Consider the following 144,179-nt stretch of genomic DNA (forward strand, 5'->3'; position numbering starts at 1 on the left):
TTCATTCTACTTCATGTAAGCAGCTATATCATCTCAACTGTAATGCATTGTGAGCGTAAAAGCATGATGTCATTACCAAAAGCATAACCTTTATGGCAATTATTTACGAGAATGTGCCTAAATCATCACGGGATATGTCAAAAATGAAAAACATTAGAAAACCCTGACATAGGCAAATGTGTTGAACATAACTTCAAGTATCATTTCATGTATTACAAGTGCCGGTGATGGGCACCTTTGAGCACTTGAAGTTACGTAACTTGCGGACTATAAGTCGCTTCTTTTTCCCCTCATTTTGAATCCTGCTGCTTGTAGTCAAGTGCTGCTTATTTGTTGGGTATATTTAAAATGTATATTGCTAAATAATCTAGAGTTCTGTAACTTTTTATTATATACTGTTGATCTACAACATGATGATTTTGGAACTTTCTTGTTGAATCACCCTCTATTATGGTTTTGTTTTAGGCAACTCTGATTGGTAGCATATAGGGTTGTTCTTGAGTGGGCGTTGAAAGGCGAACATCTGGGAAGAGGCCAGCGACGTGTTCTTCCATCGTGTGTCGTCTCCTGCATCCGTGAGAAGTACCCTTCTGTCAGTGAGAACTACAATGGTTTTAGGGAAGCTGAAGATGCTATGCAATTTTTCTAAGTACGACTTACCTACATACCTTTTCATACCATTTCCTCCATACCCAGAAACTTTTTATCTTTTAAACCTTCACATTTCACAAATTATATAATATGTGTGTTTTTTTATTGTCGTTCATTCAAAAATATGTACATTGTAAAATATCTATTAAAAAAAAAAAAGGAAAATGTCTGCCTACTTATTTTTTAAAGCGACTGACATGTTGTGAAATAACTTTTTGTTTTTCTTTTGTTCTTTGTGTTTCTTTCTTTCTTCTTTCAGGCCTTTCGATGTTTACAATGTTCGGTGGAATAGTAGTTGGAGGCTTGAAATAGAACTCTGGCTCAGCAAACTTTAATGATGAATCCTGCCGTCTTTCCAGGACACGCTTCCACCAAATTCTCTCTGAATGTCTGCGTTGTTGGCTCGTAACAGCTCCGGGCAACCCATCTTTTTGTTTGCTTTGGAAACTCCAAGCTGTATTTCAAAGTGCCTAATAGAGTAAATTTGATAGAGATATGTACACGATAAGAAAGGTAGAGTGCAATTGTAATGGGACAAATGTTGACAGATTTCAATTTGGTCCATGACGTATGAGTAAGCCTACCATCAGCGTTCCTCTGTTGCTGGCGCCCGACATTTTCATTGTGGTCCATAACAGACATAAGTGTCCTTGCCTTCATGGAGTTATAGACAAAGTGGAGCCTCTTTTGGGTGTACTTCAGCATCGCACTGTGGTATACCTCCAGGTCACCTACAGATCACAATAAAAATTAGCTTGTGAGATGTCATGATATACGCCAGTGTTATAGACACAACCGCACCACGGAATAAGGCAAACCCAAGTATCAGAAAAAAATAAATAATGCAGTATTTTCATGTTCAGACAAAAAATACAGGAGACCAAAAAGATTTAATCGATCTGGTGTCCTGATGAGGCAACAACTTAGTCAAAAATTTGCTCCTGTCGATCATCATTGCGTACTTTTGTTTTAAACAAAAACTACAATTGCATTTATATTATGTATGTGTAATGGACTAGGGATGTCAATGGCAGAGGATAACATTTTCTACTGCAATAAAATTAATGTTTGGAAAATTGCTTCTAATTCAATCAGAAATCAAGTCAGCTATTAGTGTTGTAAATAGTGTAGTAGTGTGTAAAAGGTCTAGTCCTTCAGTGTTTCGGAATGTCAATCTATCTCTCATAGTTAAAGAGGCTAAACAAACAGGATGCATGTCTGGAGGTGTGACAATATATAGAAAAGATGATATATAGCGATAGTCTGTAGCCCAAAAGGTTATCGATATACTCCCACCAAAAAGTGATATATATTTAAAACACTAGAAGTGCAGGGGGATTGTGTTTTTGGCTATAAAGAAAGACTAGAAAGTCATTAGATGACCACTATACCAAACTCAGGTGGATAGGTACAATTAACATCTGAATGTTTGCAAATGCAGGACTACCTTGGCTTTGTCAAACAACAGACCACTCAAACAAGCAATCAAGCAGAGGGGTCGCTGCCTGAGTGTGAAGGGGGAGGGGGCACTCTGTATAGTTGCGAATAGCATTTGAATATTTGCAAATGCAGGACTCCCTTAGCTGCAGTTTCCTACTTACGTACGTCAGTGCCCTGAGGAATTCTGTGGCCAAGAGCTGGTGGAAATGATCCTGATTGAAGTCCACCCATGTGACTGAGATGGAGAGGAGATCAACCTTCAGCTGTGTTGGGACTTTGAGCTGTTTTTTCTATCTTCCTAATTTTGTCAAAAAGCGCACAATTCAATCACATTAGACAACCATACTGAGCAGTTAACAAACACTAAAACATAATTATCAGGACATAAAGCTATAGAGATTTGTAGCGTAAAATAGAGGAAGTAAGTAAGTAGAGAGTAAATGAGAGGTGGTGTCGTAACTTTGCACCTCAATTCACATACAGGAATATGTAAAAATGTCGTCTGCTTGATTTTCTGACAAAGCCAAGGTAGCCCTGCATTTGCAAATATTTAAGATGCTTGCTAGTGTGAATGCGAATGCCAAATGAGGACCTCAATGCTCAAAAAAATATTCTGATTAGAGTTAGATGACCCTTCTCTGGAAACAACAGGGATTTGTATCAACTGATCCACCTTTGCCCTGGCCAGTGTTCAAAAGGTGTCACTGTTTAAAAATATAAAATAAAGAAAATCTTTTATTAGATGAGTGTCTATGTTTGCTCAGTGGCTGCCATTGACGGCGCTAGACATGCAATTCATTTTGAGTGGACTGGACATTGAGCACAGTCAATGGCACTGAAACCAGAGCATGTCATTTACAGGTCATTTCTTGTTCATTTTAGGGCATTTTACAGGTTACTTCCTGTTGCATTGGAGTTGCTTCCTAACTGTTTGGGGACATTTTTGAGTGGTCAGTAAGCCTAAATCAACAGGAAGTGACCCGTTAAAAGGAAGTTGTCGAAAATAAACTGGAAATGATGTGAAATGCCCCAAATCGAGCTCATTTAGAGCCATATACATTTACACATTACATATATATTTGATACACTGCAAATGGGTTTATCAAATAATTGTTCTCCCCACTGTACGTCCAATCCGTTTGAAGTGGAAAGTTGGCTGACAGCGAATAACTATCCACTGCCATCCCTCCCTCTTCGAACTAATTGGATCTCTAGTAGAGGTCCAATCAATTTCTCTGTTTATTTATTTTTTTGTTGAATATCCTAGAAGCATTTCCTGACCGATTTATCGACAATTGTTGTATTGTTTGTGAGATCATCTTTATCATAAGTCTTGTATCGCAAATCGTATCGTATCGTGAGGCACCCAGAGGTTCCCAACCCTAATATCGTGTGGCAATTATTACTAGATGATCACTTACTCGTGATGATTGTTGAATTGTCCTCGGCTGGCCTGATGTTGATGTGGTATCCTTCACTGGCGTGGACTGTAGTACAGCAGATCTTACCTATATTTCATTACCACAAAAGAAAGTATAAACAAATGCTTGGCTTAGTAAGGCCTATCATACAAAAGAGAGAGCTGCTCGCTTTGTTTTTTTTTCATGTCATTTCAGGCATTTACATTAATATTTACAAATACAGTTCTGCTTTTACGCAAACGACAAAATTTTAAATAAATGCCTGAATGGGAATGGGACGAAGAAAACTACTTACTATAGGTAGGGTGACAATATTTAGATTTCCAAAAAAAGGGGAAACTCGACCCGGCCTCGAATAACTTAAATTATAATATTTATACACTAATTATACTATAATATAGGATGATTCAAAAAGAATGTGCCAAAATCCTCATGTGATAGAGCGCAAGTATATAGGTTACAGAAGTCTAGCTTGGACACATTTTCAATTCACCCAACAAATAAGCAACACTGGACTATAAGCAGCAGGATTTAAAATGAGGGAAAAACATAGCGGATTATAGTCCGCAAATTACGCAACTTCAAGTTTTTAAATCAAGTGTTCAAAGGAGCCACTTGTAATTCAAGAAATAATACTTGAAGTTATGTTCAACACATTTGCGTATGTCCGAGTTTTATAAAGAGAAAGTTCAACGCAGACAGAAAAAGCAGCAGCATCTACATGAATTTAGAAAACCTCTCGGGACGCGCGAGGACATGACAGAGGAAAAGATCACCCTACGAAGTTACGAACGGCACAACATAAACCAATTACGAACCATTTGTAAACCGAACCCAACCCAAATTGGAATAATTTACTGCATTTGGGATGGTTATATGAAAGTTGATCGTTGTTTCCTATTTAAAAACACGAACCATAAATATGCCCGATGTTTGTTACAAGTAGCTCGCTTTTGGCGTGCATGTACACCAACACCTAGTAGAAGTGTATATGCGATATATTTCCATGCATGATTTTTTTTTTTTTTACCTGTTTATCAGAAGATCTTGAAGCTGTTTGGGCAGTCGAAGGCACAGCATTTGATTTCAGGAGAGAATAGCCACAAAATGTTTTCCTGATGTCGGTTGTTGCGAAATGCTTGCTGCAAATTCGCCATTTTAGTCCTTTTTCCACCGGTGTGTGAATGTCATATCCAGCAGAGAGCAACCAAAGTTTATATAGTTCCTCGTTCTTCACAGGGAAGCGGTGGACACTTTATTTTGTCCATTTCTTCTGTATGTTTCCACAAGTTCTAAAAAGCACATTTCACCATGCTGACGTCCTTTCGTGCAGACTGACGTGAAGACAAGTGGCCGTAACACTGCTCTCTAGTGGAGTGCCATTACGCATATGAAACAATAGTCCCGCAGAATTGAATAAATTACGGCAGTGTGGTGCGACATTTTTTTTGGCTGCAGGGGATTTTTGTACATTGAGCTGCGTTTTCAATTTATTTGACTGTGTTAGATCTGTGAATCTCGCTTTTTATTAGCATGCTAATTGGGCACATTGACTTGCATTAGCATAGCCACTCCGGAGCCCTGAAAATAATAAATGACTAACAAACGCTACGTAATATTTTGAAATCTACTCCACTGACTAATTAACCCCCCCCAACTCGATGATTAAGCCTGATGTCAAAAAATCCGGAGTTCCCCTTTAAGTTAGTAAGCAATACAAAGTTAGGATAGCAACGGACTAGCGTAACATTGAAAAATGATCATGGCAGTGGGAAATATGTATTTACTCTTTTCTGTAGCATTAAGTGTTCTCTATACAAAGATAAATCATTATTAAAATATGAAGGTAACTAGATTTTTCTTTTAAAAAATGTGTACCGTATAAATGACTTGTTTATGATTTCATGTCATCAAAATTTGCTACATTTATTTCTCCTAAGTCATCGTCATCTGATGTCGCTAGACTGAAGACATTCAGCATCTGGCAGGCCTCATAGGATCTCTTCAGTCGTCATCGCTGGACACCGCATCAGTTGGGTCATCATATGACTCGACCCACTCTCTCTTGAGTTTGGGAAACTGGGTGGCGACTGACTTGCAACGCTTTTTTCATCGTGTTGAGGGTTTCCGTCGCTTAATTTTTTATGTTTGGCTTCCTGGTGGAGAAAAAAAAAAAAAATAACAGCAGCATGAAAATATTGGATGAATCCTAATTTTAATTTAATAATAATTTATTGGTGATCAAATAATAATGCCCCAGTCAAAGCAGCATCTATTTGATGCTACTGTTCCCTCTTTAAATAGGCAAACCTTGTTGTCGATATTGTAGTACAATAGTTATTGTTTTGTTGGGATGTATTTGATACATTAGGGCCTGGCGGATAGTTTTATATATATAGGCTTTATATTTACCCTGTGACAGGCCAAAAAACAACGAGCCAAGGACCTATTTGGTGCTGGGGACATTTAAATTTACATAATACTTATTGATATAGTAATAAAATCACATGAGTAGACCTGTCAGCAAACCTATCTACTGATGACAGGGCAACAGCAACAACAAAAAATGTCACACTTCAACAAACAGGCAGTAGGAGTCCCCCTCGTTTATCAACAGAAGTGCATTAAATTTTAGAATCATAAAAGCCATTAAGGGTCTCTACTTACGTCTTTGCAAAACCAAGGTTGCATTGTTGTAGGTTTTCAACAATGCAACGTCATCGCTGAAATGATGAAAACAATGAACCGATTGGGGACCTGTATGCATGCTCACAAAAACGGTCCAAACATTTGCAGGAGAAGTTTTTTTGGCCCACTCATAGAGTCTCGAGTCTTCCTGTGAGCAATTCATTGCTACACATCGAGATGGCATGACGAATTTCGCGAGTAAAACCCAGAAAATGCGAGGATAGCGTGGTGCTATATTTCCGTGTTCAGAGTGGTGGCGAGGCTTCCTGGAAGTTACGTCATCAGGTAGCGGTCGGCAGGGCGGCGTGTCCCTTGTTGCTATGGTGTTGCTATGGCCATAACTCAAAAACTACGCGGTCAATTATTATTATTATTTTTTAATGTGACTTTTTGAGACAGCGAATGATACATTTAATACAATTCAACTGAGTAAAACACTCAAGAGCGAAATCCGAAAAGCTCTTCAGTTGCCCTTTAAATTAAACATAGCCTCGGTGTGTAAACTTGCTAAGTCGATGGCGGACACCGTAGCTTTCTCTGGTCCTCTGCCTAATTTGGTCAATGATGAGATGTACTCTAGGTTCTCATCATTTAACCGCTGGTTGTCTAGATGGTTCCCAGAAAACGGCATAGTCATTATTGATAACTGGCATGCGTTCTGGGGGAAGCCCGGCCTCGTTCGCAGAGACGGCATTCATCCGACTTGGGACGGTGCTGCTCTCTTAACTCGAAACATGGCCGCCAAACTTAGTCTCCCAAAGTGACACTCCAGAGTGGTGGGCTGGGCGCAGTGTTGTAGTGTAAAACACAACTCTGTTAGCAGTGATCACTCGCCTCTTTCCGAGCTGTCACAAATCCAACATTCAGGACAGAAGATAGAGACTGTGTCCATGCCTCGTATAGTGAACAGTAGAAAACATAGTACTATAGGAACGAGACCAAAGAATTTAATACATATAACCCCTGATAGAAGTGAAAATAAAATAACTCTTAATATATAAAATGCGGATTATTAAACATCAGGTCAATCTCGCCCAAATCTCTGTTAGTTAATGACTTAATTGGGGATTATAATATTCATATTTTGGCCCTGACTCAAACTTGGCTTCAGCAGGATGACTTTGTTAGACTTAATGAAGCCACACCCCCAAGTCACGTGAATTTTCACACAGCTAGAAGCACGGGCCGCGGAGGGGGGGTGGCAGTAATATCACACTCTTGTCTAGGTATGAGCCCAAAAAGTAAAGATAATTACATTTATAACGCCTTTGAAAGTCTAGTGCTATCAATTATAGATGCTAACTGGAAGAACCAAAAACCAGTTCTTTTCATAGTGGTTTACCGTCCCTCTGGTCCCTACTCACAGTTTTTTGTTAGATTTCTCTGACTTTTTATCCAGTATTTTGCTAAGATGGGATAGAATTATAATTGTAGGGGATTTTAATATACATGTTGATGATGACGGTGACTCTCTTGGTAAGGCTTTTAATGACCTACTAGATGGGACTGGCTTCATTCAAAATGTAACTAAACCAACTCATAGTCACAAGCACACCCTGGACCTGATTTTAACCTACGGTACGGAGATTAGCGATCTTAGTGTCCATCCCCACAACCCCGTACTGTCTGATCATTTTCTAATTACCTTTCAGTTTGTGCTTCAAGATAATCCATCACTAGTGACTAGAACTCAGATGAAAAGGACATTATGTGATCGCTCTGTTTCAGAGTATAAACAGATAATCCAGCCAATATTTGCCTCCATGTCATCTGAAGGAATAACGTCCGGCCCTGCTGTTAATGACGAGTTTGTTGATAGTGTTTACTCTACGTACTACTCTCGATGTTGTCGCTCCCCCCAAATTAAAGTTTGTCAAGCCGAGACGAGCCTCTCCTGGGTATAATGCTGAAACACGCTCTCTTAAACAATCGACACTTAAATTAGAAAGACTTTGGCGTCGTTCCAACACAGAGTACAGTCTCTCTGCCTGGAAACACAGTTTAGTGACCTATAAACAGGCCTTGCGTACGACTAACACCAGATATTACTCATCCTTAATTGATGAAAAAAAAAAAATAATCCTAGGTTTCTGTTCAGCACTGTAGCAAGGCTGACAAACAGTCACAGCTCAATAGAACCTTATATCCCAACCACCCTTAGCTGTGATGACTTCCTAAATTTTTTTAACAATAAAATCACAACTATTAGAAATAAATGAATTACTTCCAACTATTAGGTCTGATAAAGTGCAGACTAAAAATTCAGAATTTCCTATAAACCCCTCCTATAAACACCCTTTACCACTCCAAACCATCAACGTGCCTCCTAGACCCGATCCCAACCAAACTTTTTAAAGAGACCCTGCCTCTACTATTGATATTATCTTAAATATAATAAATACCTCATTAGTTACTGGCCACGTGCCACAGTCCTTTAAATATGCAGTTATTAAACCGCTTTTGAAAAAACCTACTCTTGATCCTGATATTTTGGCCAATTATAGACCTATCTCTAATTTACCATTTCTCTCCAAAGTCCTTGAAAGAGTGGTAATTAAACAGCTCTGTCCGCACCTACAGGACAATAGTTTATTTGAACATTTCCAGTTTGGCTTTCGAGCTCATCATAGCACTGAAACTGCATTAGTCAAAGTAACTAATGACTTGTTACTAGCCGCTGACGTTGGATTAGTCTAGATCCTGGTTCTGTTGGACCTGAGTGCAGCCTTTGACACAATCGACCATAATATCTTATTGCATAGACTAGAATGTGACATAGGCATTAGAGGAGCAGCCCTCTGCTGGCTTAAATCATATTTATCTAATAGGTACCAGTTTGTCAATGTAAACCAGCAATCATCACCGTACTCTAGAGTTAATTATGGTGTGCCGCAAGGATCGGTCCTCGGGCCCATCTTGTTTATTCTGTATATGCTTCCTCTAGGTAATATCATCAGAAAACATGGCATTAACTTTCATTGTTACGCTGACGACACACAACTGTATTTATCAATTAAACCTGAGCAGATCAGGCAAGTGGACAAACTAAGCACCAGCGTCCGAGATATAAATACCTGGATGAGCACTAACTATCTTCTACTTAACCCTGAAAAGACAGAAGTCCTTATAATAGGCCCGAAAAGTGTGAGAGACTCTTTAGCTACCCAGATAGTCACTCTGGACAATGTAAGTGTAGCCTCCAGCACCACAGTTAAAAACCTAGGAGTTTTATTCGACCCTGACTTATCGTTTAAAGCTCACATTAAAGAAACCTGCAGAACGGCCTTCTTTCACCTGCGCAACATAGCCAAAATTAGAAATATTTTATCTAAAAGCGATGCAGAAAACTTAATTCACGCGTTCGTTACATCGAGAATGGATAACTGTAACTCCCTACTTGCAGCTTGTCCTAAAAGTTCTCTAAAAGGTCTTCAGCTTGTCCAAAACGCAGCAGCAAGACTTTTAACAGGAACTAATGAAAGAGAGCACATCACCCCTGTGCTCCAGGCCCTTCACTGGCTTCTAGTCGAGTTTAGAATTATTCTATTTTCCAATGTTAATATCTAGTTGTCTAGTCTCTTCATCACTAGTCACCCGGTGTCCCCTTTCCCTCCTCCCCTCTGGGGAGGGGCTATTTTTCAGCTTTCAGCTGCAGCCTCCTGACTGTCCGGACCCCTGGCTGGATGGACGGACGTCCTCGTTGCTACCCCCGTCTCATCTGGCTAGATGGACCTCTTCTTGTTCCTTTACTCCACTGCATCTTTACGGACTGTAACTTCGCCTGCTAATTCCCATTAGCAGTCCTGGGGCTTCCTGTCGATCCGTCCTGGGAGTGGATCTCTCCTGACTGTGGTACTTCCCAAGGTTTCTCATTTTCTCCCAAAGACTCTGGAGTTTTTGGAGTTTTTCCTTGCCGACATGGAGGGTCTAAGGATGGGGGATACCCAGGACTTGAACTTATTTATTCATCTTTTTTGCTTCACTTGCTGTTTCTGATTGTGTATCATATTGCCTCTGCAAAGCCCTTTGAGACAACCTTGTTGTGATCCAGGGCTATACAAATAAAATTGAATTGAATTAAGTACAGTATCTTATTTTTTTACTTCATTTTATTAATATGACACAGTGGCGTACACTGACGTGCACAGAAAATTTCTTCTTTACCACAACGGACTGGAGTCTGCTTCACTGCAGATGCTGCACCGATCTGTCTGTCAATCTCCCGCTCCCTCCTACCCTTATATGTGAACAAGACCCAACATACTTCAACTTGGAGCAGGATTTCATCCCCGACCCAGAGAGGTTATGCCATCCTTTTCCGACTGAGGACCATAGTCTCGGATTTGTAGGTGTTGATTTTCATCCCAACTGCTTCACACTTGGCTGTGAACCGCTCCAATGAGAGTTCGAGATCATGTCTTGATGAAGTCATCAGCATCAAATCATCTGCAAAAAGCAGAGATGCAATGCTGAGTTCACCAAACCGGAAACCCTCAACGTTTCGGCTGCACCTAGAAATTCTGTCCATAAAAGTTATGAACAGAATCGGTGACAATGGGCAACCTTGGGGGAGTCCAACCCTCACTGGGAACGGATTCGACTTACTGTCAGCAATGCAGACCAAAATCTGACACTGGTTGTTGAGGGACCGAACAGCCGTTACTCCTGAAGCACCCCCAGCAGGACTCCCCGAGGGGCACGGTCGAATGCCTTCACCAAATCTGCAAAACACATGTAGACTGGTTGGGCGAACTTCCATGCAACCTGAAGGAGTGAGGGTGTAGAGCTGGTCCACTGTTCCACTGCCGGGACGAAAACCTTACTGCTTCTCCTTAGTCTAAGATTCGACTTCTCGACTGACCTTCCTCTCCAGCATCCCTGAATAGACTTTACCGTGGAGGCTGAGGAGTGTGATCCCTCTGTAATTGGAACACACACTCCAGTCCCCCCCTTTTGAAAGAGTGGGACTACCACCCGGTCTGCCAATCCAGAGGCACTGTCACCACGCAATGTTGTAGAGTCGTGTCAACAGTGCAGCACTCTCAAGAAGTGGAGTCGCTGCTGGGCCTTTCCTACCACTGCTCTGGTGTTGGTAGACCAGGAGAGGTCATTAGAAATGTGCTCCCCCAGGCGCTTGAACGTATTAACTCTCTCTACTGTGCTGTGCCTTTCTTCCTGAAGTCCTGTATGACTTCCTTGGTTTTTGTGGTTTTCAAAATGAGATTGTTTGTCCGAACACCACACTGCCAGTTTCTCAACCTCCTCTCTGTACGCCGTATCATCCTCTCCAGAGATAAGGCAGACCAAGGTGGTGTCGTCGGCGAACTTAACGATTTTATTGGAGAGGTGGGTCGGTGAGCAGTCAGAGGTGTAGAGAGTGAAAAGCAGAGGACTCAGTACACATCCTTGGGGGGACTCTGTGTTCAGTGTTAGAGTGGAAGAGACGTGGTGGCCGAGGTTCACAAGCTGTGGGTGGTTTGAGAGAAAGTCCATGATCCAGTGGCAGATGGCAGAACAGAGCCCCAGGTGAGAGAGTTTCTCCATTAGAATTCCCAGATTAATGGCATTGAAAGCTGAGCTGAAGTCCAGAAAGAGCATTCTGACATAGCTCCCTTTGTGTTCAAAGTAGGTCAACGTGTTGTAGAGTGCAATGTTTTATTTTTGGGCACCCCTGCTCTACAGTTTGTTATTTGCTGTAGTCCCTGCCACATCCTCCTCGGCTCGTTGTCAGCGAAGTATTTCTCAATCATCCTTTTGTAGGCGGCCTTGGCAGCCCTAATGCCTTTCTTCAGGTCTGCCCTGGCAGTGCTGTAAATTGCCTTATTTTCTGACCTGAAAGCGGTGTTGCGGTGCCTGAGAAGAGTACGGACTTCGCTGGACATCCATGGTTTTTGCTTCGGAAAGACCGAAGAATTTTTTTGTTTACTGCAACATTGTCCATAGAGTTTTTAATGTAAGAAAGTACAGTATCAGTGTGCTCTTGGAGGTCAGATGTTCAAATACCTCCCAGCAAGTCCGGTGAAAACAGTCCTGCAACTTAGAGAGAGCTCCCTGAGGCCATGTTTGTATTTCCCTTGTAATGGGCTTTGTTTTCCTCCAGAGGGGCCTGTATGAGGGGGTTAGGGCCAGACAGAGATGGTCGGATCCACCCAGGTGGGAGAGGAGGGTAGCTCTCTATGCATGTTTGATGTTACTGTAAACATGATCCAGTGTTTTCTCCCCTCTTGTTGCACAGACCACGTATTGGATGAATACGTGGACTAGCTTGGACACATGTGTTGAACATCATTTCAAGTTTTACACAATGATTAATTATTATTTATTTCTCCCCTCTTGTTGCACAGTCCACGTATACGTACTACGCTCTCTTGTTGCACAGTCCACGTATTAATTCAAAATCATACCTCTGTAGCTTCATGATGAGGCACTGAATTCTCGGTGACATGTCACTCAAGTTGTTTTTTATGATGGACACTAGTGGACGATGATCTGTTTCAACTGTGAAGATAGGCAGGCCATAAACATAACAGTGAAAAATGCTCAATCCATTGAAAAATTCTCAATCAATAGGCCAACCCAAGGCATTCCTTTAAATTTGCGTATATTTCACCTCTGTTTTTGTCATGGACCGAGATGCATATGCAACTGGATTCCAGTATTCACCGTCTGCTTGCAACAAAACAGCCCCTAGCCTATCTTTTGACGCATCAGTTTAAATCTTGAGTCTTTTGGTCGGCTCATAATACGTTAACACAGGCGCAGTTGTGAGTGATGTTTTTAAGATGTTCCATTCTCTCTCGTGCCTGTTTGTCCACTTGAAGTCTGTCGAATCTTGAAGCAGCTCTCCCATAGCAGATGTTCTTACTGATAGATTTGGTATGAACTTTCCAATAAAGGTGATCATACCCATTATTCTGAGTAAACCTTTTTTACCTGTAGGGTGTGGCATGCTTAAAATGGCCCTGATCTTTCTCTCATCTGGCTCAATGCCTTTCCCAGAAAGCTTGTCTCCAAGAAATGTTATTTCTTGAACAACAAATTGGCATTTGGGACGATTCAATTTTAGTCCATTTTCACGTACCCTTTGGAGTACTTTTGCAAGTCTTTCATTATGCTAAGGTAGAGTGGAGCCCCAGATGATCTCATCATCTACATAAAACGAACTCCCTCAAGTCCTTCCAGCATATTTTCCATAGCACGATGAAATATCTCAGAAGCTGAAATTATTCCAAACGGCATTCTTGAAAACCTGCACCTTCCAAAAAGGGTGTTAAAAGTACAATACCTGGAACTTTCTTCATCAAGCTTCATTTGCCAGAATCCTTGAGCAACATCCAGCTTTCAGAAGTATTTGGCTCCAGCCATCTCACTTGCAATCTCCTCATATTTCGGAATTTTGTAATGCTCCCGTTTAATGTTTTGGTTTAAGTCACCATGGTCCATGCATATTCTTAGTTCCTTGTTGTTGTTCTTCTTGTCTACATACCACCGAGTTGACCCACTCTGTTCAATTCAATTTTATTTGTATAGCCCTATATCACAACAACGTTGTCTCAAAGGGCTTTGCAGAGGCAATATGATACACAATCAGAAACAGCAAATGAAGTAAATAAAGATGAAATAAATAAAGTTCAAGTCCTGGGCATCCCCCATCCTTGGACCCTCCATGTCGGCAAGGCAAAACTCCAAAAACTCCAGAAACTCGTTCGGAGAAATGAGAATCCTTGGGGAGTACCACAGTCAGGAGAGATCCACTCCCAGGATGGATAGACAGGATGCACCAGGACTGCTAATGGGAATTATCAGACAAAGTTACAGTTTTTAAAGAAAAATACAAGTAGTAGGTAGAGTGAGAAAAAGGAGATAGGACTCAGTGGCTGTATTTCCCCCACCATTATAGCTTCTAGTGCACCTTAAGTCCAACTTCAACTAGCCTGACCAGAAGCTTTTTCGAAAAGGAACGTTTTTAGTCTAATCTTAAATGTACAGACTGTCTCGGCTTCTTTAATACTAGCTGGAAGCTGATTCCATAAAACAGGAGCTTGGTGGCTAAAGGCTCTAGCTCTGACTGTACTTTTAGAAACCCTGGGAACTACCAGTAGACCTGCATTCTGAGAGCGGAGTGTTCTGTTAGTGCAGTATTGAACCAGAGCATCGGTGAGATGAGATGGCCATAACCCATTAATGGTCTTAAATGTAAGAAGAAGGATTTTAATTTTAATTCTAAACTCGACTGGAAGCCAGTGAAGGACCTGGAGCACAGGGGTGATGTGCTCTCTTCTATTAGTTCCTGTTAAAAGTCTTGCTGCTGCGTTTTGGACTAGCTGAAGACCTTTTAGAGAACTTTTAGGACAAGCTGCAAGTAGGGAGTTACAGTAATCTAGATGTAACGAACGCGTGAATTAATTTTTCTGCATCGTTTTTAGATAAAATATTTCTAATTTTGGCTATATTGTGCAGATGAAAAAAGGCCGTTCTGCAGGTCTGTTTAATATGAGCTTTAAACGAGAAGTTTGGGTCAAATAGAACTCCTAGGTTTTTAACTGTGGTGCTGGAGGCTACACTTACACTGTCCAGAGTGACTATCTGGGCAGTTAAAGAGTCTCTCACACTTTTTCGGCATATTATAAGGTTTACTGTCTTTTCAGGGTTAAGTAGAAGATAGTCAGTGCTCATCCAGGTATTTATATCTCGGACGCAGGTGCTTAGTTTAACCACTTGCCTGATCTGCTCAGGTGTAATTGATGAATACAGTTTTGTGTCGTCAGCGTAACAATGAAAGTTAAAGCTATGTTTTGTGATGATCTTACCTAGAGGAAGCATATACAGCGTAAACAAGATGGGCCCGAGGACCGACCCTTGCGGCACACCATAACTAACTCTAGAGTACGTTGATGATTGCTGGTTGAGGTGAGCAGAAGAGCAATTTTCCTGGCGTCGGATGCAGATTCCAATCCCAAAGCGGCAAGATACAGCTGAAACTGTTGCTTGAAGGACCGCCAGTTGCCATCCATGTTACCCACGAGCTTCAAACCTTCTGGGGGCCGTAACGTCTCCATATTGCACAAAAACCGTCGAATGAGCCAAAATGTTCACTCCTGGTACCATGTGTTGTTCATTATAAATGACACAAAGTCGATTAATGAACGAAAGAGCTGGTGCTCTGTTATTTATTGGTCACAAATTCGCTAGGCCTGTTTTTCTTTTGTCCCAGCCATACTGGAAGTATCTCTAATTTTCCTCTAGTCAACACTCAACACAAATGCAAACACATGGCGCCCTCTGCTGCTAATAATAATCATAATAACAACCATTATTTCACATATTTGGACAACTGTCATATGCTATCGTTTAGCCACAACAGTGTCCCACACATAACACGTCACCTTTGCTCATTAATATCCATGACGTTAGCAACTTTTTCTAGAGGGGGTTAAACTCGCCTTTGTCCCTCATGCTAGATGTACTGTATGTAAATAGTGTACGAACAAGATGTTTACTGAGGTATACCTACCAATTCCGTCCGAAAATGATGTCCCTGGTGCCAAATTCACTGGTAAAAATGCGGAAGAACATAGAAATGCTTAGTCAAAGAGATGGTTTGAATGTCGAGGGCTGAAAGTGGGAAAAGAGCCGACCTGATCCAGGGGTAGCTTTTTTATCGACACCTTTTTCTTGTATGCGTTGCCTTACGCCACTTACAATTACATTCTCCTGTTTCAACAAACTATCTTTTACCACCATATGCGCCATCTTACTTATATATTATATCCTCTAGTTGTCTTACGTCTCTGACCATTCTCGGGGGTAATTTATATTGCTAGTTTTGTGTAGCAATTGCAAATGCTACTCAGTGACATCCAACGAACACTTTAAATTTTTTCCATAAATAACAAACCTTTCGTTTGTTCGTTTTCCATGCCGCTTTTCCTCACGAGGGGCTTGGAGGTGCTGGAGCCTATCCCAGCTAACTATGGGCAGAAGGCAGGGTACACCCTGAACTGGTTGCCAGCCAGTCGCAGGGCACAATGAGTCTTACAACCATTCACGCACACACTCATACCTACGGATAATTTACAGCAGGGTTCACTAAATCCGGACCTCGGTGCCACTTTTCCTGTCGTGTTTTCCACGTGTTTCATCCCTAACACGCCTGAATCAAATGATTATGTCATCAGCAACCTCTCCAGAAGCCTGATAATGATCCTGATTATTTTGATTCAGGTGTATTGGAGGAGGGAGACATGGAAAACACGACAGGAAAAGTGGCACCGAGGAACCCTGATATAGAGCATGGGTGTCCAAACCTGTCCGCAAGGGCCGCTGTGGGTCTTGGTTTTTGTTCCTACCAATCGAGCACAGACAGTTTACCCAATGAGGTTTGTGCCAAAACAAGCACCACCTGACTGCAATCAACTGATTACGCTTGTGAGACACCAGATTGGTGAAACGATGTCATCTTGTTTTGTAGGAATGAAATCCAGCATCCACTGCGGCTCTATGTGGAATAGTTTGGACACTACTGATTTAGAGTGTTCAATCAGCCTACCATGCATGTTTTTCGGAGGTGGGAGGAAACCGGAGTTCCTGGAGGAAACCCAAGCAGGCACGGGGAGAAAATGCAAACTCTACACAGGAAGACCAGAGCCCGGGATTGAACCCTTGATCTCAGAACTGTGAGGTGGATGTGTTCACCACTCTGCCACCGTGCCGCCATAATGAATTAGATTCTATTAATTTATTTACACTTCCTCTTTACCAAGGTTGTTTCTTTACAACAGGAAAGGCAAAGCTGACAAACTTACTTACTACAAAAAGACCAAGGCCAAACATGGCTAATTTATTTAAATATCTGTATTTTAGAAAAATAGGCCTACATGACTTTCGTAATGTATAAATAACATTTTAAAAATTTTCCGGTCATTCATTGTCAGACAGAAGCAGCACGGCAAAACGCCACACAAAAAAAAAAAAAAGTAAAAATATCAAAATGGAGTGGGTTACCTCTTCGGGGCAGGCTGTAGCAGGCAATGGATCAGCCCCGACAAAATGTTTACTGCTTATGAAGGTGATTGGCTTCACCTTGCTGGCATTAAACTGGTCTTTTGGACGTCCGCCCAAGTTGATCCATTGTTCACATTTTTTCCCTCTGAGTGTTTGGCTTTGGAAACGTATGAAGAAAACATCCTTTATATGTGGACGGTCATGATGTCTAGAATCGTTTCTACAAGTACCATAGTAGCAGTGTTTACTCAGCATGTTCTTTTTGAAAGTTTACTGGCAGAAAACAAGCAGTACTAGCATGGGTTGTATTTAGGAATGGGTATTGACAGGAATTTTACGATTCCAATTCCATTATCGATATTGCTTCACGATTCGATTCTTTATCGATTCTCTTATTGGTTCTAATTTTGGGAAAAAGAAGAGCAAACATTTTCATTTGCATCTTGTTTGTTTAATCAGAAGTCACAACCTTACAAACTCACAACGAGGTAAAAAGAGGCCCAAAGCCTCAATGTTAACTGTGGCAATATGTAACTGTGGCAAATAGACAATGTGTAACATTTTACTCAAATCTTTTTCTTAATAGAAATAATCATCTTTTTAAAAGGACATATGAGCTGATAAAACTAAATAAATGATAATAAAAAAAGATAAATACTGTCAAAAACAACAGAACAGTGAGTAGTACAAATGTGCAAAATTACAAAACCTGGTTACCTAGTTTGTGGTCAATTGGTGCTACGATGCTGATTATGAGGTTGATTAGTCGAACCTGTGTCAACCAAATCAGGGTTACTGCGCGTTCACATAAAAGGGGGCGGAGACCAGAGTCAAACACGACTTGTGACGATGGCACGGGCACTTTACTTCACGGATGAGTAATGCGCGATAATCATTCAATTCAATTTTATTTGTATAGCCCTGGATCACAACAAGGCTGTCTCAAAGGGCTTTGCAGAGGCAAAATGATACACAATCAGAAACAGCAAGTGAAGCAACAAAGATAAATAAATAAAGTTCAAGTCCTGGATATCCCCCATCCTTAGACCCTCAATGTCGGCAAGGAAAAACTCCAGAGTCTTTGGGAGAAAATGAGAAACCTTGGGGAGTACCACAGTCAGGAGAGATCCACTCCCAGGACGGATAGACAGGAAGCCCCAGGACTGCTAATGGGAATTATCAGGCGAAGTTACAGTCTGTAAAGATGCAGTGGAGTAAAGGAACAAGAAGAGGTCCATCTAGCCAGATGAGACGGGGGTAGCAAAGAGGACGTCCATCCAGCAAGGGATCCGGACAGTCAGGAGGCAGCAGCTGAAAAATAGCCCCTCCCCAGATGGGAGGGGGGAAAGGGTACACCGGGTGACTAGTGATGAAGAGACTAGACAACTAGATATTAACATTGGAAAATAGAAATAAAGTAAGACAAGTGGTAGGTAGAGTGAGAAAAAGGAGATAGAACTCAGTGGCAGTGCAGCTTAGACTAAACTGTGAGTCTACTCCGACTTCAACTAGCCTGATCATAAGCTTTGTCGAATAGGAACGTTTTTAATCTAATCTTAAATGTGCAGACTGTCTCGGCTCCTTTAATATTAGCTGGAAGCTGATTCCATAAAACAGGGGCTTGATGGCTAAAGGCTCTAGCTCCGACAGTACTTTTAGAAACCCTGGTAGACCTGGGAGACAAGTAGACCTGCATTCTGAGAGCGGAGTGTTCTGTTGGGGCGGTATGGAACCAGAGCATCGGTGAGATAAGATGGCCCCAACCCATTAATGGTCTTAAATGTAAGAAGGAGGATAATCATGCGGCGTTATGAGGAATTAAAATCCACCCTCACCACGAAATCCAACACCGCTTCAGCGAGTAGAGCGCGACTGGTCCGTTGACAGCGAATTACAGATCGTGTGATTTGTGAATGCGTCAATATGCCAGTTTACTTACTGTATGTCCATGAAAAGAAGTAAAAGTGTCAGGACAATAAAATAAGTATTGGTACGTTAACTGTAAGAAATAATTTATCGTATGTGCATCACCACATGAAGCAGGCTGATTGTATGTTTAGTCATATTGATTTTATGAATATGTATATGGCGGAAAACACAGACAAGACTGAAAAAGCATTTTCTGTTCTTGCACTCCTCTTTAAAAGAAACTGCTGTATTTTAAGCCAAAACAACTGTTGTGTTTGATAGAACAATATGTCTATATGCTGCAAAAGCAGATTCATGGTGCATTAAGCTCCAGAACTAGTTTTAATTTATCCGTTTTAACCTGAAAACCCCAGTTTACAGACGTCGCGCAACCGCTTTTGTTTCAACCCAGCCAGAAAACGAAGGTAATTAATTATATTTATTATTTAAAAGGTCTGTCATTTTTAGCTTAAAATCATTACTTGATGTCTAATATTTCATTTAAAAAAAAAGAAAACGACTTTGAAAAATTATTCACTCGCATATTTTAAACTTTTAAACAAATGATGTCACAATGAAAAAAATGGTGTCTGTAAAAATGTCACGGATATCTACCTCATAACTATTGTTTAATTGTATTTTTTGTTGTTGTTGTTGTTACTGTCGCATTTTCCCAGATGTTAAATGATAAATAATTGATCCAAACAAAGAAAATTAGGGAAAAAAAACATTTAAAGGGGTAAATACTGTATATGAAGAAGAAAATCTAGACCACTCCTTGATGTCTGCGATTTCTGCATCGCAACCCTTGTCATATTACCATGTTTCACCCATAAGATCCCCCAAAAATCCAGCTGTGGCCATTCACAGCAGTGGCTTGATACTCAGTGATACATGCTACATGGAGTTTTTGGATCGAAACAAGGTAAGTAAGCAATAATATCTCGTTAAAGTCATGGCGTCTGTAATTTTGCTCTCGTGTGCTCTCACATCCAGATAGGGTTTTGCTTTTTAAAAAACATTTTGTTCAAAATTTTTCTTCCCCCAGAAAATTGAGATCTTAAGCTTTCCAATGATGTATCACACGTGCATATCAGACAATTTTGAAATTTTGCAAAATTAGGGGTCCCAGAGCGGAACTTCAAGTCACCTGAGTGTTTTGCGTCATATCCTTTCAACATCTTCAAAATCCAGCCCAACCCGAGCCAATCAATTAACTTGATTTGCAGGCCCGAGTCCGACCCCCCCCCCCCCGCCCCCTGCAATTTTATGTTTCATTTGTGAGGACTCAGGAGAAGAAGGAAATACGGGAATGCGAGTCGTGGTTGCGTTTTGTGTGATCACATTTGAGACGATGCCTGTGCATAATGATAACAAATTAAAGCCCGTCTGTTGTAACGAATTCTCACAGTTAAGCAAGACTGTAAAAATGCATATTCATTAAACATTCATATCTTTTATATTTGTGTGTCTGTTCTATCAGTGGATTTGACGTTTATTTTAATCTCTTCGAGTTGGCAGAAAAAAACGCAATTTTTTTTCAATGTTTAAATGGTCTACATATTTATATGATCAATTTAAATGCATTTACACAAGGAAATAACGCTGGAAAAGTTTGTTAAATATATTTTTCGTATGAGAGCAAAGCGCCACATTCGTTTACTGTACATTCACGAAGCTGACACAGGTTTCTGAATAGCACAATCAATTAGCCTTTCCATACCCCACTCCTACCACTTTCCGAATCACGTGGCATACAGTGTTCTTACTCAGATATTCAGCATCACCGATGGAATACATATATTGTCCGCCGGCGAAAAGGACAGGCACACATTCTGCTCAATTGTGAGGGCCTGATTTCGGCGGGTTACATTAAAGACGTCCGCCTCGATCAGCTGGCGCAGGTAACGAATTCCCTCAGCTGAAAATCTATATCTTTCATGGAGAACTTCATCCGGGTACGCCAGCAGATTCAGTATGGATCATTGAAGCGACTTTTTTTTGATTGAAGCAACTTTTTCGATTGAATAATAAAGAAACAAATTTACTTCCATAATTCTGGTGGTCCCTAAATACTCATGCCCTCCGAAGAGAACCCCTCACAATTCGCGTGCCAATGTCGTGCGGGTCGTCCAGGTACGGTGTCATTGTCAAGAGGACACGTCCGCGGAGCAGTGCTGTTTAAATAGAGCGTGGTTAATTGGAATCCTGGGGTTAAGCAAGATCTAACTCTGGTTTGACGTGTGGCGTGTGTTGCCATGGCAACACTCCACGGTTCCAAAATATCCACCTTTCGTCGTCCCGGTTAGCTGGGAAGATGCACATGATGAAGTTACTCTCAAAGTTACCCTACTAAGCCAGAAAACCGGCTTCGTAGTATAGGCCACAATTCTGTTGCAGAAAAATAAGCATGTCTGCTTTTTCAGGTAGGATACGTGACTTTTCTGGACTTATGGGGTCTCCAGCAGTGGAGAACACCCTCTCCGATGGTGTGGAGAAAGCCTGCATACTCAGAAAGTGTTCAGCTAGTCCAGACAGCTGGGGCAGAGTATCGCTTTGTTGTCCCAAATATTAAGAAGTTTATAATTAGGTTGGTGTAATTACATATGGACGGTTGGATCTCATACAATATATGAGGAATTTTAGCACAATCCTCCGGAACTTGGATTTGTTGACTCCCAAGACATAGTTGAGGTACTCCATGGAAAGGCCTTTTGATACTGAGTAGAATAAAAGTGGTTTGGGACCAATGGGACTATCCTATCTCACATTACGGGCGAAAATACCCTGATTGGCTGTAGTTGTCAGGTGCATTTGGGGAAGTAATTTGGAACATCCACTTCCGTTAGTCGTAGCAACACAAAAATACAACCATCGGATGCGGCGGTATAGACCCCACTCACCAACGTCACACAATGACGTGTCGCTGTCTCCGGCCACCATATTGTCCGTCATTGTTTATCCGTATTCTCAATGGTTTCAATTTGTCGTGCAATTTATAGTGCAATTCATGGAAGCCCTGGTGTTTTCAGACGCTGTAAACTCATTGGATGCGTTGCATAAAAGGCGTTATGTGGAAAAGCTTCAGTCTATCCATTCGCCAGATCCATATTTGATGCCTAAATCGATATTTTTCAACCCACTGTCTTCGCCGTCTCTGCCTGACATCTGCTACCCTGATATCTACAACTATCTCGTCCACAGAAACTCAGCCTATTCACACGAAACTTTGAAAAACTTTAAGAGCAGCACTCTAAGCAACATTACCCCGTGTAACCCTTTACTTTCATTTTTCTAAAATGGCGACAATCAATAATAAAAAAAACTTGACTGCGATGGCCAACGCTTCAAGGATAGGTGGATATTGGACTATTTCTTCAATACAATACGCAACAACTCTGTCTGCCTCATTTGCAAAGAGACAGTCGCTGTTTTCAAAGAGTTCGATGTGACGCGATATTACCAAACAAGACACGCTGACAAGTACGACAACATTACAAGGAAGATACGCAGCGAGAAATTATAGCAACTTGAAGCTAGTTTAATTTCACAGCAGCAGTATTTCGCAAGAGCCCGAGTGTCGAAAGAGAACGCCACAAAGACGAGACTGTTGAAATTATGAATAAAAAAATAATAATAAAGCAAATGTGACACACAGAAGGGTTTGCTAAAAATTGTTAAAATATATTGTTCTACGTAAATCAGCCAAGGTAGCCCCCCACATTTTTACCACACCAAATCTGGCCCCCTTTGCAAAAAGTTTGGACACCCCTGTTTAACGGATGATCCATTGACGAGGCCAGCTTCTTTCACTTGGTACCAGCTAAATATTATTCAAAAAATAATGATGACGGAAGAAATAAACATCTTGAATTTGAAATTGTATGTTGTCGGCGATTAGCCTTGCAATGATCTTAATTGTGGTTGTCAGCCCAAAACCCCCTAAATATATATTAAATGCGTCTTACCAGGTGTAAAATGACTACTACGTAGTCTGTGGTGATCGTTTGGTGCCCAGTTTTCTCGTCGAATTGCAGCAGTCCATCTCGCTCTCCTCTCCAGGTCTCTCAGAATACGGTAGAACTTAAAGTCTCTCTATCTTCTTTGTTACTGCAACCAACCGCCACACACGCCTTCACCATTTTGATTATTAAAGTTAACGAGCAGAAAAACACGCCACAATAGGAGGAATTTACATAGCGATAATGCGTAAACATGACGAGCTGACGGACAATATGGCGTAGAGGCGTGGTTGTGACGTCATGTGAGTGAGGTCCATATACTTTTGTGTGAAATCAGTAGTCAGATTTGCCCTAGGACCCACCAAATTCAAATTCTTCAGAAAAAACACTGATTGGTGGACTACCGACCGAAATGAGTATTAAAATGGCTAATAAAATCGTTTAGGAATATTTTTGATAAATATATGTTGTATTTTTCTCATCGAGTATTCGATGAGGAATACGAGAGACCCATTAACTCATTCACTCCCAGCCATTTTCACTGGTACAACGCCCTTCGCTCCCGGCCGTTTTACTGGATTTTGACTGATTTTGCAAGGCCTACAGAAAATTATGTTCTATTGCTATATAAACATGGAATCCACCAAAAGAAATATTAGACTCTCTTCTTTCAGCAGAAAAAAAAATAGTTCATCTTTTTCCATTCTTTAGAAATCGGCATTAGAAAATAGCTCAGTTTGAGCAATTTTCCAATTTCTGATGAAAAAACTGAAACTGGGCTTTTTGGAAAAGCATACATTTCAAACATAACTTTGACTTTAACACAGCTATTTTTTATTTTGCTTTAATTACATCCCAAACATCTGAATAATATTTTCCTTTTACAAAATAACATAAACAACAAGACAAATAGAGCTTTTGATTGCAAAGTAACAATTTATTTAAACATAACTGAGAGATGACGCTGATGTGGCTGCAACAGCCGGGGTAAAATTTTCCCTCATCGCCGCCTGTCTCATAAAGATGGATTTTTTTGAGTCGTTCTTTTGTGGTGACCACTGCCTCGTGGCATAGTTCGCCTGGGGAACTTGTGTTCTTGGGGGAGCGGCCGAGCACGGCGGCATAGGCTCTGCTCGGCGAGCAGCACAGACTCACTGGCATCATCCGCTGCACTGGTGGCCCCGGTCGTTCTGCTTGGTCGTCCAGCGTATGGCATCCCGGGCATCCTCCCGGTTGTTCTGCCGCCCGGCATCCTGGACGTCCATTCGGTCATCTTCTGCCGGTGCCCCAGCATTGCGGCCCAGCCGTTCGTTCAGTTGCATCGGGTTGGGGGTCTTCACAAATGCACTACTGCCCTCTAGTAGCCAGTTTTACTGCGTTAAAATGGATATTCAGCATTGTGCTTTGGAGCTAGATTGAATCAGAACCGAGAGATGTCTCTTGTGAAAAAAAAAAAAAACGTAAAAGACGTATAGATTAGTCTTTGGGACACCGAAACAACTGAAAACAGAATGTATTTATACGCTTATGGGAGCAAATGAGTTAATAGACTTTTTGGGAAAAATCACCATTTCCTTAAGTAGTCTTATGAATAATGACTTGGCCTGTGAAAATCTACATTGAGAAAGTCAGCAATGTGCCAGTAGACATCGAGTCTGTCGGAAATCAACAGGAGAAGAAGAATGCATAATCACTCGGCGACGGCCCTCCTGATTATACTTGGTGAGTGGTCACTCTTTGAGTAATCACATAGTCTTACTTGTTGAATCGAGCATATGTAACAAGCATAAATTGCGTGATGTAATTCGTGCTGGTTGGAATCCATAAGAGAATCGTTAGATAAACTGCAAAACGATTCCATAGAATTGAAGCGCAGGGATTCCCAAATATGCGAGCGCGCTTCTGTGTTGACCCCCTTCCGGTTTACAATGGTGACGTCACGCAGCCTTACATTTAAACAGTGCTGGGCACGTTACTTTAAAAAAGTAATTAGTACTTAGTAATTACTCACTACTTCTTCTAAAAAGTAACTGAGTTAGTAACTGAATTACTCTATCGTAAAAGTAACTAGTTAACAGGGAAAGTAACTATTTCCGTTACTTTAAAAAGAACTTGTTGTATGTCAAAGAATTTGAAATTTTCTGGGCAGTATTCGAGTCAGTGGAATAGAGAAGAACAGACAGGTAGTTAACTTGTTAGGTGCTTCAGCAGATTTGAATTGCATACCACAGATGTCGACAAAAGCTTTGCCCCGGGACATAAATTACACATTACATGCAGGTTCTTTCCTTTAATTTCAACAAACTTGAAATAGTGTCTATATCTCCACCTCTTAAAGGACAATTTTTCTTCTGAATGCTCTGCCATCCCGTCCCTGTGCATCTGTTTTGCGTGTGTGTGTTTGCCGCACGCGCTGTTCGGGTTTGCTTGTGAAATCACCGGCTCTGATTGGCTTACCACGACACATGACTCTAACCCTCAGCCAATCACAATCATTTCCATCGGATCTCTCGAGGGGCTGCATTCAGGTAGGCTCGTTTCCCGACAATTCACGTCACCTTCAAAGCGTCTGCCGTCCTCAAGATGGAAGCAGAATTATTGCTGGCTGACAGTGGGAGATGGGAACGAGGCTAGCATCAGGTGTAGCAAACACATAAACGTTACGAAACTTTGGAAAGCATTTTCTAATTGAATGAGCAGGGACAAACAGCTTGGAGTCAGAAGTACGTGTGCTATTCTCGAACCTGAACGCACCCCAAGTCTTGGATGTCAAATCAACAGAGCAGAGAGTCGACTCGACACGGCTGGCAGTTTCTTCAATTTATTCAGAGTAAGTAACGCACCGCTTTTGACCGTCAGTAACGGTAACGGCGTTGTAACGGCGGAAAAAGTAATTAGTTAGATTACCCCGTTACTGAAAATATAACACCGTTATGTAACGTCGTTATTTATAACGGCGTTACTCCCAACACTGCATTTAAATATATACATTCTTGTTTAACACATATACAATCTCACCATATAACCCTGCAAATTACCTATACACAAATGTTGCAAAAGCCCAGTCCATTAATCAGCCCAGAAAACATGAAGAAATGACCGCAATGTGCTATATCCCAATAACCACAACACCCTAGTTGTTATCCATATCTTCCTCATCCTTTTATTTTTTGAAAATCATATCTTTATAGTTTCTTAAATTGTCCAATATTTATACATTGTTTTAAATCCACACAAAATTTCTTCAGTAATCTCACCCCAAATACCGATATGCAAAAACTTTTCCTTGTCGTCCGAAATCTGGGTTCTTTGAAATCCCAATGTCCCCGTAAATTATAACTTTTTTGTAGTTTGTAAACAACTGCTGAATATTCTGAGGTAATACATTTCTTATAGCTTTGAACATTATTTGTGCTGTTTGGTATTGTACGATATCCGAAAGCTTGAGCAATTTTGACTTATGAAATAGTGTGTTTGTATGATCCTGATAACCAGCTTTGTGTATGATCCGTAATGCCCTTTTCTGCAGTACAGTTACTGAATATCGAAAAGTTTTGTAATTATTGCCCCATACTTCGGCACTGTATTGCAAGTAAGGAGAGACTAGTGAACCATATAGAGTGTGGAGTGATTTGGAATCTAATACCCACTTTGGTTTATTTATTATTGCAATATTCCGCGAAATTTTGCCCTGTATGTGTTTGATATGTTGTTTCCAGTTAAGTTTTTCAACAATAATTACCCCCAAAAACCTGATTTCATGTACTCTCTCAATTTCTATCCTATCTACTATTATCTTCAACTGTGCATCGTTTTTACAGTTCCCAAATAATATTATTTTTGTCTTCTCTAAATGTAATGATAATTTATTATTACTAAACCATATTTTTAATTTGTTCATTTCTGTTATCATTTCCCCCAGCAATTGTAATATGTTATCCCCTGAGTGAAAAATATTTGTGTCATCAGCAAACAACACAAACTGCAGTAGCATGGAAACCTTGCACATATCATTTATATACAAAAAAAAATAAAATAAAAAAAGAATTTGGGGCCCAATACTGACCCCTGTGGGACACCACACACAACATCCAAACATGATGAGGAATTATTATCTTTTCTGACAAACTGCTGCCTCCCCCTAAAATAACCTTTTACCCATTCAAGCACTATTCCTCTAATGCCATATCGTTGGAGTTTATTAAATAATATCTCATGATTCATTGTATCAAATGCCCTTTTCAGGTCTATAAATACTCCAGCAGTATATTTCTAATGATCTATAGCATTTGTTATTGATTCTATTATTGCCAGACTTGTTGACCTGTTTAACCTAAACCCATACTGATTTTCAGCAAGGATATTGTGTTTTTCTAGGAATGAGTCTAATCTATTGTTGAAAAGTTTTTCAAATATTTTTGAAAATTGAGGTAATAGAGATATACAGTGCTGCTCGAAAGTTTGTGAACCCCACAGCGATGGTCAGATTTTTTTGTAAAAAAAACTAAAATAACCTTATTAAATGTTAAGTTATACCCAAATCCACAATACTGACATTCCAAATAATGGACTGAAACAAAAGAAATAGTTATATTGTCATTCTTTATTTAACAAAAGTGGTTGATTTAAGAAAAACTCAGATATCATGTGTGCAAAAGTATGTGAACCCCTTCAGTTAATAGGATATTGCGCCTCCTTTTGCAGAGATTACCTCAACCAAACGGTTTCTGTAGTGACTAATCAGCCTCTCACATCTACTTTGGGGGATTTTTGCCCATTCTTCCTTGCAGAACGCAGTCAGTTGAGAGAGGTTTGATGGGCGTCTGGCATGAACTGCTCGCTTCAGGTCCAGCCACAGCATTTCAATGGGATTTAGGTCAGGACTTTGACTGGGCCAGTCCAGAACACGAATCTTCTTCTTTTTCAGCCATTCCTTGGTTGTATTGCTGGAATGCTTTGGATCATTATCATGTTGCATGATCCACCTTCTGCCAAGCTTTAACTTCAAAACAGATGGCGTCAGGTTATGTTCTAGGATTTGACAATATTCCTCAGAATTCATGATTCCCTGGACTATGTGGAGTTGTCCAGGTCCTGAGGATGAAAAGCAAGCCCAGATCTTGACATTCCCACCTCCATGCTTCACTGTTGGGAGAAGGTTCTTTTGGTGGTATGCAGTGTTGACTTTTCGCCAGACATGGCGGTTTTGGTTGTGACCAAACAGTTCAATTTTGCACCTACATCAGTTGATGAAAACTCTTTTTAATTTAGTCTCGACAACACAACTGTTAAAAAAACAAAAAAAAACTACTGAATTGATTGATTAGGAAATCAGGTTGAAATAATAGAAAATTCCAAAATGTTGAGGGGGTTCACAAACTTTTGAGCAGCACTGTAGGTCTATAATTCGTAAAGGAATGCTTGCTCCCAGTTTTGAATATTGGTATTACCTTGGCTATCTTCATTTTATTTGGAAACTTACCAGTGTGAAACGACAAATTACATATGTATCTTAATGGTTTAGAAATGGCCTCAATCATCTTTTTCACTAATGACATATCAATGTCATTATAGTCTGTAGATGTTTTATTCTTACATTTTAAAACAATGTCCACTAGTTCCTGCTCTGTCACAGGTTTGAGAAAGAGAGAACAAGGATTTCTTTCAGATAAATATTCTTCATAATTTCCGGTAGCAGGTATATTTTCTGCTAGTTTAGGACCCACATTTACAAAAAAATTATTCATTTTATTAGCAACTTCATCCATGTCGTACTTTTCTACAACCTCATCAATAAAATATTTTGGCAGACTGCTGTACATATCACTATTTCCTATGATATGTTGCAGTATCTTCCATGTCCCTTTCGTATTATGTTTATTATCCTCTAATATCTGTGCATAATAATCTCTCTTAGTAGCTCTCATAATATTAGTCAACTTATTTTTATATTTCTTGTATTTCTGTTCAGACTCTGTAGTCCTCTCGCTAATGAAATCTCTGTAAAGATAATTCTTCTTTTTACATGCATTTTTTAATCCTGTTGACATCCATGGGCAAGTACCATAGGCATGTTTTTTATTGTATTCCTTAATTGGGCAATGTTTGTCATATGATAACATAAATATTTCTAGAAATTTATTATATGTTTGGTTAACATTGTTGCCGTTATATATGTTTTCCCAGTTTTGATCCATCAAGTCATTTCTCAACGAATTTAAGGATTCCTCCGTCTTCACTCGTCTGCGTTCTGTTTTTTTCTCCTTTTTCCTTCCACGTTTTATATTGTTTATTGTAAAGACCGGGATATGATCACTTATATCATTTATCAATAATCCACTAATTGCTTTATCATCAAAATTGTTTGTGAAAATATTGTCAATAAGCGTAGCAGATGTCGATGTAATTCTACTTGGCCTAGTGATTCTTGGGAAAAAAACGATAAAGTCAGTTGTAGGTTTATGACTATTAGAATTTAAGAGCTCAATGTTCCAATCTGCACATATAAAAACCATTTTGCTACCTATATTTGAAAACATCCTTTCCATCCATTCACTGAAAGCAGCAATATTTGAGTCTGGTGTCCTGTATACACAGCTAACAATAATATTTCTTGAATTCTTACATATTTCAATAGATAAGCATTCAAGAGCATGATCCACCAGAGTTGTCATTTGTTCAATAACTTTGAAGTGTAATGCTTCATCAATGTACATAGCCACGCCTCCACCACCTTTGTTTTTTCTGTTTTTTTATATGAATTCATATCCCTCCATTCGAAAGTCTGTTCCTTTCTCAGTATTCATCCATGTTTCTGAAATTGCAATAATATCAAAATGTTCTGTAAAAGTATTCAAATAGTCCTTAATTTTCTTGAAATTTGCATACAAGCTTCTACTGTTAAAATGAATATTTGATAACTTTCTCATATGTTTAATGACCTTCTTATATTGTTCATCTGTATAATAGCAGCAGTTTTTGTCAATGGAAGAGAAAAAAATTACTGTCTGGATCAGGGGTCGCGTTAACCGAATATTTTCCGTCGTTGACCGGTTTTTTACAACGGTGACGGAAAAAACTCCAAAAAAGTCCATCTGTCATTTTGACAGGTTGCAATTAACACCCAAGACCACAGGGTGGCGAGTGAGCATATTAATTAGCTATTGTCTCTCTTGATGCATGACATCGTTGGCCTTACTCGGAAAAATGTCAAGGCAACTGAGTGTCCGAAGTTTCTTCAAGAAGCCCCAAAACGACGATGGTGTTGATAAAAGAGGTGAAAAAAGAGGGACTGATGCAGTGAAGGATGACGACGAATCAAGTTAATCGCCAGTTCACTCCTCACCGCGACGAGCAGTTGATAACGCCGCCAATTACCAAGAAGGGCAGAATTGGTAACACGGTGATAGCGGCATAAAGCTAAAAAAGCGGACCAGACTAGCCAGAGCCTGAAATTATTTCAAGGAAAATATGGAGGGTGCCACCACTGTGTGTACACTTTTTGCTAAGCTGAGCTCGCATACCACGGTAGCACGTCGGCTATGAACGAACACTTGACGCGCCGTCACCCAGGTGTATTTCGGAAGACAACAGTAAACAACAAGCTAGCGGATTGTAAGTCCATACAACTTTCTAACGATTTTTTAAAAAATTGGAAGTTGCCTTTATGTGCGTCGTATTAACGTGCATTTTTATTTACTAATAATAATAAATAAATAAAAAAAAAAAAATATATATATATATATATATATAAAATGGAATTATATATTTTATTATTATTAAATGTATTAGTATCATAGAAGGTCCCACTTGGGGGAAAAATATATATATATAAATATATATATCCTGTATATACATAATATAATAAAAATATATATGGAAACACAGTACTGGCCTGCTTACTGTAATCCATGACTGCACTAATGTTAGTTACTTTATATTATAAATAGGGCTGTCAAAATTATCGCGTTAACGCGCGGTAATTAATTTTTTCAATTAATCACGTTAAAATATTTGTCGCAATTAACGCACATGTCCCGCTCAGACAGTATTCTGCCTTTTGGTAAGTTTTACAGCAAGGCTTTTTGTGCTGTAACAGTGAACTCTTGTGGTCGCTTTGCGACATGGTTTATTTTTTTCTTGCCAGCTCAATATGGCTGCACGACGTCTCGGGCTGACGCCTACGTTGTAATGTTGTGCTTATATGATCCTTGGACAAGATTTGTCCGTAAGTATGGTTGTTGTAAAGAATGTACATATTATGTTAGTAAGCGAAATGTTCTATTTTTTCTATGAGACGCTTTTTGTTTATGTTTAGTGAACCTGTATAGGGTGCTAAGCTAACGTTGTTGCTAATGCAATGCTTGTGTACTTTTTTTTTTTTGTAGTTTTATGACGGTCTAAAGAGGACAATGGTTTGAGGCTATTTTATTAATAAATCAGATGAAAAAGGAAGAAGTCTGATTATTAAGGCGTCGTTCACTAGCTGTCTAGCTTTGGAAAAAGTAGACGCTTGGGAGTGAGGACAGCATAGACAGATTTAAATGACAGTAGAGTGAAATGCCCACTACAGTCCTTATTTACTGTAGGTTGAATGTATATATCCATCTTGTGTCTTATCTTACCATTCCAACAATTTATTTTACAGAATATATATATAATTTACAGAAAAATATGGCATATTTTATAGATGGTTTGAATTGCGATTAATTGCGATTAATTACGATTAATTAATGTTTAAGCTGTAATTAACTCGATTAAAAATTTTAATCGTTTGACAGCCCTAATTATAAAGTATTATTGTATTATTGTGTATATACATATAGTGACTGCATCAAGATACAGTCATTTTAAAAATTTAAGTGCCGGGTAAAAATAGATTATGACTGGATTTTTATGACCCTGTCAGTCAAAATGACAGACAACGAAAAAGTCTAGCGCAACCTCTGGTCCGGATCTATGTACTGTTCTAAATCCAAATTGTGGTGATCAATGTACTCAAAACTTTTCAGTTTCTGTTCCCCGCTGTCGCGTATTATCTGTGTTAGTTGGTTCCTATCCCCCGATCCATAATAAGTTCTACCCAATCGTGAAGTCATGGTTGTGTTGCGTTTGCTACCTCCGTATCCAGTCCAGTCTTGATCCGCTCCATCCTATGTTGACACTGCAATCCGTTGACGTTTATGAATATTTCTCCAGTTCAGTGATATTTCTTATGCAGATTACTCTTGCTTCTTTGGACGTCCCGTTCAATTTTATATATACTTTGCAGCTTGTACACGTGTTTTGTATTTTCCTCTGTTTTTTAAGTTGTCGGGCTTTCCAGGCTATATCCGAGTTATGTTTGGTTAGGTGCTCATTGACGAAGACATCTGCTGCATTACTTCCCTGACCAAATCCATAATAGTTTTCTGCTGTTGCCGAACAGCACAGAGTTCCTCCATTATAAAGTTGAGAGACTGCTTGATCTCCTCCATTTCATCCATTGACGGGACTTTTTTCGGAGGCATTTTAATGCAAAATGGGCCACGCCGTGTTATTCAGTGTCGATCAGGCAAGATGCGGAGTTCCCACGCTGTCACTGGTCCTCATGGGGAACGCAGTCTTCCTTAAGGCAAAAAACTTCCGCTTTTGTCCATCTGCGTTGCTAAAATCGACCAAAACTGAAAAGTCAAGTGTAGCTTTAAGTGTTAAAAAAAACAAAATGAAATGTTTCCAGTGTATTTATTTTTGTGGATTGTTGTTGATTAATCACGTCTAAAACATTGATGTCAACATGAACAAAACAATTTCAAGTGTACATGTGACATTTTTAAAAATTTGCGAAAAACATAGGTTAACTCTATATAGGGTACTTATTGAACTCATTGGACAGAACGTGGGACGGAACAAAATGGGCTCAGCAATGAACATTTGGAATGAGACGCCCTTCTTGACGCCAGGGATCAGACGTCCTTAGCGCCACGAGCTAAAGCTGAAGAAAGACGCAAAGAATCGGAATTGAACGTGAATAAACACTCTGACAAACAACATTAATTGTATCTTACTAGACAGTCTTCAAGCCATAGCTGGGATCTTCTTGGACGTCCGATAAGACCTTCTTTCCTTCTTCTCCTATTTTATTGAGCCTCAGGTACAGCTCTTGAAGATGGGAGGGGTTTAACTTGAGAGCCTCGGCCAATGAAATGCATCCTTTATTGGTAATCCTACAGTCGTACAGCCTGCAACAAATGAGATAATTGCCTGAAGTTAGGAAGGGAATCTGGTAAGTGTTATAAAGGTTCGACTGAAAATAACATTTTGTCTGCTTTTTTTTTTGGCTAATAACAGCAGTGATTCTATTGATTGGTCGACCGGAACCACAGAAGATTTCTAAATGGAGGAGCACATTACCCAAGGCGTTTCAAGTTGCAGTATGGGCTGGCCAGTCCTTCCGAGAGGTGTTTGACCCCCTCGTCAGTCAGATTGTTGGTGCTCAGGTCCAGCTCTTGGAGACGGAAGGGGTTTAGTTTGAGAGCTTCGGCCAATGAAACGCATCCTCGCATCGTGATCCCGCAGTGTTCCAGACTGCAACAAATGAGTTAATTAGCTGAAGTCAGGAAAGGAGCTTGGTTAAAATTATGGAAGTTCTACTTAAAATAACACTTTGTCTGCGTTTTATTTTGCTAGGAACAGCAGTGTTTCTATTGATTGGTCGACTGGAACCACAGAAGATCATGAATACGAGGAGCTTCTTACTTGAGGACCTGTAATATGCAGTGCGGACTGGCCAGTCCTTTCGACAGGATCTCCACCCCTTCGTCCGACAGTTTGTTATCGCTCAGGTCCAGATGCGTCAGGTTGGATGGAGAGCTGAGAACGGAAGCCAGCAGGTGACAGCTCCCTTTGTCCAGGCGACATTCACTTAGACTGGAGAACACAGGTAGGATAAAGACGTGAGAGCCAGCAAAACATAACGACTGCTGACTTTAGTATGCTGCCCAGAATCATAATAATAAGATTTTTATTTCAAGATGTAAAATGAAAGAGTAAAACAAACAGAGCAAATCACAAAACCCAATGACAAATCTGAAAACCAATCGTTTTATATATTTTATGTATTTTATTTTCTAGTGATGATGTCACCATAAGGAACGCTCATGTGCTTGCTGTGACGCAGCCTTTATTTGTTTTGGATGTCGATTGGGTGTGGATTTTGCTAATAACAGCAGTCATTCTATTAATTGGTTGACCAGAACCACAGAAGAATATGAACAGGAGGAGCTCCTTACTTGAGGACCTGTAAGATGCAGTGTGGAAAGGCCAGTCCTTTCGAGTGGATCTCGACCCCCCTGTCTGAGAGATCATTGGAGCTCAAGTCCAGCTCTTGAAGATGGGAGGGGTTTAACTTGAGAGCCTCGGCCAATGAAACGCATCCTCGCTTCGTGATCCCGCAGTGTTCCAGACTGCAACAAATGAGATTATTGCCTGAAGTCGGGAAGGGAACCTGGTTGGACTTGATGGTTTGAGTGAAAATAACGTTTTGTCTGCCTTTTCCTTGACTAATAACAGCAGTGATTCTATTGATTGGTTGACTGGAACCACAGAATATCATGAACAGGTGGAGCTCCTTACTTGAGGACCTGTAAGATGCAGTGTGGACTAGACAGTCCATTCGAGAGGATCTCGACCCCCTCGTCCGATAGATCATTGAAGTACAGGTCCAGATGCCTCAGGTTGGATGGAGAGCTGAGAACGGAAGCCAGTAGATGGCAGCTGCCTTTGTCCAAGTTACATTTACTTAGACTGGAGAACAAAGCCAGGAGGAAGACATGAGAGTGAGCCAAACATAACATATCGTTTAATCGATATTATTCATCTTATTTTCTAGTGATGATGTCTCCAACAGGAAAGCAGGAATGTGCTGGCTGCGACGCAGTCTTCATTCGTTTTGGATGTCATCAACAAGGACGCTCTTCTCATACAACCATGATGAGTGAATCGTTCCTTTTGCTAATAACTGCAGTGATTCTATTGACTGGTTGGCCGGAAACGCAGAGAATCGTTCCTTTTGCTTTTTATTCAAGATTATAACTTGGAATTAAATAGAATTTCGATGCATTTGACATTCTTCAAGATTTAGATTCCCGTGTTTCAGGATGAACTTTAGGTAAACATTTTTAGTGCTGGCATACAGATATCAATGACTTAGTTGGAATATAATATACAGTGAGTATACAAGTTCACCCATTTAGAAAAAAGGTAGAGGTCTGAAATTTAAATCATAGATGTATTTCCACTCATAGAGACATAATCTGAAAAAAATAATAATATGGAACTCACATTGTATGATTTTTCAAAAATTCACTTGTAATTTACTAGGGTTCATAAGTATTTCTACCACTGAGAAAATCAGTGCTAATATTGAGTGCAGAAGCCTTTGTTTTCAATAACAGAGGTCAGACACTTTCTTCATCATTCAGATGGTCCCTGGCAAACTTCGGATGGGCCTTCACATGTACTGGCTTCAACAAGGGAACCTTCTAAGCAATGCATGATTTTGCGATGATTTGTCAAGCACCATAGAATATTGTGTTTGATGGCTACATGTCCTTACAAAATGAAAGATTACATTCCCATCTTTTAAGTGTTTTTTACTACTTCAGTTATGAGCAGTCAAAGATGAGGAAGAATTGTTTGTATACGACGGTAGTGAACTTCAATGTTCCGAAAAACTGTACGAACACATCTTTGAGAGTAAATGATTTTGCTTTGTTTTCAGATTTGTTGTTTGTTGGGTTTTGTCATAAGGAATTGTTTGGGGATTTGAATTGTTGTTGTTTTTTTTTTGTTGCAATATGCAGTTGTGATTTTAGATTTTTTATACTTCAGGAATACTTTAGAGCACCTACATTGACATTTGAGAAGCTTTGACCACCACCAACAACTTCTCCAGCCCCAAAGGTGATGGGGCGTAGTTCCCCAGGTGAAAGGACTTCATGGTTTCGTCGTCTGTCAGTAAGAAGAAGGCCAGGGCCGACCACATGTCATTTGGCATGTCGCGCCAGTGCTGACGTACTGAATTTAGTTCCTGCTGGATGTGCTTAAGCAAAGAGTCGTCCTTCAGCTCATTTAGGCAGTAGAATAAGTTGACGTTCTTCTCTGGAGAGTTCTGTTTTATCCTTTCCTTGATCAACTCGACTGTCTTGGACTTGCTTTGCACGCAGTCCGGAGGAAGCTTCAGCACTTCCCCCACTAGTTCCTGGTAGCACGGCAAGGAAAGGCCAAAGAGGAAGCGGAGGAACAGGTCCAGATTTCCTTCACTCTCCGAGGCTTTCTGGAGAGCTGACTTGTGTACCTGAGTGATTGTCTTCTGCTTAAAAAGTCTGACAATTTTCTTCAGCGACCATTCTGAATCATCCAGTACGTTCTTGTTCTCGTGGAAGAGGCTCATCATTACGTGCAGTGCAGCCAGGTACTCCTGGATGGTCAGATGAACGAACTGAAACATCTTGCCCTGTTGGTTTTTTCTAAGCGGACGGACCTCTTTAAACACCTCGGTGAACAAACCGCAGTGTTTAGCAGCTTGGCCGTAATCAAAGCCGCTGTCCACCAGGTCCTTCTCGTAGAAGATCTGACGCTTATTCATGGTGTGGTGAAAGGCCAGCTTTGCAAGCGCTTTTAGCACACAGACATACTCTGTCGTCTGTCTCTCCTCTGACCTTTTCAGTTGGTTGAACGCATACTCTGAGTACATGTCTGTCAGGGTTGTCGGAAGCTTTTCCGCCTTCCCTCTGTCCAAATGATCCTGAAGAACTGTGGCGGTGAGCCAGCAGAAAATGGGCAGGTGGCACATGATGAAGATGGTGCGAGATTTCTGGATGTGTTTCATGATGTGATCCTCATTTGGGAACCTTTTTCTAAAGTACTCCAGCCTTCGGGAATCGCTGAACCCTCTCACTTCTGTTCTGCTGTCGATGAGCTCGGAGGGGATATCGTGGGCCGTCGCGGGACGCGTAGTGATCCAAACCCGGGCGCAGGGTAGCAGATTCCTCTTCAGGAGGTGCGCCAGGAGCACCTCCAGCGGGTAGGCCTCCGTCACGTCCGTGTCCACTTTGGTGTCGTTCTTCAAGTCCATTTTGAAGTTGCACTCATCCAGTCCATCTAGGACAAACAAGATCTTGATCCCGCTGCTTTCGTAGTCCCGCTTTCCAGATGTCTGCAGGTCGGCAAATATTTTGTTCAGCGTCTCCTCGCTCATGTGCCTGCTCTCACAGACGTAGCGTCGGATTAGCTCGGCCAGCGTAAAGCTTTTCCCTTTGTCTGCGTTCAATTCCCGGAAGGTGAAGGGAAATATGAAGTGCACATCCTGATTGGTATTCCCGCTGGCCCAGTCACACACAAACTTTTGAACCAGGAAGGTTTTTCCGATTCCCGCGAAGCCGACAGTGAGCAGCGAGCGTATCGGTCGATGCTTCCCATCGGGGCTTTTGAAGATGTCGCATGGCAGGATAGACTCTTTGGCCGTTGCGCACGTCTCCATCTGAAGGATTTCGTGCTGCTCGTCGGGGCGGACGTCGGCCCCGTAGCTGACCTCCAGCTCCGTGTAGATGTCTGCCAAAGGCTGCTGCTTCCAGCGCTCGGTATTGCCCTCTGGGACAAAACTGTACAAACACCGCAGGTTGCCTTGCAGGTCAGCCTTCAATCTGGAAATCTGATCATCATCATCATGAACGGAGAAGACGGCACCTGAAAGACAGCAGCGGTGACTCTTATGAACAAAAAGCAATCACCATATGAACACCGCCAGGCAACAAATCAATCAGAGACATGAATAGGGAAACATCACACCCAGAAAGAGAAGAAGCCTTTTGGATGAATGCTCTTCATTAACTAATTGTGCACCTGGCTTTTGTGAAATATAAACTTAAGAAGTGAAACAGACGCAATTAGTCAGGAGCTCAACTTTCTACTTTACAAGACGAACAGGCTCTCCAAATGCCTTTGACTTTGATCAGAACTGATAAAGCCAATCATTCAGGGTACAAGGAAGACTTGAGGGAATTTTTCAGAACGGAGGTTCATCCAAATCAGTCCACCCCGAGATTCATGTGGACTGTATCAGAGTTCCAGCACAACTATTTTTTCCACGTCTCATGGCTGACTCCCACATTTTTTAAGTCCCCGGCGTTGTAACCCCAGGTACTTTGGGGACTAACCTTTTATTTCCAGCATGTTGCGACGCAACATCTCGGCCAAGTTCTTGTTACTGATCTTCTCCAGAATCTTGATGGTCTCCTCCAGAGCGTTCTTCCCGTGCTTCTTCATCAACTCGTCAGCAATGTACACCCGGCTGGGGTTTTCACGTACGCTTTGAGGCAGGTCCGTGTAGAACTTGAAGGACTCAAAGTCGTCTTTCCCCAGCTCCAACAGCGTTTTCAACAGCAGCTCCTTCCGCTCACTGTCCAGAGCCATTCTTCCTGCCTGTATAATAGTAAGCATCAATGGGGTACCTGTGAAAGACAACTTTTATTGGTCTATCGTCTTTTGAGATTGTAAAGCATTTGAGTGATGTGACGCAAAACAAATTTCCTGGGAAAGCGACCCGACGTGAGGAAGAAAAACCCTGTTAGAACTCCTTGCTCACTTTTCTAGCTACATAATGACCTTTTTTGATATGGAACATATCTGAAATGTATATTTGAAGATAATATAATCAGAGTCGTTCTATGTTTTCGATTGCAAAGAGGTCAGATAGCAAAAGTAGTGCGTGATTGCTGTCCAAAAATCACTAGCGCATTTTTAAGACCTGATATCTGGTGAGATATCCGCAGAGGCTAAATTCAGTTGTTTTATCAATCTCAGTCTTCTGTTTCCTTGTGCCCAATGATTGGCCTCCGCCTGTCGCTCTCTCACTTTAAAAATAAAAAAAAGCCTTCCGGTACACTGTTTACGAGAAGCAGCCCAGGCCAATCAGTGGCCACTCACTGGTTTGTTTTCATTGAGACCTGCCTTAACTGTCTCTATCAGCCATACAAAAAGCATTTGGATGGCGGGAACAATGTGTGACGTGTCTGGTACCTGCAGCTTTGGCGCCGTGGAGTGTGCCGCGTGAGTAAAGAGCGGACAGAGTAGGGACTACATGATAAACGAGGTTAATCGATGGATTTTGAACAGTTTAAAAAATAAAAGAAACTGCAGCTCTGAGAGAGAGAGGGAAGAAAAAGGAGAAAGACGGTGGAAGATGATGCGGCCAAATGCAAAAAAGCATACAAGCCACAGTGCCCTTGCAGGGAACCTCGGACTTAAAGGGAGCCTCATACTTAAAGACTTGTTGGCTCTAATAAGTCACATTTGTTCTCTTTTACTAAAATATGTTATTAGAAACATATAAAATATTGCCATTGATTTAAAAATCTATACTATTTCGTACATGTTTAGACCTACGGAGGGCGCCATGTTATATGGACACTCAGGGTGATGACGTAGATTGTCACGGTCTCTCGACGAACACATGCACTCATCAGTTAAAAGTGGTGAGTACTTACTATTTGTGTTTTTATTGAGTCTTTTATTACCTTTTTTATTGCCTCAAAATCCTGCATGTGTTTCCCTCTCATACGTTTGCGCATTGTGTTTTCTTGTGGTCACTTTAAAACAGATTGTTGATCTGTTGACCACATTAGTCACGAAGGATATTTAAACCACCTTATTTGATACTACTACATTTAAGTATTTTCTTAAGATATCTTTAGTATATTCTGTCTGTATGCATCTAAACCAAACAAGCTGAAAGTGCACGGTAGTACTTTGTGTGTCAAATTCACCTCTTGTAGGACGTTTTACCTGTGTAGCACATTTTGGCAGAACACCGTTTTTTTTTTTCCTACTCGCGTCTTATTTCATCCCGTCTTTCCTGTTCATGTTGCTTTTACCGCTCGCTATGTGAAATATCGGCAGTGCTGTCATGCTCATTAATGTTCCTCTCGGGTCCAAATTGAAAGGGTTGGACAGTTGACATGTTTATATCGCTACAGTCATACTCTGGAAGCCCTGAAGCGCAACCATGTGATGTCACCGCCCTGCGACGTCAACAGCAACGGCGACCTATTGTTAAACTAATTTTACAAATTGTATAAAAACTCAAAAATCAAGAGGGTTTCAAAATCAAATTATTTGAACTCATAATAATGTTAATCTTTTAAGAAGTCTATTCGTGGATCCCTTCAAAGACTTGTAGGCTCTAATAAGCCACAATTGTTTTATTTTAATAAAACGTTATTAGAAACATATTATTGCCATTACTTTAAAAATCGATAATAATTAGTGCGTTTTGACCTATGGAGAGTGCCATGTTTTACATGCGCGATGCACGCTGGGTGTGATGACGCAGTTGGGATGGACTGGGAGGATAGCTGTGCTCTCTTGCAAACCGAGCTAGTATGACGACTGGCATGATTTTGTCACATTCTCTGCTGGTCAGCTTGTTTTGTTACAGAGCTGTGGGATGAGTTCCCAATGTCGTACCTGCACCCAATTCCAGCTCATCAGCAGTGTCTTTAAACCAATCCAAGGTGGATTGCCAAGAATTGACTTGAGGCCATTTGACAGTCTGTATATCCCTTCGTTGCTAGTTGCATCATTGCCTTGTTTTTTTCGAGTGTCTGCCTCTCACCGTAGTTTTCGCTAAGGTTTTTTTTTTCTACTGTCACGGACCCTTTATGTGTCCTTTGTTTCGCAATCGCATGTTTTTTTGTGTGTTCAAAAAACGCTTTTACGCAATCCCTATGTTATTGTTGTCCGCTTGCTGTCTGAAGTGAGCCGCGTTTTCTAATTCCATGGTCAAGCCAGCCGCACTTTCTTTTCAGTTGCATTTCCCTTTCAGGTTTTACTGCAACGACAGACAACGCATGTGGGTTACGATTGCTTTATAAGGAAAATCATGACTCTAGCATCACGCGGAAGTGTAGTCCTGCGGTCTACGCGCTTGTCCGTCATATGGGAAACATGAGTTCGAATCCCGCTGGACACCTTTACTTTTCTGCTCATTTTGTCAAAATATCGACAGTGCTGTCCAGCCCATCACTTTTCCGCTCGGGTTCATATTATAAAGGCAGAACCGATGACATGTTTATGTAGCTAAACAGTGACACTGTGGTAGCACTGCAGTGCTGCCCAGTGACATCCCCGCCTAGAGTGCATTGCATCGTCAACAATGGCGACCAACTAATTTGTCAAGATGTATAAAAACAAAAACATTCAGAGGGGTGAAATATCAAATTATTAGAACTCATACTAACATTTATCTTTTTGTCCATGGTTCCCTTTGAAGTCATCATACAGTCAGAATCACATGCCTAGTTCCAACAAAGTGGTGCCTTTAAAAACAAAAACCGCAAACAGGGAAATGCATGGCAAGCTCCAGTGAGTTGAGTCACTCTTCTAAAGCCAATAGGAAGTTGTGAAACTGCTAAAGAAACCATGTCTGTCTAAAAAGAATTTCTGTCACTATTTTTCCAAGACTGTGAGTTTCATCTGCAGAGGAATGCCTGCTTGTATGTTTTGAAGGGAATAAGTACCGTTCTCGCACACACCATACAATTGTTTGCATTAGTCTAACACATTCATCTAACTATAGTTTAGGCAGACTTCACTCCATGCCCTTGGACACAGTAAAGTGAATCACCTTATTGGGGCTCATGAGGGGGAATGGGAAAATGGTACCGTTTCTCGTAGGCCTAGTTCCAACAAAGTGTTGTCTTTAAAAACAAAAACTGCAAAAAGGGAAATGCATGGCAAGCTCCAGTGAGTTGAGTCACTCTTCTAAAGCCAATAGGAAGTTGTGAAACTGCTAAAGAAACCATGTCTTTCTAAATAGAATTTCTGTCACTATTTTTCCAAGACTGAGTTTCATCTGCAGAGGAATGCCTGCTTGTATGTTTTGAAGGGAATAGGTACCGTTCTTGCACATACCATATAATTGTTTGCATTAGTCTAACACATTCATCTAACTATAGTTTAGGCAGACTTCACTCCATGCCCTTGGACACAGTAAAGTGAATCACCTTATCGGGGCTCATGAGGGGGAAATGGAAAAATTGTACCGTTTCTCGTAGGGCTAGTTCCAACAAAGTGTTGTCTTTAAAAACAAAAACTGCAAACAGGGAAATGCATGGCAAGCTCCAGTGAGTTGAGTCACTCTTCTAAAGCCAATAGGAAGTTGTGAAACTGCTAAAGAAACCATGTCTTTCTAAAAAGAATTTCTGTCACTATTTTTCCAAGACTTTGAGTTTCATCTGCAGAGGAATGCCTGCTTGTATGTTTTGAAGGGAATAGGTACCGTTCTTGCACATACCATATAATTGTTTGCATTAGTCTAACACATTCATCTAACTATAGTTTAGGCAGACTTCACTCCATGCCCTTGGACACAGTAAAGTGAATCACCTTATCGGGGCTCATGAGGGGGAATGGAAAAATGGTACCGTTTCTCGTAGGCACCGTCTAACTGTTTGCATTACTCTAACACACGTAATATAATTAATCAGGGAATAGTATCATTTCTCATATTGACTGTCGGACTGCACTACTTTCACACACCTAATATAAAATAAATAGCACACCATAGTTTAATGAAAAGAAGCAGAATAGATACACAACGCCATCTTATCACAGAAGCCCAACGTGTGCGTCACGAGCAAGATTGATGCACCAACTCGTGGAATCAGTTCTCCCGACCACTCCAAGGACAAATAGCAAGGCGCTCTATAGCGTCTCGCCCAACCAGGATAACAAAGTTGATAGCGGGCACTTGGGACGTCAAGACCCGCGTCGGTCGCTGTGGCAACCACGTCCCATCCAAGCATGAACCTAACCGCCCAAAACAGGCCACAGAGGGATGATCCCGAAACCACACCTTCGGACCGGCCCACTCCACCGCAGCCTTCAAAAAAACACTGAGATAACAAACAGATTTGCTGCTCGGAAACATTTTCTATGTAGCCTTTTTTTGGACCCAGAATTCTTCCTCGTTGTCTGTTTTTGACCATTGTCGACGAATAAATTGTCAACCTCTTTTCGGTGAGCCTTCTTCAAACTTTTGGAACACGGAGTCAGTACGAAAGGTTAACACAAGAGGTGAACGCGCGGAATATCTGCCCTCCGAGTTGACTCACGGAAGAGGTAAGCAGCGGAGCACCATTTCCGTTCGGCTGTCGCCGTTTCTGTGCGGCTTGGCCGGGGGGCGAATTCCAACAGTTCGTAAACGAAAACATAACTGGGAATTTCGACTCAAAACACATTTTGTACTGGCTTTAAAATATATACACATACTGTATGATCGTAATCACACAGGCCAGGCGGCTAACTGACCGAAAAAGAGCAACCTTTGGACAAACTTTGGAATTAGCGACTCGTGCCTTCCTTTCAGTTGAACAATTTTTAATACAGATGGTCCCTGGGATACGAACGAGTTCCGTTCCTACGCTGGCGACATAACCCGAATTTCTGTGCAAGTCGGAATTAACCCTTTAAAAATTAAAAATAACTATCCAAAAAGTCCAAAAGTGTTTTGTTTTGTTTAATGGTGGCGGATACACTGCCCTCTACTGGCAGCGTTCGGTCTGGCTGGACTGACCGAGGAGCTTACACGCTTGTCTGACATAAAGGGTAAATGACAGCTGTTCTCTGGTTTGGCCCACATAAGGCTATAAGTACTTTCAGCTAATAAATGTTTGTATGCGTTTGTAATTAAGTTTAGAGCTACGATTTGTGGAGTTACGTGTGAGCGATTTGCTATGAGAATTGTAAATATGTTAGCAGTTGTAGCATTTAAGCTAGCTGACTTTTGCTAGGCAAATTGGGCAAATTTACTCTTTTTCCTTTACACATTGATCAGCAGAGGTGGGTAGAGTAGCCAAAAATTTCCTTTGCAGAAAAACAGTCCCAAAGCATGATGTTTCCACCCCCATGCTTCACAGTGGGTATGGTGTTCTTCGGATGCAATTCAGTATTCTTCCTCCTCCAAACATGAGAACCTGCATGTGTTTCTACCAAAAAGTTCTATTTTGGTTTCATCTGACCATAACACATTCTCCCAGTCTTCTTCTGGATCATCCATATGATCAATTATATCCAATATCCAATTTCTTTGAACCTAAGCTTTCAAAAGCTTCGACAACAACTGAGCTTGAACCGAGGATTGAACACCAACAGTGTCAAGATGTATATATGCGAATACATATAAAAAAATGAAACAACTAAAACAGATTTTATATTCCACTTTTTTGAAAGTCCACCCTTTGCTCCTATTATTTTTTTGTACACCTTTGGCACTCTCTCGGTGAGCGCCGAGATGCAGACACATAAAAAGGTTTTTACTTCACAGGTACGCTTTATCATGGTTAATTTGTGGTATTTGTTGCATTTTCAAAGGAGTTTAGGACCATCATTTAATAATAAATAATAATAATTCATTTTATTTGTAGAGCGTTTGAAAAGCCACACAAAGACGCATCACAAGAGAGGTGGAATCACAGTAACAACAAAACAATCATAAAAAAAGATTAAAAGATGTAAAAATAGAACAGAGCTAGGGATCATGGTGGGTAAGAAAGAGTAAACAGGTGGGTTTTGAGTCTGGATTTGAAAAGTGAAACGGTAGTGGTGTGTGGTGGGAGTCCGAGTGATTAGGCGTGCTGCTGAGTTCTGGAGGAGCTGCAGTTTTTGGAGGGACTTGTTAGGTAGAACAAAGAGCAGTGATTTAGTTACGAGCTGGGAGGTGATTAGTGGAAGCGGTATGGCAGGTGAGAGAAGGGAGGAGACAAGAAATATTGCGAAGGTGGAAATAGGCTGATCTGGTAATGCCGTTGATATGTAACCGGAAGGAGAGCGTGTTGTCGAGGATGACATCCAGACTCTTAACCTGAGTGGAAGCAGAGATCGGTACACTGTTGATGGTAATAGAAAATTTATTGACATGAGAAAGCATGGCGGTGTTTCCAACGAGGAGGACTTCTGATTTTGAGCTGTGAAGTTGAAGGAAGTTAGAGGAGAAGAAGAGTTAATGTCTTCTAAGAGACGGTAAGCGAGGAAGGTGGAAGGGAGGAGGTTGGTTTTGAGGATATATAGAGCTGGGTGTCATCATTGGAATTGAATGTTGTGTTTGCGGAAGGTGGAACCGAGGGGGAGAATGTAAATGATAAAGGGGAGCGGCCCCAGGACAGAAACTTGGGGCACGCCAGCAGAGACGGGGAGGGATTTGGATTTATGGGGGCGAATTTGACAAATTGTGTGCGGTCGGACAGGTAGGACCAGGAAAGGGGTGTCTGGGTGATACCAAGGGAGGAAAGCGGGTCGAGAAGGATTGTGTGGGAGATGGTATCGAAAGCAGTAGTGGGATCAAGAAGCAATGCTTCGTAAAAAGTATTTCAAGGTCCTGGAGTGGCCTAGCCAGTCTCCAGATCTCAATCCCATAGAAAATCTGTGGAGGGAGTTGAAAGTCCGTGTTGCCCAACAACCGCCCCAAAACGACTGCTCTAGAGGAGATCTGCATGGAGGGATGGGCCAAAATACCAGTAACAGTGTGTGAAAAGCTTGCGGAGAGTTACAGAAAACGTTTGGCCTCCATTATTGCCAACAAAGGGTACATAACAAAGTATTGAGATGAACTTTTGGTATTGACCAAATACCTATTTTCAACCATCATTTGCAAATAAATTCTTTAAAAATCAAACAATGTGATTCTCTTTTTTTTTTTTTTTTTCTTTCCACATTCTGTCTCTCATGGTTGAGGTTTACCCATGTCGACAATTACAGGCCTCTGTAATATTTTCAAGTGGGAGAACTTGCACAATTAGGGGTTGACTACTTATTTGCCCCACTGTATAAACAGGAAAGACTGTCTCAGGAGTGATTTGTTCGAGGATTCAAGGTAATCATTGTATTTTTTGTTTCATGCATGCATTTTGAAACGTGAAAAAAATCAATGGGATACTGGGACCCACTACGGCATTGCCGTCATTCTTCGGCATATATACTTAAAATAGATGCGTAACTGCCTATTTTTTTTTTTTTTTTGCTTTTTTAATAAAGAATTGAGAAAGTTTTATAAAGAATAAAGAATTGAGTGATTTAAGCATTTTTTCACAAGAATTTTGAACGGAAAAAGCTCTTTGTCGTAAGGCTGCCGCCACATTGACTGACTAGCTTCGCACATATTTACATAAAATAAATGCTAACTGCCCGTTTTTTTGCTCTTTTAACAAAGAATTGAGACTGTTTCACGTTCATATCTATAAAGAATTTGGGGATTTAAGCTTTTATTCCCAAGAATGTTTGACGTAAAAAAGCTCTTTGTTGTGATAAGGGGGCTGCCACAATTGCTAACAGACGAGGATCATTCTTCGACATATTTACGTAAAATAATTGCAAACTGCCTGTTTTTTGGGGGGCTTTTAACCAAGAATTGAGACTGTTTTACGTCCATATCTATAAAGAATTCAGGGATTTAAGCATTTATTCACAAGAATTTTCAACGGGAAAAGCTCTTTTTCTGTGATTCCACTCGGTCAGCTTTGACGGCCATGCCAACAATGCAGCCCCCCTGTTAATCAGCCCCGCGCCCCGTCAATATCATTATGAAGTCTATGCGCTACTCTCACTTGAGTAACATTTTTGGCTACTCTACACACCTCTGGTTATTTGTTAGTTTCAGGGCCATGGATTGGCTAAGCTAGTACGAGTCAATGGTGGTTGAAATCAACCCCATCGACTACTTAAACCCCCGCAAAGTCATAGATTAAGCCTTATGTGAAAAATTCTGATCTTCCCCTGTAAATTCAATAATCGTAAAGTCAGTTACATGCGATTACATTTTTCTGTTGTCATTCTAATGATGAGGCAGCAAATGGAGAAAAATAGGTAAAAAGTAACCAATTAATTACCTTTAGAGTAACTTAAACTTTGGTAATAAAGTCATCAGTAAAGTAACTACTTTTTTTGAGGCGTAATCAGTCATCAGTAACTAAATTACTTTTTCCAAGTAATCTGTGACAACACTGCTCGTGTGCATACTTTGTATGTTCCAAACAAGTATTTTATTCAAAAAAATAAGGAAATGCATGGCAAGCGCAAGTGAGGTAAGTCACACTTCTAAAGACAATAGGAAGTTGTGAAAATGCTAAAGAAACCCTGTCTCTCTAAAAACATGAAAAGGAAAAAAATAATTAGGCACATTATCATAATCAAACATGACAGGAGGTTAATTGACCATAGAGAAGTTTCTTTCAGTTTAAGAGAAAACTTACCTAGGCCTTGTCGCGTCGTCTCTCCCAGTGCGCTTGAGAGACAACTTGTCTCAGTGCTCGTTGTCGTCGACGGGGCATGCTGGGTGTGTCTTAACATCATGCATTTAACCACAATAATATCCTTATGGCAAAATGTAAGCATTTATTTCCCTCATTTTGATTCTTAGTTATTGCTAATTTAAATTCATATCGGCCTACATTTTTTGAAATTATGATTTGAAAACTCATACAATCAACAGACCTACAACCAACATTATACAACCCCTAGCAAAAAGTATGGAATCACCAGTCTCGGACGAGCACTCACTCAGACATTTTATAATGTACAACAAACTCAGATAAAAACCTTGAAAAAAATAATTAATTAGTTCAACTTTGTAAATCTCACTGGAACAGCACCAAAAAAAATTTCCAGCATCATCACCTTGTCCAAAGCAGATTCGTGACTCTTGACAAGTTGATCAAGTCCACCAAGTCCTTTGGATGGACCAATATCTAGCAAAGTGTTGTGTGTGATTTGACCGGTGTGTTTACGTTGTATTTTTTCATGTCTCTTTGGATACGTTCCATGACTCCTCTCACATACGGCAACGTCACCAAGTGTTTGTTTTGTTTGTCCCCCTATGTTGTGTTGTTTTAAACGCTCCTGCACCTTTTGCTTATGCCCACTGTGGATACTGACACCTTTTCAGCGAGTGTTGTATGTGCTATTCTTCTGTGTTCTCTCATCTGGATCTGTGATTTTTGTCATGCGTAATGTTCTGACTACTGACAGCTTGTGGCTAGTGGGGTGTTCAGATGTCCATAGGAGGTATTGGTCAGTGAGTGTGGGTTTCCTGTGTACTTTCATTTTGATGTCTCTGTTGTCATTGTGGATTTTTTACAGTATGTCCAAAAAAGCTATGGATTGATCTGTTCTCTCTTCTTGGATGAATTTGATGCTGCCAGTGGTGTCTATGGTGTTGAGGTGGTCTGTGAGTCTTTGTCTATGTCCATTTTTTTCCTTTTTCAGAATGTCGTCTACGAAGAGTTTCCATAGTGTGGGTCTGTACTCAGTTGGGAGTGCTTTCTAGTCATCCATGAAAAAAACGCACATGCTGGTAAACAGCGGGTTGGACGTGTACTAGTGACAAGCATTTTAATTCACGTCAGAAAAATGAATAGAGCCACATGATTGTGTTTAAAACATCTGAGGAAACATCCAACGAGACTGCCGATTCCATACCTTTTGCCGGGATTAGGAGGATACTGTGCATCAGGAGTGTCCGGCTCTCCTTCAGAACAGCTAGCTAGCTAGCACCTAGGGAGTCCATAACGTCAGCACTATACGAGCCCAGAGCGGCCCGGTTCCAATAGCCAGCAGTTTGGTGGAAGCATTATAGATCTTTCCCTTGAACTCCAACTCCTTGCAGCAGCGTCGCTGCAAATAACCCGCCTGTGGATAGGGTTGCCACCTTTCAGAAATAGAAATAAGGGACGCCCCACTCGCGCCCAAAGCCTTACAGGCGAAAAAAAGGGAGCATCCCCAAAACTCCTAAAATGCATAGAAATGTATCTATTTTTAGATGAAAAAACTGTATTGTGCACTCTGTGGGCATGGCAGTTTCCTTGCAGCAGATTGTTTTTTTTTTTTTCTGCGGGTTAGTGAAAACAAAGTTGTGAATATCGTAATTAACATTTGTGTTGTCGGCACTGAATCCGGTCACGTGATCCATTGACAAACCAAATTTCTTATGGGAATGTTCCAGGAGAGCTACAATTCCAGCAGCTGAGTCGTCTGCATTCTCTATGAAGTCCAGCATTTTGTTGGTTAGCTCAGACTCTGGACTGAAGTACTGGACAGCAAGGGGAAACATCTTCCTGCTCAATTTATTCGAGGCATCGGTCTGTATGGAGAATGGGATGGGTGACGTTAAAATCTTGAGCACATCACCCACTGCCTTTGGACCCAGGACTTGTTTCAACAGTGCCTTGTTCACCCCAAAATCATTTTCTTCACCATTTTGGAATCACATTAAAATGTTCTGATTGCGCCTGTGTCTACAGTCAGCACTATTGTAGCTCTGGCTGGCTACGTTTTACTGTGTGGTTTACCTGTGCCACCTCAGCTGCAGTAATTTAAAGGGTAGGAGTGGGATTATGTCAAATTCACTATTAATCAATCAATTGTATATATTCGCAGTAGGACTATTTATTCAGTGTTTATTTGCTGTAAATCTATTAGAATAATTCCAAATGAGGAGCATTAGTTAGCGTAACAAAATAAGATGTTCTTTATGGGTACATAAATTCATTCCATATTGATTGATAATAAATGCATGTTTCAAAAAACAAAACAAAAAACAACAACAACAAAAAAATCAACATTCCTGAAAATAATCAACCATAGTAGCAACTGAAATAGCCTAGCTATGTTCCTATCAATGCAAGATTTATGAAGGTAAATATAAATATAGCCTATATGTTATCCATATACAATAGCATAATAACATACCAAATCAAGCTCAGGGGATGTTTCAGGTACAAAGAATTGTGACGAAGGCTCTTCTGGGATCTTATATTCCGTTTGTGCAGGTTCCCTGCAGCATGCTGTTTTACACCTCTGTGAGACACTGCAAAGAATTTCCTGCCTGCCTTGCGGTTTGCTTTATAATCACCATCAGTGACTATCGAGCTACGGGATACCCTCTTCTAACTCCAGTTTATTTTTTGGAGACGTTTCCCCTTTTGAGGATGACATCTTAGTTTTGAAAACGTGCGGGGCGGTGCACTGAGCAGAGCTAGCGAGGTAACTAGGCAATGAACCCGGAAGTGGAGTGCAGGGCAGACAGCAGCGGTCAGGCAGATAACTACAGTATCTTGCTGTCTTTAATATTTCCTGCCCTTTTTGTTCATTATTGTTGGCTCAGTGGTCGCTCGTGAGCGCAGGTGTGTGTTTGTGTGTGACAGACCTGCATGGGCTGGGCGCACCGCCGCCCGCCACTCCCCACTGCCGGAGCCGCGGGTCACGTGGAGTTGCCCCACGGGACAGTTGTGAAATACGGAATAAACACAACTTTTAATTCCTAATTACGGAACGATTCCGTATTTCAAGGGATGGGTGGCAAGCCTACCTGTGGATGACTCTCCTCGAATTTGGTGAGCGAGACCGCTTTGCCATAGCGGTGACACCTTGTCTAGGGGTTGTCTGACAGTTCTGAGTATGTGGGACTGAACAAAATCTGAAGGAAACCAAAGGGATGCAGTGTCTTTTAATAATGAACATTTGGAATGACTCTCCAATCTTGATGCCAGGGATCAAACGTTGTTCTTAGCTGTACTATTAAAAGCTAAAGAAAGACACAAAGAATCAGAATTGATTGTGGATAAACACTCTGACAAGCATAATTGTTTGGATCCTACATGACAATCTTCAAGCAATGGTTCAGATCCTCCTTGATGTCCAATAAGACCCTTTTCCCTTCTCCTATTTGATAGCCTGACACGTACAGCTCTTGAAGATGGGAAGGGTTTAACTTGAGAGTCTCGGCCAATGAATTGCATCCATTATCTGTCATCTCGCAGTAGTCTAGCCTGCAACAAATGAGAAAATTGTCACGATGGGAACATTGTTTAAGCTATGTAATGTCTACTGATAATAACATTTTGTCTGCTCTTTCATTGGCTAATGGCAGCAGTGATTCTTTTGATTAGTCAACCGGATCCATGGAATATTTCGAACTGGAGGATCTCCTTACTCAAGGACTTGTAAGATGCAGTGTGGGCTGGCGAGTCTTGTGTCTTATCTTTCCATTCCAAAAATAATTTAGAGAAAAATATGGCATGTTTTAGAGATGGTTTGAATTGCGATTAATTAGGATTAATTAATTTTTAAGCTGCGATTAACTCAATTAAAAATTTTAATTGTTTGACAGCCCTTACCTAACCCTTACTTTTCGAGGTTGTGGTCATAAAGTTAATATGAGAAACTCCAAACTGATCAGTGTTGCAACTGTTCAATTTTGCACATCAGATATTTTTTAAAAGAAAAAGTCTTAGCCAATATTTTTGTTTTTCAAAATGTCTACATTTCAGAATATTGTATTTCCTATTTTTGAGCAGAATTCTAGCTTTGTATAGGCTAATGTTCCTATTGTTGAAAGCCCAAAAGTGTGTAATAAACAACTAGCATATTTATATTTTGCATTTTGTTTTCTTACTGTACCGAAAATGTACCGAACCGTGACCTCAAAACTGAGGTACGTACCGAACTGAGATTTTTGTGTACCGTTACACCACTTTAGACACCAAATTTTTTCGGGGGGCTTAAGAATTTTTGGAGGGGCTGAACCCCCCCAAAGATAGGCCTAATGAGGCCACTAAATCACAACAAGGCATCATTAATTCCTTCCTTAAATTCATCATGAAAATAGGTTTTTTCCGTTTTTCAGTTATGAGCAGTTGAAGATCAGGAAGTATTGTTTCAAATGAAGTATTGTTTATTATTGTTTATTTACAATTAGTGGTTGACTAAATACTTATTTGCCCCACTGTATTCTTCTATAAAAACTCAATATTCTTCGAGTTCTGCATGCATGCTTGTACACGAGCATAGGAAATTCAGTCTTAGGCAAAATATAATTCGGGTTTCATGCTAAAAGACGTTTTGGTGGTCACAAGATGTAATTGTGAGCATTCTTGGTTCTGCTATTGCACAGGATGAAAATGCGTAAAACAGTGGGCTAAAGGAGCAAATTCTTAGCAAACTTTAAAGTGAACGAACTAGTGGCTTTGTCTTTCGTGCCTTTCCTTTCAGTTCATGAGAAAAAAAAAGTTCGGTGACAACCCACAACCAGGGGCGCAACTACCCTGGTAACACACCAGGCACGTTTACGGCGCGTGAGCTATGCCGACGCTTCAACGCACTTGAGACGCTTGCCGTCAATTTCCATAGGACGCGTTTCACGAGCAGAGCGTCTGTGGAGCAGCTCGATCTTTTCAAGCAAGGATTGCAAGATCACGCGAGAGTAGCAGTTATTTAAAGATGATAATACAACAACCATTTGCCTTTCAGACCCAGCGGATTGGTCAGCTTTCTTTCTGAAAGGAGGAAGAAAAAAGATGTATTTATGTTTTACAGATGTGATGTAGTATTCATTTATACACTGCTGGTTAAAAGTACAGGCACCCCTGCAATTCTGTCAAATAATGCTCAATTTCTCCCAAAAAATGACTAAATTTACATATGCTTTGGTTTTAATAGCTTCATTTATTATGCTTGCAATGAAAAAACACAAAAGAGAATGGGAAAAAAAAAAAATCATTATCATTTTACACAAAACTCCAAAACTGGGCCGGACAAAAGTATTGGCACTCTTTGAAAAATCATGTAATGCCGCTCTAATTTGTGTAATTAACAGCACCTTACTTACCTGTGGCACATAACAGGTGTTGGCAATAACTAAATCACAGTTGCAGCCAGGTAAAATGGATTAAAGTTCAACCTCTGTTCTGTGTCCCTGTGTGTACCACATTGAGCATGTAAAAAAAAAAAGTAAGAAGACCAAAGAACTGTCTGAAGACTTGAGAAGCAAAATTGTGAGGAAGCATGGGCAATCTCAAAGCTATAAAATAATATATAATATAATATAAAATAATATAATATAATCAATCAGGGAATAGTATCGTTTCTCATTTGTACTGTAGGATTGTTTGTACTACTCTAACACACCTAATATAAAATAAATAGCACACCATATTTTAATGAAAAGCAGAATAGATACACAACGCCATCTTGTCACCGAAGCCCAACGTGTGCATCACGAGCAAGATTGACGCACCAACTCTCGCGATCAGTTCTCCCGGCCACTCCAAGGACAAAGAGCAGGGCGCTCTGTCCTAAAACAAGTAGCGTCTCGACCAGCCAGAATAATAAGTTGATAGCGGGCGCTTGGTACGTCAAGACCAGCGTTTGTCGCTGTGGCAACCACGTCCCAGCCACGAAGGATGACGCACGAACCTAACCGCCCAAAACCGGGCACAGAAGGATGATCCCAAGACAACACCCAGCCACACCTTTGGCCCGGCCCACTCCACCGCAGCTTTCAAAAAGACTGGACACCGAGATAAACTGTTCGCTGCTCGGAAACATTTCTATGTAGCCTTGTTTTGGATCCAGCATTGTTCCTCCGTCGTCTGTTTTGCCTTGTTTTTTGACCATTGTCGACGAATAAATTGTCAACCTGTTTTGGGTGAGCCTTCTTCAAACTTTTGGAACATGGAGTCAGTACAAAGGGTTACCATGGGAGTGAACGCGCGGAATCTTGGCCCCCACCGGTTGGCTTGCGGGAGCGGTGCCAGTGGAGCGGCACTTCGTTCGGCTGGCGGTGTTTCCGCGGCTTGGCGGGGGGGAGCCGAATTCCTTCAGAGGCCTTTAAAGAAAAGAACGCGGTCCCGTACAGTCAAACATGGAAGTTCCCTGATGTTTTGGGGTTGCTTTGCTACCTCTGTCACTGGACTGCTTGACCGTGTGGTAGTCTGAAGACTACCAACAAATTTTGCAGCATAATGTAGGGCTCAGTGTGAGGAAGCTGGATCTCCCTCAGAGGTGATGGGTCTTCCAGCAGGACAGTGACCCAAAACAAACTTTACGAAGCACTAAAAAATGGTTTGAGAGAAAGCACTGGAGACTTCCAAAGTGCCCAGCAATGAGTCCAGACCTGAATCCCATAGAACACCTGTGGAGAGTTCTGAAAATGGCAGTTTGGAGAAGACCCTTCAAATCTCAGAGACCTAGAGCAGTTGGCCAATAAAACGGTCTAAAATTCCAGCAGAGCATTGTAAGAAACCCACTGATGGATACCGGAAGCGGTTGTTCGCAGTTATTTTGTCTAACGTTTGTGCTACCAAGTATTAGGCTGAGGGTGCCAATACTTTTGTCCGGTCCATTTTTGGAGTTTTGTGTAAAAGGACAATGATTTATATTTATATATTTTTTTCATTACAAGCCAAATAAATGAAGATATTACTACCAAACCATTTGTAATTGCTATCATTTTCTGGGAGAAATTGAGCATTATCTGACAGAATTGCAGGGGTGCCAATACTTTTGGCCAACACTTTATGTTCAAGCACTAGTGAGGCGAATCACCACTTCGACATACCACAAGAAGTTGCTGAACCTGCTTAAAAACCCTCCCCACGTCTTTCTAAAAAGATAAAAAACTTGCTTCATGCTTTCTTGCTTCTCCTATTGCACAAGATCGAAATGCGGGGGGATAAATCTCTCAGTAGACTAACTGATCGAAGGAGCAATTTCTGAACAAATTTTAAAGCGAACAAACTTTTTTGTTGTTGTTGTTTGTGCCTTTTTCTTTCAGCTAGAGAAATTTTAGGCGGCCTTGTCATCGCTTCGTCTCCTCCTGACTGAGTGACAACTTGTCTTTTCAGTCCTCGACGCGCCACATTAGGTGTAACCTTTGGTGACACCCACAACACCCGTGTGCGCACAATTGCCACCACTGTTTGCGGCTTTGAGCCCACTTGCACTAATTTTAAAGACTCTTTGGAGACGAAAACCATATACCTTATAATTATATTGACCTGACACTTCGTCATTCTTTGCGTCACGCGTTGCCGTAGGGGGCTCAACTTCATTTAGTAATCATAGAAGACAGCACACCTCGTTCCAAGTCGGATTTAAGCTTGGATTTTTGAAAAAGTACGAAAGCTGTACCGCATACAAACAGGAAGGATTGTCTCAGGAGTGATTTGTTCGAGGATTCAAGGTCATTATTATAATTTTAGTAACATGCATGTATTTTGAAACGTTGTGAAAAAAATGAATGGGAGAATGTAGCCCATTCGCCCTTCACAATATTTGCTTAAAATAACTGCCAACTGCCAGGTTTTTTTTGTTGCTTTAAACCAAGAATCGAGACTGTTTTACATCCATATCTATAAAGAATTCAGTGATTTAAGCCTTTATTCACAAGACTCTTCTTTGTGTACACATGGCGTGGCCTAATTTACCAAAATGACTAGCCTCATTGTTCACAATATTTATGCAAAATAAACGCTAACAGCACGTTTTTTTGTTTTTGTTTTGCTTTTAACCAAGAATCGAGACTGTTTTACGTCCGTATCTATGAAGAGTTCGGAGATGAAAACATTTATTCACAGGAATTTTCACCAGAAAAGCTCTGTTTACATCAGGCGGCCGCTAGCTTCTTTCACTAACAGATTAGCATCAAGTATTAAGTTTCTGATGTAAAAATTGAGTGATTTATTAGCTGTGAAAATCTGACAATTTTATAGCCATTTTAAGTTTTGTTATACTTATATACAGTAAAAAATAATCGGGATTTTATAAAGGAACTACTTTGAATTTCAATATGAAGTTTTTGAAAATAGGCCTCATGGAACAGCCCTGTGCCCTGTGTCATGTCAATATATTATGAAGTCTATGCGAAAACATAATGAGACGAATGCCAATTTATGTCTGACGTGACGAGGAGAGGAAAATGCGCCATAGTTTCTGTCAGATGTTCAGACATTGTGAACATCGAGCTGTGTTTGTTTGGATCACTCATTTGACATGCTTGACCGCCCCCCCCCCCCCCCCCCCCCGCCCACCGGTGTGGTCTCCTGGCTTGCTTGTTTCAAAACACACAATAATAGTTGCATTTTCATCATGGCGAGATTGAAGTCGTCACCCAAATTTATGCTAGCATGCTGTCCACGTTGTCCACAAGCACTAGCTAGCGCAGCACCTCGAAAGCTAGCCATGTAATCAGTTCTACTTGTGATGTAACACTGAGAATGGCTGGAAAAAAAAAAAAAGTGGGCGTTCACCGATGCATTGATTTGATTGAAAGGATAAAAGACGGCGAGATTTGAGTGTCAAATTTATTTTCATTTTGTGTGACCTTTAAAAATAGAATTTATAAAACCTGATATTTAAACCCGGTTCCGATCGGATCAGGGACATCCCTAACAGCTATTTCAAAGTACATGCCAACTTCATAGACTGGTTCGTTTACAAAATGGGCGCTGGCACAAAGTGGCCGACAAGCAATGACGGCCATCCCAAAGGGCTAATAGCACGCTTTTCACGCATTTAGCTCTGTATATATATATGCAATCTCTGGGCTTTTTTTCGCCTGAGCCTATCATTCCTCCTCCTTGGAAATGAAAGATCAGCTTTCACCCATCAATCTGATGTTCAACTTCACACTTCCGGAGCGCTTTCCATAACGATCTGGCGGGCTGCTCGTCCATGTACTACCTGACGTTGTATGTGTCTCTGTTTGGCTGTACACAGAATTCCACCAGTCTAGCCATGTAGTCATTAACACATTAATCGTCGATATAAATGTGGTGAAGATTTGGGTTCAGGCTGTCCGAAGCGAGACGTTGGCATGCACGGAGGCCCCCTGGTTCCTGTCCAACCAAAGCTTGGCCAGCCGGTGGGCGGACCCCCGGGAGGCCGCCCGGGAACCCAGGCACATTTTGTACTGCTTGGGCTCCAGGCGAGAATCACAGGTGACGGCGTGGTGCACATGCACGATGCCTGGGTCCACACTGCGGAATGGTGCGGCGGCGCCTGAGCGCACGAACTTGTCGTACAGGTCCACGTCCTCCAGCCCCCAACCCCGGATGGATGTGTCCAAGCCCCCGGCGCCAAGTAGATCGCCTTTGCGGGCGCACACAACGCCGAAGCCAAAATTCCTCCACAGGCCCGCCTCGGAGGTCAAGGTGTAGAGGTCGTCCGGGGCCCGCCCGCCATACGCCACCAGGGGGTCGTACTGGCTGAAGACCACCGGGAAGTAGGCGAAGCGTCCCGCCACGGCGTTTGCCCGGCAGCGCTGCAGGAAGTCAGCGGTGAAGAGCAGGTCCACGTCGCAAAAGAAGAGCAGCGAGGCATTGGGGAAGCGTGCGGCACCGACCTCCAGCGCCAGCGCGCGAGAGAAAGAGCCGCCCAGCGCTTTGATCTCCAGCTCAGCCCGTGGGTACTTGATGTGGTAGCGGCGCAAAAGCTCCACCTGCCGGCAGAGTACCCAAAAATTGGTCTGAAATAGTAAAAGTAGTGTTACTTCAAAATAATAGGACTCAGGTAAAAGTAAAAGCTTTTGTGTGTGTGTTCTGTGTTTTTTGAATACGTACATCTATCTACGTATAAACAGGTAGTCCTCGGGTTACGACGTACTCGACTTTACGACGCCGGAGTCTCGTCCGCCATTTTGTCTCTGGTCGATTTATTTTTTTTCAGTCGCATAAACAGTACATTATTGTACCTCACAGTATCATAAAGGGTTTCCCCTACATATTAATTATTGTGGCGCATCACCACACCAAAATAAAAGCAGCCATGCCGTGTAAAAGAGATGTTTAAAAAAAATTAAATAAAATTTTTTAAGGCCGTTTCAAACTAGCGGCAGCCTAGTGTGAAGTGTTCAGCGGCAACCTATTCATTGTGTATTGTAATGCCCGTAACTCTGCGAGGCCCCCTTAAGAGACATTCCGATGAGGAGCTCTGACGTAGAGGGAAGCGTGTTAACGGTCGCATGTCACGGAAGCCCGCTGTTATTTTGTTAATGTTTTTCTTTATTATTGTTGCCACAATAAAGTGGGTAAGCCAATACGGACTCCTCTCCTCCTTCCCCCCATCCAGGGCATTACAGTATTTTGGATCGGACTTTTCGGCGAAAGTAAGTGGTGGACGGCCGTCTTAGACAGACCGGCAAGTTTGAATGAAATTGCGCCGAGAGGCGTGGAGAGCACCGCCGCACTAATATCAACAACTCGTTCAATAGCAGAGGGGCAGGCATACTTACAGTGGGGAGAACAAGTATTTGATACACTGCCAATGGGAAAACCCATTGGCAGTGTATCAAATGCTTTTTCTCCCCACTGTATTATATCTGCTACCAGGCTGTTTCGGCGGACGGATATACGCAATCACGGCTGACGAAACCTTGATAAATACGCTCTTTTTATCCAAGTTTCACGAGCTTTGGGACACTCGAAAAATGACTCTCATACTTCTCCTCGCTAAGCTAATTGGGACCTCAATGTGCGTTTGTGTGGAAATGGGAGTTCACGAACAACAACAGTATTTACAATAGCTCTTTGTTATGGATCTTTTTGGGAAGCAAAATGTGAAAAAACAAAGTCATGATATGACGCAATTTTGCCGTGGCACGACATGGTGAGGCAGTCCGACTCCGATGCAGCCCACCACCGCAGCTTCAAAAAATCCTAGGAGGAAACACTGACATGACGCCAATTGACAGCTCAACACTTCATGAACGGGAGAGTGAGTGGTAAGCCTAACTCCAGCATCGTGATTTTTCTATTTGAGAGAATACGATTACATGGTTGTATACATTTTCCATGCTCTCCACATAGCTGAAACTGGATATTATGTTATCGGACAGCTCCTACCCATCTAAACATGGTAAAGCTAGCCCAAATGTGGCTAAATAAATGATTTATGGTATGGATTTTTCAAAATAAACGACAACATTTTTTTATTTTCCAGGTGTTGCTGTACACCTTCAAGTAATTACTCTTCCAAGAGAATGCCAGTAAGAGCAATTCATCGCTACACATCGAGATGGCATGACGAATTTCGCGAGTAAAACCCAGAAAATGTTTGCAATATATGGCGAGGATAGCTTGGTGCTATATTTCTGTGTTCAGAGTGGAAGTTACGTCATCAGGTAGTGTTGAGCAGGGCGGCACGTCCCTCGTTGCTAAGGTGTTGCTATTGCAGTAACTCAAAACTACACGGTCAATTATTTATTTTTATTTTTTATGTGACTTTTTGAGACAGCGAATGATGCATTTAATACTATTCAACCGGTAAAACACTCAAGACGAAATCCGAAAAGCTCTTCAGTTGCCTTTAATTTTTTTTTTTTTTTTTTACAAATTTGAAAAAAAAAAGTTTCATTAAGACCTTAATTTTCAAATTTTGTGATTCTCTGACAATTGCTTCATATTGCAGGCATTAAAGGGTTAAATGTCATCGTAAGTGAGCGGCTCCCAGTGATGATTTTTTGGCGGAAACTGCGTTGAAATGGCTCTTTGAGTATTGAGAATAGTAAGCACTCCAATTTCTCTGTTCGTGATTGACCTGTAGCGCCCCCTGTTGACAAATTTCTCTCATCACAATGGAGGACTTAAACCCTTGTGAACTGTTATCATTATACTATAACATGTTACATGACCACATTTGGCCAAAAATACACCAGAAACATCGAATCCTGACTGGAAAACTATAGAAATGAAACATTCCTGTCCCAAAAGTGACCTCTAGTGGATAAAACGATGATATCTCTGGTTTTCTGGTGATTTCTTCTGGTGATCTATCAGTGCCAAATATAAACTTGAGTTTGAAATGTGCGCTTTCCAGTAATGCGTTACTACTCACCTCCGCCTGCCGGACCCGCTCAGTGGCGTTGTCGTCGCCGAAGAGCAGCACCACCAGTTTGACGTTCTGCCTGGGGATCAGACATACGCGCTCCACGTTGGCCATGAAGCGTGCGAAGGTTTCATAGCGCCCCGCCAGCGGCACCAGCACGTTGACCTTCTCGTCAGCCGGAAGTGGCGGTGGCGGGGAGGGACCGTCCCCGCGGCCCGGCAGGAAGGGTGCCAGCATCTTTAGAGAGTCCAGCGACAGGAAGGACGGTGAGGAGCGGTCGGCGCGCACCGCCAACTCGGCAGCATCGGTGGGCCGCTCCTCGCAAAAGTGTGCGCGGCTGAAGCTCTGCTGCAGGTAAGCGTGCCGGCGCACCGGCACAGTCACGCTCTTGCCCTTGTGCTTCTTGTAGAGCAGGAGGAGGTCCAAAACGTACTCTGCCCCGTGCAGCGGGTCCACCCGCCGGTAGCCGTACTGGATCTCCTTGAAGTCGATGACGCGCCCGCGCGTCTTGGCGTTGGCGTTGATCATCTCCATCACCTGCGGGTTGGTTAGTAATAGAGCTGGGAATCTTTGGGCACCTAACGATTCGATTACGATTACGATTCAGAGGCTCCGATTCGATTATAAAACGATTATTGATGCACCCCCCTCCTTTTTTTTTTTTTAATAAAGTTTTGTACATTAGTTCCAAAATTGTTCAAAAATACTCTCAGGCTAAACCAAACTACTATTTCAGTATCAAGTTAACATATAGCAGTAAACAAATATACAAAAATAACATTAAATAAAAAAACTCCAGTCCCCATTCTGTATCAGCAGCTTTAAACTACATTCAATTAATTTAATGTTGTGAATCAACCGTTAAAGTTGTTAAAATTGCTCCCGTTATTCCATAATTTCCCTTTTGTCTACTTTTGACATGTGAAAGTTTTAAAACTATTTTAAAGATAGATTCAAGTCAATATTTTACCGATTTAGGAGTATTTTAGATAAAAAGTTAATTAGGTTTGCTTGGAAGGTTCGCTACAACAGCATTGCAGGGAAGTTTACTGCTTTAAGATGGCGGCCGTTTACTAACGCCTGCATCTAGCTTTTTGCAGATGTGCTGCTACCGCTACCGAGTCTATAATCCATCTAGTCCTATATAAATGATATCTACCTTAACATTATGTAGCTTAGCTGTACTTGTAGCAGCTTTTCGGCAGCAGTCAGGTATGTTGTTGTGTTTTTTTATCTCGTGGCATGAGTTGAGCTAGAGCCGTGAGTTGAGCGTTGGCATTACCCGAGGGGCCAGTTAATGAGAAGCATAATGTTTAGCTACTCCCGCTCCGTTCCGTCCCGAAGACCGCGCGGCGCGCTGAGTGTGTTGTACTTCCGCTTTATTTGGCATATTTCAATAATCGGAATTTGGATGTTTGTGAATCGTTCTCGAATCTTCCACGGCCGAATCGTGAATAATCTAAGAATCGGAAATTTTGCACACCTCTAGTTAGTAATGAGTTTCATTTATTTGATTTAACTTTTGGAGAAAAATAAACTACCATTTTTACCCAGTCCTTATATTTTCCTGCCACGATAATTGATTAACTCAAGTAATTTGATTAGAAAAAAGCTTTGAATCGAATTTTGCTGCTTCATGTATTCATTAAATTAGAATGGTGTAGTAATGGTTTGTTTTTAAAGTGTTTGCATTTAGTTTTATTGATTTAGGTGGATACAATGCCCTCTAGTGGCAACAGTGAATATAACCCATTCAACAGGGCTGAATCCAGCTGCTCCCTGCCAAGACCAACATAAGGGAAGTTTTTGTTTGAGCTAATATGTTTTTTATGCATTCGTAATTTAGTTTATAGTAAAGGTGTAACGGTACATGTATTTGCATTGAACCGTTTCGGTACGTGGTGCTCGGTTCGGAACGGAGGCATACCGAACGAGTTTCTGACGTAATGTAACCATTACTTTTCGAGGCTGTGAGTCGATCGGGTTACAGTTTCTGTATAGATATTTACTCCGTCTTCTCTACTATAATGAGGACCAACACGGTACGACAGTATAACCCAGAAACGTCAACGCTGCGACGTGGCCGCCGCGAGAACGCAGTGAAACGCGGGTGTTGAAGTCAATCAGCCAATGCGTGTTAGACGCGTCCCAGAAGCGGCTCAACACGACGCACGCGAAAAGAACGGCAGAGTTTATGACACGAGACGCAACCCTCCTGCGTCAATACTACTACTACCGGTAGCTAGGATTGGGCAGACCGGAAGTCACTCGTGTAAAAATACGGTGTATCCGGTCGATTTTCAAACTAATATGCAATCATAACCCACTTTTTGAGTCCATCAGATCTCTTGAGTGGTAGATCGGGGCACAGTTGGCTTGTCTTTGTTGTTTTACAATTGTCATCTCTGCCATAATATTAACCAACACAGCCCCGTGTTTAATACAAAACCCTCCTACCACAACGAAACAAGTAGGAACTAATATTCACATGGGAACTAAAGTTATACAACATAAAATATACAATATAAATGAATACTACAACACATTTTTAAATATAAACACAATAAAATAAATAATAGCCCATTTAAATAAAATAAATTTAAATGAGCTAAAATACCTGTAATTAAATAATAATAATAAACAGATCCTTCTTACACAATTAAATTTATTAATTTCTGTGTGGCGCTTCAACTTGAGAAAATCTACCAATAAAGCTTTTGAAAACCGTTCATAAGGGAAAAAAATGATTCATTGAGGCATTTCATTTGTAAAATACATGTTAAAATCTTTGTCAGTGGGATTGCTTTTCTCTTTAGCACAGGACTTCTTTTTTCTTCTTTCTTTCGGAAAGAAAGCTGACCAATACACGGGGTCTCAAAGGCAAATCGAGATTTTTGTGTACAGTAACACCCCTAGTTTATAGGTATAGATTGCGGTTTTTTGTGGGAATATGTGTTTTAACGATTTGTTAAAAGCATTGTACAAAAAAAAAAAAAACGCTAAGATTTTATAGCATTTAAGCTTGCGGCTAAGAACAGGTATTTAAATGTAGTTTTAAATGAAAGTGCAATTCTGCATCGTTTCAAGAAACACTCGGGAATTTTATTTTGTGTTTGCATTTAATGTTCTTTTGATAGTGCAGTCTTGGCAAGCCTTTGTTTTACATCTCAAAGAATTTATTCTGCAACGCATTAAATGTCCCTGATCCGATTACTTGATTATTTGAACTAACAAGTTGATGGATTAATCAAATACTAAAATAATCGATAGATGCAGCTTGGCCAGTCGCAATAACTAATTTTAGTAGGCGATATAGTATGTCTAATAAATTACTGCCGATATGCGATATTACTGCCCGGTTGTTGTGTTTTTTAACCAATTAACCACAGATATAGTGATTGTACATCCCAATGAATCACCTATTCAAATGCAATAAATTGTTATTCTTAAATAAAACACAAACTATATTAAAATGTATAAATATTAAAAGAACAATGCATAATAAGTTAACACCATAACACCATATTTCAAAGCTAGTTGCGCTAGTGCAGAATATGAAATGGGTGAGAAACCCAATGCCATTTTTGTTGTCTGCCAATTAGTGCTAATTTGATCCAAAATGACTGTCGTCTTGTCCTGCAAAATGTGCATGCAACAAATTAAATGGATATTTATAACATTATATCATTACCAATCAGATTTTGTTATAATGGGTGTCATTTTACATTTCTTCTTAGTGTAGAATCACTACTGCGATTTCCCCCAGAAATCTGAACATGACATACATTTATTTTGAAATGTTCACTGGAAGTACGTTTGCTAAGACACTAACCGTAAGCTTTACACTCAGTAAAATAAATAAATAAATAAATAAAGTGCACTTCACTTTCATCAAGCATGTACTGTAAGTAATATATATAGATATTTTTTGTTCGCATCGCTTGCCAATTCTTTAATCCAGCGAGTTTTCATGTTTGAAGTGTCACCTTTTAACCGCAATTTTGCATTGTGGAGAAGACTTCCAATGTTTTATAGCAGGCTAAACTGCTTAGTACATTGTCTTTTTTCTATGAGCCTCACTGTAGCAATGCTAACATTTTACAATGTTTACTATAGAAGGGTTTCCTTATTTTGTATGTCTGAACTTTAATTCTACGGCATGTTGATGACCAATAAACATCTGTGAAAGCTACTTGAGTCTCATATGCAATCAACACGCAGGTGTGCCGAATGCACACAAGCACGCACAAAAGGATGCACGCACGCAGCGAGGAAAATTACCGCCCTCATATTTACTTACTGTGCGATAATTTGACTTACTGCATATCGCGTCAGGCTAACAAGCAGCCCTACATACTGTATAAGATTTTACATTATGTCAGCATGGCGGCAGTGGCTCTCGCAGTTTCACCAATGAGACATCGCAACAACAATCACATTAGTCCATGATACCAATCAGACGTAACAATACAGTCACATGAGCTTGCCGTCAGAAGTCCTACGATTATGCTGGCCTGTTAAATCAAGGGGAGTCTTTAAAGTGCTGTAAAAATGAAACTATTTGACATAGTGTCAACATTAGTGGAAAGTGCGGACTTCAAGCTGTCCCACAGGTTTTATTTGGTACGGATAGACCACGGAAACCCAGAGATGAGATCCTTTTCATTTCATCGTAATAAATGTTTTCCCCACTAGAGGGAACTCGTTCTTTGGACGGGTGATTTTTCTAGGGGCAATTGATGATTTTTGTGTTTTCTTTTGAGCGTAATATGGTAAGGTAATGCAGTAGGTTATAGTGCAGAATAATAATGAGGAATGTATTGATTGGATCACGTGAACGGAAAACAATTTTTCAGAGGATTGGAATCGAGTGAAAACGAGCAGGTTTTTAGTGAAAAAAATGTGTTTTTTTTGCTTGATGCTCGTACAGCCTCTCACTCTCCCTACTGATAAAGCAATCTTGATGCAAGATGGCGCCCTTGTGTTTGGCTAGCCGTCTCATTCTGCTCGATGCATTGTTATTTTCTCTGTATATACTGCTTGTTATACGGACAGTGTCACAGCTGCACGTGTACGATCGCCTGACACTTTTTAACATTCGTGACACGTTAGAAAAGTTGCCATTTGGTGGCTTGGCGTTTTTACCACCACATCTACGGCGTCTTCCTTGTTGGTTGCCTCGTACCTACCGCCGCCGTAGATGTGGAAAGCGGGGAGGAATTGCTGTCAAATTGAAAGTCTACCTGGGGTCCTAATCGCTGCGATCGCTATCATCCACCGGCGAGACCCCCGACTGCCTTAAAGGGATATGATCTACGGAGTTCCTGCGAGTTCCGTTATCGGTGGCTTCGGCTGACTAACCGGGACTTCGGGACGCTACTTCCGCGTTGTCGGCCGGTGAGGCTCTCCCTGCGTGGCTCTGTGCCGGGGAACCTTTGCCCGCTCCGTGGCTTCACCCCCACAGCTGAGCAATCCCTGGTTCACTCAGCGCTAATTAACACAAGTTCCCTTACGAATAAGACGTTTATTTGGAACTTCTTTTCGGCACATCATTTGGATTTCCTATTTCTAACGGAGACCTGGCTGCAACCAGGTGAATGCCATCCCATCTGGCTGCCATTTTTTCAGCAGCCCACGAGCGACTGGCCGTGGTGGTGGCCTGGCTGCTGTATTCAAGGACAAGTTCAAATGTAGGACCATAACTGCTCATAATTATTCAAGTTTTGAACTGCAGTTATTCTCCATCGGGCTTTCTCCCCCATTGCTTTGTGCCACTATTTATCCCCCGCCTGGTTTTAACAAGGATTTTATCCAGGAGTTTGAGTTTTTATCAGACTTTATTCCAACATTTGGCAGGGTTTTAATTTGCGGGGATTTTAACATTCATGTCTGCTGCTCTGCGAATCAGCTGGCGAATGAGTTTAAACGACTTCTGGACTCATTTGGCCTCACTCAGTCTGTGAATGCACCAACTCATTAGCATGGTCACACTATGGATCTGGTGATTTCGCTTGGGCTTTCAGTCTCCATCAGAGAAATCGCAGATACTGCCATCTCGGACCACCTTCATTTTTGAATTTGCTGCCCCTATGTCTGCAGAAAAGCAAATTTCTCCAGCTTGATACCACCGGCGCCTCACTCCATCCACAGCAGGAGAGTTCGTGACTGCGTTTGGAGACCTACAGCTGCATCCTGACGCCATGCTGCCTTCTCCTGTCTGCTCAGACAGTCTTCTCTCCATTTTTTGCTCCATCTGCACTGCTCTTTTGGACTCCATTGCCCCTCTACGGCAAAAAAGCTCCAAACCCAAAGCCACTCCATGGTTTAATGACTATACCCGCCTGCTCAGGCAAAAATGCAGGCAGGCTGAACGTCAATGGAAAAAGGACAAACTCCATGTTTCTTTGAGATTGCTGAGGGACACCTAGGCTGCCTACAAGGAGGCCCTAAAACAGGCCAAGTCGAATTATTTATCTTGTATTATAAATAACAGATCCAGCCATCCAAGACTGCTTTTTAACACAATTGACTCTGTTTTAAACCCACACCCCACTATCTTTACTGATATGTCAGCTGCCACTTGTGAGCAGTTTCTCGCTTTCTTTCAAAACAAAGTCTCTTCGGTTAGGCAAAATGTCTGCAATTCAGGTATCTCATCGGATATCGTACGTCCTCCAGAACTGCTCACTGTTTTTGAACAATTTGATCTCCATTCATTGTCATCTCTAACTGAAATAGTTGGTAGCATGAAACCCACTAAAAGTCCGTTAGATATAATTCCAGCTGGGCTTCTAAAGGAAGTCTTCAGTTGCCTTGGACCAAGTCTGCTGAATACCTCTCTCAGTTCCGGTTCTGTCTAGCGGTGCAACGGTTTGCGGTTCAAAGCCGAACCATCCGGTTCGCCCTGTACGCTTCAATACGCCTTTATCAACCGCGCCTTTTCGGTTTTGCAATTAGTGTATTCCGAACGCTTGTGGAATGAATTGATCGAGCTCTGTGTGCCTGTGTGTGACGTGAAGCACCGCTGTGGAGAAATTCCCGCCCCGCAAGTAAATGTCGGATCGCTGTCAAGCACCTGTGTAATAGAAGCTGGGTAACGCCCTCTCTCGCTTACGGGCGAAGTGAAAGTGAAACAAGAAAGAAAACAAATAGCAATGGTGAGCGGAGGATTGGAGAGACCGAATTTTGAGGAAGCACCGGCTTCTTTCAAATCTGCGGTGTGGCAACATTTTGGTTTCCCCGTGGACTACAATGCGGAGGGAGAGAAAATATTTTTTTAAAAATTGCAAGTATTGCTCAGCGCTTGTTCCCCATGCTAATGGCAACACTTTTATAACACAACTCCGGCATCTCAGCCGGCATCACCCACAGATATCACTTTCTCAGGGCAGGACAACCCCGAAGATGACACCAGCGAAAACACACTGCGGGCTTCGTTAATTTATTTGCAACGCTTGACCCGCGTTACATTGTTCCCTCGCGGACATATTTCTCCAACAACTTAATCCCCGACATTTATGAAATGGCACGCAAAGCCATCGAAGATGATTTCGCTAAAGCACATAGATTCGCCCTGACCACTGATAGTTGGACGTCCGTGCTACAGAGTGCTAAGACCTAACTATGACGGTCCACTATAATTTAGTTAGTTATCATCTAACATATCGGAGAAAATGCGACAGCAAGAAAAAAAAATACAATTAAGCGATAGTTATGAGGTAGATATCCGTGACTCTTTACAGACACCATTTTTTTCATTGTGATGCAATTTTTTTTTAAAGTTTAAAATATGCAAGTGAATAATTTTTTTAAGTAGTTTTTTTTAAAACAAAATATTAGACACCAATTAATGATTCTAAGCTAAATATGACAGACATTTTAAATAATATAATTAATTAACTTCGTTTTATGGTTGGGTTGAAACAAAAGCGGTTGCGGGACGTCTGTAAACGGGGGTTTCCAGGGTAAAACGGACAAATTCAAAATAGTTCGGGGGCTTAATGTACCATGAATCTGCTATGACAGCATATGGACATATTGTTCTATCAATCACAACAGTTGTTTTGTCTTAAAACACAGCAGTTTATTTTAAAGAGGAGTGAAAGAGCAGAAACTGCTTTTTCAGTCTTGTCTGTGTTTTCCGCCATTTACCATTGTTTCTAAAATATCAGACATTGTAAGCAGTTACATACAATGTTACTCGTGACTTGAGTATTCTTTTCACCACAAGAGTCAGTCTTTTGGATGACTACTTTTATTTTCGTAATACTATTTTGAAGTAACACTACTTTTACTTGAGTCAAATTTTTGGCTACTCTACCCACCTCTGGTCAAAACGGCCCATTTTACAAGGGCATTGGGGCTGGGCTACTTACTTGCATGACCACGTCATCCAGGGCCCGTCGCTGCGCAGCGTCGGTCCCGCGACGCGGCGGCTGTCCGTCCCAGGCGGTGAAGATGTGCCTGGCACTGAGGAAGTCCCACTCCGTGACATCGCTGCGCCGCCCGGGCCGGAACCTGGTGAAGGAGGGCGGTGCCCCCAGGCGGCGGTCCTCGCGGGTCGCCCCTGAGGTGCCCGGGCGGGCGGCTAGGAGCAGCTCGCGATGGAGGCGCACACTGCGCTGGCGCAGCGCCGCCACCTTCTGGCTCAGCAGGTAACTGTGCAGGCGGTACTGGTGGGGCGGGCTCTTGTTGGGGTGCAGCGTGATGGCCCGGTGGATCTTGCTGTCGCGCAGCTCGCGGATGAAACCTCTCTTGTTGGGCTCGTAGTTCTCGTGGAACAGCTGCTGCATCTGCAAATGTGCAAAGTCCACTCGGTTTTACGCTAGGCCTGTCGCGATACATTTTAATGTGCGATAATTTATCTCATAAATGATTGCGATATGGAATATTATTGCGCACCCCCCAATTTTTTTTTTTTTTAAACCAATTTACAATGACACAGAGAGAACGCAGTGCAGTCTATATTAATCAATCAAGTACACCAATTTAAACGTGATAAATGTTTACTCTTAAATTAAAAATACTTTTCAAGAATTCACAACTAAAGCACAGGACCATGCCTCTTTGAAGTAAAAGACAACTCTATTAATACCGCACATAAACACAAAATAAAAGTCTTTTTCAAGAAAAATAAAATTGCACTTAATAAGAAGCATTTTGGCAAATGAAAAGTTTCCCCCCTTATAGCTTCTGCTATGGCGTTCCATGTGTAATATTCTGATTGGATGTTTTCTGAGGTACCCAGAAGTACACGCAACGGTGTTGTTGTTTTGTTCATGTGACGCGGCAGTGAGAGAGACATAGGGCCCATAGACATCGGGCGCATCTTCGTTCCGGGTCCGGCACGGCTCTGTGTTGACTGTGTTGACACACAATCAACTCATCAGTCTGTACTCATCAGAGAAGCAGAGAGAGAGGTGGACTTCATTTGATTGAATATTTTTTTCCCCGATTTTTTTTTTTTTTTTGCTTTTACCATGAGTTTGCGACACTATTTAATTACAGTTTTAAATTACATGACTTGCATAAAAAACTCCCTGTCCATCCTCATAGCTTCTGCTATGGCGTTCCATGTTTAATATTCTGATTGGATTTTTCCGAGGCACCATGAAGTGCATGCTACATGTGCCACAGGTTGAGGTTGTTGTTAGCGCCGTGTGTTAGGAAAAACAAAGTTGTCAGCATGTTGTGTGTTTGACATCATTGCAAGACAAACACACATACTAAGACATCTTGCAGTTTCCTTTTCAATGCTGTCCTTATAGTAATTATCTGCTGCATCGTAAATCACTTTGTGACTTTCCACCCCCATTACGAAACGTTCTTCGTCCATGTTCGCTGGAGTTTAAACCGTGAATAAGACACCGGGCTGTTGACTCTAAGGCTGAATCCGCCCATTTTGACGGATGCGTCTCCGGCAAAAATAGAAAATAGCCAAAACCAGCCGGCGTGCTCCGGCACGCTGGAGATTGTCCGCAGTCAATCCGGAGCACTGACGCGGCCGGTATACGTTGAACAACAGGATTTAATGGGAACGGATTGGCTCCGGCGCCCGTTTTTGCCGAACCCTGAATGAAGATGTATTTTGCGTAGTTGGCAACAAGGATGCCGAACTTTTAAAAGAACGTCTGCCGCACGCGCGCGCACGTGAGGCGATAAATCGCAGCAGGAAAATTACCGCCTTCATTTTTATTTACCGTGCATTAAATGGAATTATTGTATATTGCGACAGGCTTATTTTACGCTCGTTCAAGCTCTATCCGGAGAACACCACTGTGACGTCCCTGATTAGTATTGGGGAGTACTAAGAAATAACAGGCCGAAGCGCGGAGATGAAAGATGTCCAATCGTCTGGCGTCCAGTCATTCGTCTGCTGTGAATTTCATTGAGTTTATCACAGGTAGACATACAATATGGATATGTCTAATGTCGACAATGGTAGCTAGTGAGTAAATGGCAGACGAGTCGACTAGGCCTGTCGTTATAACGAATTTCAGCAAAATATTGTCTCATAAATTATTGTCGATATGCGATATTGTTGTCATTTTTTACAACCAATTCAACCACTAATAATTTGACAATACATCCTAATAAATCTCCCATTCGAGTGCAATGATTCTTTATTTACATATTGAACATGACGTGCTTTTATTTTGAAGTGTTCGCCGGGATTATGTTCGCTCAGCTGCTAACCATAAGCTTTACACGCTATTTTCGTGATGAATGTGGTCTTAGCAATAGGTTTTTTCCCCCCACATTGTTTGTAAATGCTGTAAACCAGCGAGTTATATATATATTCAAAGTGTGCCTTTTAACCGCAAGTTTGCATTTTGGCGTAGACTGCCAATGTTTAATTGCAGGCAAAAGTTGTTAGTAGCCTCCATGTAGCAATGCTAACCTTTTACAATGTTTAATATAGATGTCTCAACTTTAATTCTACGGTGTGTCGTGTCCAAAAAATAACTATGAAAGGGACTGGAGTCTCATATGCAATCAACATGCAAACGGTGATGGATCGCAGCCGGGAAAATTGCCAACCTACCCTTCAAACACCCCTACCAACATGGCCACCCTGAGGTCGTTTTTGTAAGGGCGGTGGGAGGGGATCAGCGAATAATAACATGATAACAAAGACTTTAGATTCAAGTAATGATGCAGTAATTTAGTATTAAAAGAAAATAAATATTTTATGTAATTTCGAAAAAAAAAAATCAGAGCAGCATCGGCCATGGCCAATGCCACATAGCACACCCAACATAAAATTACCTCGTTGTCTGGCATTGGCTGCCACTGATGGCCATAGAAAGAGGAGGGCCAATTTGAAGTGGGAGGAGTTCATTTGCTGCCACCCTCCCAGTTCAAATGGATTGGACATCTGCTCAAGATGAGAGACAGCAGTAATTTGAAGATAGCTTGTTTTTCTGTTTATAAGTTGTTACGTAGAGTATCCTAGAATTATTTCCTGAGCAATGTATCTATAATCGTTGTATCGCCATATCGTGAGACCATCATTATGGTGAGCTTTGTATCGCAAATCGTCTCGTATCGTGAGGTACCAAGAGGTTCCCATCCGTAGTAATTATCAAACTTCTAGGGTATGCTTGTAATATGAAATGGAAAAGGGTCAGGAGGTCAGGGGTCACAGAGGTCAGATTCATGTTTGTGTTGAAGATAACTCAAGCACCAATAAAGGGATTATCAAACTAGCAGGATATGCTCACAATATGATATGGAAGAGGCGATTACCTTTTGTGCTCATGAGGTCAAAGGTGACTGTTAAGTTAAACATGTTGGTGTTCCAGATAACTTCAGCACATACAGTATACTGGGATCATTATCAAACTAGCAGGAAGTCTACAATATGAAAAGGAAGACGCGTTAAGATCTGAAATTGTTTCTCCATAAAATATCATTTCAATGTTCAAAGTCGATGCACATGATTTTAAAACTACCACTTAAAATGAACCCTTTCAAAAACAATAATGGTGAATCGTTTTCTGGCCGGTGACATGAAAAACGGGCAGTGGCTCGTGACTCATCTCTTTCCCGTCTTGTTTGTTATTCACGGGTACACACAGGAAGTGACAAACGGCACACGCCCCTTCAGTGAGTGATCAATCTTTTGCCTAATGGGTTTAAAAAAATGATTTATAAAATCGTTCTGTCGTGAAATCGTGAGTCAAGTCAACAACTATTTTTGATTGATTTCTATTAACTCCCTGGTGGACCAAGACGTGTCTTCAATGGCAGCCAAGGAATTATAAAATAAAATGCGTTCTTCTACTGGCCAAGAGGCACCCTCCTACCAATGAGTTTATCACTTTAAGACGTCCAATCCATTTGAAACGGGAGAGGGGCAGTGAATGAACGAACCCTCCCGCTTCAAAAGGATCAGACGTCTGTGGCCGTCAATGGCAACCAATGGGTAAACAGCAGATGCTGTCTTTAAAAGGAGAAATATGCTAGTTATAGAATGTAATGCATTGACTTTAGTGCTGCAACGATTAATCGATTAACTCGACTAAGTCATTAAGAAAAAGCTTCAGATCAAATTTTGCTGCTTCGAGGATTGATTTGATTAGATTGGCGTTGTAATGGTTGGTTTTGAAAGTGTTGGCATTTAGTTTTGTTGATTTGGGTGGATATACTGCATTCTAGTGGCAACAGTAAATATGACAACTTATTAAACATGGCTTAATTCAGCTGCTCCCTGTTAAAACCAACATAATAAAAGTTTTTGTTTGAGCTAATGTTTGTTTATGAATTGGTTATTTAGTTGAGAAAAGTATTTTTTTGGGTGGGAAAATATGTTTGAACGATTTGTTAAGAGCTTTTTCAAACAAAAAGTTTGCATTTTATAGCATTTAGGCTAGCGGATTTTTGCTATGCAAGCTAGCAGATTTTTCTTTGTTGTACTTAGATCCGCATTTAGGCCCCGTTTACATGGTGACACTACGACACCAAGACACAACGCTTGTGTAGCGGAACAGCCTCGCCTTTACATGGTGACAGCGAAAATGGAAGGCGAAGAGACGCAAACCTTTGATTCGGGGCTCGAAAGCGAAATGATTCGATTGCGAAATTGCTCCGAAAACATATGAATGGAACGCTCTTGCACTGATAATGTCAGCACTCGCACACGTTACTTTGGGCATGAACAGTCGCTTCTACTAAACATTTAAAACAGCATACATGGCAGAACATCGGCTTTAAAGAGATCCTCTATTTTTAAGACAAGTAATTCTTAAAAGATAAATGTTAGTATGAGTTATTATAATTTGATATTAAAACCCCTCTGAGTGTTTTTGTTTTAATAAAGTTTGTAAAATTATTTTAAGTGATAGGTCGCCATTCTTGTTACGTCGCAGTGCGTGACGTCACTGGCACCGAATGCCGAAATTCCAGCGTGTCACTCGTTAGCTTTCCCAACATGTCGTCAGTTCTACCCTTCATATTTGAACCAGATCTGAAAAGTGAAGAGCACTGTCGGTCGTTTACAAGACGAGCTTCAGGGGAAAATGCGTGCAGCAAATACCTGATTAGACAAAAGTTGGGCAAAACTGGTGATGCGAGAGAGTGCTGTTGTTGAGAACTCCGGTTGGGAGCCAGAGTGTATGCTGTTTGGAACTCCGGTTTTATTAGCAGATATTCAAGGTAAGCATATTGCGTTTTCAAACTTATCCCAATATAATTATGTAGATCGTTAGCATCCAGAGCTGTCGTGTGCTTTACATACAGTACAGGCCAAAGAGCACACCTTGTGTAATCCATGTCTTGTACATTGTAACGTGTGGTAGCTAGGATACGTGTATAAAAGTACCAAAAGGGGAGAAGCTTCCACTTATGCACATTTATTCACAAAAAATATTTCCACCTTGACCACTCTTCCCTCGGGAGCTCAGCAGTACGCAAACACGCGTTCCCTGACGAACAACATTGATGTAAGGTCCACGTCAGAGCAGAGGTTGCACTAGACATTTTCGTTGTCTGTCATTTTGACTGACAGGGTCATAAAAATCCGGTCATAATCTATTGTTACCCGTCACTTAAATTTTTAAAGTGATAATGATGACATATTCAATAGTATTTAGTTTTCATTCATTTTTAATTAATATTGTAATGCTTGCTTCGCGGCGAAAAATTAGACACGGAAGTTGTTGTATTTTTCTCCCTCTTTTTACTCTGCTTACCGCCAACAACAACAACAAAACAACAACTCCACCCCCAAAGAAAAACAGGCAACTATATAGACCCCAATCACCAACGTCACACAATGATCTTAATTGTGGTTGTCAGCCCCAAATCTTCTAAATAAATATTAAATGGATCTTACCAGATATAAAATGACTACTACATAGTCTGTGGTGATCGTTTGGTGCCCAGATTTCTTGTCGATTTACAGCAGTCCATCTCGCTCTCCTCTTCGGGTCTCTCAGAATACGGTAGAACTTCAAGTCTCTCCGTCTATCTTCTCTGTTACTGCAACCAACCGCCACACACGCCTTCACCATTTTGATTATTAATGTTAACGAGCAGAAAAACACGCCGTAATAGGAGGCATGTACGTAGCGGTAATGTGTAAACACGACGAGCTGACGGATAATATGGCGGCTCCAGTCAGAAGGGCGGAGTTTTGACGTCATGTGATTGGGGTCTATACACAGGCGGCAATCTAGTCCACCAATTGGATGACGCGCTGGCACACCGGGTGCACCAATAAGAACCTCGCGTTGATGTGTCAATCACGGTGCCGCCGCCAGACCCCGGTGATGCTACAATATTCTGACAGAATAGCCAACGACGTCATGCATTAAGAGAGACAATAGCTAATTAATATGCTCACTCGCCACCCTGTGGTCTGGGGTGTGAATTGCAACCTGTCAAAATGACGGACGGACTTCAGTTTTTTCCGTCACCGTTTTGAAAAACCGGTAAACGACGGAAAATATTCGGTTAACGCGACCCCTGCGTCAGAGTCACTGTCGTCACTGTAGCGTGCCATAGTGCTTTAATTATTTAGTATGATTTGGGGAAAAACTCCCACGAAGAATAGTCAACATTTTTTTACTCACTCGAAGATCCAGGAATTAGACTGATCCCATGGCAATGTCGCAGCCGCGATCAGGCCGTCGATTCCACAAGATACACTGATCCGAAAAGCCGCTGTGGGACCGACGAATCAAAAAAATGGACAGATCCGAAACCAATATTGCAGACGCGGTGGGACCGTCAGAATCCAGAAAATAGACGGATCCCTTACTTGACTGAGGATCCAGGAAAAATGTTCGGGCGCCAGTTGTAACGCGTGGTGGGTAGGATACGTGCATACAGGGACCAAAAAGGAGGAGAAGCTTCCACTTATGCACATTTATTCACTAAAAATAATAATTCCACCCTGACCACTCACTTCATTCACCTTTTTTCCATTTGACTGGAAATTGCATCCAAAAGCAGCACATCGTGGCATTTTACTTCGCGAGTTTAGGCAGCAATTAGCAATTGTTGAACACGCTACACATTTGGAAAGATCCCAATTACGTCATCATTGCGAGCCCGCAAACCATGGCGCCAACTAACAGTCAAAATATGGACTAAATATTATAAAATATTGCCATTGATTTAACATTTTATGTGTTTCTAACAACATATTTTAGTACAAGAGAACAATTGTGGTTACATGCCTACATGTATTTAAGTCAGAGGATCACTTGAATTTACTGTTTTTTATAATAATTTTAATTTAAATATGTTTTATTTTTGTGGTTTTGTGCCTTTTCAAGCAAGATAAGAAAAAAAAAAACGTCATTGCTTAGAGTAGGCGGATATATTGTCTTCAGGGTTGAGAAGGTTGTCAGGGAAGTGCATCATTGGCTATTGCCTTGTCAAACTGCACTCAAGGGCCTGGCATGAATACTACATCGTTTTCAAACGGAATTGAGATATCGTTCAAATGGAGACTGAGCCAAGGTAGAACCGTATTAATGCTAACTTAGTTAACAATCAATAGATTAATCGATTCCCTAAATAATTAATAGCTGCAGCCCTATTGATGCCCTTTGAAGGGAACGTCATCTAATGGCAGCCTTATTGGTAGGGGCGACGAATAGTTTTGTCCATTCTTCTGCCATGGATTTTAATGAGTCTACCATTTGTAGAAGTCCAACCCATTTGAAGCGGAAGCTTCAATGGCTCGGACGTCTCTTGTTTTCAACAGCAACCAACGAGTAAGAAATAAAGACTTCTGTCCCTTCAAACCAGCCTGTGTGGACGCAGAAAGGAAACTTATAAGAAGAAGGGAGACAAGAAAACAAAACAAAAAGGAATGCCAGGCAACAGCTAGCATAACTTCACGCCCAAAGCTTAAATTAAAAGTTGTGGGTCAAAACACCGCGAAGTAATTATAGCGACGGTGCCACTGCTGTCACGCTCGGCTCGGTTCGACCTGACGTTTTGTTGGAAAAGCGACAATATTCATTCTTCCCACTCCAGTCGGGGGCGTGAAATGTTGGACACCAAAGCATCAACATGTCTACAAGTCTACAGTTTGAATCTCTAACACTAAAATCAGCATTGAAATTCAGCTGCAAAAAAATCAGGATCAATTTACAAGAATTTTTCAATTTGATTTTCTGTGTTTAGTATTTTTTTTTATCATTACTATTTTATGTACTTATTACCCCAATGCTTTATGTATATATATTTTTAACCCATTGTCCGCCATTGGCGGCATAGACTTCCTATTCTTTGTAGTGGGAGGGAACCTCTCGCTTCGAATTGATTGGAAATTTACCAGTGATAAACTCATTTTAATTTTTAAAAAGAACTTTCACCGCCCCTACCAACATGGCCGCCCTGAGGCCCTGTTCCTATCTAAGTCATAGCTAGCAGATTTCTCAACCGATTTTTAAAGGATTGCAGGTAGTCCCAGAGTTACAACTAAGGATGCAACAATACTTGGTTTTATATTGAACCGTTTGATACGCCCTTTTTGATTCAATATGCAAAAACATCCGATACAAATGAGAAGCTCCCAAAATGTATTTTCCAAGCTTTTTTTTGTCCGGCACACAGACCAAGCTGTCCACCGTGTCTTGAAAAAAGAAAGAAAGAGCTCCTCCCTGCTAGCAGCCCCCCTCCCCTTCTCTCCCCTCCTCCCTCAAACTGGGCGGGAGCTCCATTTGTTTATGGCACAAGAGGATCATTGCTAGCGAGGAAACACAAAAGCTTAACCCCCGAAACACAGAGTCCGCCGCGCTACGCATGGCTCCGTTCCGAATGACGCAGCAAGTACGATGCAGATCGCCTGCGATGCCCAATGCCGACAGCATACGACTCTCATGCAGTCAGTACACCTGCGGACGGACGGGACAGAGGAGACTATACGTGATAGCATCAGCACAGAGTTAATTTTTGTGACAGTATTTTCGGGGGGAAAAAAACCGCCAAAAATGCACAAAGGCCAATAGTACAGTTTAGCTACAGTTAAATTCAGCTCAACACGCACAAAAGCACACAAAAAGCAAAAAGCAACCCGCGAATGCAAACCTCCACCCCTACAAATCTACACACGCACGTGCGCTAGAGAAGATCGGGGCTAATAAATCCAGCCCGACCCGGGCCCGCGGGTAATAAAGCCCGAGCCCGATCAATTAACTTGATTTGCAGGCCCAAGCATGATAAACCCGAAACTTTATGTTTTATTTGTGAGGACTCAGGAGAAGGAGGAAATGCGGGGATGAGATGAGTCAGTCAGACCTGAACAGAGCACTGCTTGGAAAAACAAATTAAAGCCTGTCTTTTGTAAAGAATTGGACTATATATGCATATTCAATAAACATTTATATCTTTTATAATTGTGTGTCTGTTCTATGAGCTGGATAGTTCATGTTTCATTTCCTTGGCAATTAATGCAGCAGCCCATTTGACATTTGTTTCAATTTCCTCGAGTTGGCAGAAAAAAACGTTTAACGTTTATTTAAAAAGTTTTTTAAAATGTTTAAATCGTCTACATATTTTTATAATCATTATAAATGCATTTACCAAATAAAATAACGCTGGAAAAGTTTGTTAAATATATTTCTGTGTGCGATATTGTGCTCACATGGATGCGCCTCTCTGACAAGGAGAGGCTCTGTGTGGCGCCAGTTCGCAATTCCCATCCAGCACCTTCTCTGTTTCATCCAAATTATTTATTTTACAACAAGTAGTATTCCTTAGTTTAACATCCATACATCATTTTAGTTTACATATATAAATATATATTAATTACAAGTTAGCGAGAGAGAAGCCTGGCCGACCCCAGCGTAATAATTGACATTTTAGGCCCGACCCTGCCCGAAATTCGGGTCGGGTCAGGACACGAAGTCCATACACGACAGTGATGAATTAAAAACCGCCGTGAATAAATGGAAGTTAAGCAGGCCAAATCAATCCATACCAGTGACAATAGATAATGCTGCAAATAATGTTAATTCAGTATGTGACACAATTGGACTTGGACCACAAATATAGACCCTACCCACGTGACGTCACAACTCCGCCCTCCTGACTGGTGCCACCCAATTGTCCGTCAACACATTGTGTTTACCTGTTACGGCTACGTACATTCCTCCTATTTACGGCGTGTTTTTCTGCTCGTTAACATTAATAATCAAAATGGTGAAGGCGTGTGTGGCGGTCGGTTGCAATAACAGAGAAGATAGACGGAGAGACTTGAAGTTCTACCGGATTCCGAGAGACCCGGAGAGGAGAGAGCGAGATGGGCTGCTGCAATTCGACGAGAAAACTGGGCTCCAAACGATTACCACAGATTATGTAGTAGTCATTTTATATCTGGTAAGATGCATTTAATATATATTTAGAGGGTTTGGGGCTGATAACTAGGCCTGTCGCGATGCCAAATATTAGTGTGCGATAATTATTCTCATAAATTATTGCGATATGCGATATTGCGCCCCCCCAATTTTTTTTTAACCAATTTACAATAATACAGTGAGAATACAGTATACATTAATAGATAAATTCAAAAATACTTTTTAAGAAATCACAACTAAAAACAATAGACCATGCCTCTTAAGTAAAAAAAAAAAACAAACAAAAATATTGATACCGCACAGCACCACAGAATAAATGTGTTAAAAAAAAAAAAAAAAAGAGAAAAAGAAATTGCACTTAATAACTTAAGCATTTAGGCAAATGAAAACTTTTCCCCGTCTTAGCTTCTGCAATGGTGTTCCATAGGGATGCAACGATACAGTTAAGTCACGGTTCGGTACGATTTTTGATACGGGGGTCACAATTTTCGATCCGATTCAATACATTTAATGCTCTGTAAAAAAAAAAATAACCATTATATTTTTTGTTTCGGTTTTTTTTTTTTTTTGCTAGCGAGCAAAACTTAAATTGCCATCATATAAACATGCATTTTAGTGCATAATATTTACTGTATGTGCTTACTTCTTACTGATCTGAAAAACGTTTGTACAAAAGTGGTGAGAACAATCTTTACTGTTTGTAAAGTGAGGCAAGGCACACTGTTGATTGCTACAGCTTTCTTAGCAGCTAGGTTTACTACATGAGCAAGACATCCTATTTGTGGTCCGAATCCATCTGTGTCACGTACTGAATTAACAATATTTGCAACATTATCTGTAGTCACTGGTATGGAATGATTTGGCCTTCTTAACTTCCATTCAGTCATGACAGTTTAGAATTCATCGATGTAGTATATGGACTACGTAACCCATAATCACTCTGTGCTCACGTAGCCAATGGCATGGGACGTAGCACATCTAGTGTGCCATTTCATGATATCTAGTGTGTGTGCGCATTAAAAAAGTTAACAAGCGCCGCTGAAGTCACGTCTGCTCATTATTACGCAACACCAGCATATGACACAGCGCTCTTAATTTCATTCAGCTGTTTATTGTCAAAGCGAGGTTGTTCGTAGCAGCCTAGTTGGTAACAATGTTTTGGCGGACTTCGTTGTAAATATCCGGCGTTGTGCCGAAAAACAGCCACCCGCGTGAAATGTCACTCCTGACGAGAGCGCCCACACGTCAACGACACCGGCGCGCTGTAGATGGTCCACAGTCACTCCGGAGCACTGATGCGGCCGGTATACGTTGAACAACAGGATATAATGGGAAAGATTGGCTCCGGCGCTAGTTTTTGCCAGACTTGGAACGAAGATGCATTTTGCGCAGTTGGTAACGAGGAATCCGAACTTTTAACAGCACGTCCGCTGCACGCGCGCACGCACGTGCACGCGAGGCGATAAATCGCAGCAGAAAAATTACCGCCTTCATTTTTATATATCGTGCGATAAATGGAATTATTGCATATTGCGACAGGCTTACTGATAACCACAATTAAGATCATTGCTAGGCTAATCGCCGACAACATACACGTATGTATGTAGTGAGAGTGCTATCGCTAAACCATATAAACATTAAAAGCCCTAGCTCCATTGACAAATGACATGAAATACATTAGACTTGACAATGGATGTTAGCAAGAACAAAAGATTTTGAATTGAAAATTTCGTAACTCACCTTTCCAAGCACAAGATAGATTCCTGCCGAATTTTCGTGGATGAGGACCTGTTTCACCCAACCAGCAACGAATTATTTATAAGCCTCCAAGCTCTTAAAGTTTTTCAAACTTTCGTGAGAATAGGCTGATTTTGTGTGGACAAGATAGTTGTAAATATCAGGGTAGCTAGCAGATGTCAGGCAAAGATGGCGCAGACAGCGGGTCGAAAAACATCGATTTAGGCATCAAATATGGATCTGGCGAATGGATAAACTGAAGCTTTTCCACATAACGCCTTTTATGCAACGCATCCAGTGAGTTTACGGCATCCGAAAGCACCGGGTCTTCCATGAAATGCATTATAAATTGCTCGATCAATTGAAACCATTGATAATACAGACACAGAATGACGGACAAGGGGGCGGAACAATACAGCGATCACGTGATTTTGTGACGTCGGTGGGTAGGGTCTATAGGATATTTTGCTCATGTGGGAAACCTAGATGCTAAGAGAGCTGTAGCAATCAACAGTTAAGATTGTTCTCAGCACTTTTATACAAAATTTCTTCAGATCAGTAAGACGTAAGCACATACATATTTTGGACTACAATGCGTGTTTATATGATGGCATTGTTATTTTTGCTTGTTAGCAAAATAAAAAAATAAAAATAAATAAATAAATAAAAATAAATAACACTTGTATTTTTTTGTTTGAGAGCATTAAATGTATTGAATTGAATTGTAAATCGTGTCCCTCGTATCGAAAATTATACCGAACCGTGACTTAACTGTATCGTTGCATCCCTAGCAGGGGTCGCGTTAACCGAATATTTTCCGTCGTTGACCGTTTTTTTTAAAACGGTGACGGAAAAAACTGAAGTCCGTCCGTCATTTTGACAGGTTGCAATTCACACCCCAGACCACAGGGTGGCGAGTGAGCGTATTAATTAGCTATTAATTAGCACATGACGTCAAAACTCCCCCCCCTGACTGGAGCCGCCATATTGTGTGTCAGCTCGTCGTGTTTACACATTACCGCTACGTACATGCCTCCTATTACGGCGTGTTTTTCTGCTCGTTAACATTAATAATCAAAATGGTGAAGGCGTGTGTCGCGGTTGGTTGCAGTAACAGAGAAGATAGACGGAGAGACTTGAAGTTCTACCGTATTCTGAGAGACCCGAAGAGGAGAGCGAGATGGACTGCTGTAATTCGACAAGAAATCTGGGCACCAAACGATCACCACAGACTATGTAGTAGTCATTTTATATCTGGTAAGATGCATTTAATATATATTTAGAAGATTTGGGGCTGACAACCACAATTAAGATCATTGTGTGACGTTGGTGATAGGGGTCTATATAGTTGCCTCTTTTTCTTTGTCCCGTGGTAATTAGGAAAAGAAGAAATGGCAGCCAAAGAAATGAAATGCCACCGAGCTACGTATATTCCATCATTAGCCACCTGACACGTGTTCTTACGACGCCCCGCAGTGGCGTAGGAACCACTTGGAGCGGAAGGAGGATACTAAAAATTCCTTCCTAGAAGCCTGGAAGGAGGTCGGGGGGGACTAATTACAGCCTCGTCTGTGTTTGATCTCACCGCCAGAGCCAGCTGTGCTTTGGCGCACCAGTTGGACCGTCCAGGTGTGACACTCATTCTGAGGAACGTGAGCACTAATTGCTAAACCAGCGCAAGATGTCAACACAAGCCGCAGACTTGTCTACTTCAAACCAAAGTAGAAGAGTTTCTCTATATTTTCAGACATCGTTTCTTGAGACTTTTGTGCACGTCTGCTCATGCTAGACATGTTTGCCATATTTCAGGGTGCTAAGTGAAACTGGCTTTGGGGGCTGAATTTTCAAATGTTCACAATATTAGAAAGACCACCAAAATTAGCATAAAAATGTCCTCTTCAAACCAAAACAGCAGAGTTTTTCTATATTTTCGGTAGGGCTGTCAAACGATTAAAATTTTTAATCGAGTTAATCACAGCTTAAAAATTAATTAATCGTAATTGATCGCAATTAATCGCAATTCAAACTATCTCTAAAATATGCCATATTTTTCTGTAAATTATTGATGGAATGGAAAGATAAGACGGATATATGCATTCGACATACTGTACAATAGTAATGTATTTGTTTATTATAACAATAAATCCACAAGACCGCATTAACATAAACATTCTTTCTGTGAAAGGGATCCACGGATAGAAAGACTTTTAATTCTTAAAAGATAAATACGAGTACAAGTTATAGTAATTTTATATTAAAAGTAAAACCCCTCTGTATGTTTTCGTTTTAATAAAATTTGTAAAATTTTGGGCAACATGAATGTCAATGGTGGCTGCAATTGGTATATCTTCTCTGTGTTATGTTCAATACAGGGCGTTAAGAAAAAGAGAGAGCCACATAGAAAGAGAGGGAAAATGACAGAGCCGGCACTCGAGAGATGGTGCCGGCACTTATCGTTCACTTCAAAGAGCCAGCTCTTTGTACCGGTGTTCACTCCACTTGTGACATTTTGGTATTCTGTGTTATGCTGTTCTATGTTGTGGCACTGTTGGATCCATGCTGCTGTATTGTTATATCTATGTTGCGATTGTCTATGAGCCAGAGGGCCACTGAGGCTTTAAAAAAAAAAAAAAAAAAAAAAAAAAAGAGCGCCGCATTTGTAGCCGGACTGTCGGCATTTAAGTTTGTTGAATGCAATAAATAAAACGTTGAACACGGCACTCGAAGTCTTCTAGTTTTTTCAAGACAAGATAAAACACCACTCACTTGTCTCTGCCTCTTAGCTCACAATATACATTACACGGCGCCATTTTGTTCTGTTTGCGGCAATGCATGAGTAGGTCGTCCCGTGCCTGCGTTAATTGCGTTAAATATTTTAACGTGATTAATTTAAAAAATTAATTACCGCCCGTTAACTCGATAATTTTGACAGCCCTAGTTTTCGGACATGGCTTCTTCAGACTTTTTTGCACGTCTGCTCATGCTAGACATGTCTGCCAAATTTCACGGTGCAAAGTGAAACTGGATTTGAGGGCTGAATTTTCAAATGTTCACAATATTAGAAGGACCACCAAAATGAGCTTAAAAATGTCCTCTTCAAACCAAAACAGCAGAGGTTCTCTATATTTTCGGACATGCCTTCTTGAGACTTTTTTGATGCGTTTGCTCATGCTAGACATGTCTGCCAAATTTCATGTTGCTAAGTGAAACTGGCTTTGGGGGCTGAATTTTCAGATGTTCACAAGATTTGAAGGACCGCCAAAATGAATCCAATGCAGATTCTTGACTCTTGACAAGGCGATGATGCAGGAATTTTGGTTTGGTTCTGTTCCAGTGAGATTTACAAAGATCACTGCCTGAAGAAAACATCAAAATTCCCTCAGTCCTTGATGATGTGGGGCTGCATGTCAGGCAAAGGCACTGAGGAGATGGCTGTGGTTAAATCTTCAATAAATGCACAAGTTTACATTGAAATTTTAGACAGCTTTCTTATCCCTTCAATTGAAAATATGTTTGTCATTTTCCAAGATGACAATGCATCCTGCCACAGAGCTAAAACTGTTAAAGCATTCCTTGAAGAAAGACACATCCAGTCAATGTCATGGCCTGCAAACAGCCCAGATCTCAACCCTATTGAAAACCTAAGGTGGAAATTGGAAAAAAAAAAAGGTCCTCAGCAAGGCTCCAAACTGCAAGGATGATCTGGCAACTGCAACCAAAGAGAGTTGGCACCAAATTGATGAAGAATACTCATCAAGTCCATGCCTCAGAGACTGCAAGCTGTCATAAGAGCTAGAGGTGGTGCTACTAAAAACTAGAGATGTGTTTTGATTGTTATTTCTTTGTTTCTCATGATTCCATATTTTTTTCCTCAGAATGGAGTGATTCCATATATATTTCCCTGCACTTGCTCAATAAAAGTAACATTTACTGAACACCACAATGTTTTTTATTCATTTCTTTTAGTGTTTCTGAATGCTAAAGAGTTGCACTTTTGAACTCAATTCATTATTTTCTCAAGCTTTTTATCTGAATTTGTACTACATGATAAAATTTCAGTGAGTGTTCGTCCAAGACTGGTGATTCCATACTTTTTGTTTGGGGTTGTACTACATAAGTTGGCAAACTGTTCCTTATTCTGATCAATTCAGTCCTACAAGTAACCAAAAGTATCTTTAATCTGCTAAAGTAATCCCTAATGGGTAGCAAAATATTCTTCCAAGTACTCCCTTAAAAGAAACACCCATGACACAAATTGCCCTCTTTGCTTTGACAGGACGTGTTTCGACGACTTGAAGCGGAAAGTAGCGGGCGGGCAAGCGAGCGAGGGTGCTTTTGGGCCGCCCCGTACGCGGCGCTAAGACGCTTAGCTGCTAATCTGCGCTAATTGGATACCGACGGGATGTCGGTCAAGAAGGTCGGAGCCTGACCCGAAAGCACCGACGCCAACAAGGATCCCGTGATTGCCGGCCGTACGCGCTTGCTGGAAAAATCCTCCTTTTTATGCCAATTACAAAACATTCAAAATTAAATATGCGAAAACAGTCCCTTTTTTTGGCCATTAAAAAAACTTAACTTAAAACTTAAAAAAACTAAAAAAAAGTCTCGTCATACAGGTCACGTCCTGTTAATTTTGGTGCATATTCAGATCACTTCCTGTTACTTTTGTGTTATTTCTTGTGTTTTTCAGGGCAATTCCAACCCTCACAGGAGTTAATCACAAGCAGACGTCCGATTCATTTGAAGTGGGAGAACGGCAGTGTGTATGTTTGTTCATTGGGAGCTAGCACTCCCATTTTAAACGGATTGGACGTCTAGCGCTGTCAATGGCAGACAATGTATAACTAGCGATTACTTTGACATTGATGAAATAATCTTTCAAAAATCGGTTGAGAAATAAGCTAGTTAGGACTTAATGCACTGACTTTGATGAGAACGCGACCTCAGGGCGTCTAAATTGGTATGGGTGATGACTCCTCCCACACCAAACGGATTGGATGTCTAGTGCTGTCAATGGCAGATAATGTGTAAAAAGCAGATGCTTAAACATTAATGAAATAATCTTTCAAAAATCGGTTGAAAAATAAGCTAGTTAGCACTTAATGCACTGACTTCGGTGAGAATGCGACCTCAGGCGGCCATGTTGGTCGGGGCAATGACCCTTCCCACAACAAATGATTGGACTTTTAGTGCAGTCAGTGTCAGACAATGTGTGAATAGCAAAGGCTTTGAGATTGATGAAATAATCTTTCAAAAAATCGTTGACAAATAAGCTAGTTAGGATGTAATGTATTAACTTTGAGGGGAACGTGGCTTCAGGGCGGTCATGTTGGTAAAAGCAATGACCCCTCCCACTACAAATGGATTGGACGTCAAGTGCAGTAAATGGCAGACAATGTGTAAATAGCAGATGCTTTGACATTGTTGAAATAATCTTTCAAAAATTGGTTGAGAAATAAGCTAGTTAAGACTTAATTCATTGACTTTCATGAAAATGAGACCTCAGGGCAACCATATTGGTAGGGACAATGACCCCTCCCACACCAAATAGATGTGTAAATAGTGACTGCTATGACATTAATGAAATAATCTTTCAAAAATCGGTTGACAAATAAGCTAGTTAGGATGTAATGCATTAACTTTGAAGGGAAGGCGACCATGTTGGTAGTAGATCAAAAATCAGTTGAGATATAAACTAGTTATGACTTAATGCACTGACATTGATGATAATGCAACCTCAGGGTGGCCATGTTGGTAGGGGCGATGACTCCTCCCACTGCAAACGGCTTGGACATCTAGTGCAGACAATCTGTAAATAGCAGATGCTTTGACTTCCATGAACAAATCTTTCAAAAATCGGTTGAGAAATTGGCCAGTAAGGACTTTATGCACCTACATTGATGAGAACGCGACCTCAAGGCGGCGATGTTGGTAGCAGCGATGACCCCTCCCACTACAAACAGATTGGACGTCTAGTGCCGTCAATGGCAGACAATAAGTAAATAGCAGGTGCTTTGACTTTGAGAGCATAATCTTTAAAAAAAAAAATCAGTGAAGAATTAAGCTACTTTGTTAGGACTTCATGCATTGACTATGATGAGAATGTGACCTCAAGGCGGCCATGTTGGAAGGGGCAATGAAAGCTCTCATGCTTCTGCCATCAATTGAAGTGAGTTTTTCACAACTATATGTCCAAAAAAAAAAAAAAAAGAGTTTATTGCTACCAGCCCCACCCTCCCGGTTCACATGAATTGGACGTCTAGCATTGTCAGTGGCAACCAATGATTTAAAAGGCTATTTTCCTGTGGCGTCAGAATGGAAAATAGACTAAGTTTGAAGAAGGGCGGTGTAAGAAAGCGGCTCGGGGTGGGAGAAAGACACCACACTGGCAAAAGAAGGAAAGCAGATGGAGTGGGAAAGCATGACAGCGGGGGGAAACGTAGACCTCGTGGGTGGGTGACAAATGTTGTGAGAAAGGAATTCAGAAGAAAAATGTTGCAATACTTGTGGATTGTGACAGACTTCCAAAGTACTTTGTCGCTAGCTCATTTTTTGGTTCTCGTTTGCTATTACTGTACTAGCCAGAAAATTTACCAGCTTTTGGAATTATAAAGTAAAAAAAGCTTTGGTGTTTTTTTTTGTTTTTGTTCAACATCAAACATAAAATTGAACAAATTAAATATTTATTTTGTATATAATATAGTTCTTCTTGTTTACCCTTGTTTTCTTTAATATTCAAAGAAAAATAATGAAGATTTCACTGTATTTTGTTTTTCAATTTTTTTATTTTAAGAATGACAGAATATGAAAAACTTTTCTTAAATTATTTCCAATTTTTAGAAATTTATTTAAATAAAATAAAAAACAAGATTTTTCCTTAGTTCATTTTTTCAAATTTAAATAGAATTTTAATTAAAATATATTTTAAGAAAATGATTAGTTTTTAATAGGGCTGTCAAAATTATCGCGTCAACGGGCGGTATTTACTTTTTTAATTAATCACGTTAAAATATTAGACACAATTAACGCACATGCCCCGCTCAGATTAAAATGACAGCAGTGTAATGTCCGCTTGTTACTTGTTTTTTGTTGTTTGGCGCCCTCTGCTGGCGCTTGGGTCCAAATTATTTTATGGGTTTGGGGAGTGAGCATGGTGTAATGACATCAACAATGGCGAGCTACTAGTTTATTTTTTGATTGGAAATTTTACAAATTTTAATAAAACGAAAACTTTAAGAGGGGTTTTAATATAAAATTTCTATAACTTGTACTAACATTCATCACATAACATTCAAGTTTTTCTATCCATCGATCCCTTTAAGAGAATGTTAATAATGTTAATGCCATCTTGTCAATTCATTGTTATAATAAACAAATACAGTACTTATTAGAGGTGTGCAAAATTTCCGATTCTAAGATTACGTATTCGCGATTCGGCCGTGGAAGATTCGAGAACGATTCACAAACATCCAAATTCCGATTATTGAAATATGCGAAGTAAAGCGGAAGTACACAACACTCAGCGCGCCGCGCGGTCTTCAGGACGGAACGGAGCGAGAGTAGCTAAACATCATGCTTCCCATTACCCGGCCCCTCGGTTAATGCCAATGCTCAACTCACGGCTCTAGCTCAACTCACGCAACGAGATAAAAAATACACAACAACATACCTGACTGCTGCCGAAAAGCTGCCACAAAGTACATTCATACAATGTTACGGTGGATATCATTTATATAGGACTAGATGCATTATAGATTTGGTAGTGTTAGCAGCACATCTACAAAAAGCTAGATGCGGGCGGTATAAACGGCCGCCATCTTAAAGCAGTACACTTCCCTGCAAGGCTGTTGTAGCGAACCTTCCAAGCAAACCTAATTAACTTTTTATCTAAAATACTCCTAAATCAGTAAAATATTGACTTGAATCTATCTTTAAAATAGTTTTAAAACTTTCACAAGTCGAAAGTAGACAAAAGGGAAATTATGGAATAACGGGAGCAATTTTAACAAATTTAACGGTTGATTCACAACATTAAATTAATTGAATGTAGTTTAAAGCTGTTGATACAGAATGGGGACTGGAGTTTTTTATTTAATGTTATTTTTGTATATTTGTTTACTACTATATGTTAACTTGATACTGAAATAGTAGTGTGGTTTAGCCTGAGAGTATTTTTGAACAATTTTGGAACTAATGTACAAAACATTAAAAAAAATTTAAAAAATTTAAAAAAAAGGAGGGGGGTGCATCAATAATCGTTTCATAATCGAATCGGAGCCTCTGAATCGTAATCGTAATCGAATCGTTAGGTGCCCAAAGATTCCCAGCTCTAGTACTTATGTACCGTATGTTGAATGTATATATCCGTCTTGTGTCTTATCTTTTCAATCCAAAAATAATTTACAGAAAAATATGGCATATTTTATAGATGGTTTGAAATGCAATTACGATTAATTTCTAAGCTGTTATCAACTCGATTAAAAATTTTAATCGTTTGAAAGCCCTAGTTTTTAATCTTAATAATCAGAATAAAATAATCATGAAATATTTAAACGTTGTTAAAAGATTTTCTATTTTAAAAACACGGAAATTTTTTAAAAATCATCAAAAAAATATTATCTAAAATATTCAAAGCAAAATACTAAAACTTAATATTGCATTAATTTTCCATTTTTAATTTAATTGTAAGTTCAAATCTTACTATTAAGTATATTTTACCTTTTTTTTTTTTAAATTAAAAATGTTAAATTTCTTACATAATAAAAAAGTAAAAATAATAAATTTTATTTCACTCCAAACGTTTAGTTGCATAAAAAACTAAGGTTTTCGACCAAAAATAAATAAAAATAAATCCCTCATCCATTTCCACTTAAAGTTACAAAAGTTAAAATGTATCTCGTCCCACATTTTTGATCCAATTCAACTCATTTAAACATAAAAAAAAAAAAAAAAAAAAAAAAAAAAAAAGAGTTAAGGAAATCAAGACGCACAAATGGTGTCTATGGTTTTTGCCAAAAATGTATGGCTTCACCAAAATATGACAAAAACATCCTAATATTTCCATTGGGGGGGGAAATATCAAAAGGAAGTGACCTGAAATGCCCTAAAATAAAACAATGTCCCTTAATGCGCAGAAAGTGAGCCCGAAACGGCCCAAGATCAACAGGAAATGATTCAAAATGTACAGGAAGTTACTCCGAAATGACTCACAACTTGTGGAAAGTGAGATAAAATCAATAGGAGGCGATCCATAGGTACTGACCTCATAGGACCAGACGCACTGTACCCCGGCGAAGCGTCGCACGCAGCGGCCCACCTCCACGTCCTCGTGCGCGGTGTGCATCTGGCGCAGGCAGCGGCGTAGGTGCGGCGCCACGCGGCGGAGGACCTCGCGGCTCATGACAACGCCGGGCCCGCCCATGCAGAAGTTCTGGCCGGGCTCCAGCGCCAGCTTGCCCAGCTCGTCGCGGGCGCCCATGCCGGTCTGTCCCAGGAATACGGGGGCGCTGCTGTTCAACCCCCGCAGGAAGCTCTCCAGACGCTCGCCCTTGACATAGACGTCGTCATCAGCCCGCATGAACCACTCGAAGCGTTCCAGGTAGTGGTCGTGCATGTATTTGAGCATCATGAAAGACTTCTTCTGAGGAGGGTAGGAGTCGTCCACGCCGCTTAGCGCCACCACCGGGACGCCCGTCGCCGCCGCGTCAGAGCCCTCGCTGGAGAAGAACTCCACGCGGCCAGGGATGCTTCGGGCCCATGTTCTTCAAAATGACACAAAAATGAGAAACGGCGCAAGAATCCGCTTTTCATCTTGAAAAAAAAAAAAACAGACTGCCACAGATCGTCATTCTGCCGGCAATTTCGATGAGTTTGTCAATGGTAGACAGCCTTCGATAGCAGCCGATTAGTTCGTAGGAAATGCTGTATTTAGGGGGGGGGGGGCTAAAGGAAGTGACCCAAAACCAATAGCAAGTGACCTGTAAATGCTCCAAAATCAAAAGGAAGTGACATGGATAAGTTTGCCGACCAGAGCGAACAAGATAGATAGCGACATGGGCAGGGTTTGCGTCGAAGTCACGAGGCAGCGGCTGCAGCCACAATCCATTTTGTTTAGGAGAATTAGCTAAATTTAAACCGAGGCTGACAGACTTTTCATTGTTTTGTTGCTCACATGCTTATGCACACACATGCATAACTATTTTTTTTAACTGTCCCGTTCAGCTGCTTTGACACGGAAAACAGGAAACAGAGGGTCCTTATGGTCTAAACAATTTTAATGTATCACATGGGAGTATGATATACTCCCACTGCGATTATTCATTGTGTTTTGTTTATTAGTAGACAGCAGCGAGCAGGAAGGGGTAATGGGGGGACAGCAAGGAAAATAGAAGAGACAGAAGAGAAGAACAAACAACAACAATAAATACATTGAACACATACACAACAGATGAATATAGTGGTGCTATCTTTAGCTAATTGTACTTCCTGTGAACACCATGTTGGAGCATGACCGAGGAGAAAGTGGAGGGGGGTGAGTCAGAAAGATGTGATGGGTGGAGTGTACATAAATCAGCAATGTGAGGTGTAGAACCCAGTAGGCATGTGCCGATTACCAGTTTCTAGGTATACCTTGGTATGAAAACGTCACGGTTTCAAAACCACAAGCATTTTCTGTCATACCGTCCTTAAGGTATTAGCTATTTTTTTATGTCCCAAAAATGCATGGAGAAATCCCTCGCTTGCAGCTGTTGCTCAGTGCCAGTGAGTCAGCTGTGCTGCACGATGGCCGGAGGAGGTGAAACTCCTGAACGTTTTCCCCCCCATCGAAGAAAACCAAATCCATGATTTTGGAATATTTTGGCAACAGAAATGTTACAGAAGGCCGCGGCTGAGAGGAGGGCCAACTGACATGTAAAACATAATTGCGGAGGGTGGCTGCCGAGGAGGCAATACATCCAATATGTTTTCACATTTATACAAAATTAAAGGCTAGTAAACACTGTCATAAATGTTTTCCACCAGCTACGAGAGTTAACTCCAGCGTGCTTGGTGTGTCTAGTAGTGGTAAAATGTGGTGTTTTATACTCTTTCGCCACTGTCTGTGTTAAGAAAGTGTGTGTATAATGTAAACATGATACGAGTCATACACACCTACTTTTTATGGAAAATAATTCAATTATTTTTGTTCTGATGGTAATAATGTTGAGCTGTGGGTTTAGGCTTACTTAAAGGACTGCATTTATTTTCATTTTAGATTTTTTTTTTTTTTAACATTATACTTATGTTCCAATTTCCTAATATGTTTTGAAAAATAAAAATCCCGTTCAATGGGAATTTTTTTTTTTTTTTTTGTTTAATTTTGTATTATTTTTATTTTATTATCATAAACCCAGATATTTCCAAGTAACACATTTTAGAGCTGCAATTGCAATATTGTGAAACCGTGATATTTTGGCTTGAGGTTATCATACCGACAGAATATAATACCGCACATGCCTAGAACCCAGTAATACGTGAATCACTAGTACGTGTGGATATGTTGACATCCTATTCTATCCTCCCTGATCGCCAATCCTGGCACCGACATTCTCTCTACTTAAAGTGTATGTCAACACCTGGGGAAATGCTAATATTCCATCATTTATCCATAAACGAATGCCTTTTGGATTCATATCATGTCACTTCGTGTAATTACACACATCGCAACACCAAGAAAGTAAGAGAAATTTGGGTCAATTTCAAGCTAAAGAGACCCGCCTCCGAGATCCCGGAAATCTGGCAGATTGTGGGCGTGACATCAAAACAAGGAAACAACCGGCTCAGTGCTTTAGTACTGAATGGCGGCGATGATGGCGGACAATTACGTTTCTAGTTGCAGCGATGAATCCGACGTAGCGAACATTCTTCTAATGGTGAAGAGGAGAGTTATGAACCTTTCTTTGGTGTTTTGGGTTATCAATTTGTGCCCAAACGAAAGCCAATGCAGCCTAACGAAAGGATCATTGAGGGGAGCAATCACACTGATGAAACCCCGACAACAGTTCGTGTGGGAAACACCAAATGGTATGTTTTGCATTTCTTTTTGTGAAGCTGATACATCGTGACCGCAAAATAAAGTCATGTATAGAATAATTATCATTTAATATGCTATCATCGGTTTCGCTCTGCCAACCGACACAAATATGAATGGGATTAGAGCAGGGGTCCCCGGTGTGATTTGGGTCTTTTTTTTCACGGACCGGTGTCCCTCTTTTATATTCAGTTGGACTCTCAATGTTATCCAATGGTGCTAAAAAACTATTTACATCACAAACATACATGTGCAACACGGAAATGGCATAAATTAACGCTTAACGACGCGGCGAAGTCGTTAGGTGAGAGGGCTACGTGCAGTTGTTGTGTGCGCCAAACATGGCAAACGTAAGTTAATATTCCTTTCTTTAAAGAAAGTTTGTAGTGTGTACTTAGGAATCGCTGCAATCGTGGTCCTTTTTAACGTTATGCGCAGGCCAACTTTGTCAGAACACCGGCAATGTGCGGCAGAAAAATACAGCAAATATAAAATAGCATTTGTTTTTAGCCCCGTCGTGTTAAGTGCAGGGAAAAAATACAACTCACCCGCTGAATCAGTGGGAGGGCTGAGTTTGTTTCGTTGAGACGAGATGGGAGAGTGAGAGAAGCTAGCATCAAGCTAGCCAAGTTGGAAATTGTAGCACAGTTTTCAGCGCGCTCCAAGCGATGTCGGGATATTCCGAAATGACTTTAATCCAGAACTTCGGTAGAGTTGTTGTCTCCAATGTACGTTTAAGTCGCCGTGATTTGCGATCTCTACAAGCTGATATTCCTGTTCCACAGACATGCTCTAATCACTCGATTTATTCACATACGGGTCACGAATTCACTCCTTCGCAGTTCGTGTGTCTTTAATGATTGGGAAGTAGCATAAATTTTGTTTTCTTTGAGGTTGTAGGCACATCTTCTGGCTCGTCAGGTTCCCGTTTCCCTGTAAAATTGCAAAATTAGCCCTCTTAGCACTGACGAACTTTACTCATTGTCTGCGTAGTCCAGCTCTTTTTCTCGCGTTCGGGAACTTATGGGTACTACAGTGCGACAAATGGCTATTTGTAAACCACATAGCATGACAGGTTTGAACCATTTTAGCGATTTTTTAATAGAACAGGAACGCAACTCTCTCCTCGATAAACAACGATGGCACCTGCCTCGACCTTTTGTTTCCTTGTTATGACGTCTCCGCCCCATTCGGCTGTTTCCGGAACACTTTCGGAAATGTTCGTCATTTTCGATCTATTTTCGATAATTGCTCATTAATGTGATTGATTTTTTTGTTAACTTTATCAATATTTGTTATCTTGGCACATAACGGTTCTATTGATGTCTCACACCCCCTTTGCGTTTTCATACCCTTTAAGTGTGTCTAATTGCACCCAACAATGGTGAATCCCATAAGATGTGTGATAGTACAGCAGACAAGTGGAAATGCTGCACGGGGGCTGCCCCAGGGCAACACCCTCCTCCCCTGCAGCTCCGGCAAGGGCGCTGCCGCCATCCCCCCGGGACCCAGGGTGGTCTTCTGGACCATCCGCGCCCCCATTATCTGGCCTTCAGGGAAAATATGATGGGACGCGCCACCATCGCAATCCTCCACCCAACACTGCGAGACCCCAATGGCCCACTAGGCACGGCGCAGGAAAGGATTCCCACCTGGAGTGGGCGACACTCCACCGACCCATGCCGGAGCCCAAGGAGGATACCTAGGTAGAAAATAAAGGGGAAGGTGGAAGCAAGAGAGTGCAGGGCCGCCAGCGTGGGATGGCGCGGGACAGGAGCCTTAACCCCGTCCTCTACCCCCGCAACTGGCAGCCCAGGCAAAGAGGAGAACCCACCCTGGGAACCACGCAATAGAGAACCCACCTACCGCCCTATTACTCTGGCTGTGGCACTGTTTTGGCTGGAACAGCTATGAAATAGTAAAAAAAAAATAATAATAAATTTGAATGCTAAATTCGTTTTCTACATGTAAAATGACACTAGTGTTGTGCTTCAACGATTTATCGATTAACTCGAGAAATTCGATTAGAAAAAGATTCAAATTATATCTTGCTGCTTCGGGTTTCGAGTATTTGTTTAATTTAAGTGGCGTTTTACTGGTTTGTTTTGAAAGTGTTTGCATTTTGTTTTATTGATTTAGGTGGAAACACTGCCCTCTAGCGGCAACAGTGAACATGACCTAACTCATTTCACATGACTGAATCCAGCTGCTCCCTGTTAAGACCAAAATTAGCCAAGTTGTTGTTTGAGCTAATGTTTTTTAATATATTCATAATTTAGTTTATAGGTATATTTACCTGTTTTTGTGAGGATATGTGTTTGAACCATTTGTTAAGAGCATTGTACCAAAAAAACACACAAAAAAGATGCTATCATCTTATAGCATTTAAGCAAGCAGATGTTTGCTATCTAAATTAGCCAATACTTCGGTTTTTGTACTTAAATCCTCATTGATTTATTCTTTTTATACCATTTGAGGCACAGCTCAGGTATTTTAATTTTTTTATGCTCCTTATCCCATTTCGTGATTATTCGAACTAACTGGTTCATCGATTAATCGACTAATAAAATTCAAGATACACGATATTATCGTTTACCGATAATTATCGGCCGATAATGGCAATTATGATGTCACACAGGTAATCCAGATTTTAAAAAATTCAACCGATAATGCAATCCGATAATTATGTACTTGATTTAGCCTCCAAATGTGTGCAGTTTTGTTCAATTCTGCACCGCCGCCTCAACCCCTCCTCCATCTGAAGCCCCTGTCGTATGAGTGACGTCACACGAAATGCTTGATATCTTGGCGGCTCCATCACAAGTGTGCGTTTACTTTTCCGTGTGTGAAACAAATAACGCTCTCGCCATTTGCAAAACATGTACAGTACTACAGAAGTTCCGCGAGGCTGAAAGAAAGCGTCCTCATTCAACAACACTGAAATGATCAGCCATTTAAAGCTGCATCACAAATATTTGTGGAATGAATAAGAGGCTGCCGCTAGCGCAAAGGCTAAAGCTAATAGAAAAACAAATGGAAAAGCTACGGGGCTTGAGACGCTTTTGACAACCAGCCGTCGGCTCGGTCGCGGGCAGCGCCGCCCCCGCTCATCTCCATTTCAACTCATTTAGCACCACAGCCAGACTGAAGCCTGGCGCGGGTGCTCATTTTGCGCGAGGAGAGGCCAGGCTTGGTTGGACGAGAGACCCGGATGAAAAAATAATGCAGTTTATAGCCTTCGGTGACCAGCCATCATGAAGGACGGGGACGATGGGGTTTCGGCTGCTTTTACACCATCTGGAGCCCCACTACTTTTCGGGTGCGTGCTTACCTGCATTATACAACCACCATTCTTCGTGAAAAACATGCTGATCACATCAGTTTTACCACGGATATTTGGACAGGTGATGTCAGTCAAGTAAGCATGCTTATCATGACGGCACAGTGGTTAGATGATACAGTGAGGCAAATAAGTATTTAGTCAACCACTAATTGTGCAAGTTCTCCTACTTGAAAATATTAGAGAGGCCTGTAATTGTCAACATGGGTAAACCTCAACCATGAGAGACAGAATGTGGAAAAAAAAAAAAAAAAAAAGAAAATCACATTGTTTGATTTGCTTGAAAGTCCGTGTTGCCCAACGAGCTCAAAACATCACTGCTCTTGAGGAGATCTGCATGGAGGAATGGGCCAAAATACCAGCAACAGTGTGTGAAAAGCTTGTGAAGAGTTACAGAAAATGTTTGGCCTCCGTTATTGCCAACAAAAGGTACATAACAAAGTACTGAGATGAACTTTTGGTATTGACTAAATACTTATTTTCCACCATGATTTGCAAATAAATTCTTTAAAAATCAAACAATGTGATTTTCTTTTTTTTTTTTTTTTTCCACATTCTGTCTCTCATGGTTGAGGTTTAACCATGTTGACAATTAGAGGCCTCTCTAATATTTTCAAGTGGGAGAATTTGCACAATTAGTGGTTGACTAAATACTTATTTGCCCCACTGTAATTTCAACATGCACCAAACCACACTCACAAAACTGCCTGGCTCATTATTGCATTCAGCACACTGCATATTTATAACGTCTAAATCAGATTATTTTTCTTAAATCGAGTCAAATAACTCGCTCCATCTTGTTTTGAGTGTTAAAGACTAACAGATGAATGCGCCAGATTATTCCACTTACTTGAAGTAAATATTACTCTGTTCTTCCTAAGTCCATACATCTAAATATTGGTCATTTTTCATTTAAATCAAAAACAATTTGTTTTCAAATAATGTTTTAAACCATATCTATTCTTGAACAAAGAACATTTCTGACAAGTTTTTTAAGGATTAAATATATAATTTATTGCTTGAAATAAAGCTGTTAAATAGATAGCTGAAAATAAGCTTTTCTTATTTGAAGGAATCTAAGTGAGAAAAATTTACTTGGAGCGCTAGCAGATAATTTCACGTATTTCCAAAAGATTTACACAGAAAACAAGGAAATTTAATTTTAAGGAGGTGTGTTTTTGCAGTGTAGTAATGTTATATATGTTAGGAATTGCTTACTTTTAAAGGCATTTTCGTGCAATTTAGGTATGTATTCTGTAGGTAATTGTTGGCAAAAGTTTACCATTACACAATCTGTCATTTTTTTAGATGTTGAAATTTACTACTTGTTTACATTTGATGCAGAAAAAAAAGAACAATAATTTCTGTTTTTTGCACAGTAATAGTTGCTCTTGTGTATAATTAAAATGTTACATATAGCTTTTAATAAAAGTATCGGCTTGACATTATCGGTTATCGGCTGGAACGAGGAGGAAATTATCTGTTAAAAAATGTATTATCGTGCATCGCTACCTAAAATAATAGATAGCCGCAGCCCTACACTATCGCAGTCGTTTTCTTTTTTTACATGTTCACCATCTCATATAGCACCAGGCCCGGAGTGACTAATCGGGAGCTTCTGGACGATTCCAGAAGGGCCGGCCGGGCAGATGGGCCGGTCCGGGTTTTATTAAAAAAAAAAATTACACTGTTATAATTAGGGCCCGAGCACTAAGCGTGCGAAGGCCCTATTGTTTTGCAAAGGATTATTATTTTTTTATATTAGGGCCCGAGCACTAGACGTGCGAAGGCCCTATTGTTTTGCAAAGGATTATTATTATTATTATTAGGGCCCGAGCACTCTCAGCGTGCGAGGCCCTATTGTTCTTCGAAGGATTATTATTAGGGCCCGAGCACTAGACGTGCGAAGGCCCTATTGTAATGCAAAGGATTATTATTATTATTATTATTAGGGCCCGAGCACTAAGCGTGCGAAGGCCCTATTGTTTTGCAAAGGATTATTATTATTATTATTATTATTATTCTTTTTTCAGGGCAAATGAAAATGGCCAATTTGGAGGCCTGAACATGCACGAAAAGTCACCAAAATTTGCACATACGTGCAGATTCGCGTAAATTTCGATAATCTTGCGTCGTTTTGAAAAAATGTCAAAAAATGGCTCAGTGGCGCCCCCTTGACCCTTAAAATTTTCAAAAAGGCCTCTCCTCTCAGGTTTTCAACGTAGAGCAATGAAATTTGGGGAGTAGATACCTTATGCCTAACTGCTCAAAAAAGCCTCTTGCACCCATATTCCAAATCCAACAGGAAATCGGTTATTTTGGATTGAATCTGAAATTTTTTCGGTTCACAGTTGGAGTTCACATTTGGAGGCTTGAACATGCACGAAAACTCACCAAAATGTGCACATATGTTCAACTTTGCGTAAATTTTGATAATCTTTGAAAAAAATTAACAAAAAGGCTCAGTGGCGCCCCCTTGAAATTTTCAAAAAGGCCTGTCCTATTAGGTTTTTTCAACGTAGAATGATGAAATTTGGTGAGTCGATACATTGTGTAAAACTGCTCCAAAAAGTCTCTTGCACCTATATTCCAAATCCAACAGGAAGTCGGAAATTTTGGATCAAATGCGAAATTTTATCGATTTACATTTGAGACCTTGTCGCTGAAGAAAATAGTTGGATCGTCTTCAAAATTGGTCAGACTATTCAGGAGACATATGAGATCTTAAGTTTTCAAAATGGTGAGTTTTCATCCAAGGGTCTGGCCTGGGCGTAGTCCCAAAGTTGGCCATTTTTAGGCAAAATACCAAATTCAGAAAATGATTAAAAACTTCGTGATACAATGTTCAATCTTTTTCATTTCTAGCATGTATATGAGATATCCCAGCCTGAACACGACTGCATTGAAATATTACTCATTAGGCCTGGCGCCCCCTAGTGGGAACAGGAAATGGCATTCTTTACGAGAGAGGATCCTCCTCCAAGGGAAAAAAATCTATTGACCTCAAACCTGTTTCAGGGGAGCCTCAAGACATGTGTTCAGGTGCCTGATGAAAAATATTGAGGTTTCGTTGAAGCGGAGAGGTCCAAACTGGAAGTGAAAATGACCGTCAACAATTTGTCTCGCCAAAAACTTTGAACAGTCATAACTCGGCAGATATGCAACATATCTGCGCCAAACTTTCCGTGTTTGTTGAGAGTCATACCCTGAAGGTTCTTGTAGGGGTCATTTGCATCAACTCTACAGTGCCAACTAGTGGCGACAGAAAGAATTTTTAAAAAAGGCCTTTCCTATTGGGTTTTTTCAACATAGAGCGAGGAAATTTGGGGAGTAGATACCTTATGCAAAACTGCTCCAAAAAGTCTCTTGCACCCGTATTCCAAATCCAACAGGAAATCGGGTAATTTGGATCAAATGTGAAATTTTTATCGGTTCACAGTAGGAGTTTACATTTGGAGGCTTGAACATGCACGAAAACTCACAAAAATTTCGACATACATGCGGCTTTGCATAACGTTCAATAATCTTGCAACGTTACGAAAACATGTAACAAAATGGCTCACTGGCGCCCCCTTGAAATTTTCAAAAAGGCCTCTCCATTTAGGTTTTTTCAACGTAGAGGGATGAAATTCGGAGAGTCAATACCTTGTACAAAACTGCTCCAAAAAATCTCTTGCATGCGTATTCCAAACCCAACAGGAAATCGGGTATTTTGGATTGAATGTGAAATTTTTATCGATTTACTGTGTGCACATTTTACACCTTGGCACCTAGGGAATTAGTTTGATCATTCTCAAAATTGGCGAGACTGTTCATGAGGCATATGAAATCTTAAGTTATCAAAATGGTGTGTTTTCATTCACGGGCCTGACCTGGGCGGGGCGCCAAAGTCAGCCATTTTTTCGCCAAAACATCGAATTCGGAAAATGACTGATAACTCCCTCATACAACGTTCAATCTATTTTAAATCTGCCATGTGTGTGAGGTATACCAGCCTGAGCACGACTGGATTGAAAATTTACCATTTGTGCCTGGCGCCTCCTAGTGGGAACAGGAAATGCCCTTTTTTACGGGACACACTCCTCCTCTAAGGGAAAAAAAAATCAATCAACCTCAAACCTGCATAAGGGAAGCCTTAAGACCTGTCTTCAGGTGCCTGATGAAAAATATTGAAGTTTCGTTGAAGCGGAGGGGTCCAAACAGGAAAGTGAAAATGACTGTCAACAATTTTTCTCTCCAAAAACTTTGAACAGTCATAACACGGCAGATATACAACATATCTGCGCCAAACTTCCCGTGCTTGTTGAGAGTCATACCCTGAAGGGCCTTGTAGGGGTCATTTGCATCAACCCTACAGCGCCAACTAGTGGCAATAGAAAGTCACTCGTTTTTCCAATACATGTCCAGTTCTTTTCAGTTTGATCATTGTAGTTTCAAGACCTATTAAAATACTTATTTACAGCCCATGTCCACGTGTCTCTGTCTGTTGCCATGACGACCCTTTGTTCGCCATTTAAAGGAAATATTTTTTTTCAGAGACTCAGGCAGTTTATAGAGCCACAATATTTGGCACACTTGGTCGAATTGGCCCAGTTAGAAGATTAATTTTGGTTTTGAATAAGGGCTTGACTGCACAGCTCAGTAGTGGCTCCTTTTTTGTAGTACTCTCTCCAATAGGGGTTTTTATCTCTTTGGTGTGGGAATGTAAATAGGCGACTTTCGAGCATGTTAGGTTCTAATGAGATGATTAGAGAGGAGGATCTGCCACCACCCTGACCTGCACACAGTCCGAGTTGCGTGACGTCCGAGTTGCGCTAGATTGCGAGGGCCCGTTCAGTCCTGCTTGCAGGCCTAGTTATTAGGGCCCGAGCACTCTCAGCGTGCGAGGCCCTATTGTTCTTCGAAGGATTATTATTATTATTATTATTTTTTTTTCATGGCAAATGAAAATGGCCAATTTGAAGGCCTGAACATGCTCAAAAACTCACCAAAATTTGCACATACATCCGGCTTCGCGAAAATTTCGACAATTTGGCAACGTTTACAAAAAAAATTAAAAAATGGCTCAGTGGCGCCCCCTTGCAATTTTCAAAATGCCCTTTGCTTTGATGTATTTCAACGTAGGGCGATGAAATTTGGGGAGTGGATACGTTGTCCAGAACCGCTTCAAAAAGTCTAAAGCACCCATATTCCAAACCCAACAGGAAATGGGATATTCTGGATTGAATGTTGAAAAACATAGCATTTTGGGCAAAAACCAGCATGCACGTTTCAGACCGTTGCGCCGAGCCAGTACGTTGGATCTTCCTCAAAATTGGTGTAAGTGTTCATGAGACATATGAGATACTAAGTTGTGAAAATGGTGAGTTTTCGTCCACGGGCCTGACCTGGGCGGGGTACCAAAGTCGGGTGTTTTTTTGGCAACGCGCCAATTTCAGTAAATGATTAATAACTTCCTGATACAAGGTCCAATCTTTTTCATATTTGGCATGCATGTAAGGTGTCTTAACCTGAACACGACTGCATTGAAATATTTTCCATTAGGCCTGGCGCCCCCTTGTGGGAAGAGGAAACACCCTTTTTTACGAAAAAGGCTCCTCCTCCTGGTGAAAAACATCAATTGATCTCAAACCTGCATCAGGGGAGCCTTAAGACATGTCTTTAGGTATCTGATGAAAAATATTGAGTTTTCGTTGATGTTGCAGTATCCAAACAGGAAAGTGAAAAGACCCTCGGCATTTTCTCTCAAAATGGCAAATTTCAAGGTCTGAACATGCTCGAAAACTCACCAAAATGTGCACATACATGTGGCTTCATGTAGATTTCATGAATTTAGCAACATTGCCAAAAGATGTAATAAAATGGCTCAGTGGCGCCCCCTTCAATTTTTAAAAAAGGCCTGTCCTATTAGTTTTTTTCGACGTAGAGTGATGAAATTTGGGGAGTGGATACGTTGTGCAAAACTGCTCCAAAAAGTCTCTTGCACCCATATTCCAAACCCAACAGGAAATCGGGTATTATGGATTGAATCTTGCATTTTTGTCAAAAACCTGCATGCACGTTTGAGACCATTACGCCGAAGCAGTAAGTTGAATGCTTCTCAAAATTGGTCAGACATCCCAAAAACATGCATGGTAGGCTGATTGAGCACTCTAAATTGTCCGTAGGTATGAGTGTGCGCGTGAATGGTTGTATGTCTCCTTGTGCCCTGCAATTGGCTGGCAACCAGTTCAGGGTGTCCCCTGCCTACTGCCCCGAGTTAGCTGGGATAGGCTCCAGCACCTCCGCGACCCTCGTGAGGAAAAGCGGCATGGAAAATGAATGAATGAATGAATGAATGTTCATGACACATATGAGATGTTAGGTTATCAAAATGGTGACATTTCATTCACGGCCCTTTCCTGGGCAGGGGAGCAAATGTGTCTTATTTTTGACAAGACAATTCAGTAAAAGACTACTGTATTTTTCCGACTATAAGTCGTGTTTTTTTTTCTTCATATTTTGGTTTGGGGTGCGACTTATACTCAGCAGTGACTTATGTGTGAAATTATTAACACATTATGATAACATTTCCCATGTTATTTAGGTGTTTTGGACTAATGGTTTTGTAAACTTGTTAGCATGCTATAGTTATCTGAATAACTCTTAATAGCTATGGCCATTTTCATTTGCCATGAAAAAATAATAATAACGAGTGCGCTCCCAGTTGGGCGTGAAAGCGCCACAAACTAAATGCATCCATTTCAATATAAAAAAGTCAATTATACAATTGAACATACATTGCCAAAGGCAGAACGCGAACGTGGCCATAGCTATTAACAGTTATTCAGATTACTATAGCATGCTAACAGGTTTACAAAACCATTAGGCCTGGTGCCCCCTGGTGAGTGAAATTATTAACACATTATGATATAATTTCCCGTGTTATTTTGGTGTTTTGGACTGATGGTTTTGTAAACTTGTTAGCATGCTATAGTTATCTGAATAACTGTTAATAGCTATGGCCACGTTCGCGTTCTGCCTTTGGCAATGTATGTTCAATTGTATAATTGACTTTTTTATATTGAAATGGATGCATTTAGTTTGTGGCGCTTTCACGCCCACCTGGGAGCGCACTCGCACTTGTTTACGTGAATAAGCGCTCGCACACCAGAAGAAGACAGACAGCCACGTAGCTCTGAGTGAGTGAGTGAGTGAGTGAGTGAGTGAGTGAGTGAGTGAGTGAGTGAGTGAGTGAGTGAGTGAGTGAGTGAGTGAGTGAGTGAGTGAGTGAGTGAGTGAGTGAGTGAGTTAGCGAGAGGGAAAGACTGCTGCGAACCTACGTTCATTGTTTATGCTTTTAAAATATCTCTACAGAGGCAACGCCTGCGTGTATCATCTTTTCTGTTGTTGTTGTGTGTTTTCCACCCGCGAGCGGACACTTACAGCCAGTTGTGTGGTTGTTTGAATGGTGTGCTAATGCTAGCGAACGCATGCTAATCTGTTACGTTATTGCTGCAAAAGTACCTAATTATCATTTATTTACGTTGATGTGAACCTGTTTGCTATCGAGGACCAAATCGATTCAACAAATTATGCGGACGTCCAGCATTGTCTTTTTGGAGTTCGCTGTATATAGCCAGGACCGAGCGGTAGCGTCCTGGTGAGGACAGTATATTCGCATTTCGTTGTTTATGCACTGTACACTGTACATTTATTCAGCATGTTGTTCTCTATTGTATTTTTATATTAAACTGCCTTTCAAGATGACATATCTGTTCTATGTGTTAGATTTTATCAAGTAAATTTCCCCCAAAATTGCGACTTATACTCCGGTAAGACTTATATAAGTTTTTTTTTCCTCTTTGTTGGGCATTTTCTGGCTTGTGCGACTTATACTCAGGTGCCACTTGTAGTCCGAAAAATACGGTAATAACTTCCTGATTGAAGGTGCAATCTTTTTCATATTTGGCATGAATGTGAAGTATTTCAGCCTGCACATGACTTTATTGAAATATTACTCATTACGCCTGGCGCCCCCTAAAAGGAAAACAAAAGGAAACACACTTTTAATTAAAGAGAAAGGCTCCTGCTTCTCAGGGACAAAAATCAATTGACCTCAAACCTGAATCAGGGGAGCCTTAAGACATGTGTTCAGGTGCCTGATCAACAATTTTGTTTCGTTAAAGCAGAGGGGTCCAAAAGGAAAGTCATAATGACCGTGTTCAGGTGCCTAATAAACAATTTTGTTTGGTTAAAGCAGAGGGGTCCCATAGGAAAGTCATAATGACCGTCGCCATTTTCTCTCCCCACTAATTCTGAACATTCAGACATGCAATATATCTGCCTGGATATCTGTCTGTTGTCGACTGCCACTGCCCCGACCTGCCTGCCCTTCGACTTTGTTTGACGTCCGAGTTGCGCCATACGCGAGGGCCCGTTCAGTCCTGCTTGCAGGGCTAGTTATTATTAGGGCCCGAGCACTAAGCGTGCGAAGGCCCTATTGTTTTGCAAAGGATTATTATTATTATTATTATTATTATTAGGGCCCGAGCACTAAGCGTGCGAAGGCCCTATTGTTTTGCAAAGGATTATTATTATTATTATTATTATTATTCTTTTTTCAGGGCAAATGAAAATGGCCAATTTGGAGGCCTGAACATGCACGAAAAGTCACCAAAATTTGCACATACGTGCGGCTTTGCGTAAAATTCGATAATCTTGTGTCGTTTTGAAAAAATGTCAAAAAATGGCTCAGTGGCGCCCCCTTTACCCTTAAAATTTTCAAAAAGGCCTCTCCTCTCAGGTTTTCAACGTAGAGCAATGAAATTTGGGGAGTAGATACCTTATGCCTAACTGTTCAAAAAAGCCTCTTGCACCCATATTCCAAATCCAACAGGAAATCGGATATTTTGGATCAAATGTGAAATTTTTATCGGTTCACAGTTGGAGTTTACATTTGGAGGCCTGAACATGCACGAAAACTCACCAAAATTTGCACATACATGCAACTTTGCGTAAATTTTGATAATCTACAAAAAAATTTAACAAAATGGCTCAGTGGCGCCCCCTTGAAATTTTCAAAAAGGCCTTTCCTATTAGGTTTTTTCAACGTAGAACGATGAAATTTGGCGAGTCGATACATTGTGCAAAACTGCTCCAAAAAGTCTCTTGCACCCATATTCCAAACCCAACAGGAAGCCGGAAATTTTGGATCAAATGTGAAATTTGATCGATTTACATTTGAGACCTTGTCGCTGAAGAAAATAGTTGGATCGTCTTCAAAATTGGTCAGACTATTCAGGAGACATATGAGATCTTAAGTTTTCAAAATGGTGAGTTTTCACTCAAGGGTCTGACCTGGGCGTGGTCCCAAAGTCGGCCATTTTTGGGCAAAATACCAAATTCAGAAAATGATTAAAAACTCCGTGATACAACGTTCAATCTTTTTCATTTCTAGCATGTATATGAGATATCCCAGCCTGAACACGACTGCATTGAAATATTACCCATTAGGCCTGGCGCCCCCTAGTGGGAACAGGAAATGGCCTTCTTTACGAGACAGGCTCCTCCTCCAAGGGAAAAAAATCTATTGACCTCAAACCTGTTTCAGGGGAGCCTCAAGACATGTGTTCAGGTCCCTGATGAAAAATATTGAGGTTTCGTTGAAGCGGAGAGGTCCAAACTGGAAGTGAAAATGACCGTCAACAATTTGTCTCGCCAAAAATTTTGAACAGTCATAACTCGGCAGATATGCAACATATCTGTGCCAAACTTTCCGTGTTTGTTGAGAGTCATACCCTGAAGGTTCTTGTAGGGGTCATTTGCATCAACTCTACAGTGCCAACTAGTGGCGACAGAAAGAAGTTTTAAAAAAGGCCTTTCCTATTGGTTTTTTTCAACATAGAGCAAGGAAATTTGGGGAGTAGATACCTTATGCAAAACTGCTCCAAAAAGTCTCTTGCACCCATATTCCAAATCCAACAGGAAATCGGGTATTTTGGATCGAATGTGAAATTTTCATGGGTTCACAGTTGGAGTTTACATTTGGAGGCTTGAATATGCATAAAAACTCACCAAAATTTGCACATACATGCGGCTTTGGATAACATTCGATAATCTTGCAACGTTACGAAACAATTTAACAAAATGGCTCAGTGGCGCCCCCTTGAAATTTTCAAAAAGGCCTCTCCATTTAGGTTTTTCTAACATAGAGTGATGAAATTTGGAGAGTCAAAACTTTGTGCAAAACTGCTCCAAAAAGTCTCTTGCACACACATTCCAAATCCTACAGGAAATCGGGTATTTTGGATTGAATGTGAACTTTTTATCGATTTACAGTGTGCACATTTTACACCTTGGCACCTAGGGAATTAGTTTGATCATTCTCAAAATTGGTGAGACTGTTCATGAGGCATATGAAATCTTAAGTTATAAAAATGGTGTGTTTTCATTCACGGGCCTGACCTGGGCGGGGCGCCAAATTCTTCCATTTTTTCGCCAAAACACCGAATTCGGAAAATGACTGATAACTCCCTCATACAACGTTCAATCTATTTTAAATCTGGCATGTGTGTGAGGTATACCAGCCTGAGCAGGACTGGATTGAAAATTTACCATTTGTGCCTGGCGCCTCCTAGTGGGAACAGGAAATGCCCTTTTTTACGGGACACACTCCTCCTCTAAAGGGAAAAAATCAATCTACCTCAAACCTGCATAAGGGAAACCTTAAGACCTGTCTTCAGGTGCCTGATGAAAAATATTGAAGTTTCGTTGAAGCGGAGGGGTCCAAACAGGAAAGTGAAAATGACTGTCAACAATTTTTCTCTCCAAAAACTTTGAACAGTCATAACTCGGCAGATATACAAGATATCTGCGCCAAACTTCCCGTGCTTGTTGAGAGTCATACCCTGAAGGGCCTTGTAGGGGTCATTTGCATCAACCCTACAGCGCCAACTAGTGGCGATAGAAAGTCACTCGTTTTTCCAAAACATGTCCAGTTCTTTTCAGGTTGGTCATTGTAGTTTCAAGACCTATTAAAATACTTTTTTACGGCCCATGTCCACGTGTCTCTGTCTGTTGCCGTGACGACCCTATGTTCGCCATTTAAAGGAAATATTTTTTTTCAGAGACTCAGGGAGGTTATAGAGCCACAATAGTTGGCACACTTGGTCGAATTGGCCCAGTTAGAAGATTAATTTTGGTTTTGAATAAGGGCTTGGCTGCACAGCTCAGTAGTGGCTCCTTTTTTGTAGTACTCTCTCCAATAGGGGTTTTTATCTCTTGGGTGTGGGAATGTAAATAGGCGACTTTCGAGCATGTTAGGTTCTAATGAGATGATTAGAGAGGAGGATCTGCCACCACCCTGACCTGCACACAGTCCGAGTTGCGTGACGTCCGAGTTGCGCTAGATTGCGAGGGCCCGTTCAGTCCTGCTTGCAGGCCTAGTTTTATTTTATTTTTTTTCAGGGCAAATGAAAACGGCCAATTTGGAGGCCTGAACATGCACGAAAAGTCACCAAAATTTGCACATACGTGCGGCTTTGCATAAATTTCGATAATCTTGTGTCGTTTTGAAAAAATGTCAAGAAATGGCTCAGTGGCGCCCCCTTGACCCTTAAAATTTTCAAAAAGGCCTCTCTTCTCAGGTTTTCAACGTAGAGCAATGAAATTTGGGGAGTAGATACCTTATGCCTAACTGCTCAAAAAAGCCTCTTGCACTCATATTCCAAACCCAACAGGAAATCGGTTATTTTGGATCAAATGTGAAATTTTTATCGTTTCACAGTTGGAGTTTACATTTGGAAGCCTGAACATGCACGAAAACTCACCAAAATTTGCACATACACGCAACTTTGCGTAAATTTTGATAATCTACGGAAAAATTTAACAAAATGGCTCAGTGGCGCCCCCTTGAAATTTTCAAAAAGGCCTCTAAAAAGGCCTCTCCCATTAAGTTTTTTCAACCTAGGACAATGAAATTTGGCGAGTTGATACATTGTGCAAAACTGCTCCAAAAAGTCTCTTGCACCCATACTCCAAACCCAACAGGAAGCCGGAAATTTTGGGTCAAATGCGAAATTTTATCGATTTACATTTGAGACCTCAAAATGGTGTGTTTTCATTCAAGGGTCTGGCCTGGGCATGGTCCCAAAGTTGGCCATTTTTGGGCAAAACACCAAATTCAGAAAATGATTAAAAACTCCGTGATACAACGTTCAATCTTTTTCATTTCTAGCATGTATATGAAATATCCCAGCCTGAACACGACTGCATTGAAATATTACCCATTAGGCCTGGCGCCCCTTAGTGAGAACAGGAAATGCCTTTTTTTTACGAGACAGGCTCCTCCTCCAAGGGAAAAAAATCTATTGACCTCAAACCTGTTTCAGGGGAGCCTCAAGACATATGTTCAGGTGCCTGATGAAAAATATTGAGGTTTTGTTGAAGCGGAGGGGTCCAAACTGGAAGTGAAAATGACCGTCAACAATTTGTCTCGCCAAAAACTTTGAACAGTCATAACTCAGCAGATATACAACATATCTGCGCCAAACGTCCCGTGTTTGTTGAGAGTCATACCCTGAAGGTTCTTGTAGGGGTCATTTGCATCAACTCTAAAGTGCCAACTAGTGGCGGCAGAAAGAAGTTTAAAAAAAGGCCTTTCCTATTGGGTTTTTTCAACATAGAGCGAGGAAGTTTGGGGAGTAGATACCTTATGCAAAACTGCTCCAAAAAGTGTCTTGCACCCGTATTCCAAATCCAACAGGAAATCGGGTATTTTGGATCGAATGTGAAATTTTCATGGGTTCACAGTTGGAGTTTACATTTGGAGGCTTGAATATGCACAAAAACTCACCAAAATTTGCACATACATGCGGCTCTGGATAACATTCGATAATCTTGCAATGTTACGAAAAATTGTAACAAAATGGCTCAGTGGCGCCCCCTTGAAATTTTCAAAAAGGCCTCTCCATTTAGGTTTTTTTAACATAGTGATGAAATTCGGAGAGTCAAAACCTTGTGCAAAACCGCTCCAAAAAGTCTCTTGCACACACATTCCAAATCCCACAGGAAATCAGGTATTTTGGATTGAATGTGAAATTTTTATCGATTTACAGTGTGTACATTTGAGACCTTGGCACGGAGGGAATTAGTTTGATCATCCTTAAAATTGGCGAGACTGTTCATGAGACATATGAAATCTTAATTTATCAAAATGGTGTGTTTTCATTCACGGGCCTGACCTAGGCGAGGTGCCAAAGTCGTCCATTTTTCGGCTAAACGCCAAATTCGGATAATGACTGATAACTCCCTCATACAACATTCAATCTCTTTTAAATCTGGCATGTGTGTGAGGTATCCCAGCCTGAACAGGACTGGATTGAAATATTACCAATTGTGCCTGGCGCCTCCTAGTGGGAACAGGAAATGCACTTTTTTACGGGACACACTCCTCCTCTAAGGGAAAAAAAAAATCAATCAACCTCAAACCTGCATAAGGGAAGCCTTAAGACGTGTTGAGATGGCTGATGAAAATTATTGAGGTTTGGGTAAAGCAGAAGGGTCCAAAAGGAAAGTGATTATGACTGTCATCATTTTCTCTCTCCACATATTTTGAACAGTCATAACTTGGGAGATGTAGAGGGGGGCTGTCTGCCACCACCCCGACCTGCATGCCGTCCGAGTTTGCGTGGCGTCCGAGTTGCGCAAAACTGCGAGGGCCCGTTCAGTCCTGCTTGCAGGCCTAGTTTTTTTGTTTGGTATTTATTTATGACAGTGTCACTGAGTATAACTTACATTCTGTTACCGCTGTCCCTGTGGGCCGTCTTAAAAAATTTTTTTTTTTGAAATATATATATATATATATATATATATATATATATACATATACAGTTTTTTTTTTCCAGACTCAACCTCACGTGTGCAGACGAAAAATACAGCACGCAGCTCTGCCCCCTAATTGTAGTCTGTATTGAGCCAAATTAGCTGCTATCTCAGTGCTCGGATGGATAAAAAGAGCAAGGGTGGCGCTGAAAAATAAGAATTAAAAAGAGAAAAGCACTCGTAAAAGAATCGGCAAAATGCACGAAAATAGCTAATTTTTTTTCATGCAACGACCTTGCTGCCTCAAACTACTGAGGATTACAACAAAAGTGGTAAGGCCAGATGGCGAATAAAATGCAACTTGCACAGTGTGATTCGACAATATGTAACTGTGGAAACTTTGGCTTCTTGTAGCACCTCACAAGGGATATGTAGCAGAAAGCATTAGCCATAATGAACACACCACAGGTGCAGAGCTGGAAGGCAGGATTGCCATGTCGTTCAGCGAGTGAAAATTAGAATTAATATAATCAATTACGTGGCGTTTTCAAAGTGGAAATGGAAAATGGATAATAGTATCATTAGGAGTTGTTACAATGTGCAATACGTATTCTTTATTTTTCATATTGTTATGTTGCTATGTTTGTTTTATCTGTAAGCACTCATTTTGTTAATATTTGATGTTGCAGAAAAGGTCTTATTTATTAATTTATTTTAGGGCTGTCAAAATTATCGCGTTAACGGGCGGTAATTAATTTGTTTAATCACGTGAAAATATTTGACGCAATTAACACACATGCCCTGCTCAGACAGATTTAAATGACAGTACAATGACATGCCCACTTGTTAATTGTGTTATATGGAGTTTTGCCACCCTCTGCTGGCGCTTGGGTGCGACTGATTTTATAGGCTACAGCACCCATGAGCATTGTGTAAGTAATTATTGACATCAACAATGGCGGCTACTAGTTTATTTTTTGATTGAAAATTTTACAAATTTTATTGAAACGAAAACATTAAGAGGGGTTTCAATATAAAATTTCTATAACTTGTACTAACATTTATCTTTTAAGGACCACAAGTCTTTCTATCCATGGATCGCTTTAACAGAATGTTAATAATGTTAATGCCATCTTGTTGATTTATTGTTATAATAAACAAATACAGTCCTTATGTACCATATGTTGAATGTATATATCCATCTTGTCTTATCTTTCCATTCCAACAATAATTCACAGAAAAATATGGCATATTGTATAGATGGTTTGAATTGCGATTAGTTACGATTAATTTTTAAGCCGTAATTAACTCGATTAAAAATTTTAATCATTTGACAGCCCTAATTTATTTTTCAAATGTATCATTTAATGGGAAAAATAAAGGCCTGGAGGAGAAAATACTGGACCTGGAGGCCCGGTCTCGTCGCTCCAATGTTCGGCTTGTTAATCTACCAGAGGGTGCAGAGGGAGAAGACGCCTGTGGTTTCCTGGAGGGCTGGATACCGGAGGCGCTGGAGCTAGCTACGCTCCGGGGAGGAATTACAGTGGAAAGAGCCCACAGGATCGGTCCAAAGAGACAACGCGAATCTAACCCCACACCCAGAACCCTTATAATGAAGTTCCTGAGTTATAGGGATAAAGAAGCGGTGATGACAGCGGCGAGGGCGAAACGGCAGATCCTCTACAAAAACCAGCCGGTTAGATTTTATCAAGACCTGACAGCAGAGACGCACAAGAAGGTGAAAGAGTTCGAGGAGGCGAGGCGACAACTTCGGTCACTGGGTCTGCGGTACGGCATCATCCCTCCGGCCCGGCTCATCGTGACCTACAAGGAACGCTCACACATCTTCAACAGCGCCGATGAAGCCGAACACTTCGTTAAGAAAATCCAGTCGGATGACCAACCAGATTGAGGTATGGATGAACAGATGACACCGTGGAAAGGTGATCTAAAACTACTGTGGGAACACTAATTTGATATCCTGAGGCTGTAGAGACATGAGTGGAGTTTAGAGTGAAAGTTAATTTGTTACACAGTTCTGATTTCTCTCACTCCCCTGCTTATTGTTAAGGGACAATTTACTGATTTAATATACACTGTTCAATTAAGAAAATATGAAGGCCTCATCATTTGGTTGAACCGTTTTAAAAGATTTATTTGAATTACAGTAGCAGAGTAGTTAGATTTATTCTGTATTTTAATTTTTACATCAGCATAGCTATACTGTTCCTCACATTGTGTGGACCAGCTTTTTGCTTTCTGGAAGTCTAGTCAATAGAGGGGGGTAACACCTGATGGGAGAACATTCAGGTGGATTGATAATGGTTGAGGGAAATGGTTTTTTGTTCTTTGTTTTTTTTGTTTTGTTTGAAATTACTCTAGTGTTGGGGAAATTCAAAATCATTTACTTATATGTCCGTTGATCTAAAAGTTAAAATTACATCCTGGAACTGCAGAGGGCTACAAAAAGCAAAAAAAATCAAACAAGTTATGAACAGGATCAAAACATTACAGTCCAATATAGTATTCCTTCAAGAAACCCATCTAACACAAGAAAATGAGCTCAAAGTAAGGAGGAGATGGAAAGGTAAAGTTTTATCAGCTCCCTTTACCTCTCAGGCAAGGGGTGTTATGATTTTGATTCACGATTCTATTCCACTACAGATTGACAATGTTATCAAGGACAAGGCAGGACGATACCTGATTATTCAGGGAAGAATTCTCAGGGAACAATTAATTCTGATAAATATCTATGCCCCAAATACAGATGAACCCAAATTCTTCCAGAACTTATTTCTTACTATTGCTTCTTTGCCTGGTGCTTGTATTATGGCAGGCGACTTTAATTGCACTTTAGATCCACAGAAGGACAAAAGTACAGGAATAGATCAATCACATTCGAGAAGCAGAAGTGTAATTCATAATTTCATGAAAGAAATGAATCTAGTTGATGTTTGGCGAGCGGACAATCCCAACGGGAAAAAATATTCATGTTACTCCAGTACGCATCAGTCATATTCCCGTATAGATTTCTTTCTGGTTTCAGCACTACTAAGATGTAAAATAAAGACTGTTTCCTATGATGCCATTCTCCTGTCAGACCATGCCCCAACCTCCTTAGTCTATTATGATCCCAAATTGGTCAATGATATTCCTAAATGGAGATTTAAAACAAAATGGATGGCTGATACTGGCTTTGTTAATTTTCTAGATGAACAAATTAAATACTATTTTGAAACAAATACAACAGAAACGTCAGGAAGTATTAGATGGGAAGCGTTTAAAGCCTTTATTAGGGGACAAATAATTAACATTACAAGCTCTAAAGCCAAAGAAACTTATATGAAAACAAAATCTTTAGAAACAAAAATTAAGAAATTAGAAGAAGAATACTACCACTCAGGTTCTAAGGATATTCAACAAGAACTTTTCCAACTTAAAACACAATACAATGAAATATCTGCTACCAAAGCTTTATCAAGTTTACTACGACTTCAACAGACATTCTATGATCAAGGCGAAAAGCCTGGCAGAGTGCTCGCATGGCGCATTAAACAACTACAGAATGAAAGACTTATAAGCTCATTACAAAACGACAATAATGAAAATAATGTAGATCCAATTAAAATTAATGAAATCTTCAAAAAATTTTATGAAAACCTTTATAGCTCAAATATAGATCCAAATACAACTGAATTGAATAATTTCTTGAACAATATTCAAATTCCTAGGATATCAAACATAATTAAAGAAGAATTGGAGAAAGATATAACTTTGGCAGAATTATCTTTGGCTATTGACAACATTAGAGGAGGAAAAACCCCTGGACCGGATGGGATACCCATAGAGGTTTATAAAAAGTACAAACATAGACTGTTAACACCATTATTAGAAATGTTTAAAGAATCTTTCCATAATGGAATCCTCCCAACATCCTTAAGAGGAGCTTTAATCACGTTGCTGCCTAAACCAGGCAAACCAAATAACAAGTGTGAAAATTTTAGGCCAATCAGTCTATTAAATGTGGATTTAAAAATTTTGAGTAAAATAATAGCCAGGAGGCTTGAGAATATAATGCCAAATATTATTGACAAAGATCAAAATGGCTTTGTACAGGGTAGGCAAGGCTTCCATAACGTTAGGAGAATTTTAAATATATTACTCAAGGAAAAAGGATCAACAGATACAGCATTACTGTCATTAGACGCTGAAAAAGCTTTCGACAGGGTCGAATGGCCCTATTTATTTGAAATTCTTAAACGTTTTGGCCTTGGAGAAAATCTTAATAAATGGATAAAATTACTTTATACAGAACCATACGCTGAAATCATGACCAATCGTAATATATCCAAAACTATTAAAATACAAAGAGGATGTAGACAAGGAGACCCCGTATCCCCTTTACTATTTATTATGGCTATAGAACCCTTGGCAATAGCAGTAAGAGCACACCAAAATATAACTGGTATAACAATTGGGCAACAGGAACACCGCCTGGCTCTATTTGCAGATGATATAATAATATTTCTTAAAAATATAGAAAAATCCATTCCTGAATTATTAGAACTTATTAACATATTTGGAAAATTCTCAGGATATAAATTAAACCAATCAAAATCATCAATAATGCTTTTAAATCCATTAGAAAGTAGAAGCCCCCCTAAAACTGCCACCCAATTTAAAACCGTAGATTGTTTTACATATCTGGGCATTCAAATCGTCCCACGCCTCGAAAATATTGCAGCCAGTAATTATGAACCATTAATTCAAGAAATTTCAAAGTCGTTGGATAGGTGGGCACCCATACCAATGTCACTAATAGGGAAAATAAACATCCTTAAAATGAACGTACTGCCGAAACTGTTGTATTTGTTTCAAAATATTCCACTTCCTCCTCCAAGTAGCCTGTTCACTCAGCTTAAAAAACTGTTTGTTAGATTTTTGTGGAATAATAGACGGCCTCGGACTCGACTCTCACTATTGTACTTACCCTTTGATAGAGGGGGACTTAAGTGTCCTAACCCACTCTGGTATTACTGGGCAGCACAGCTGAGAGCAATGATGTTTCACTTCTCAGAAGGAGACGCTCCTCTGTGGAAGGAAATGGAGGAACTCCAACTAAGTATGCCCCTTCCTACATACCTATACTCAGCAAGCACTAAAATCCTAAAAAAGAATACAAAAAATCCTATAGTAAAAAATATGATTACAGTGTGGCATCAAGTTAAAAAATATCTGGGAGAAACGTCCTCTCTCTCTGCCTTCAGCCCAATATGGAGAAATGAATCCTTCCCTCCAGGGAAAACAGATGGGGGATTTAAATCTTGGGCTTCCAAAGGACTAAGAAAAATAGGAGATCTTTACAATATGCAAAAGGTTCTGATGACATTTGGAGAAATAGTTGATAAATTTAATATACCACGTAATCACTTTTTTAAATATCTACAGTTGAGAAATTTCATCAGAACGCACCAAAATCAAATGCTATGCTTTCCCGAAATGTCTACCACAGAAAAACTAATGAATGATAATTGTTTAAGGAGGGGTTTAATTTCCAAAATGTATAAACGCCTGGTAGACGGAAGCACAGAATCATCTGCAGGACGACTGGGGGCATGGAGGGAGGACCTGGAGGAAGATCTCTCAGTGGAAAAGTGGGAGGAGGCATGTACTAAAGCACAACTGAGAACTACTAACACCCGCCTAAGACTACTGCAATACAATTGGTTGATGCGAACGTATATAACCCCAGAAAAACTTAACAGATATAACAGTGCTATACCAGATACTTGTATTAAGTGTGAAAAAGCAAAAGGTACACTTTTCCATTGTATTTGGCAATGTACAGAAATACAAAAATTTTGGCAAGAAGTGAAACAATGTTTTCAAAATATTTTACAAATTCAAGTACCCTTAATTCCACAGCTGTTTTTATTAGGTTTATACCCAGATAAATTGAAGATTAAAAAGAATCAACGAGTATTTGTAGATTTAAGTATACTGACAGCAAAGAGAGTAGTAGCCCTCTCATGGAAAAACACCAGGAGACCTACACTGAGCAGGTGGTTGTCTGAGTTATCTTCAACGCTCCCCTTAGAGAAAATTACCTATGCAATAAAACACCAACAGCATCATTTTCATCAGATATGGGACCCCTTCATTTATTATGTGTCAAGAACAGATCTGTCATGTGTGATGGAAGAGTCCGGGGATATGTAAACAGTAGCCCTCTGCAGTAATCAATAGAATAGAAATGTGTGTGGGGGTCTATCTTTTCCCCCTTTTTGCAATATAGTGAATTGAAATGGACTAGAACTCATTATCTTGACCCCCAACTAAGAGACAGAGTATTTTGATGTGTTTGTGTTTGTTTAATACATGTTATTGTATTTTTGTTATGTTGTGAAAAAAAATGAAAAATAAAAAATAAAAAGATTGTTGGTAAAAAAAAATGTATCATTTAATATAGTTTTTTTTAAATCCATTTTTAAATTTGTTCAAAATATGTTGTGTTGCACTTGTTAAAATAAAGCCACCTTATTAAACAACCATTACCTGCACTGAATTGGAATACACAGAATTACAGTACACGGCTTTAGAGAACACTGAACTTAACACGTGTATGCATAATGACATTATTTTAAATTAAATGAGTGGGCCGGTCTGAGGCATGAAATTCCAGGGCCGAAAATGAGTCCCACTCCGGCCCTGTATAGCACCGTTTTTTCCCATTTTTATTTGGATGGATTTGGTCAAAAATATGCCCTACTATTTTAAACTCACTTGTAGCAATTCAAAGCTGCCATTTAAATTCGAAAAGTAGAACTACTTGTGGTAAAAGTTGGTGTGGTCAACTCAAAACTAAAAGAGGTGCTTTTTCGAGCGTCAATGGCTCCCGATGAGTGGATGCTCCAAAGTTGAAACTGGATAGGATCGACTTGGGTTAAGCTGCTCGGCGGCCGGCGGACGTACCTGTGCGCCGCTACGGCGCGGCTGTTGAGGTACTTTTGCGCGGTCATGACCCCAACGAAGAGGAAGCTGGAGGAGCGCGCGTTCGACGACGACGAGGCGTCGTCCGAAGACTGCTGCCACGGGGCCCCGCCGGCGTTACTTGCCGCCGCTGCAGCCGCAGCAGCCGCTGCCCTGAGGCCGGCGCAGCCGCCGCCTCCCGGGTTGGCTTTGGCGAGTTCGGCAGCCTTGGGCAGAATGAGTCTGGATGCCAACGTGAAGCCGAGCACCAGACCCAAAAGCACGCCGAACCAAGCTCTCCGGCTGCGAGCTGCCATCCCTCGCGCTCGCCTCAAAACACATTAAAAAGAGGACCAGCAAATCCCAGCCGATTCAGATGTCCGCTCCTCAAAAGCTTTCTTTTACTTGCTCCTCTTCTTCTTGTTGTGCACCCGACGGAAACCGCTCACAAACCAGCCATCAACGACCGTGCTCGAATTCTTTCTCCCCCGTTGGCTCGCCCGCTGCTTTGCGTCCGTCGCCTTGCCGCGTGGAGACGACGACGCCAAATAGTCAGAGGCAGAGCGCGACGGAGAACTAAATGCGAGCCTCGCGGGATTCCGTAGCTGAGAGGCGTTCACGTCCGTCACGTGCCAGAGGAGAACCAGAGGTTGTCATATGAGAGAGACGTTCCCCAGACTTCCGTGAAGTTGGCCCCCCATCAGACGCAAATTTATATAAAAAAATATGTCAATCGTTTGTGCTATGTGTTCTATTCTAGACTGTATCACTAGAATAAGACCGAAGGAGTACACGAGACGAGCGTCTTCTCTTAACGTCCACACTTCTCCATTTTATTCAACTCAACTCCTTCTTCCTCACAAACCAAGTACAGCCCCCCATCTGCGGCAGAATGGAACCCCAGTGGTGTCATTTGATTGTGCCTCGTTAGTGCTGGACTGTGCTGTAAAACGTTTTGTTTGAGCTGCTACGGTTTTCGAGATATTCAAAATAATGTATAGTGATGACGTCACGCGCAGCCCCCCATCTGCGGCGGAATGGAACCGCGATGATGCCATTTTTTTCTGCGTCGTTAGTGCCTGTTTGTGCTGTAAAAAGTTTTGTTTGAACAGCTATCGTTTTGCAGTTATTAAACATTGTTTTTTTTTAAGTAATCAAGACGGTGTTCAACTTTTTTTTTTCGGCCATCAAGAGTTCAATTGACCCACCCCCTCAACTCCTATTCGACCCGGAAATGTTACCTTTCATTTGTCCCGTTAAAAACTATAATTTTTGGTTTCCGCTGCTTCGTTTTAATAGATATTGGTGTTGCCGCCACAAACAAACTTTTTAAAATCGATATTACACAATTTTTATGCTGTAGTGGTCACGTCACCAACACATACTCCTGACGCAGCATTCTTTTTTTTTTTTTGGTGCCGTCGAAATAAGGTTTGTCTCGTACAACTGCACACAGTCTTTTGTTGTTGTTTTTTTCATCCCATGCAGGTTATAACCTGGAATCGACTATAGGTTTTTTGTTTTCTTAGTTTTTTTTTTTTTTTTTTTTTTTTAATTTCTGCCCATTTGACATCCTCAGTAGTCAGGATATGCCACTGTTTTGAGGTGAGCTTGCTGCAAATCGTAACATTCGGTGAGTATCGTCAGATTCGTCACAAAAAGAACATTGTAATTCCTCCAAAAATTAATACATGTATATTAAATTGATGAGTGCCTGCAGAAGAAACTTAAATACAGTAACTTGGGACAATGACTTTGTGCTAAAACACACACATACTACAAACCATATGCATAGCAATAGAACTAAAGGACGGATGACGAGAAATGAAGCGGTCAACACGAAGAGGCAGGCTCTCATTCTTGAAAAGCCCTTTTTTTTTTTTTTATTAAGTTGAACCCTGCTTCAACAGCAGCAGAACTTGCAGTGATGCTGGTGCTTTGGAAGAGGGCGACCATTATTCCTGTCCAAAGTTGTAAGTAACATCCAAGTCTTCATTATGTGGGCAATAATCTCAGGGGGGAAATGGATGTTATCTCTATCTTCATCAGCCATGGCAAGTGACCTGCTCTCCTCACATATTTCTGTCACCCACTGTCTGGCATCTGTCTGGATCTGCTCACTATGTGCGTCCACTGGTTCTTGTCCCACAACCTCTTCGACTTGGAAGCAGACACGTTCTTCAGCTATTTGAGCTTTCAGGTACATCTTGCACCTTTCTGACGGGAGAAGGGCTCCAGAACTGTCATTCCCTTCGGATTCACTTAGTGCCACAATAGTGATGGCGATTAGAAGTTTTTGTTGCGTTCTCCAAACTTTGTGACTTGGCAAGCAGTGCTAATGACCTCTCAAAGAAATCTTTAGCATGGTGTATCTTTTATTTTTCAGTCAGTCCCATTGGAGGATCATCTTGATGCAGTGTGCGACATCTACCCTGACAAAACATGGGGGCAGCTTTGCACTTTGATTGCCAAGCAAGACTTTAAAGGGTATTACAAAACCTGGGTAAATGCTAATATTCCATCATTTATCCATAAACGCATGCCTTTTGGATTCATATCATGCCACTTTGTGTAATTACACACATCGCAACACCAAGAAAATGAGAGAAATTTGGATGGATTGTCAAGATAAAATGACCGGCGCCCGAGATCCCGGAAATCTAGCATATTGTGTGCGTGACGTCACAAAAAAGGAAACAACCGGCTCAGTGCAATTTTGTTTCTAGTTGCAGCGACGAATCCAACGTAATGAACGTTCTTCTAATGGTGACGAGGGAGAGTTATGAACCTTTCTTTGGTGTTTTGGGTTATCAATTTGAGCCCAAAAGAAAGCCAGTGCAGCTTAATGAATGGATCATTGAGGGGAGCAATCACACTAAAGAAACACCAGCAACAGATCGTGCGGGAAACATCGAATGGTTTGTTTTGCATTTCTTTTTGTGAAGCTGGTACACCGTGACCGCAAAATAAAGTAACGTATAGAATAATTATCATTTATTGTGCTATTATAGGTTTTCGCTCTGCCAACAGACACAAATATGAATGGGATTAGAGCACAGGTGTCAAACCGATTCCAGAAAGGGCCAAGTAGGTGCTGGATTTTGTTCCAACCGATAACACGCAGAGAGTTTAACCAATGAACTTCCTGCTGAAACAAGCACCAACTGACAAAGTTTAACTGATTACACATGTAAAAGATCTAATTGGTGAAAAGGTGTCCTCTTCATTGGTTGGAAAGCAAACCTGCACCGACTCGGCCCTTTCTGGAATCGGTTTGACACCTGTTGATTAGAGGATTTGTTCTTTATATTTTACGAGCGAGAATGTATACATGTGTACAGTCCTATAGCCAATGCATGATGTGTTTTTTATTATAAAAGAGTACTCACTCTGGCCATTTCCCTCCTTTGCTTTGCCTGGGGGTGGGGGGGGGGGGTTCATCAGAGCCAGTCATTGTCCTCTTTCTTGATATCTCGGGACATTTAGGTGGCTGCGCGTGTATGGTGGGCACCGCATCTGCTTTCAGCAGGAATTTCTTAGCAAAACCTGATTTCATTTGTCCATTGTTCGAACAGCTTTCAGGTGTAAAATGCGCACCACACAAAACCGTGCCGGAGGCTGGGTCTGCAAAATTAGCCCTGTTAGCACGTACGAACTTTACTCATTGTCTGCGTAGTCCAGCTCTTTTTCTCGCGTTCGGGAACTCATGGGTACTACATTGCGACAAATGGCTATTTGTACTCCACATAGCATGACAGGTTTGAACCATTTTAGCGCTATTTTGATAAAACACGAACGCAACTCTCTCGTAGATCAACAACGATGGCACCTGCCTCGACCTTTTGTTTCCTTGTTGTGATGTCTCCGCCCCATTCGTCTGTTTCCGTAATACTTTCGGAAATGTTCGTAATTTTCGATCTATTTTCGATAATTGCTCATGAATGTGATTTATTTTTTTGTTAACTTTATTAATATTTGTTATCTTGCCACATAACGGTTCTTTTGATATCTCACAGCCCCTTAGTATTATAATACCCTTCAAGCAACCTTGTTTGCTTTATATTAGGAGTTCAGTTATATAAGTCTTTTAGATTGTCTTCCCATATGTTTTGTAAGGATAGAATTGACCATGCCATTATTAAGTGAACTATTTTCATGATGTTCAGACTTACATTTACCTCTTTTCACTTGCTGAATGCGCCGGTCCATTTTTTTCCCCTCAAACGCACGTGCGATTGGCTGATGACTTGTATTTATTTAAAAGGTGTTGATTTTTTTACTACATTATTTTATTTGCAAATATTTTTAATTGCAGCCTATGAAGACATTTTTTCAGATAATCGTATACAATAATCATAATTGAGGTAAAAAGTTTTTTTTTTTTTTTTTTGGCTGTGCTTGTGGACAAAAGCAGTCGTGTTTTACCTGAAGGATGGCTCCATTTTTATTTATTTTATTATATACCAAAAAGTTTTTTCAGTTATATTCATTTATTTATTTCAACAAATGTTGCATAGTCTTAAGGTAAAGGTTTATTTTTGCATTCCTGGATAATTAAGAGATTATAAAGAAGTTTGTATTTATTGTATATGTTAATATCATTTAAGTTATGTTCAGATATTCCGATTTAAAGTGCGTACGACAGGATAAAAAAGTCTTAAGTAGCATTATTATGTGAATTAGAATCATATTTTGAGACAATTCAACTACATACAACAATTTTGCAAAGCGCAGATGACGAGAAATTAGTCTTTTAATCCGCCGTTTAGCCACGCCAACCATTATAGGATTCTAGCGTCCCCAACAGGAGGATGACGTCGCAGGGTCATGGTTTCATCTGATTTAGAATTCAACCCATGGAGGGGGAAATATTCAGAGTGAAGTGAATGAGATGAAGAGAGCCACTAATTGTTCTTGTTTCAGTCTCTTTACTCCAATATTTTTACTGGATATTAGGGGTACACGATATCAGTTTTTTGAAACCGATATCGATAACTTCCTGGTCCTCAAAGCCGATACCGATAGCCAATAATAAATATATATATTTTTTAAATGTATAACCTGAGTTTTTGAACACCTGGAGGTTTAAAAAAAAACAACTAGTGGTGGATTCAACATAGATTTGCCTTTGATCTCACCAGATTTTTCATAATAACATGAACAAAACAGTGCGTTTCATTTCTGCGCTCCCCGACAGCCAGCTAAAAATGAATGCACTTCCATAAACCACAAGGCTTGGTCTTTTCTCGCTTTTATGGGAAGACACTCGTCTTAATATTGTGAAATACAACAGAAAAATACACATATTCAATACTCAATGTACAACAAACTGCACAATACACTTATACACACAACTATTATATGTATGGCATAGCACACTAGCTTGATCTACTAAAGCATTGGCTGTCTTCTATAACACAACAACTTATTAAGTTCTGTACATATGACCCTTCACCACAGAAGTAAACATATGTTGCACATCCATATGTTATAGTAAACATAAAATGCTTACCGACATATATTTCCGAGGCGGAAACGTAACAAAAAGCATTCACGATTGTCAATTCTACCGCTAGACACCGCAATGTGTATGTGAATGAGCTTGTAATGTGAACCAAACTACTGTAACAAAAAATAGATGCAGCAAATTATTCTGACCAGCAGGTGGGAGCAATGCCCCGCATATGGTCAACTGCTTTCCCATACTAGTGTGTAAACTGTAAAGCCAGCACAGTACATATTATCGGTCCTATTAATAATGTTATTGGATTTATTGGGATGACGTCAGAATTCCTAATATAGGACCAATAATTATCGTGCACCAGTACTGGATATTCTTTTTATCGAAGTAATTTTCCCCAATTGCTAAATAAATGGTATTGTCATGACAAATAACAGTCTTGTATAGGGACAAATAACAGTCTTGTATAGGGATGAGAATCGAAATCCGATTCCAATTCTGAACCGGTTTCTAGTGTTTTAAGGCCTCAACATCACAATGAAAAAGCCTTAACGATCCCTTTAAACAATTCCTAAAGACGCGTATTGCGTCGTGACGTGACGTGTGTTGTTGTCCAGACGCATCAAACTAGCATGGCGCCAAGAACCATTCGCTCCAAAGTTTGGCTACACTTCACCAGGAAAGAGGGTGAAAATGAAAGGTTACGATGGTTTAGCACGAGCATTGCAGCCGTAAACATAACAATGACAGCACGTAGGTTCAAATGCTCGAAAGTGTGTCTTCACTTCACGAGGAAAAATTACAACAAAGCGACTTGCAGTTGTTGCAAGGTGGAGATAACTGCATCGGGAGGGAATACGACTGCACTTTCCTCACAGAGACACTAAGGCTCAGTCCTGGCTATACAGCAAGCTAAACTCCCAAATGATGATGCAGAAGACGTATGGGGCACCGTTTGTAAAGGAGAACATGCTGAAAATTACGACAACATTTTCTCACATTTAGCGCCACGCAGTGCTAAAAACGTGGTGTGACATTTTTACAGTCCCTTTTTTTGCACGCTTACAACACTATTTAGCAATTTATTTATTTTTAAATAATAAGTATTGGACTTGAATGTGTAAATCCAGAACTAAATATTTATTTAAATCGTAAATGTAAATGTTAAATGTATTTCCGAAATGTAAATCTGATATGTATATCTATGTATCTATTCATCTTTGTTGCTTCATTTCTAATTGTGTATCATATTGCCTCTGTAAAGCCCTTTGAGACTTCTGTTGTGATTGAGGGCTATACAAATAAAATTGAATTGAATTGAATTGAATCCTAAATATTTATAATATTTAATATTTATTTAAATTCGGAATTTTATATTAAATCTTAAATCGTAAATATAAATATAAATAATAAATCTAAATATAAATACTAAATTTAAATGTTAAATCTGAAAACGGTTGCAACTAAATATTTAACGTAATATGCAAATTCACATGACTCTGCACCGGAAGTATCAAAATAAAAGCTCAGACTGTTTGCTTACGTTGCTTGAAAATGAATAAAACCTTCTAAACGGTGGCAGTCAGCTCTTGGACATGAATAATTGTGATAATAACAATATCAAGGTAAAATTCACATTTAGGAGAAAGCATTTGAAGAGTTTTAGTGGCACTTTTACGCACGAGCCCAGTAAAGTTACAGCCACGAGGGGTCTCTGTTGGACTGGACTGGACAGCAATGTTGACTTCTCTTGAAGAGCAGTTGAAGAGCTTTTGGATCTCGGTATAATTTTAGGAATATAATCCAGACATATTCGTCAAAACAACCATGTCATCATTAACGCAAAACTGCAAGGTTAATTTTCGCTTTTTTTGGGGTTTTTTTGCACTCCGTTCATGGCTCTTCCCAAACCCGGAAATGTGACGTAAATTACTGCCCGCAACCGTAGACACTCCACAGCGAGAGAACCTTAAGGCTATCGGTCTTTGTCAGGTGACGTAACGCTTGCAAAAGCTGCAGTGCATTGTGGGTTGAATCGCCATTTTGGGTGCACCGCTCACTTATTGTAAACAACTGAGCAGTGAGAATTGTCTTTGCTTTCATCATTGTCTTTGATAAAATGGGACACTCGTGTTGTGTGAAAGGCTGCCATACTAAATCACACGACAAAAATGGCAGCAAAGTTGACCACGACGTAAGATTTTTTCGTTTCCCCACTTGGAAAAGAGGTTATGGACGGCAGGTTGAGGAACTAACAGAGAGGCGTCGGATGACCTGGCCTGGGTCGCAGCGGTGAGACGGAAGGGTGACTTCATGCGTGTTAGCTCTCGGCATTTTCATAAAGGCAAGTCAGAGCTTTTTTTTTAAGTATTGATACTGAATATGCTGTTTTTTGTTTTCTAAAGTCGCTATTTTCTCATTGGCTAACCTTAGCTCGATAGCCAGCCTCACTTGTAAACTGCAGGCAAAGAGGGAGGGCAGAGGAAATGGGTTAATCTGTTTGTGATAAATCAGTGTTTAATTTATTCAGTCATGGTTTATAAAAACATTACAGAGTGAATGATTTGAAAGATAAATGTAAACAGCAAAAATGCACAGAAATATTTATCAATGCGTGAGATTTCCTCTTGACATCTGATGGAATGGTTGGATGGGATGGTAGCATGTCTTATTAAGTGGTTATGATTGTGAAATGCCATGGAAACATCCAATCTTACCTAACTTTCTTAATAAAACCTAACGTGATTGCAGGTGAACCAGCTTATGAAATGATGGAGACTGACCTAGACTGGGCACCATCCCTACATCTGGGACACACATCTGTTACACCTACAAACACTGCACGCTCTGCAACACGAAGTAGGCGTGAGCAGCTACGGAAAGAGACATTGCAAACACCAGAGATGGGGGTCCAGCAGGATGCAAACATTGAAGAGCTGTAGACCAAGGAGGGACCATCTGAACCTGGTGAAATAAACAGTCACCAACAGAATGAGGAAGGGACACCTGATGCTGAAGAAGAAAGTGGTCAGCTACAGACTGAAGAGGGGACACATGAAGCTGGAGAAGAAGGTGATCAGCTAATCACAGAGGATGAGACGCACAACACCAGTCAGAATTTGACACAGGCTGTGATTATTGACTGTTTTGAAATTTTCACAGAGAAACCATCAAATCTGAAAGCACGTGCTCAAATGTTTTCCAGCTACAAGCACCACCACACTATGACGTACTTACCGGTAATAGGTATTACACCCAAGGTAGCCATTTGTTTCTTATCAAAAGGCTGGGGAGGTCATACAAGTGACAAACTTATAACCCTGAACAGTGTTTTTTTTGTTTGATAATTTGTTACCAGGGCACATTGTCTTGGCTGACAGAGGTTTTGACATACAGGAATGTATGGGCATGTTGTGTGCGGAGGTCAAACTCCCAGCAGGTAGAGATGTAGAGGAAACTTGGAAAATAGCACATTTGAGAATCCATGGTGAAAAGTTCATCGGAAATATTTGTCAGAAGTATAAGATCTTAACAGGAACCAAACCAAACATATATATACATATATACAATACATATCAGATTTACATTTTGGAAACACATGTAACATTTACATTTACGATTTAAATAAATATTTAGTTCTGGAGTTACACATTCAAGTCCAATACTTATCATTTAAAAATAAATATTTAAGTTGCTAAATAGTGTTGCAAGTGTGCAAAAAAAAGGGACTGTAAAAATGTCACACCACGCTTTTAGCACTGTGTGGCGCTAAATGTGAGAAAATGTTTTCGTAATTTTCAGCATGTTCTCCTTTACAAACGGCGCCCCATAAAGGCGTTGGTATAATTTGCTGACTTTATTCAACCATCACTTGAAGAGTGAAACTAAAAATTGAAAAAAAACCAAATCAATTTCGTCCCCAATAACAAACAGGTTTGCATCAACGTAAATCAGCGATGATTAGCGGCTAATACAGTAATAACAAACGGTTAGCATGCGTTCGCTAGCATTAGCACATCGTTCTAAACACTTCACAACTGGATTTAAGTGTCCGATCGCAAGTGGAAACACACAACAACAACACAAAAGATGATACATACAGGCGTTGCCTCTGTAGATATTTTACAAACATTAACAAAGAACGTAGGCTCGTAGCAGTGTTTCCCTCTCACTAACTCGCTTGGATGCGGCACTTCTTCTTCGCGTATAAGCGCGCTCTTCTTCACATGAGTGCATTCTTCTTCACGTGAGGAAGCGCAAGGGTAGGGTTGCCACCTATCAGAAATAGAAATAAGGGACGCCCCCTCGCCCGGGGCATCCCCAAAACTCCCAAAATGCATAGAAATGTATCTATTTTTAGATGAGAAAACTGTATTGTGCACTATGTGGGCATGGCAGTTTCCTTGCAGCAAACTGTTTTGTTTTTTTTCTCCAGGTTTGTGAAAACGAAGTTGAGAATATCGTAATTAACATTTGTGTTGTAGGCACTGAATCCGGTCACGTGACCCATTGACAAGCCAAATTTCTTAAGGGAATGTTCTAGAAAAGCTAACTTCCAACAGCTGACTCGTCTGCATTTTCTATGAAGTCCAGCATTTTGTTGGTGACCCCAGACCTTGGACTGAAGTACTGGACAGCAAGGGGAAACATCTTCCTGCTCAATTTATTCGAGGCATCAATCTGTATGGAGAATGGGATGAGTGATGTTAAGATCTTGAGCACATCACTCACTGCCTTTGGACCCAGGACTTGTTTCAACAGTGCCTCTTGCTTTGTCCTCCGCAAAGTCATTTTCTTCACCATTTTGGAATCACATAAAATCTTCTGATTTAGCATATGTCCCTGCAGCATACTGTTTTACACCTCCGTGAGACACTGCAAAAACTTTCCTGCCTGTCCTGCAGTTCGCTTTATAATCATCATCAGTGACTCTTTAGAGCCACGGGTTACCCTCTTTCTACTCCAGTCTATTTTTTGGAGATGTTTCCTCTTTTGAGGATGAGGTGGGGTGTCCTTAGCGTCTGATGTTGAAGACATCTTTGTTTTGAAAATGCGGGGGGCGGTGCACTGAGCAGAGCGAGCGATGTAACTAGGTAACGAACCCGGAAGTGGAGCGCAGTGCAGGGCAGACACCAGTGGGCAGGCAGATCTTGCTGTCTTTAATATCTCCTGCCGTTTTTGTTCATTATTGTTGGCTCAGTGTTCACTCATGAGCGCAGGTGTGTGTTTGTATGTGCCAGCCGTGCCGCCCGCCCCTCCCCGCCGCCGAAGCTGCGGGTCACGCGGGGTCGCCCCATGGGACAATTGTGAAATACGGAATAAACTGTATTGGTTCAGTACGGAACGCAGCTTTTAATTCCCAATTACGGAACGATTCCGTATTTCAAGGGACAGGTGGGAAGCCTACGCAAGGGCGTCCCCACTTGAGCGTGAAAGCACCATAAAAACTAAAAGGCATGTATTTCAATATAATGGTAAATAATACACTTTAACCCAGGGGTCCCCAAACTACGGCCCGCAGGCCGAATACGGCCCGCCTCCATATTTGGTCCAGTCCCTGAACAATACCAGAGAGCATTTTGATTTTTTTTTTTTTTCTCAATGGTGTTATTTATTTCCTGGCCTTTTCTGTGAAGAACTCAGAGAGGGTTATTTGGGTATTATCTATTTAATCAATAGTGTTTTTATTATATTATATTATATTATATTATGATATATTATATTATTATTTTTATTTTATTTACTTTTGTTCCATGAAGAATCCAGAAATGGTTAATTGATTGTGGCTTTCTGAAAACCAATACATTTTTACATTTCGGCACACCTGCAATTGTCACACTTTTTCTGTTACAAACTGACCCCGGCCCCTCATCAGAGAAGGGAAAAGTTATGTGGACCTCACAGGAAAAAGTTTGGCAATATGTGTTAAAGCAGGGATCCCCAAAGGCAGAACAACGACCTATATGCGAATATATATCAATATTTTTCATTTCTATTAGAAAAATGTCTCAGTAAAATGTTACACATTCTTGTGTATTTGCCACTTATTGCCACAGTTGACAATGAGGATTTGGGCCTCTTTTGACCTCTTGTGAGTTTGTAAGGTTGTGATTTCTGATTAAACAAACTTGATGCCAATCAAAACGTTTGTTCTTCTTTTTCCCCAGATTAGAATCGATAAGAGAATCGAATTGTTATGCAATATCGATAATGGAATCGGAATTGTAAAAAAATATAAATTCCCATCCCTAGTTTTGTACTAAATGGAATATGAAATAATAAAAATGCATTTATTCAGTACGACAAGGCAAAATTACTCCATAATGGTCAAAACTGTCGACGTCACCTTTACTGTCGCACTTCCCGAACGATATTTTATGCCACCGTAGTTAGTCAGGCTTTTGTCATTTCCCTGCCCCGGCTTAGGAGAATGTAAACAAACCAAGAGGCATGATAGCTAGCCGATATGCTAACCCGAACCGAGTGATGTTTCAAAGTCTATTCTTGGGTTTCAAAGCGAAAAATCACTCAAAACTACCCGGCATCATGTCAAACAGCGGCGGGGTTGTCGGTTGTCTTCGCCGATAGGCAACCCACCCGGCGGCGAGCAAGTTACAGCTCGTTCCCATTCTGCAGACAGGAGAGCTGCTGGTCGTCGGCCGAGTGGCATTTTCGGTGGACAATCAGCCACAAATGCAAGCTACTGTACCTCCATATTAAAACGTGTGCCATGAGCCCAGTATTTGACACAATACAAAATACGATGTTTACTCACTTCCTCCTAAGTCCAATGGTCCCACAGTAGTAGGGCTTGTTTTGGCCAATATCCACGGTGAATGGGAACATTTCGAAACCCAGAAAGGCTCACACGCCTCTCCCTGGTGCAGCAAAAATTTTCTGCAGCCGTTTGGCTGGTGTGATGCGAAAAATAAATTAATCCGCAAAATCAGCTGAATCCACAGTCCATCTTCATGCTATAAAGTAATGCTGTATTGTGAGATGCTGACCCGGGTGACGTCGCATTGGCATTTGTCCTAAACCCGAGACTGAAGCCGGAAGTCACCCATTTTCATGGCGCAGGATTCAAAAATTGAATATATAAAAAGATCGCTTCCACTCACATCCAAGTGGTCCATTTTATTTAGGAGCATAAAACATTGCGTGAAACATGAAATAAACATGCTTTTTGGTGTCATCCACACTTTAAATTTGCTAATAAAATGCTGACATTTATTCCGGAAGTTTATTAAAAAATGTTTCTTTAGTAGGTTTTGAAAACAAAGGTTTGAATTGAACGGTGTATCACCTGAACCAATACAAATGAAAGTTAGTATAATTGAATACAGATTTATTTTGCATTGATCATTAAAGAGCATACGACACCAGAAAAAAAGTCTTAAATGGCATTATTATGTGAATTAGAATCATATTTTGAGACGATTCGACCATATACAACAATTTAGCAAAGCGCAGATGACGAGAAATTAGTCTTTTAATCTGCCGGTTAGCCACGCCTACAATTATAGGGCTTTAGTGTCCCCAACAGGTGGATGACGTCAGCGGTAGACTAGGCTCATCGGTTTTACTATTCAGCCCATTGAGGGGGAATTGTTCAGAACGAGGAAAACGAGACGAAGAGAGCTGCAAAATGTCATTGTTTCAGTCTCTCTACTCCCAATATTTTTACAGGATATTCTTTTTATCCTAGTATTTTCCCCAATAGCTATATAAATGGCTTGAGAAGGACCAGTCAGCCCGTCGAGGGGGAACTATTCACAATGAGGAAAACGCGACGAAGAGAGCGGCAAAATGTCATTGTTTCTGTCTCTTTACTTCAATATTTTTACAGGATATTCTTTTTATCCAAGTATTTTTCCCCAATAGCTATATAAATGGCTTGAGAAGGACCAGTCAGCCCGTCGAGGGGGAACTATTCACAATGAGGAAAACGCGACGAAGAGAGCGGCAAAATGTCATTGTTTCTGTCTCTTTACTTCAATATTTTTACAGGATATTCTTTTTACCCAAGTACTTTCCCCAATTGCTAAATAAATGGCATGGTCATGACAAATAACTTGTGCTAAATGGAATATAAAATAATAAAAATCCATTTATTCAAGACGACATGGCAAAATTACTCCATAATGGTCAAAACAGTCGACTTTACCTTTACTGTCACACCTGCCGAACGATATTTTATGACACCTAAATCGGACATATGTCATTTCCCTTCCCCGGCTTCGGAGAATGCAAACAGACCAGAAGGAGTGACAGCTAGCCGACATGCTAACCCGAACCGAGGGATGTTTCAAAGTCTTCGAAGTGGAAAATCACACATAACTAGCCTGGATTATTTGACATGACGACCCGGTTGTCGAGTTTCTTTGCGGATCGGCAAACCGCCCGGCGGAGAGCAATTTACAGTTCGTTCCCTGGAGGAGGGTGGCTGGAATTGTTGTGTAGCCAACGTGCTAACAGCTAACTGCTAATGAGCGTGAGGATAGCTTTTTACATGCCTATCAATGATCAAACGTAAGTAGTCCTTTATTTAAAGGAATTTTATAGTGTTTACTTTGTAATCACTGTATTCGTATTTGACATAATACAAAACAAGATGTTTACTCACTTCCTTGTAAGTCCAATGGTCCCACAGTAAATATCCACGGTGAATGGGAACCTTTTGAAACTCCAAAAAGGCGCATACGCCTCTCCCGCATACAGAATGATTTTTCTGCAGCCGTTTGGCTGGCGTGATGCAAAAAATAAAAGTATTAATCCGCAAAATCAGCTGAATCCTTCGTCCTCATACACAACAGTACACTGTAGCGTGAAGAGGACGTCTTCTACCGTAGACGTCACAGCGCCCTCCTCCTCAATGCGAGACCGAAGCCGGAAGTCACTCATTTTCCTGGCGCGGGATTCAAAAAACTAAATAAATATAGCGATCGCTTCCACACACATCCAAGCGGTCCATATCATTCAGGAGCATAAAATACCGCGTGTATTATGAAATAAACATGCTTTTTCGTGTCACAAGCACTTTAAGCCTATCAATTAATTAGGTTCATATTAGTGAGAAATGAAGCCCTGACTCCCGTTAACCTAATCTGTTTGGTCTTATTAATGTCCTGTCCCCAGCAAAAACTGTACACGCAGGTCATGCTGTTATATCATCCCTACCTATGTTGAGACCAAACCTACGCCCTTGGATTATTCATTATATTTGATTGAAATTTACACAAAGAAAATGTATATAGGTCATTTTCATGGGATGTACAGTGCTCGTGTATCTCCAAACAATAAAATACATTTAAAATAATGAAAGGAAATTACATTTTTTCTAAAATTCCTAAAACTATGTTTCGTGTGTGTGTGTGTGTGTGTGTGTGTGTGTGTGTGTGTGTGTGTGTGTGTGTGTGTGTGCGTGTGTGTGTGTGTGTGTTTCTACCTGTGCGTGCATGTGTGGATTTGTAGAGGGTGTGGGGTTACATTCATGGATTTGGGAGGGGAGGGGCTATTTTTCAGCTGGAGCCTCCTGACTGTCCGGACCCCTGGCTGGATAGACGTCCTCGCTGCTACCCCCGTCTCATCTGACTAGAGGGACTTCTTCTTGCACCTTCACTCCACTGTATTTTTACGGACTATAATTTCGCTTGCTAATTCCCATTAGCCGTTCTGGGGTTCCTGCCTATCCGTCCTGGGAGTGGATCTCTCCTGACTGTGGTACTCCCCAAGGTTTCTCATTTTTCTCCCAATTGACTCTGGAGTTTTTGGAGTTTTTCCTTGCCGGCATGGAGGGTCTTAAGGATAGGGGATACCCAGGACTTGAACTGCATCTATTCATCTTTGTTGCTTCATTTCTAATTGTGTATCATATTGCCTCTGTAGAGCCCTTTGAGACTTCTGTTGTGATTAAGGGCTATACAAATAAAATTGAATTGAATTGAATTGAATTGAATGGATTTTTCAGCGATTTTGCGTGTAGAACAGAATTACCATAATTTTTGCACTATAAGGGGCATCTGGCTATAGGCTTCCACCTACCAAATTTGACTTGGAAAAGGCATTTGTTGATAGATAAGCCTCACTGGACTATAAGCGGCAGTTGTCCTCACTGTAATATGGGATATTTACACCAAAAGATATTAACCGGTGACACTTTATTTGACTGCGGCATCATACAACTTTCATAAAACCAAATGAACCACCATGAAGCTTTGAACCAATTGGCTGCAAAGTTTCATTGCTTCAAGAAGCTCAATTTTGCTTTCATTGCTCCTTTGAGGGAGACAGTCTACCTCTGCTGCCACCTGCTGTCAACACTGTTGTTGTCCAACATGCCTCCTAGCATGCAATGCAGCGCTACAAATATAAATAACAATCAAAATTCCTGTTCTGTGCTAATTATTTCTTCAATTACTGTTCCAGTTGTTTCATTAATTGCAAGTTATGGTATCTGGTAATACTTAAGTTGACAGTGGCACCAGTAGACTGTCATTAGACAATCATAATTATGACATGACACTGTCATGAGAATTAATGAATGCTTATAACAGATGTCATTTATTGTCATCCGGGAAATTATCTCACATTTGAATGGATGTAAAAGATCACAGCTGGACATAAATGGAGTTAGAGACATAATTTGCCAGATGAAAGTTAATGACTTCTGACCTATTTACCCAAATAAATCAACAAATAAGCCACACTGGACTACAAACCACAGGATTCAAAATTAAGGAAAAAGTAGCGATTTATAGTGCGAAAATTACCGTAATTAGACTATCTAAGCTGTACCATTGGCCTTTGTGCATTTTTGGCCCATATATGCGTGTGTGTGTGGGTGTGTGTGTGTGGGGGGGGGGTCCGCGTGCGTGTGTGTGTATTGGGACTGCAACTAACGATTTTTAAAATCAATCAAAAGATTAATACTTTAATTAATTAATTATTATTGTTTTATATACAGTATATGTGGCGGAAAACACAGACAAGGCTGAAAAAGCAGTTTCTGCTTTTGCACCCCTCTTTAAAATAAAGTGCTTTATTTTAAGCCAAAAGAAAAATTGTGTTTCATAGAACGATATGTCTATATGCTTCCATTGCAGTTTCATAGTGCATTAAGCCCCCGAACTATTTTTAATTTGTCCGTTTTAACCTGGAGAACCCCGTTTACCGACACTGCACAACCACTTTTGTTTCAAACCAGCCATGAAAAGAAGGTAATTAATTAATTTATTATTCGAAATATTGTCATTTTTAGCTTAGAATCATCAATTGATGTGTATTATTAAGTAAAAAAAAACTACTTTAAAAATAATTCACTCGGATATTTGAAAGGTTTTAACAAATTACATCACAATGAAAAAAATAGTGTCTGTAAATATGTCACGGATATCTTCCTCATAACTATCGCTTAATTTTATGTATTTGGTTACTATCGCATTTCCCCCGATATTTTAGATGATAAATAATCAATCCAAACAGAGAAAAACTGATAAAAAAGTTTAAAAGGGTAAATATATAGAAGTCTCGACCACTCCTCGATGTCTGCGATTTCTGCATCACGACCCTTGTTATATTAGCATGTTTCACCCATAAAATCCAGAAATATCCAGCTGTGGCCATTCACATCTGTGTTTTGACACTCAGTGATACATGCCACACAGAATTTTCGGATTGAAACAAGGTAAGTACACGATAATATCTCACTAAAACCATGGTGTCTTTAATTATGCTCTCTCATGCTCTCACTTCCAGTTAGGGTTTCGCTGTTTGAAAAAAAACAACTAAAAAATCAAATGACCTACTGTTCTAAATTCTACAAAAAAAAAAAACTTTACAATGATCACGTGCATACAGGACAATTTTGAAATATGGCCAAATTGGGGGTCTCAAATGGCGAGAAGTTACTTTTGATGGCCAGGATTAGATAAACAGATTGAAGAAAATGTAAAAAGTTGTTCATCTTGCCAGAAGATTTGCAACAATCCACCTGCAGCCCCACTTCATCCTTGGGATTTTCCTCAGGACCCTTGGCACCGCATTCATATTGACTTTGCGGGGCCTTTTGAAAATTGAATGTTTCTGGTTGCTATCGATGCCCATAGCAAGTGGCCAGAGGTAGCTATCATGAAATCAACCACATCGGAAAAGGCAATTGAGAAGTTAGTATTTTCTGAAACCACCAACCCTGAGCGAGATTGTTCCAATGGATCAACGGAAGCAAGTCAAGTACAGAGACCTGCATTCCAAGAAGCAAGTATTTGCACCCATGACTCTGTCATGGCCCGGAGTTACCAGAGTAAGGAAAAGTGGGCCCCTGCCACCATCATTGCTAAAACTGGGCCTGTTTCCTACACAGTTCAGACAGCTGATGGTGTTTGGCGTCTCCATGTGGATCAATTGTTGGGAACACCAGACACTACTCCAGAACTGTCTATTGATTGTGATGATGCTAGCAGTGTAATTATACCATAAATGTCTAGTTTACCGGATGTGCCAAAAATACCAGAAATGTCTAGCTTACCGGATGTGTCAAACCCAAACAATCCTGCTGTAATTGTGTCTAATTCAACCAATGCACAAACAGAACCTGACGGTATTGGAACCTGTTTCCACAAGTGGAAAATCGGAAGTGACTGTTGAACGTCGTTATCCTGCATGCGACAGGTGACCGCCTGATAGATTGGATTTATAAGTAATTAGTAATGGTGGAAAAACAGGAGGTATTTTTGTGTTTATTTCTGGGACATGTTATGTAAGGGGGGGGAGGGGGTGTGTGTGTGACATATTTATGTCACACTGCTGTTGCCATAGTGTGCACTTCCTGTGGGTGTGGTATTACAGTATAAAAGGAATCTCTCTGATGTCTCTGTGATATATATGCTGAGAAGCACACTGAATAAAGAAGTGTTGTTCCATTCAAGTCTTGGCCTTACATATACTTAGATTAAGGAAGTACATAACAGTCAGTATGTGTGCACTGCCGTGGACACTCATTCTGGGGTCTTGGTGGTCCATCCGTGCAGAACCGCGAACCAAACGTCCACCCTCCACTGTTTAACCTTGATTGAAAAATATTATGGCGTGCCGCTACAAATGCAAACCGGCAATGGCACCCATTTTACCCATGAAAATAAAGCAATGGGCTGAGGAACACAACGTTACCTGGATTTACCATGTTCCACACCATCCGCAAGCTGTTGGACTGATTGAAAGGATGAATGGGCTCTTAAAGTCCTCTATCTGCAAGTTGACCACAGACGGACGGTACTCTGTCAGGATGGCGTGTGGTCTTGGAAGAAGCCGTCAAACAGATAAACAATCGCCCTGTAGGCCCTGGGTTAACACCCATCTACAGGATGCTGAACGTACAGGACACACCTGAAAAACAGCCTATAGCCATGTGGAAGATCGCGGAGACCGCCGAATTGCCTATTCGAGCTACTCCAGGTTCGGCTGGACTTGATTTACGAGCCCTTGGAACCTGTACTTTGATTCCCGCGATAACTAAAGTAGTTTTAACTGGACTTGGACTTAAATGTCCCAAGGGACACTACGGGCACATTTTACCTAGGTCTGAATTGTCGTTAAAGGGGTAACTATACTGGCGGGGGTTATTGATGCTGATTATCAAGGCGAATTGGGGGTTGTAATGTACAATCTGACTTCCGAACCGTTCATTGTGAAATCTGGCAATAAAATCGCGCAATTAGTCGTCAAACCATGCATTTTCGACACGCCGAACGGGATTGTTCCACCCAGTGTAGTCAAATCCCGAAGGCGAGGTGGATTTGCTTCCACCGACCAACCAGGAGCCAAGGTATGGGTAAGACAGGAGAACGGGCCTCCACGGCCTGCCGAAATTATAGCACTGGGGAAAGACCAAGTGGTTACTGTGTCGTATCCTGGGGAAACCAAATGGGTGAATGTTCCGATACAAAAGTGTTACCTGCGGCAAAATTAATACCTGCGATGTGTCTGGTCCAAAGTGTTTAAGCTTGTTTTCTTCATTTTTCCATCTTGGCATGTGGGAATGGCTAATTGGCAGACCTGCTACCGGTGTATCACAACCGCAGTGCCACTATGGTCCTCCACGCCGGTGGTGGTGACGGATCATGGGCCACCATCCTCTGTGTCCTTCCTGTATGGTGGATGACGAACGTCGACTACTCCGGAGATCCTCTGCTGCTTCCAAAGACGATTGACCAGCCATATCGTGGAACATGGGCGGTGAGCTGCGCAAACACGACTAGCCAGTTGTGTCATCTTGGCTTGGACCTCACTTCACATTGCCGGATGACTCGGGAGAGTCGTCCCTATGCTAATGGTAGGATCTTTGGCCCCATGATCGGCGAAGGGTGCTCTCTTTCGTCATTTCCGACACACCTGTTTGTTTGTGGCGGGAAGCAGTCTGTCACGCACGGTTTAATGGCACCAAGTGGTTGGCCTGAGTCTTCTCCGATCTGTGGTTGGCAAATAGTACAGATGCACGGGGCATCATGCGGCTGCTGTGGCCTGTCTTTGTGGATCCTGCTCGCCCGGACCCCTCCGCTGTGAACCCCTCTTTTGCCCCCTCTTTTGCCCCCCCTGTCCCCCGATATACCAACTTGGCCCCGATCTTGCCCTCTTGCACTTATCTTGCCCTGGAAAAGACACACACGGGGATTTATTGGACCATCTTGTTTCCCCCTTTTCCCCCCATGCACCTCACGGACACGTCGTGCATGGTACGACACCCTTTTGGGTGGAACTGGAACCGTGTTGGGCATCTCTAACACAATTGACGTAGATGTCGCGAGGACTATGTTGTCCAATACCGGAAGAGACATTGCGCACGGTCTCTCGACCGTAGGACTGTGGTTGCCCACATCTGTCGTGCCTCATGAGGAGGCTGCGTCCCTATTCCTGGAACAATTCGCGTGGGACAAAACAATGTGAACTGAAACTCAAGAAGTATTAACGAATATTTCTAATGCATTGAATATGACTGCATGTAATTTACGGATTTTAGATATGAAACTACAGAAAGAAAGGTTCCTAAGGGTGGTGACATCGTTATCTGTAGACCAGTGGTGTAAAGTGTGGAACATCTCCACTGATTCATGGGTTAAGGTGTATCGAACATATGTAACGAACGATATGTAACAAGACTGCATGTCAAGGAATGTGGTTACAGATGAAGGTAACTAAACCTTTTATAGTTTGTAGGTATCATGTTTTGCCTGTAACTACGACTAATGCTTACTATTCTGTGAGACCACAAGGGGAATGGTTTAGCCCACAAACCAATCTTATGACTTAAGCGGATGCGATAGTCGGACAAAGGTATTGGATGTATGAAAGAAGTAATGTTTCATGAAGCATGTTTCAACGCGACACGGGCATTATGTGATTGGTATGTGGAAAAACCTTGAGACTTGCTATATCAAATAGGACCCCATTCTATTTGCGTAGCCACTACGACACCACATCCACAGTTGCCTAAAACACTGTTTTCGGGTTGTCTAGATAATGTGAACCTTTTCACTTGGGATAATCAGACCTACAAGTTGACTAATTTTACTTGGAGCCAACGCTTAACGTCGGCACAGTGGAAGGCCTTAAGTCTCCCTTGGACAGTAACGCTGGAGCGCTTTAGCAGCGCACTAAACCGTTCCACGTTGCTTCAAAAGATGATTGAGGACCACAGGTCTGACGTTTCCAAGCTCAAAGTGTCCACAGTGATAGCTCAAAATGAGGTGGTACATGCCGCCAAAGAAATCGTGCAGGAATCTGCTCATCATTGGTGGGATATATTTACTGGTGTGTCGACAACAGCAAGACAATAATTTGTGCCTCCGATGTTTATATTAATCATTGTATTAAGTGGACTTACTGCTCTGAATGTATGTATCTTTTGCTATATCCGAAAGGTGAAACGGTCGTTAGCTAGTAAAATGTATAATCTAAAATTCTGGTTCAAATAAGAAATTCCTGGTATGGTCGATATGTATGTGAATTGGCACTGTATCCAGAGGAGGCGGGGCATGTTTTTGAGTATGAACTTAGGATAAGGTGTGAATATACTCGACGTGAGACGTGCTTTCCTACACGAATTCAAATGTTGACCGCTGTGGTAAATTGTGTTTTACATGATCACCATTGGTTCGAGTTTTCTCGTTATTATGATGTGCCAAGGTTCCACTGGATATGTGAAAATTGGGAACAATGTGTTGAAGGATTAATTAATTAAGGGCATGTGACCCGAAGTGAATTAGCACATTATGCCTTATAATAAATTCAATCCGGGTCAAAGGGCGGAACGATGTGGGAAAATATTACGTGATGCCTTAACATTAGCACATTATGCCTTTATTATGTATGATTGCTTCTGTATGCTAGACTGTATCAACTTCTATTGTTTTTTTTACCTTGAGTCCCACAGTTAGGAGGAAATCTCATGGGATAACTTGTTTTGCCCATAGCTTGGAGAGAATCTCACGGGATAACTTGTTTTGGGGGGAATCTCACGGGATAACTTGTTAAAACGCGCCTGAGTTCCACAGCTAGGAGGGAATCCCACGAGATAACTTGAATAAACTTTACTTTAACCGCTGGGAGCCTCAATTGGGGGGGAATCTCATACCCTTGCAGGGGGGGGGGGGGGGGGGGCAGTTCGAGTGGTGCGTCTTCGTGGGGGTGGGGAGTGGCCACCCGCGCCCCCGCGTCAGACGTACCAATAAGAGTCGGGAGGTTCCCCCAACTCACTGGAAGTCTGCCAGTGGATTACGTTTCGGGTCGCCTGGTTTTGTTCCTTTTTTTCGCTTCACCGGAGTGTGTGGCTCCCCGCTCGTTTGTCACAGTAAGCGATTTTCATTTCTAAGGGACATTTTGTTTTGCTGTAGCGGTAACGCGGGGATTTTGGGATTGGCAAACTCAAATCTAGCATCATCGTTGCCATTGTTCTTGTTTTTTGATGTGTGTTTGCTTGCTCTTGTGGGATTTTAATCAATAAACATTGTCTATTGAGCAAAAGTGTGCCTGTTACAGATTCACCGCGAACCCGGAAGTTTCGGAAAACAAGGGTAAATATATGAAAATGAGAATCTCGACCACTCCTTGATGTCTGAGATTTCTGCATCACGACCCTTGTTATATTACCATGTTTCACCCATAAAATCCCGCAAAAATCCGGCTGTGGCCATTCACATCTGTGCCTTGACACTCGGTGATTCATGCTACATGGAGTTTTTGGATCGAAAAGAAGTACAGTGCCTTGCAAAAGTATTCGGCCCCCTTGAACCTTGCAACCTTTTGCCACATTTCAGGCTTCAAACATAAATATATAAAATTTTAATTTTTTGTCAAGAATCAACAACAAGTGGGACACAATCGTGAAGTGGAACAAAATGTATTGGATAATTTAAACTTTTTTTAACAAATAAAAAACTGAAAAGTGGGGCGTGCAATATTATTCGGCCCCCTTGCGTTAATACTTTGTAGCGCCACCTTTTGCTCCAATTACAGCTGCAAGTCGCTTGGGGTATGTTTCTATCAGTTTTGCACATCGAGAGACTGACATTCTTTCCCATTCTTCCTTGCAAAACAGCTCGAGCTCAGTGAGGTTGGATGGAGAGTGTTTGTGAACAGCAGTCTTCAGCTCTTTCCACATATTCTCGATTGGATTCAGGTCTGGACTTTGACTTGGCCATTCTAACACCTGGATACGTTTATTTTTGAACCATTCCATTGTAGATTTGGCTTTATGTTTTGGATCATTGTCCTGTTGGAAGATAAATCTCTGTCCCAGTCTCAGGTCTTGTGCAGATACCAACAGGTTTTCTTCCAGAATGTTCCTGTATTTGGCTGCATCCATCTTCCCGTCAATTTTAACCATCTTCCCTGTCCCTGCTGAAGAAAAGCAGGCCCAAACCATGATGCTGCCACCACCATGTTTGACAGTGGGGATGGTGTGTTCAGGGTGATGAGCTGTGTTGCTTTTACGCCAAACATATCGTTTTGCATTGTGGCCAAAAAGTCCAATTTTGGATTCATCTGACCAGAGCACTTTCTTCCACATATTTGGTGTGTCTCCCAGGTGGCTTGTGGCAAACTTTAAACGAGACTTTTTATGGATATCTTTGAGAAATGCCTTTCTTCTTGCCACTCTTCCATGGAGGCCAGATTTGTGCAGCGTACGACTGATTGTTGTCCTATGGACAGACTCTCCCACCTCAGCTGTAGATCTCTGCAGTTCATCCAGAGTGATCACAGGCGTCTTGGCTGCATCTCTGATCAGTTTTCTCCTTCTTTGAGAAGAAAGTTTGGAAGGACGGCCGGGTCTTGGTAGATTTGCAGTGGTCTGATGCTCCTTCCATTTCAATATGATGGCTTGCACAGTGCTCCTTGAGATGTTTAAAGCTTGGGAAATATTTTTGTATCTAAATCCGGCTTTAAACTTCTCAACAACAGTACCTCGGACCTGCCTGGTGTGTTCCTTGGTTTTCATAATGCTCTCTGCACTTTAAACAGAACCCTGAGACTATCACAGAGCAGGTGCATTTATACGGAGACTTGATTACACACAGGTGGATTCTAGTTATCATCATCTGTCATTTAGGACAACATTGGATCATTCAGAGATCCTCACTGAACTTCTGGAGTGAGTTTGCTGCACTGAAAGTAAAGGGGCCGAATAATATTGCACGCCCCACTTTTCAGTTTTTTATTTGTTAAAAAAGTTTAAATTATCCAATAAATGTTGTTTCACTTCACGATTGTGTCCCACTTGTTGTTGATTCTTGACAAAAAAATTAAATTTCATATCTTTATGTTTAAAGCCTGAAATGTGGCGAAAGGTTGCAAGATTCAAGGGGGCCGAATACTTTTGCAAGGCACTGTAAGTAAGCGATAATATCTTGTTAAAATCGTGGCGTCTTTAATTCTGCTCTTGCGTGCTCTCGCCTCCAGTTAGGGTTTTGCTGTTAAAAAAAAAAAAAATTAAATTAAATGCCCCCCTGTTCAAAATTTTTCTTACCCAGAAAATTGAGATTTTAAGCTTTCCAATGATGTATCACACATGCATATCGTAGTGACGGGATATGTCGTTCACTGTAGGAAACCAATCCATTCCAGTTCATTCAGTAAAAAGACTCGTTCAAACAAATCGTTCAGCAAATCGTTTGCCCACCTCATCCACCCACCCAAATGAATCGTTCGATTAGTGAACGGGAAGTGACATTGCCGAACGAATTTTCAAAGACCGCTTAGCAATATAACTGAACGGGAAGTGACATTGCTTGGTCCCTCCCCCTCTTGCACACAGGCTCCTATAGACCCTACTCACCTACGTCACAAAATGGGCGTGTCGCTGTTTCCGGCCGCCATATTGTACCTATTTTTTAGACCTATTCTCATTGTTTTCAATTAGTCGAGCAAGTTATAGAGCAATTCATGGAAGCCCCGGTGTTATCTGACGCTGTAAACTCATTGGATGCGTTGCATAAAAGGTGTTACGTGGAAAAGCTTCAGTTTATCCATTCGCCAGATCTGTATTTGATGCCTAAATCGATGTTTTTCGACCCGCTGGCTTCACCTGACATCTGCTATCCTGATATTTACAACTATCTTGTCCACACAAAATTAGCCTATTCTCACGAAAGTTTGAAAAACTTTAAGAGCTTGGAGGCTTATAAATGCTACGTTGCTGGTTGGGTGAAACAGGTCCTCGTACACGAAAATTCGGCAGGAATCTTGTGCTCGGAAGGTGAGTTACGAAATTTTCAATTCAAAATCTTTTGTTCTTGCTAACATCCACTGTCAAGTCTAATGTATTTCATATCATTTGTCAATGGAGCTAGGGCTTTTAATGTTTATATGGTTTAGCGATAGCACTCTCACTACATACATATATAATATGTAATAAATATGAAGTGCGATAGCACTACTCCAGATTGTCCCTAGTTGAATTTATTTTTTGGCTTTTGACCTCAATAGTGAAATAGTAAATTAATTGTATGACAATTGTCTGATCATCCCCTTATAATTATATATTTTCAGGTAGTTCATTCCCAACGTCTGAGTGTATGTTGTCGGCGATTAGCCTAGCAATGATCTTAATTGTGGTTGTCAGCCCAAAACCCTCTAAATATATATTAAATGCATCTTACCAGATATAAAATGACTACTACATAATCTGTGGTAGTTGTTTGGAGCCCAGTTTTCTCGTCGAATTGCAGCAGTCAATCTCGGTCTCCTCTTCGGGTCTCTCGGAATACGGTAAAAATTCAAGTCTCTCCGTCTATCTTCTCTGTTTTTGCAACCGACCGCCACACACGACTTCACCATTTTGATTATTAATGTTAACGAGCAGAAAAACACGCCATAATAGGAGGAATTTACGAAGCGCTAATGCATTAACATGACGAGTATACGGACACCATGGCGCGGGGGCGTGGCTGTGACGTCACGTGAGTAGGGTCTATTGGCCGCTCGTTGTAGATTCAGAAGTGGGTGACAGACTATATCATTCTGTTTTCGCAGCCTCGTCTCTACCCCGCCGTTGCAATAGCGAGGGAGAACTTTCGCGTCGTCTGTCGTATTTCTATGGAATCAAAGTCATGGCTCGTGCTTGCATTTTGATTTAGGACACTGTTAAACATTTTCCTTTTGTGGATTTGGGCTCGGGGGCGCACGGGCTTTCTCTAGCATGATCTTGATCACATGTACAATATTGCCGCTACCAGCCTACGTGACACGCTTGCTGTCACGCAAATAAAAAGAGAAATCGAAAGTTTAATTTCTAAATATGGAACAGCCAACACATATTTACCTCACGCTCTGTTGTGTTTTTGTTTTTATGCTCCTCACTATTATTTTTTGGTAACTATCGTTAAAACTAAAGCGTAAATACGTACAGTAGATGGTTATCAAATATATTGCTCTGAAATGAAAACAATACTACATTTTGATACAAAACAGTGTCATTGCAAATCATTATTAAGATGATTGTATTGAAATATCATTTTTGCACTGGTATTAATAAATAAATAATCCAGTCAATTCCCCCGTCGTCCCCTCATCTCAGATTGTCAAATGCTGTGGAGAAATAATTTAATAATTGCAACACATCTACTCAGCGAGCTACGAGACTCAACAACATCATCCGCTACAGTTTGCTCTTTACAATGTCGCCTTTCCACTCTCATTAGTCTGTTAAGAAAAATGGAGACATATTGCTACATGTTCCGTGCCTGCGTGTGTTGTTTTTGGGCGCTTGAGTAGCATATGATGGACGGATGGACATTAATTTGTCAAACCAACCAACACGCGACACGCTCTGACACCACAAAAAAAAAAAAAAACTCGGAAAAAAATTGACATGTACTGTATATACTGTTTCATTGCAAATCAGTATTATGGTGATCATACAAAATATTCATTTTTCTGTGCACATATGTGGTAAATATCGCTGCCATGAAGCCTCCAATTAGTGACAGTTCTACCCCCCCCCCTCCCCCTGCACTGCCGTCACGCGACCGTAGCTCACCTTTTGCTTGCCTCGTAGCTACTGGCGAAAGAGTTTAAACTACTGTAAGTTTGATAGTATGCCGTCATATGTAGTCCCGAGTTTTTGGAGAAAAGTAGTACACTAAACCATGTTCACTAGGTTTGTGTGGTGTTTTGTGTGTTTGAGCAGCACATAATAGGCTCCACATTAACAAATATGCGACAAAGTCCTTTCCCTTTCTGACTCGTTCACTGCGTGACTGCAAAGTCAAGTAAGCAGCAAGCTCGGCCAGGAGGACCGAGTCACTGAACGGGAAGTGACATAACTCAGCTGTACCCCCCGCCTGCACGCTGGCTGCTTATTGGCCACACGTGGAAGTGAGTGACGGACGCTCTGATTCTGTTTCCGCTCCCTCCCCTGCCCGCGATGAGGCTGGCGTCTGATTGGTTGTTCGCGATGTCAAGAAACTGCTGCTTGCTCAACGCCCTCCCACGCAGCAAGCAAGCCCAAGCTTCCTAGAACTAATCAGTGCAGAAGGTGATTAGTTCGGTCTCGTTCACCCAAACAATTCATTCAAAAAGAACGAATCGTTCACGACCGATACAACACTAGCATATCGGACAATTCTGAAATCTGTCCAAATTGGGGGTCTCAGAGTGGAACTTCCAGTCACCTGAATGTTTTCCGCCACATACAGTGGGGAGAACAAGTATTTGATACACTACCAATG

At 40.9% G+C, this 144,179-nt stretch overlaps 2 protein-coding genes across 6 annotated transcripts; both read right to left on the reverse strand.

The window, feature by feature from the left end:
- Positions 1 to 32,540: 32,540 nt before the first annotated feature.
- On the reverse strand, positions 32,541 to 52,482 carry LOC130911291 (NACHT, LRR and PYD domains-containing protein 3-like). 3 transcript variants are annotated; one of them, XM_057829157.1, is made up of 10 exons: positions 50,761 to 52,482; positions 47,359 to 50,687; positions 38,272 to 38,565; positions 35,965 to 37,801; positions 34,688 to 34,858; positions 34,345 to 34,518; positions 33,812 to 33,982; positions 33,467 to 33,640; positions 33,121 to 33,294; positions 32,541 to 33,047 (listed from the first exon to the last, which is right to left on the reverse strand). In XM_057829157.1, exons 2-10 carry the CDS (start codon positions 47,498 to 47,500, stop codon positions 33,029 to 33,031), a joined length of 3,156 nt encoding a protein of 1,051 aa, XP_057685140.1. In that variant the 5' UTR covers positions 47,501 to 50,687; positions 50,761 to 52,482; the 3' UTR covers positions 32,541 to 33,028. The 3 variants fall into 3 exon arrangements, with proteins under 3 accessions (XP_057685140.1, XP_057685141.1, XP_057685142.1); XM_057829158.1 differs by lacking the exons at positions 47,359 to 50,687; positions 50,761 to 52,482 and adding an exon at positions 41,353 to 42,436; XM_057829159.1 differs by lacking the exons at positions 34,345 to 34,518; positions 34,688 to 34,858 and having other exon boundaries at positions 47,359 to 52,482.
- Positions 52,483 to 55,986: 3,504 nt separating this feature from the next.
- On the reverse strand, positions 55,987 to 117,064 carry LOC130911284 (chondroitin sulfate synthase 1-like). 3 transcript variants are annotated; one of them, XM_057829151.1, is made up of 6 exons: positions 116,502 to 117,064; positions 89,579 to 90,077; positions 68,140 to 68,556; positions 59,774 to 60,301; positions 57,285 to 57,407; positions 55,987 to 57,203 (listed from the first exon to the last, which is right to left on the reverse strand). In XM_057829151.1, the coding sequence occupies exons 1-6, from the start codon at positions 116,813 to 116,815 to the stop codon at positions 56,730 to 56,732; spliced, it is 2,355 nt and encodes a 784-aa protein (XP_057685134.1). In that variant the 5' UTR covers positions 116,816 to 117,064; the 3' UTR covers positions 55,987 to 56,729. The 3 variants fall into 3 exon arrangements, with proteins under 3 accessions (XP_057685134.1, XP_057685133.1, XP_057685132.1); XM_057829150.1 differs by having other exon boundaries at positions 55,987 to 57,380; XM_057829149.1 differs by having other exon boundaries at positions 55,987 to 57,407.
- Positions 117,065 to 144,179: the final 27,115 nt, after the last annotated feature.

This window comes from Corythoichthys intestinalis, unplaced genomic scaffold (genome assembly GCF_030265065.1).
Source record: "Corythoichthys intestinalis isolate RoL2023-P3 unplaced genomic scaffold, ASM3026506v1 HiC_scaffold_24, whole genome shotgun sequence".
Taxonomy (NCBI): Eukaryota; Metazoa; Chordata; class Actinopteri; order Syngnathiformes; family Syngnathidae; genus Corythoichthys; species Corythoichthys intestinalis.

Bases quoted from the DNA above. Each gene is read 5' to 3' on its own strand.
- LOC130911291 (XM_057829157.1), bottom strand. From the start codon at position 47,500: ATGCTTACATTTTGCCATAAGGATATTATTGTGGTTAAATGCATGATG. The intron at 34,519-34,687 runs GTAAGGAGCTCC...CATTTGTTGCAG, and splicing joins TGCATCTTACAGGTCCTCAA to TCTGGAACACTGCGGGATCA. The intron at 33,983-34,344 runs GTAAGGAGCTCC...TGTGTTCTCCAG, and splicing joins TGCATCTTACAGGTCCTCAA to TCTAAGTGAATGTCGCCTGG.
- LOC130911284 (XM_057829149.1), bottom strand. From the start codon at position 116,815: ATGGCAGCTCGCAGCCGGAGAGCTTGGTTCGGCGTGCTTTTGGGTCTG. The intron at 90,078-116,501 runs GTACGTCCGCCG...GTCATTTTGAAG, and splicing joins CGCGCCGTAGCGGCGCACAG to AACATGGGCCCGAAGCATCC. The intron at 57,408-59,773 runs GTGAGTAGTAAC...TTACTATTTCAG, and splicing joins AGCGGGTCCGGCAGGCGGAG to ACCAATTTTTGGGTACTCTG.